The 123,947-nt window shown below is 51.8% G+C and overlaps 5 protein-coding genes across 6 annotated transcripts; 3 read left to right on the top strand and 2 right to left on the bottom strand.

The window, feature by feature from the left end:
* Positions 1-2,770: 2,770 nt before the first annotated feature.
* On the top strand, positions 2,771-8,136 carry LOC142061312 (cationic amino acid transporter 2-like). The gene is made up of 11 exons (XM_075102172.1): positions 2,771-3,188; positions 3,302-3,457; positions 3,715-3,883; positions 4,150-4,286; positions 4,640-4,862; positions 5,360-5,496; positions 5,886-5,988; positions 6,119-6,261; positions 6,656-6,822; positions 7,472-7,580; positions 7,839-8,136. Exons 1-11 carry the CDS (start codon positions 2,771-2,773, stop codon positions 7,991-7,993), a joined length of 1,917 nt encoding a protein of 638 aa, XP_074958273.1. The 3' UTR covers positions 7,994-8,136.
* Positions 8,137-9,275: 1,139 nt separating this feature from the next.
* CCDC69 (coiled-coil domain containing 69) lies at positions 9,276-18,637 on the bottom strand. The gene is made up of 9 exons (XM_075102668.1): positions 18,350-18,637; positions 13,203-13,272; positions 12,621-12,778; positions 12,283-12,358; positions 12,096-12,169; positions 11,761-11,862; positions 11,258-11,377; positions 10,914-11,011; positions 9,276-10,703 (listed from the first exon to the last, which is right to left on the bottom strand). The coding sequence occupies exons 1-9, from the start codon at positions 18,395-18,397 to the stop codon at positions 10,535-10,537; spliced, it is 915 nt and encodes a 304-aa protein (XP_074958769.1). The 5' UTR covers positions 18,398-18,637; the 3' UTR covers positions 9,276-10,534.
* A 4,781-nt stretch (positions 18,638-23,418) lies between these two features.
* On the top strand, positions 23,419-29,336 carry GM2A (ganglioside GM2 activator). Its single transcript, XM_075102667.1, has 4 exons — positions 23,419-23,723; positions 26,399-26,551; positions 27,424-27,606; positions 27,731-29,336. The coding sequence occupies exons 1-4, from the start codon at positions 23,607-23,609 to the stop codon at positions 27,884-27,886; spliced, it is 609 nt and encodes a 202-aa protein (XP_074958768.1). The 5' UTR covers positions 23,419-23,606; the 3' UTR covers positions 27,887-29,336.
* Positions 29,337-30,592: 1,256 nt separating this feature from the next.
* Positions 30,593-54,664, top strand: LOC142061512 (proton-coupled amino acid transporter 1-like). Of its 2 annotated transcripts, XM_075102666.1 has the most exons (11): positions 30,593-30,679; positions 35,202-35,349; positions 36,023-36,113; positions 37,245-37,333; positions 37,567-37,662; positions 38,373-38,457; positions 40,314-40,532; positions 40,774-40,872; positions 42,323-42,489; positions 48,454-48,623; positions 51,774-54,664. In XM_075102666.1, exons 2-11 carry the CDS (start codon positions 35,207-35,209, stop codon positions 52,040-52,042), a joined length of 1,428 nt encoding a protein of 475 aa, XP_074958767.1. In that variant the 5' UTR covers positions 30,593-30,679; positions 35,202-35,206; the 3' UTR covers positions 52,043-54,664. The 2 variants fall into 2 exon arrangements, with proteins under 2 accessions (XP_074958767.1, XP_074958766.1); XM_075102665.1 differs by lacking the exon at positions 30,593-30,679 and having other exon boundaries at positions 35,186-35,349.
* Positions 54,665-61,294: 6,630 nt separating this feature from the next.
* Positions 61,295-109,975, bottom strand: FAT2 (FAT atypical cadherin 2). Its single transcript, XM_075102664.1, has 23 exons — positions 106,597-109,975; positions 105,829-106,143; positions 98,288-98,349; positions 97,156-97,467; positions 96,312-96,522; positions 93,696-93,835; positions 91,691-91,966; positions 91,025-91,235; positions 85,970-90,022; positions 83,546-83,742; positions 82,764-82,917; positions 81,735-81,968; positions 80,550-80,939; positions 79,004-79,218; positions 78,240-78,377; positions 77,437-77,580; positions 76,531-76,728; positions 74,627-75,434; positions 73,712-73,857; positions 69,957-70,398; positions 67,295-67,448; positions 64,772-65,364; positions 61,295-63,944 (listed from the first exon to the last, which is right to left on the bottom strand). Exons 1-23 carry the CDS (start codon positions 109,859-109,861, stop codon positions 63,412-63,414), a joined length of 13,191 nt encoding a protein of 4,396 aa, XP_074958765.1. The 5' UTR covers positions 109,862-109,975; the 3' UTR covers positions 61,295-63,411.
* Between the last annotated feature and the right edge of the window lie 13,972 nt (positions 109,976-123,947).

Here is a 123,947-nt window from a genome sequence, read left to right as displayed (position 1 = left end):
GAGATTCAACAAGAGCGAGTGTAGGGTCCTGCACCTGGGGAGGAACAACCCCATGCACTGGTACAGGCTGGGGGCTGAACTACTGGAAAGCGGCTGTGCTGAGAAGAGCCTTGGAGTTCTGGTGGATAGCAAGGTGACCATGAGCCAGCAACATGGCCAAGAAGGCCAAGGGTATCCTGGGCTTCATTAAAAGGACTGTGGCCAGCAGGTCAAGAAAGATTATCCTCCCCCTCTGCTCTGTCCAGTGAGACCACATTTGGAGTACTGTGTCCAGTTTTGGGACCCCAGTTTAAGACGGACAGGGAACTGCTCAAGCAAGTCCAGTGGAAAGCTATCAAGATGATCAGGGGACTGGAGCATCTCCCTTGTGAGGAAAGGCTGAGACACCTGGGTTTGTTCAGCCTGGAGAAGAGAAGACTGAGGTGGGATCTCATCAATACCTATAAAGATCTAAAGGGTGTCAGGATGATAGACGAGACTTTTTTCAATAGTGCCCAATGACAGGACAAGAGGCAATGTGCACAAATTGGAGCACAGGAAGTTCCACCTAAACATGAGAAAAAAACTCCTTTCCTGTGAGGGTGCCAGAGCAGTGGAACAGGCTGCCCAGAGAGGCTGTGGAGTCCCTTCCCTGGTGATACTCAAAACCTGCCTGGACGTGTTCCTGTGCCCCCTCCTCTAGGTCTACCTGCTCAAGCGGGGGGGTTGGACAAGATGGTCTCCAGAGGTCCCTTCCAACCCCTGCCATTCTGTGATTCTGGTTCCCATTTCATTTCTCATGGAGGAGCACTCAGATCTTGTTGCACTTTTGCCCCCCAACCCCAGCCAGGACAGGGACTGGGGGGCTGGGATGAGGCAGGTGTTTCTTGGCCTGAAAGCTGCAGCCCCAGCCCTGCTCTCAGAGCAAAGCTGGATGGGTCAGTGATGCTGCCTGCTCCACGGCAAGTTGCACTTGGGCTGATTGAGTATTTCTTCACCTAAGTCTCTGTGCAATGGGGCTCTGACAAGGTGTGGGCAGCAATTGGGGTCTTGATGTCCAAGTATTGGGGAAGTGCAGGCAGCCTCAGGACTTTGCTACTGGGAGCTACAGCTGGATGTGCTGCTGCAAACACCCCATGGAGCTGTGTCTGTGCTCCTCTGCCTTACTGCTGCAGGCAGTTTTTGACCCTGCTCACCTACCTCTGTGTTCCCCAGGGACAGCTGTAGGTGCATGCACCCCTGCATCCTGACCATGTTTCTGCTCATCTCTGCCTGGATTTCCTCCAAAACCTGCTCCACAGCTTGAGATGAGGGTCCTGGTGTGAGGGAGTGGGGACAGAGGGAAGGGGTTCAACTTGTCACCTGCACTGGCAACTTTGACATGTTAATTAAACTCCCTCAGTAATGCCTCTGAGCCTATTAGCATTGCAGGCTTGTGTGTATGATTTGGAAGGTGCTGTGGGAAAAATATTTCTGCATAGATTTCCCATTGTGCAGCCTGGAGCTGTGGTCAGCAGTGGGAGGGCCAGGGCACTCCTGAAAAGGATTTAAGGGGAGAGTGTAACTGGGGCTGCCTGGTGGTCACCCTCCCCATCAGCTCACAGCTGGAGCAGTTTGCCCGAAGGATGGCTGGAGTAAGTAGTTTGTTTGCAGAAGGAGGGAAAAACCATCAGGTGAGATGCCCTGGGTGGGACTGGTGGTGTGCAGAGGGTGGGTGCTGCTGGGGGAAGACACCTACCTTGTGCAGTGGCTCTCCAGCCCCCCAGGAAACACAGCAGTTGTCCTGGAGGTTGGAGGTCCCTGTGCCACAAGGGCTTACAGCACCTTGTACTGTGGGTCAGGGTGCTGGGCACTGCCCCAGGGCGGTCCCTGTCCCCTCTGGGCTCCGTGCTGCAGCAGGGACTGTGTGGCCTGGTGAATCTTGGTGCTGCTGGCACCTGCTGGTGAGCAGGATTTCCAGACAGGTCCCTGGCCCTGTAAGCAGCTGATTATGGGTTTTGAAGTGTGAAGCATGGACTTTGCTTTGCTGTGGGATAACCTGGAGGTCCTGGCAGCATGATGTGAGTCATGCAGTTCCCCTTTCTCCACTCCTGGTAGCTCGTGGGGAAGGACAGGCAGGATGAGGGAAGGCACACAAATCCCAGGCGTGCCATACCAAGCACCTCACTTGCCCCTAGCGCAAATATCACACAGTTCAGGGTTTCTGCTGGGCTGACATACCCATTGGTGACCCAAGCAAGCCACAGCATTAATATGCAGTCCCAGGGGACCCAGTCCCCCTCTGAGCTGTGCCATTGACCCATGGTTATGGGTGCTGTGGGAGCATCTTTAGCTGGGCACATGGGTCCTTCCTGGTGCACTTCAAGACCAATGGCTACTCCAGGAGCAGAGCATCTCCTGTCTCTCCTTCTTTGGCCCAGTTTCTGCATTTCAGATAATGTCAGTCTTGAGGCTGGGGCAATTCTGGCTGTGCATCCCCATGGGGGATGCTGCTGGAGCAATAGGACTTTCTGAGCTAACAGGAGGACAAGCAGGTGTCCTTGTCCTCTCTCACTGTAGCATGAATTGGATAGGGCCCAGCAAACCCCAATCATGCGTCGCTCTACTTCTCACCAGGGATGAGAGAGCACTGCAGCCACTTCAGCCCCATCTTGCTCCAAAATGGACTGATTTTCTGTCAGAGACAGAAAACAGGCAGCACCCAGGAAGTCTGGAAAGTACTGTGTGCATGGCGGGAGCTACAAGGAAAATGTTAAGGCAGGGTTTGGGTCACATCCCCAGGGTGGTGCCCATGGGGCAGCAGCATCCTCATGCCTGCTGCTTTCCTCTGCTGCAGGTGCCATGCTGGGGCTGCCTGCTGCCTATTTCGAAGATGCTTTCCCGCAGAAAGCGAGTCCAGGCTGGCTCGGAGGACTCCAGCCTTCGCCGCTGCCTCTCCGCTGTGGACCTCATCGCCTTGGGAGTGGGCAGCACGCTCGGGGCTGGTGTCTACATCCTGGCAGGGGAAGTGGCTAAGATGAGTGCTGGCCCAAGCATCATCCTTTCTTTCCTGATCGCAGCTGTGGTGTCTGCTCTGGCAGGGCTGTGCTTTGCTGAATTTGGGGCCCGTGTGCCCCTGGCTGGGTCTGCCTATCTCTACAGCTATGTGACAGTGGGTGAGCTGTGGGCGTTCATCGCTGGGTGGAATCTGCTGCTGTCCTATGTCATCGGTATAAGGCCCTTTTGATCCCTCCACTTTTGCTTTGCATTGGTGGCTTTTCTGGGTGTCATTCCCAGACCCCACGGGGCCTCCATCGCTGCCCCAGCTGCCACCTCTCCCCAGGTACGGCCAGTGTTGCCCGGGCCTGGAGTGCTACATTTGACCAGCTTCTCGGCAAGAAGATGGGGAGGTTTTTGTGTGTTCATGCGGCCATGAGCTCTCTGGGGCTGGCAGAGCACCCAGATGCCTTTGCGGCTGGCCTGGTGGTCCTGCTGGCAGGTAGGATGTCCCCCCCCCGTGCCACCCTCCATCATGAAGGGTGAGCTCCTCACCCCACCATAGGCTCTTCAGGATGCTGCTGTGACCTCTCTGAGGCTTTGCAATTCCCCTGAACAAAGAATGGGGAATACAAGAGGAATCTGGGGAAATCTGCAGATCCTCTTGACTCTACTGTTTTTCCACCCTCCCCAGTAATGTCTGCCTTGGGCCTGATGTTGTCGAGGGGGCTTGGCCAGTTTTGCTCTTTTCGTCCCAAGGGCTTCTTTCCTTTGGAGTGAAGGAGTCCACCACAGTCAACAAAGCCTTCACAACTCTCAACATGCTTGTCCTGCTCTTCGTCACAGTGAGTGGCTTCATCAAAGGCAACCTGAACAACTGGAAGCTCAGGGAGGATGACCTGCCACGGGCAGCTGCCCATGAGGCTGGGTATGAGGGGTGCCGCGCTGCCTGCGCTGCCTTCAGAGTGCAATGGGAGTGGCTGGGTCATCCCCCAATGCTTTATCCCAGGAAATCCTGCTTTCTCCCATTTCTCCCTCTCCTGTTCGCAATGCATCAAAGAGCCAAAGTCCTAAGCCCTGCTGGGTTGATGCTGGAGGGGTGAGCAGGTTGGATGGGCTGTTCAGCCTGGCCCCATCCTGGGATCCCATTGCACTGACTCCTCTGCACTACCTGACTCTTCCTCCTCCTCCCAGGAACCAGTCCATCGCTGACAACATGACCAGTGCCTTTGGGGTGGGAGGCTTCATGCCCTATGGTTTCACCGGGACCTTGGCTGGAGCCTCTACCTGTTTCTATGCCTTTGTTGGGTTTGACTGCATTGCTGCCACAGGTAAGTGAGGTGGGAGAGATGCTGGCGGGACCCTCTCCTGCAGGCTGGGGGGCCATGGCAGTGATTCTGCCCACAGCCTCAGGAGCTGGTGTAGGGCTGGGCTGGGAATGGGCACATTGCCTGCTCTGTGCGGCTGCCACTCTCTCCTACCCTCCATGCTCAGATGAGGAACTATAAGAATCCATGTGGCATGACTGGGCTAATTCTGAACCAGAGGCGGTCCCCGTCCCCATAACCCTGGATCCCAGGAGGTCTAGTGGTGCTTGCAAGAAGGCCTCTGTGTCCCCTCTCAATGAGGGGATATGGGATATTGAATGAACATCTGTTTTTACAGCTGAGCTTGTCCTCCCCAGGGGAAGAAGTGAGGGACCCACAGAGATCCGTCCCCACAGGCATCGTTCTCTCCCTCCTCATCTGCTTCCTCGCATACTTTGGGGTGTCTGCTGCCCTCACCCTGATGATGCCCTACTACCTCCTGGACTCCATGAACCCGCTCCCAGCAGCTTTTGAATACGTTGGCTGGAGCAGTGCAAAGCACGCTGTGACTGTGGGGTCCCTGTGCGCCCTGACGACCAGGTGAGGGGCAGCCCCTGGACAGCAGCTTTGTGGCTCAGAGCAAAGTCATATTGGAGCTACAACACATGCAGGAGCTATCTCCAAGCCCTTCCTTCTGACTGCCCTGCTCAGCCAAAATCCCTCAGCCCTTCCTCACAAACCCTGGTGCTCCCAGCCTGGCCCCTCCTGGTCAAGGAGAGCAGCCAAACCCCTTGGTGTACCACTTATAACCCAAAGCTGGAGGAAGTGATCAGGTGTTTGGTGGCACTGTGACCGCAGGAGCAGGCTGGGGTGTCTCGGTGTGCACAGGGCTCCCAGTGACCTGTGGACATAATTTCCTTGATATAGTCCCTCATCTGATGGTGAGGGAGGTGATGGTCTTGCCAGCGTGGTCTTGAGAAGGTCCTGGACTGTACAGATGAATGGGAGCTCACTTGGCACCCAAGGAGCAGCAAAAGGCAGGATGGCACCACCTGGATTCCTGCCCTCTTCTCCCGCATCTCCTCCCCTCTCTGCAGCCTCCTGGGCTCCATGTTCCCTATGCCACGGATCCTGTATGCAATGGCTCGAGATGGGCTCCTTTTCAAACCTCTGGCCAAAGTTAGTCGCCGTCAGTGCCCGGTGGTGGCAACGCTGGTGTCTGGAGGAGTGGCAGGTGGGTGAGTGATTGGGTTACCCCTTAACCTTGAGCAGGGCTTGGTGGATGTCCTCTTTCAGCAGGACAACACAGACCCCCTAGCTTGCCAGCAGCTGTTTGAGCAGTATCTCTCCACCCAGAGAGAGGTCTCCTCGCTGTGGCTGAGGACCATTTGGCCTCCATGCTGTGCTGGACACCAGTTCAGCTTCTCTGAGCTGCAAGGCAGGAGGTGGCAGGATGCTTTGCACTAGTGACTGAAGCATCACCAGCTCATCAAGGTGCTTGAGTCCTGTTGTGGCGGGTGTTGGGGAACCCGGGTGGGGCAGAGGGAGAGCATGGCTGAGATGGGCACAGCAGCAGTGCTGCCAGCTCTGCTGGGGGCCTGAAAGGGCTTTTCATCTCCACAGCTCTCCTGGCCCTCCTTTTTGACCTGAAAGCCCTGGTTGACATGATGTCCATCGGCATGCTGCTGGCCTACTCGCTGGTGGCTGGCTGTGTGCTGCTGCTCAGGTGAGGCTCCTGCGACAGGGGTCGGGGCTTAACCAGCTCCTGGTGTTGGCCATGCCTGAGGCAAGGTACTGGCCTCAGTGCACTGCAGGTGCATGCTCATGTGCCTTGATGTCCAATACCTGCTCCTCAGGTATCAGCCTGAACCCAGCCCTCAGGACACTCCTGCGGGGAAGGTCTTGGCTGTGCAGCTCCGGTGGGAGGATCTCATCCATCCGCCCCCAAGTCCCACCCTGTCTTCTTTCTCTGTGGTGGCCTGGGCTCTGACAGCCATAGGTATGCCCAGGAGCAATGGATGGGCTTTATGGGGAGCTGGCGTGGGGGGACCCATGGGGGACGTCGCTGCTGTAGGACAGGCTGGCAGGTTCCTGTTTGCTGAAAACCACCCGGCAGCAGGATGCAGGCAGGGCCTGCCTGGCTCCCTCCTGCCCTCTCCCGACTGCTGCACAGCTGGCTGACCCAGCAGGGCCTCGGGAAACATCCCGCTCCCTCCGCTTCCCAGACTGGCTGGAGAGAAAAGCTAAACCCACCATGACAAGCCACCCAGCCCTGTCCCCTGGTTGTCCTTTGTGCCTCGCACCATGGCAGCCTTGGGTGCCGCACCCTGGGAGAGGGACAGGCTCAGACCAGGGAAGCGCTGCCCTGACATGCTGCCGTGGTCCCTCCGCAGCCGCCCTGGTCTGTGCCGTGAGCTGGGTGAGCACTGCTGGGCTGCCCTGCCTCCGGGCCGGGGGTGCCTGGTGCATCGCTGCCCTGACTTTGCCTCTTCTGGGGATCCTGGTGGGAGCTCTGCTCATCTGGAGGCAGCCTCAGAGCCAGGAGAGGGCATCCTTCATGGTGAGGACAAGGCCTGGCTCTTGGGGACCATCCCCAGGGAGGAGGACCTGGGGAACAGAGCGGAGGCAAGCATGGCAGCCCCATGGGGAAGGGGTTGCATTGCACTGGGGCCCAGGGGGTTGTTCCCTTTGCTTCATCAGGCAGACCTTTGCTGCATCCATGTTGAACAAAGCACTATTGGAGCCACTGGGCAGCTCACAGCGTTTCCTGTAGGGACTGTGAGGGCTGCCTGATTCTTGTCACTGTGTCTCACAGGCCAAAGGGGTACCTCCTGCAGTCCGAATGAGCCCAGTGCCTGCTGCATGAATCAGAGCTGCTCTTCAGTAAAAAGAAACCTGGTCCCGACAACCTGGATTCATTTTGCTAGTGGTTTACTGCCACCCCCTTAAATCCTGCAGCACCTCCTGCCCCAGTGCAGGACCTGTCAGCCAAACCACCCTCCACGAGCACCCCTCTCCAGCACAGGCTGCAGTCCCAGCTCAGGTCTCCAAGCATTACAGCTTGATGGCTAGGCTGGGCTTCCCCTCACCTGTCAGCAACTAGCCAAAGCAGCAAAGATCCCAAGTGGGCTGTGAAACCCCTGCCTGTGGGCTGGCCAGTGCCTCTGGGCAAAGGCATGACCCTGTTGCCCTGTGCTTGGTCTCTGTAGGTTCCGTGCCTGCCTTTCTTGCCACTCCTCAGCTTTACCATCAACAGCATCCTGATGGTCCAGCTCAGCGCGGCTGCCTGGCTGCGGTACCTGCTCTGGCTGGCTATTGGTAAGTCCAGCCACTTTCGAGGTCCTGGAGCTAGTGGCAACCTCTTTGGGTGAAGCAGAGGGTTCTCTGGGGTTTGAGGGCCCATGCCATTAATGCTGGCCGCAGAGTGGTGGTGGGCGGATGGAGAAGATGCTGAACTTTAATGTCAAAGGGTGGCTGGAGCACCCCACCGACTGATGTGTGGCCCAAAGGAGTGGGAACTTTGTGACTGGGAAGGAAGAGGACACCCCCCATACACCCTATTCTGCCCGTTCCCAGGTTTCCTCATTTACTTTGGCTACGGGATCTGGCACAGCACCGAGAGCCGGCTACCTGAAGGGGCAGCTCCCTTGGAGCCGCCAGGAAGCACAGCCAGGGAGGCGGCCCCAGAGCCCCATGGGACTTTATGCTGCCCTTCTGCTCCAAGGCAATAAAAGGAAACAGGCTGGTCCCTGAGCACCTGGCTCCTTCCACCCTGCGCCTGAGGGTCAAAGAGGCCCCTTGGGCTGAAGGTCCCATCCCATAGAGGGGCACAGCCCTGACACAAGCTGCAGGAGCAGTTTTCTCCTGAGTCTGGTGAATCTCCCTGAGCAACCTGAATCCTCATGGCAAGTCCCCGCCAAAGGAGTTTTGTTTGGATAGAATAAAGCAGACAAGTATTTTTGTTGCTGTTATTGGGTTGTGGGGTTGGTTTTTTTTTCCCCTTTGAAACCTTTCCCTGCAGCCCCCCAACCTCCCCCTGTCCCCTTTGCCCACCCTGTCCCCTCAGCTGCTTGTGGCAGAGCAGAGTGGAGGCTTCTTGTGTTGTTCTGATCCTCCATGCTGTCTTGGCACCCTAAGGCAGGCAGGGCTGACCTGCCTGTCCCCACGTGACTGCCAAGGCATGACCTGGGATGGGCTTTTTCCTCCTTGCCATGGGCAAGTCCTTTTCTGGACTAATTTATTCTCCCTTCTTAGATACCAGCCCTTCCCTTTCCCAGAGGCACATTCCTTGAGGTCCCACACAGGATCTGCCTTTGGGGCAGTGGGACATGGTACCAGATGCCCAGAGCAGGATGCCAGACCCCACCAGCCTCCTCCCCCTTTGCCCAGATCCTGCCCCCTTCAACCACAACTAGGCAGGATTTGCTGGGGCAGCCACCTGCTCCATTTCCCCTGCTTTGGTGCTGCACCACCTGGCATGTCCTCCCACATCGCTGAGGTGGTTGTGCAGAGCTGGAGCCTGCCCTACCACCTGTCCCCAGGGCCATGGGGATGCATGGAGTGGTGGGTTCCCTGGGGGGGGGACACTGCTCTGACAAAACAGGCACCCCCATTTCCCACTCTGGGTACCTCATGGAGGTGCTTGGGTAAGAGCCGGACCCCCCCACATCCATGTTGCCTTCCTGTCTGCCTTGTTCAGCCAATATTTTCCCCGATAAGGATCAGCACAAAGGACGGAAGCGGCTGCTGCTGTGGCCCTGCTGTCTTGGCAGGGCCGGGAGTGTTGGGGTCTGCCCTGTGCTGGGAGCCCACTGAAATGAATGAAGTGAGGGAAGGAGCAGGAACAGGGGGACCAGCAGCAGGGGCTTCCTCTGGGGCTCACTTTTTGTGGCTTTGTGGCGCCTGCTCCCACCCCTCCCTGTTCTCCCCCTGCCCTAGGTATGGAGCACATGGCCCTGCTGTGAGATGCACCCATGCTGGTCCCCAAAACCACTGACATGGGATTCTTGAGGCTGCTGCTTCTTACAGACTTTTAATTATTACAGCCAGTAGCACGTTGTCCTGGTGCGCACACACACACAGAGGCACATGCACCCCTCAGCTAAACAGCCCTGGGGAGGGGACAGGCCAGTGACAGCCCCCGGAGCAGTGACCGTCCCACCACACTTGTGCGCCCAGAGGAAAGTGCTTGTGTGCATCCAGCCTTGAGCCACGGCCCCACAGCCACACTGGCAGTGTCTTCCTAGATGGGGATGCGCTGGCTGGGAGCAGGGAGGGGTATGACCTGCTGGCAGCCACTGCTGAAGCCTTCTCCCCCTTAGGAGGGTGCTCTGCTCCCCAAATGTGCAACTCTGGGCACGCAGCCTCTGCCCAGCTTCAGGGGAGAACACGGGGCTGGTGGTGCTGCTGATGGGCAGCGGGGACAAAAAGGACTTGGCCTCTGCATGGTGGTCACTGGGGGCACACCTGGGTGGTGGGAGCCATTCACCAAAGATGGAGGCGGTGATGGGGAGAGGAGGGCATGGGTGGGACCCCTGCTTGGACCCCCTCCCTCCAGGGAGTGAGGCAGGTCCTGGGCAGGGGAAGCCCTGCTTTCACTGGGGAAGGCAGGAGTGGGTGGCATCAGCTCGGAGCAGCCTGAGCAGGAGGCCGAGCCCCAGAGCAAGACAGGTTGACACGGTCTATGTCAAGGGCAGTGCTGGGGGTGGTAGATAGACCTGGCTGCACCCATCCCTCCTGCCCGTTGCTGCTGCCCCATGAAAGCCTCTGTGGCTCATCCACTTCTCAGGGAGTGAGGTACCTTAACACCACTATGTCTCCAGCACCCTCTTCATCCTCCTGGTGCTCATCCCCATGACATTCCAGTGCCCACCTCATCTTCCTTGTTTCTGTGCCCCAAGGCAACACTGAGCTGGTTATGTTCAGAGCCAAGTGCTGGGTCAGATCCAGCCCAATGCACATCTGTGTCTCCTGGTTGACCCCTTTTACCTTCAGAAAGCCCACCCCCAGCCTTCCACCAGAGAAAGGGGTGCAGCTAAGGCATGGGGGAGTGGCTGGGGTTCCCTGGCAGCCCTGCATGGGCTGGGCAAAGGCAGGCACAAGTGTCCTGTGAAATGCTCCATTGTCCAGTCAGACGGGCAGCCCTGAGGTCTCAGCTGGCCCAGGGCTCTGCCCCTGCAGTGGGGCACTTGTGAGAGCAGCCCTGGGCTCATGCACCCGGAGGAAAGCGCAGTGGTCCCCTCCAGCAGCGCGTGGTGCTGGTTGGCGGTGTGCTACGTGGTGATGAGGGGCACCTCGCCAGCAGCGATGGGGAAGGGGGACCCATCCCCGCCGTTGAGCACGCGGTACAGCAGCTCCTCCTTCTCATGGTGAGCCTGCTCCCGCAGCTGTGTCTCCTTCTCCAGCGCCCCGCGGGTGGCCAGGAGCTCCTCTGACAGCTGCCTGCAGGCAAACGGCACCTGCTGTTGGAGCCACCCAGGCAAGGTACCTGCGAACCCCTCCACTCCCCACAAAGCACCCAGTGGCACTGTAGGCTGCAATGTATTCCCCCCGGGCTGACATCTTTCCCCCCACTGGAGATGCCACTTGCGACTGCTGTCACCCTGCCACCGTGCACCAAGGAGCTGGTGGATGCATGGGACCAGCACTTACCTTGCCATGACCAAGTGATTCTGAGTGCGAACCTGCAGGTCCTCGTTCTCCTGCTGAAGGGTCTTCACCTTCTCCTCCAGCAGAAGGTTTCTCTCCGCCTGGAAGTGGGGCATGAGGGTGAGGACGGAACTGGAAAGTTCCTCTGACCTCCCTGCTATCCCATCTGGGGCGAAAGCTGGCTCTGTGGGAACATGGTGGCATTGCACCCACATCCCCTCCCCACTCTGAGGGAGGAACCAGACTCTGTCCAGCTCCACTTCAGCTGCAATTTCTGGATGAGATTCAGGTAGGGAGAAGAGGTGGAAAGAGGAAAGCCCACCTGCAACCCCCCCCTTTGAACCCACCACAGTCTCCAGGTTCAGCAGCTTCTTGTCTAGGCCGTGAATGTGCTCGTTCTTCATCTCGATGACAAAGTGCAGGCTCTCCAGCTCCTGCTCCCAGAAGGGGCTGGGGCTCCCGTGCTCCTGTGGGGCACAGGGGTTGTGGTGGCCACAGCGGAGTGGGCACTTTGGGCATCTGCCACAGTTTAGCCCCCATGCACAACACCAGCAGGCCACTGCTGTCAGCTGGGGCCCTGCATGGACCAGGATGGTTTTGTATCCACAAGTCACCATGTTTCACCCATCGCTTCTGTTCAAGGGACCCTAACAGCCCATGCACCTCCCAAGCACAGGGCTTTGCTCCCCACTTCAGATGTCTTGAAGTGCCCCCCCTCAACCCCCCCAGCTTCAGCCTCCTGCTCTCAGGGTCTGTCAGAGAAGCACCCTGGCTTTGGGTCAGCACCCCAGAGCAGGTCACCTCCTGCACACCCATCTGCAGAGGCTACCAGTCCTGCATCTCCCTGTACCTGGATGTGCTTCTTGTAGTCTGTGCTCAAGAGCGACTCCTCCACCCGCTTCATCCTCTCCTGGAAGGATTTCAGCTGGGAATTTAGTGCCTGGATGGTCTCCTAGGGCAGCCGGGAAGAAGCAGGATAGGAAGTGTCTAGGATTTATTCCTGAGTAGGGGCACTGCTGGGCTACAGCACCCTGATAACCACAGGGCTGGAGATGCCTGCATGGTCCCTGGGCACACTAGGGACCAAGGTAGCTGCTGAGGAGCTCAGGGCACCACGGCAGAGCCAGCAGATGGTCCTCAAGCCCTTCACAAGCACCCGCTCCCCAGATATTTCTCCACAGGTACCTGTAAGGCCGCCTGGGACCTGTGGTGGGACTCTGCCAGCAGCAGCTTCTCCTGCTCATGCGCTCTCTGGAGCTCTGCGGGAGGAGCGTGAACTGAGCATCACTGGCGTGGGGACACTGGGGCAGCGAGCCCTACCTGAGCCCCACAATGCTGTGGAGCAGGGGGGCAGCGCTGTCGTGGAACTCACCTTGCAGGGTCTCTGTGTGCTCCTTCTTCAGGGCATTGAACTGCTCCTCCAGCTCCAGGTTTTTTCCCTTTCCCACCTGGGAAGCAGGGAGATGATAAACCCTACACGTCTGACATGGCATAAGGCATGCTCTGGGCCTTCCCACACCCTGTGTCTCATTGCCGGACCTACACTGCTCCGGGCTTCCTAATCCCTTCCCTACACCTTCCTTCTCACAAAAATGGGATAGCCCAGTCTGGTGTGTGACAGGTCTGTGATCAACTGTGTGGGAAGCTGTGGCTGGCCACATGCTCCCTACCCAGCTGCTGCCCCCAGCAGCACCTGCCTTTTCAACCAACCTGGAGGTTAATGTCTGGGGCCATTCTTTCAGTGCCTGTCCAGCTGGCATCCTGCAACTGCTCCTCCTCCCGACCTTGGAGGAGTCTCGTGCTCTCTGTCCGCTCCTCTCGCAGTGCTGCCTTCTCCTTCCCATCCTCAGGCAACAGGGTGGCATTGGCTGCAACGCAAACATGGCTGAAACGGTGCTGGTTGCATCCTGCTAACCGGGCTGCTTGGATGTCCTGGGCAGCCAACCTGCCAGCATGGTGGCCTGGGCTCAGCTCCTGCCCTTTTCCCACCGGACAAATACCTCCCCCACATCTCACTGGTGCAAATTAGCATTAATTTTGATAACACTGGCAGGCTAAGAGAGGACAGGGCTCTTTAAGCCTGCTGCCCTGGGGACGACCTGTCTGCCTGGGAGGATGGGATGCCATCACCTCTGGGATGCCATCATGTCTGCCTGCCTGCACCAGCATCATGCACATCCACATCCTACCCAGCTCTCGTGTGGGTTGGCCGCCCTGGGTCTGTCCTACTGCTTTCTTAATATCACATTGAGAAACCACAGTGTGGAGGGGAGGCATAGGTTTTCTTCTCACCGTTCTCTGTCTTCAAGGCTGTGAGCTCCTGGGAAGCCGGTCCGCTCTGCTGCTGGGCTTTTAGCTGTCTCTGGCAGAGAGAGAGGGGGCTGGAGCGGGGGGGGGATAGAAAGGGGAGCAGGTGGCTGCAGGCAAAGAACACCCTGCAGCCAGGCACCCTGCACTGAGCATGCTTCAGCCCTGCTAAAACACAGGTGCTCGAGCAGCAGTGGTCCCTCCCTGACACCCTACCTTCCGACAGCCCTGAACACCCATGGGTGCGCACGTGCTGCCTGGCAGGCAGCCCCAAGCTCATGCCATTTCCGTGCACCCTGGATGCTTTGCCATGTATCATTGCCAGCCACCAGCTGGAAAACCTGGGGGATGCTCACAGTCCCCCTGACATGGTGCTGGTGCAAAATACGCTCCAGCAGCAAAACACTTGGTGGGGGAGAGCAGGCAGCACTTTGCAAGGCTCTGGCTACGGTGCTTCCTTGCCACCCTCCTTCTGCCCTGTCCCTGCTGCCCTGGGATGCTCAGAGTCAGCCTGGTCCCTGGCACCTTGGAGCACACCCCAAACACACCCCTCTGCCGGTGCTTTACACAGCTGGGCTTTGACACAGCACGTGCTGGAGCAGAAGCGAGAAGTGAATAATAACCATAAATCAGAGGCGATGCTGACCCCGTGCAGGGCTGGCAGCAGCCAAGGGCTGGCGGCAGCACAAGCAATGACCTCAGGAGTGCAGGAATGTGCTGCTCAGCCCCACGCACTCCTGCATGTTCCCACTGCTGCTGCGGGGCTGATATAACCCAGAGCCGGGAGCTGCCTTCAGCAGGATGCCTTCCAGCCCTGCATGGGTTTAATTTAGTCACTTGGAGGGGAGGAGGAGAAAAAAAAGAGGTGGATATATTTTTATCTGTTGCTGAAAGATAGAAGCAAAGCTTGCCTGCTCTTGCAGATCAGCCTCCCCAGCACGGGGCAAATCTGGCCCCTGATGCCCATCACCAGGTCGTGCTTCTGGGCACAGGTGCGGATGCACAGTGGGCGAGGGAATCCACCTGCAGACACGTTGCTGCTCTCCAGCCCCCAGCAAAGCCACTTCTAAAAATACAGGTCCCTAACGAAACCAGCCCTGCAGCCCATGGGGTGCTGGGGACCCTTCTGTGCTGGTGGCACCCCGGCTTGGCCCTGCTGCCACAGTGGTGTGGCTGAATACAGACCAGATCAGGGAGCCTGGCTAGGGAAAAAAGTGAGGCAAAGCAAACAGGCGTCCCTGCCTCCGCCTCCCCTGCAGCCCCCTTTCTGAAGCTGTAGGGAAGCGCAGTTGCCAGAGAGAGCAGGAAAACTCTGAGCCTCTCAGAACCCCCGGCTTTATCTTCCCTTCTATGGCGTGAGCAGCCGCAGCGTTGAACGTGACACAGGCAGCAGGGTGAGGAGGCACCAGACGGTCAGGATTCGCAGGGTTTGTTCTCATTGCTGACACCTCTCGCCCTGCAAATACGGGGTGCCCTGGGATGCTGATGAGCCCTGGCACCCCTGCCTGTAAAGGGTCCCCGGCCTGCTCCCTGCCCCCATCTCATGCTGATGTGCATCCCCCCCGCTATCTAATGTACCCTGTGTCCTGTGCTGGGTTTTGGAGTCTGGTGAGGAGGGGGTGGATGAGACAGTCAGGGCTCTGCAAGCCCAGGGGCATCACAGGAACCTCAGAAGCCCCCCCCAGGTTCTACTGCAACAAAGCAAAGGCTGTGTGGGGCGACCATCCTGGCACGGTGGGGTCACAGAGTATCCACAGGTTTTGGATGATCTGAGCCTTGCTGGGAGCGAGATGCCGGTACCTCCTTGAGGAGCGACCCCAAACCTCCCCTGCCCAAACCAAACCGCCCCCGCTGCATGTGTTCTGCTCGCTGGCAAAGGCGATGCCCAAGGACGTAGAACCCACAGCTGGTAACCCTTGATCACACCCACAGCATAGGCAACATACCCAGCGTGGATCTAGGGCACTTTCACCTCTTTTCGACGCCCCAAACCTAGCAGGATGGTGCCTCAGAGCCCCTCAGCCACTCAGGGGGGATAATTTGAGGCAACAGCACCAAACTCAAAAATGGCTAAAGGGAGCAAGAGGTAGGCCAGCATCAGCAGAGAAATCTAAATACCTGCCTCGAGGCTACGAGCGAGACACACTTCCTATCTCTAGGAGCAATTAAAATAGTGTCTGGAGCTAATTTTACTCCTAAGCACTCAATTGTCATTCAGGATGAGAGCTCCACTGCCAAAGCCAGGGTGAAAATCAAAATGTGGCTGAAAACTAACCGAAATATAACGGCACCTTCTGCTGCCACTTCCAGAGCAGCGTGTGGCAACCATGTCTCTGGTATCGGCTGGTGCATTTTGGAGAGCTGGAAGATAGTCCTGGTGTCTGCTGTGTGTGAAAGGAGCAGGTTGGGAGTTGCTCCAGCTGGAATGGCTTTGGCCCAGGGAAGAAGCAGCCCAGAATGTCCCACAGGTGCAGGCTGTCAGCGGCGCTGCTTATCTTGTAAGGTCTCAGCATGGAAACCTCTAGCTTTGGCTTTGAGGAGGTTCATGCTAAAAAATACCTTCTAGCTATAAAAAAAAAAGTACCCACATTCTTAGAACTAAATATTTCTAATGGTCTGGAGCAAAACTTTTTATGGATGGATTAACTGGATTTCCAGCAGAACCTGAGGCATCCCGAAAGGTGCCAGTGGTGGGGAACACCTGCGCAAACTCAGCCGGCATGGTGTGGGCAGCTGGATCAGCTGCAGCCTCTGCTTCAGCTTTTAGCATGAGGTGGGGTTTTTTTACTGTATTTTTCTTCCTCTTTTCCTGTTTTACAAGTATGTTAAGCAATTAAACCATGCAACGTTACCATCAGCGAATGAAATCACAAAGAGGCAGGAAACGAGTATTTAAATCCCGACACTGCTCCAGGGGATAAGGTTTTGCTTTGTGGCTGTGGGGAAGGGGGCCAGGATTTGGCCCACGACCCTAAAACCTTCCCAGGACCTGCATCAGATGCTCAGTGCTGCCAGAGCGATGCTGGCTCAGGTCCATGGGACCTGTCTTCGACTCTGCTGCTGTTTTTCCTCCAGTGACGGTTGTGTTACAAGATGGCTATCACCTCTCGTACAATAAGATCTATGCCACAGACTGTACTCAAACCCTTTACGCTGTTGACAGCCCAAGTTTTGCATCCTGACCTTTCCCTGGCTCCTGCTGCCACATATAGTTCCTATATCTCCAAAATAAATTCACCCCAGCCCTGGAAGGCAGCCAAGCCTCAGCCCTGATCTTTCGGGAAGGCGTCTTGGCCTCTCTCATGATGGGAACACAGCAAAAGGGCAAGCGGTGACCACAAGCGGCTAAGCGTGGGTGGATGAAGCTGGAGGGGAAGGGACCCCCGGGGACAGTGCCTGCAGCTCGGGGCTGGGCTTTGGCTGTGGCACCTGCACCCGTGCCTCCTTATCGCCCGGTAGACCAGTGACGGGAAGGACAAGGCTGCCAAGCCGCCTCCCCTGGGGCATGCCTGGTATGCTGTCCACGCACTGGACCCAGCCCAGCACAGGCTCCCCAAGGTCACCTCCAACCTGGGACTGGCCCCAAAAGCCTCTGCAGCCCCATGACAGCCCCCAGCCCCACAACGAACACCAAGGGTCTGCCCAGGCTCATCCCTGGGGTTTGAGGGCTCCCCCATCCCCAGGCAACCCCAAAGGACCAGCTCTGCAAGTCCACCCATCAGCAGCAGGAGGGTGAAGGTTTCCCACCCCGCCTTTTGGTACCCTGGACACAAGAACATGGGCAGGAGTGGCTCGATGCCCGCGCTTACCCCTTTGTGCCGTAAAGGGGATTTTTGGTGCTGCTTTCAGGATTAACTTGCAACGCAGTCACAGCAGCAGGGCTGCTTCACGGGGCGCAAATGGCGTTGAGCAGAGCCACAAGGCTGAGCAGAAGAGCTCGAGAGCAGGCAAGTGCAGGAAGGGAGGTGTCTGCGGGCAAATGACTCTGACTTAAATTTCCGTATTTCAGTAAATATGTGCCTTTCAACACCTGGGGCCTTGGGGCTGCTGTTTCTCTCTGTCCCATGTCAATTCTTGTGAGCTCTCAGAGTCACAAACTAGCCCAGAAGTGTCTGATCTTATGACATAGAGAAGAGCGGGCTTTTTTTTTTCCATGATACTGAGAAGAAGCCAAGTCTGCAAGTGCTGTAAATAAAGGCACTTGCTGGCTCTGGGGCTGTGCAAGCTCCGTGCCTGCTCCCCCCACACATCCCAGCAGTGGGTTGTGCTTTGGCCGCGTGGCCCGAGCTCTCACAGCTGCCTCTGCAAAGGGCCGCCCGTGCAGGGGGGCACGCCGGCACCACGGGGCCTTTCTGACTTTCCTTCTGTCCCTGCCTCCCTCCAGCAACTGCAACCCGCCGACACCAGTACCCATAGCACATCCAACTTCAGAAACACCTCGGGAGGCCAATGGTGGGGTGCTAAGGCAGCATGAGCATGTTGAAAAATAATAATAATTAGCAGCAGATAATTTCTAGACCTTAACTCACAGAAAAGCTCTTCAGCACAGAGCAACATGCCAAGATCTGCTGGGGACTTGGAGCGTTCCCCTGCAGAAGTGTCGCCTTCAGCACGAGGGAGAACCCGGCACAAGGAGGGACACAACTTTTGGGACAAAGGAAGATGCTCTAGGAGGATGGCAGGGGTCTAGCTGGGGGGACCCATCCCTGTCCTGTATGGGACCAGCAATTCCAACAGACATTGTCACCCCAGATGCTGCACCCCCTTTAGTACGGGCTTCCCCATGATGTGGGGGGAGAGCCTGGAGGGGTGCAGGAGGGTGCAGCAGGGCAGGTGGCTGCCAGCTCTTGCTGTGCCCAGTGTTGGCTCCCCTCCACACCACCAGTGGGGTCACACGCAGCTGGGGACAGCTGCACTGCCCAGCCCTGCCACTCCCCGGGGGGAGGGGGCACTCACACCGGGTGCCCCCCAACACACTCCCTCCCTAGCAGCGTAAGCAGAGGTCCACACAAACCCCAGCCTCACGTGAACCCCAACTCCATGCAAACCCCAACAGCATATACCCTCGGTCCCATGCAAAGCCCCGACTCCACGCAAAGCCCCGACCCCACGCGAGTCCCCGCAGCCGCTACCTTGCCTCCGGCGGGGCAGCAGCGCAGAGCGCTGCCGGTGCAGCCCATGGAGCCCCGGCCGGGAGCCCGCTCAGCCGCGGGGCGTGGGGCGCTGCATCCCCCGGCGAGAGCCTTCCGCTGCCCGGCGGGCCCGGGCGGGACGCGACGGGACGGGACGAACCGCCCCAGCTGGGGGAGGCAGGCAGAAAAAAAATTAAAATTAAAAAAAAAAAAAAAAGTCCCGCAGCTGCTCGCAGGCAGCGCCGGGAGAGGGTGCTCTGCACCCCCGAGCCGCGGGCAGGGCCCCCCGGCCGCAGCCTGCCCGCCCCCGGGGCTGGCCCTGGGCGCCCGGCGGGGGTGCTCCGGCCCTGGGGCCCCTCCACCCCGGGGTATCCCCGCCTTGGGCTCGGGATGCTTCGTCCCAAGCAGGAGAGTGAGACGGGAATGACCCGTCTCTGGAGTCTCATGCACTGGGGATGCTCCTGGGTGGGGGGAAAGGGGAGCAGGACCCCTGCACAGCAGGACGCCCCAGATTGGGTGGGTGGAGGCAGGACTCCTTGCACCAGGAGATGCTCCAGACTGGGTGGGTAGCAGGCCCCCTTGCACTGGGGCTGGGGTCCAGGCAGAGCATGGCTGGCTTGGGGGGCTTGCCCTGGTTGAACCCACCCCAGCCCCCCTAGGAGAAAGGATGTGAGGGGCAAAGGCACGACCTGTCCTGGCTGTTGCCTTCAGCCCATGAAGTTTCAGCTTTCCTGGGGTACTTTTGTAAAGGTGGTGGTTTGGGGTGGGATTTGTGGTTTTGTTTTTTTTTTTTTTTTCCTGGCAGGAGCCCTGCTCTGGGGGTAGCTGTCCTGGCTGGGGAGGACTTTTGGTGTGGTCCACACTGCCTGGATTACTGCATCCTGACAACCCAGTCTTGAGCATCCCAGACACCCCAAAAGCTGGGCCTGGAGCCAGGGTGTCATTTTCCAGCACTTTGGAAACAGGTCCTGAAGAGGTAGGGAAACACATGGCTTTGAAAGTGTCCTGTCTAAAAATTAATGTGAGGAAAGACAGGTTCCTCCAAATGTTTTGTTTTTGATGATTTTTTTAAAATGTTGTGAAATAATAGATATTTCTAACTGAACACACATTCTGACCTGAAAAACCAACTGTTGCCACCCAGCACTGCTGAAATGGGAGTGTTTCAACCTGGTCACGAGGCCATGCCTGTATGGAAACACTGCCAGTTTTTGTCAACAAGTTTCTATTCTGACATTTTCCAAATATCCCCTGGGAGAAATCCAAGCAGCCTGCGGTTCAGCAGCTGCCAGCACGCTGGCGTTTCGCTGCCGCTCTGGCATCACCAGCCAGCGAGGGAGCGGAGTTGCGTGATCACCCCATCATGCGGGACTTGGAGGTGTTTTTTCTGCCCTGGTAACCCTGGGACCAGGGAAATTGTGAAACACTGCTTGGATGGTAAGGAGGGGAAGGTGAGAGGCAGGCCCACAGCTGCCCCAATCTCCTGGGGACTGGTGGGACCAGTTGCCTGCGTCCTCTTGGGTAGATGCTGCTTAACATGGGTGAAGTTTCATGAGTCACAGCAGCTTCCTGGTATCAGCTCCCACAGCTCAGAAACCACTGAAAGCGTCTCTGTTCTTATCTCCCACAGCACTTCATGCACAGAGCAAGTCTCCTTCCCCACCTGAGAGCACTTATCTGGGCAGTACTTATTTGGGCTGAGTAGATCATTTGCAGGATAAAAAAGCTGCCAGTGAAAGGTGCTGGTCTCCACCTCTCCAGGGTTAAATAAAAATCCTGGCCCAGACTTCCGAGACTGAAGGCATACAGGGGCAGGCACAAAAGCACACGCGCATCGCTGAGGCTGGGAACAGAAGCAGCTGTGTGGGCAGCTGACGAGGAGCCTGCCCAGCTGCCATCACGTCTTGCTGGTGCATGAAGCTCCAGCACTTAGCACATATTATGATAATTTCTGGTCTTACTGGGGGTGCACTGGGATGTCCCTGTGCCACAAAGTGGTGCTCTGGGTAGGGTTTCTTTTGCTAATGGTGGAGAAAAAACAGAGGATTTGGTCATATCAGGCTAAGGCATCAAGCCAGCAAGGCAGAGCTGGGAGTTGGGATGGGGATGTGCAGTGAGGCCGGCTCCAGCGCCCCGCTCCCCAACCCTGCACCCCATGCTGCTGCCGCAGGCTCTGGCACGCGTGCCATGCTCACCATGGCAGCTACAACCCCGTGCTTCTGTAAGCCACCCACTTCTGGAGAAGGGGCCACGCCAGATCACGTTACATCCTTCCTTCAGCTCACAGGCGCATCTGCTAGGCTGCCTGCTGGAGGCCCTGCCTGTTCTGCCCCAAAGGTCTCTTATTTAACTAGGTTTTAGCAATTTCTCGATTTCTCCAATCTTTCCTATGTGGGCTGCATGGGATGTGTCCCTGCTGGAGAGATCTCCCATCTCAGCCCTGCTTCATCTTCCTCTGCCCCAATACGCTGATAATTTGCTCCCTTTCCAGGGCAGCACTTAAACAGAAACTTTTCTGTCCAGCCACTTTTGAGCAAAACAGGGGCTTTCCATGGTGTTGTATGGGTGGGATTCATGGCTGTAACAATTCTCCCTAAGCAGGGGAGGCTGGGGACCTGGGGAGCACATGGGGCTGGGGCTGCCAGAGTCTGCTTGCAGAGGGCTGGAGACAATGGGGACTACATCGGCAAGGGGATTTTTGCCTGTACAAAGACAGGAAAGCAGACCCACCTAGGGAAAACTTCAGCTTGTTTTGAAGTTTGCCCCAATGTCTTTTTCAGTGTTATCGTGATCTCTCCCCAGGACCGACAGCAGCCAGAGGAGTCTCAAGGGCTTTGCCTGGAAAAGCGAGCCTAGGAGGGTTTATCTCATGCTTAGCTGAATTGCCGTAAATGGGATAACAGCTGGCTGAATGTTGAGTTAATTTGTACCAATGGCCATTTAAAGTGTTTGCCAAAGCTTATGGATAAGAGAAATATTTATGCAAGCTGTTAAAGTGTCTCGGCTCTCTCTCCAGTTTTAGTTGGTAAGGATGTGGCAGGACGGGGTGGGTACAAGGTGGTATCGGTGCCAGCATGTGGGATTTCCATCTGGGACCCTGGCCCTGCATGATCTGTGTGCAGGATGGTCCCGTGAACGCAGATGGTATCATTATTTTTCTTTGTTCCTTTTGTTGTTTTTGTTGTTTTTTTTTCCTCAGAAATCCAGTCTGGGAAAAAAAAAAAAGAGATATTTTGCTGGAAGGTTTTTGGGCAATGAGCTGGCCCATGGTGATACCCAGTGGGTCTTGGCAGAGCTGGTGGCATGGGTGGTAGAGAGAGGGGAGACAGTGGTCATACCCTTTGGCCCCACATATAATTTTTTTTACAATCTGTTTGCTTTTGTAAATGAGACCTAATGAAGTCATTAACATTGTCACCCATCTGTGCTGGCTGCTCTTTAATGCAAATCAAAGATGTTTAGCCAGACCTGCTGACACCTTGTGACTTAAGCTTTGCATGGGTGAGAGAGCTCAGAAAACTGTTTGAACTGCAGAGGATCTTGCATTTGTTGGAGCCCAAAAAAAGGTCACAAACTCCTTTGATGGGTATCTAGGTCATGCATGCTTCTGTCTTGAGGTAGGGCAGCAATTTCAAGTCATTTCTGCCCATGCCTGTGTTTTTCCAAGCAAAATGATGTGGGTTAACTTGTCCTTACAGTCCTTTATTCTCTTTCTATTTTTCCACAGCAAAATGGAGGGGGGAAGGATGGGAAAGGGGGAGGGAAACCTTCACCCATGCTGGTTGTGAAAAGCAGGAAAGCACATGGCCCCGGGTGCTTGAGGCAATGGGCTGTGCTCCCCTCCAGGCCCCAAACACAATGCTCCCGCCATGCCCACGCCTCTCCTTGCTTATTCCTGTCTCCATCCCTGTCCCCCGGCTGCTCCAGGACCTCAAAGTGAAAACTAATCCTGGGGAATAACTTTCTGCCCCACTCCCGAGTGGAACAGGGCTATTTATTCCTCACACTTAAGCCTCTGCAGCGGATCAGCGATGCAGTTGTCGCTGCCAGCGCAGGGTGGGCAGCAGCATCAGTCACGGACCCTGCCCACTCCCGCACCCTGCCTGCACGCTCCCGGCCAGCCTTGCTGCTAAATAAGGATGAAAGGCTAAAAATAGAGCTGAGGCAGGGGTTTGGACAAGCTGGGCAACACTTCCCAGGGCCCAGAGGGATACATGGAGGCTGGCCAGCATCAGCGTGTAAGGGAGAGCTGAGCTGGCTGTGGGGAAGGGTCCCATGTGAGGGTCCTAACCGTGCTGCAGTGGGGGTGGGGGTCTAAGACCTGCCACACTTGTGTCCTGTCTGCTCAGACCCCTCCAGCTTTCCACAGGGAAAAACATCTGTTCACCAAAATATATGGGAAAACCTGTGATGGTGGGGTACTGTGGGGCCATTCCAGCATGACGAGGGGGCTCGGGCAGCTCTGGCTGGAAAATGGGTGCCCAAAGGGGGAAGGGTGGAAGGGATATGTGTGTTAAGCCTGAAATGGTGGAAAGGTGGGTGGTGGGTAGTGGGGTGCTGTGGCAAACAGCCCAGATGGGGACTGCCTGACACAGGGGTGGCCCCCCCCAGCACACACGGCATCGAATCAGGGTCTCAGATTATCTCTGCTCTCCAGCTGCTGCCTGCCCTGTGCTGGGCGTGGGGGTCCCGGGTGCCTGCCTGGTGTGGGCACCCACCCTTTGCACACCCACAGATGCCTCGGCCAGCCTGAGCGGGGTGTGAGAAGAGATGCAGCCCTGGGTGGGGGGGTGGGGAGATGGCCTGGTTTCATCCACCCAAGCTGGGGGCACGGGTGCCTGGTGTGATGGGTGCACCTCGGCATCCTGCTCCGGTGCCCTCCCCGGGCCGGCAGAGGGGAGGCCCTGGATGCTTGGGAAAGCGCAACTTCCCATCCCAGCATCCCTGCGACTCCAGTCCTGCGCTTGACAACAAAACCAGGGATAAGGGAAAAAAAAAAAAAAAAGAGGACGGGAAAATCTCCAAGCGTCTACACGGGGAGGGAGGGGAATCGGGAGATGGGCCGGGGAGGAGCTAGCAGGGGGCAGCCCCACTGCGCGGGGCGTCCCAGTCTCGCCAGCCCCACGGGCGCCGTGGGAAGCTTCACTCGAGAAGACAGCGGTTGCTTCGCTGCCTCGCCTTTTGCTTTTCTCTCCCTGCTTTTCTTCCCACCGGTCGCCCCGGCTTTCTGCACGGCTCCTGCTCGGCTGCCGGAGGGATGCTGGGAGCGGGGCTGGCGCTGGCGCTCTGCGCCCTGCAGCTCTGCCCGGCCGCGCTCGGCGGCTCCAACCCGCAGCTGCTGGTGGAGCGGAGCGGCTCCCGGAGGCTGAGCAAGGTGAGAGGCTCCAAACCCTTCTCTTCACCCCTCTCCTCTTCGGACCGGGAAGGGGCCGAGAGGGCTGCCTGGGGCGGGGGGGCCGGTGCTGGGGGCTCGGCAGAGGGAGCAGGTCCTGGCGGGTAGGAATGCTTTACCCATCCTGCTGGGTTTTGCAAGAGATTGAAAGCGTTTTCTGTCCCAGGAGGACGAGTGCAAGGTGTGATTCTGGGTGCGTGTCCGCGGCGGGGAGTGGGATCCCACAGACCTGACCGCGCTGGGGGAGCACGGCTCGGGTTCAGCCTCCGAGCAGGAAGGGATTTCAGTTTTGACAAACCGCTCTGGACCGAAAAGCCTCAGCGGCCTCCCTTCCTTCGGCCCAGCTTTGCCTGCAGCCTCCCAGCACCTCGCCTTTCGTTCCTCCCGTTCCCTGGCGTTTTCCAGCGCACCAGCTCAGGCTGCCGCCTCCTCGTTCCCACACAGCCCCGGGCCGGGCCCATCAGCACAAACTGACTAAGATACAGCTGATTAAGATGCACAACTCTCACGCGGTGCTGAGGAGGATACCTCTATTTTCTTTCCAGGAAAGCTGATGTTGCCCCAGGGAAGGGAGGGAGCTGGTTAGGAAGGCTGGAGGGGGCTCTGCGGGGCAACAGAGGGTCTGTGGTGCAGCAATACGCAGCCACGCACTGATGTTTAGCTCCCACAGAGCCTCTCCACCTGTGGGCCCGGAGGCAAGGGGCTCCCAGCTCTTGCTAAATGTCGGAGCGCAGCCTGCCCCTTGCCCTGGCTTGCCCTGAGCCCTGCGTCCTGCCCTGCACCCCGGGCTGCTCCCTCCTGGGGAGCGGGACGGTGGGACGGGCTGCTCGCCTGCGTGGGCCGCGCTGCCCGCTGGGGCTGACGGCTGGCACCAGGTAATACAGCCTTCACCGGTTCTGCGGCTGCTGAGCAGGCAGGGAGAGCCCAGCACCCGTGGCACAGGGACACGGGCTGTCCCAGCCAAACCTGCTTAGGGTGTGCAGCCCAGGCATCCTCCTGCCTCCCCGCTGGGAAAAGACCTGCAATTAGGCTGGAGCCTACTCAGGAAAGGAGCTGGGGCTGGGCTTCCGCCACTGGCTTGTGACAGGCTCAGGGGTGGCTGTTGCAGGCGAGTGCTGCCATCCTCCCACCTTCGAACCTGGGTTGTGGGAGCAAAGGGCTCCGGGGCTGTTGCCAGCCCATGGCTTTGCTGGCAGTAGCCAGGGGGGCTGGTGGGACTCGGAGGAAATGGGAGATCTCCCAGCACAGCTCTCCACATAGCTGGGACACAGGAGTGATGTCCCCTAGTCCATGTGACATCCCTGGTGTGTGGATTTTCACTGTCACATGAGACAGCGCTGCTTCCCTGACTCATTTGGACTGAACCAGCTCAGTGTCAGGCTCCTGGGGTGTACCAGCAGGGAATGAACCTGGCTCATCTGCCCCCTGAGCATGAATGGAGGTGGAAATGTTAAGCCACGTTTAAAATGAAACAAGCCGTCATGTTTTAACCTCAGCCGGCAACTCAGCACCACATAGCCACTTGCTCACTCCCCCGCAGTGGGGTGGGGGAGAGAATCAGAAGGGTGGAAGTGAGAAAACTCCTGGGTTGAGATAAAGACAGTTTAATAGGTCAAGCAAAAGCTGTGCACACAAGCAAAACAAAACAAGGAATTAATTCACTCCTTCCCATAGGAGGCAGGTGTTCGGCCATCTCTAGGAAAGCAGGGCTCCATCGTGCATAACAGTGACTTCGGAAGACAAACGCCATCACTCCGAATGTCCCCCCTTCCTCCTTCTTCCCCCAGCTCTATACACTAAGCATGATGTCATATGGTGTGGGACATCCCTTGGGTCAGCTGGGGTCAGCTGTCCAAGCCGTTTCCCCTCCCAACCCCTTGTGCACTCCCAGCCCACTTGGTGGTGGTGTGGGGTGAGAGGCAGAAAAGGCTGTGACTCTATGTAGGCCCTGCTCAGCAGGAACGAAAACACCTCTGCATTTTCAGCACTGTTTCTAGCACAGATCCAAAACACAGCTCCATACTAGCTACTGTGAAGAAAATTAACTCTGCCCCAGCCAAAACCAGCACGCATGCAAATGCGATTCTGGCTCCTCCGTGGGACCAGGTGGCCAGAGCTGGTGGCTGAGGGCTTGCAACAGCCGGGCTGCTCCTGGCCGAGCTAGGAAGCTGTGCCAGCCCCACAGCCCTCCCAGAACACAGCATCCCCCTGGCCAGCACAGCCATCACCGCCCTGCCCTGGTCCCCTCTTGCTCTTCTGCCTTCGCTCTCAAACACCTTGCTTGGTGCTGTTGGTGCTGGCTTGAAGGATGCTTCTTGTCCATTTGCATGCAAAGCGTTTGGAGGCTGAGTTGAGGCTGGTTTGGAAATCACAGCCTGGGAACCCTATTTGGGTGAGAAGTACATGAAAGGGGTTGTGGTAATTCCTGTTGGAGGGAGAATTTCTGCAATGCCCTCAGGCTCATAGAGCAGGGAGAGCAAGAAATGCAGAGGGGAATATTTATTTGGCATTTGAGAGGGGGCTGAAAGTAATTTTCTGGCTGTGTTTGCGAGCAGACATTTGCGTGAGGGGGCTTGGGGGTCCAGTGCTGGGGAAACCTGCAAACCCAGGGCAAGGCTTGCCCTGGCTCTAACTCCTCCTGTCCCTCGGTGCCACAGGTTGGTGGCTTTTCCTGGGAGAACTGTGGTGACAGGAGGGACCCTGTGCTGCTGCAGAGCCTCTCCGTGGCGCCCGACCCCATCAGCATCCCGGGGAGCCTGCGTGTCAGCGCGGCCGTCAGCAGCAGCAAGGCCATGGCCTCCCCTCTGAAGGTACGTGCTGGAGATGCCTCCACAGGACGAGGGAGGGCAGAGCTTCCTGAAACCACCAGCAGCTGGGAAATGCCCAGCAGTGGGTACGGGAATGAGCAGCCCTTGGGGGAACAAGGCACGGAGCGGTGCAGGGCTGAGGGCACCGCGGTCTGTAAGCCAGAACAGGGTGATGGGCACAGGGAGACCCGTGGTGGGAGCAGACAGCCCAGTGGGAAACTCCCAGCCTTTTCCCAGTGGGAGAAACCACCTGAGCTGTGTCGTGTTCTGGGGATGTAATGACTCAGGGAGGCAAATGAAATCCAAGTGCCCTGGGTATTCCCAGCAGTTGCTGCAGCACATTTTTCAGCAGCCAGACCTGGCTGCTCCCTCCAGGGACATGACATGGCACTGCTGTGAGAGCCCTGGGCTGGCCTGGCTGCCCTGCACCACTTTTTGGGGACTTTTTGGGATGAGACTGAACATGTCTCTCTGCCCAAAGTGCACGGACTGTCTTGAGCAATGCCACGGTGCCTGTTTGGGGCTGGGGCTGCAGGGAGCATGCCAGGGGAGTGTGGAGGCAGAGCTGTGGGATGGGAGCTGCTGGACGATTTTGGGACAGGCCACCGAGGAGAGGGAAAGGGGCGGGTGTGAGGGGTGCTGGGAGGCGTTTGCTCAAGAGGTCAAACTGAGGTTGGAGGAGGAGAAACCTGCATGCAGAGAGGAACTGAAAGCAGGATGGTGAAGCGGGGGTGTGTGCGGTGGCCCCATGGGTACCCCAAAGAATTGCACGAGCAGGAGCCGAGGGAGGTGGCTGGGAGAGGGGGGGTGGGACAGGCTGGAGGAGCTGTGGGTGCCTATGCCAGCTGTACTGGTGCTGAACACCTTCCCTCCAGGCGGTGCTGGTGGTGGAGAAGGCTCTGGGTGACCTCTGGATCCAGCTGCCCTGCATTGATCAGCTGGGTAGCTGCACCTACAATGATGTCTGCACCATCCTTGACAACCTCATCCCACCCGGCACGACCTGCCCGGAGCCCCTGCTCACCTATGGCATCCCCTGCCACTGCCCCTTCAAAGCGGTATGCCTGAAACCCCCCCCCGGCTGTTTGATGCCGGCAGTGCCATTGGGTACTGCTGCGCCCTTTGGCGCAGGGCTGGGAGGGTTCAGCTGGCATCTTACCTACATGTCTCCTCTCTCCGCAGGGCTCCTACTCCCTTCCAGCCAGCGACTTCGTCCTGCCTGATGTAGAACTGCCTGCCTGGATGACCAACGGCAACTACCGTGTCCGGGCGGCTGTCAGCAATGGCGGGGAGGAGCTTGCCTGCATCAAGCTGGCCTTCTCCCTGCAGTCCCAGTGAGGAGTGGGGGGGAACCTGTCCCTCCTCTCCCCACCACCTTCGTCCCCTGCCCCATCCCATCAAGTTGCACCCTGTCCCGTCCCAACCCGTCCCTGCAAGCTGCATCCCTCCTGCTGCCAGGAGGAGGCAGCCCCTGTGCCCCTGCTCAGTGCCCCTGTCCCCTGCTTCACAGAGAAAGATCCCTCCAGCTGTCCCCAACCTCATCAGTGTCCCCTGCCCCGGACAGGGTGGCCGTGGAGCTAACCCCTGCCTTTCAGTGAGTCCTGGGGGTAGCTATTTTTTACCTACTTTCTCTTTTTTTTTTCTTAATCCCATCCAGGGAATTTTAGACAAAAACATTCCAGGGAAAAGCAATATTTCTTGAAGCAGTCTGTGGGGTGAGGAAGCATTTGGGAGTGCTGGGGCAGGCTGGAGGGATGTGGGATTAGCTGCAGAGGGTGTCTCCACTTGCCCCCACCACCTCCAGCTGGAGCACAGGGCTATTTTGCAGAAGTGTCCCCAAAGTGGCTGCAGAAGACCTGTCCCCCCATGGCAGCTCTGGGTCTGCCTTTGGTGCAACCCTGTCCTGCACGTGGAACCAGGTGGGTGACATGAGGTTCCGGTGAGGGCATCTCCCTGTGTCCCTGCTGTGACAAACATCACAAGCACAACAGGACTGAAAGTGCCCAAACCCCTGCCTAATGTTCCCACTAGTGAAGTACCAAGTGGCTGGTGCTGCTCGCAGCAGCAGGAGAGGTAGCTGGGCACGGGCTGCAGGGAGGGACACGGTTGTGACAGGCAGCCGGGGCACAGCCTGGCCGAGGTCAAGTCCCACTCATCTCATTTTGCCACTGGGACTGAGCTGAGGCAGGATGCTGCACTGGGACCATCCTTCCTGAGCACCAGCAGAGGCAGCCCCACCATGTGGAGCAGCATCCCGGACATGGGATGGACTGGGAGATGACCATGACGACCAGCAGCCTGGGTTCTATTTGGGGGCCCCGCAGTCCCTCTCCTGGTCGTGGCTGGGGGCTGAGGCATGGGCCAGCAGCACCCTTCCTGCCTGCTGCTCCAAGCAGGGCATGTCTGACAGCACCCACTTATGCCAGCTCCCTGCAGGGTACAGGTGACCCACCAGCACCCTGCATCCCTCACTTCCTCACGTCCCTGCCTGCTCACATTATTTAGCCCCTCCTTAGGGCTGGTCTTCTTTCAAGCACTTTATACGCCTTAAGTAGTGCCAGGCTGCCCTGGTGGGAGGTCCTCTGCCACGCAGAAGTGCTCCCACCTCCCTTCTGTGCCCTTGGCTCACTCTGTTTCATCCTGCTGTTGGGTCTGACCGGGTTTGTTTTGCCTGGAGAAGCGCTAACGCTCTCGCCCCCTTCCCCACCACCGCGCAGCGCCTGTGCCAGGGTGGCAGCCTCCTTTCGGGCAGGTACTGCAGGTTCTTAATAAATCTTTTTACCAGGAAGTGGAGCTGGTGCCTCTTGATACTGAGGGTGACCTGGGGGTGGCCTTCGCTTTCCCTGAAATAGTGGGGATGTAGTTTTGAGCTGGGGGAAGAAAAAGTGGTGTTGGGGCTGGGGTGGGAGCAGTGGTGGAGGATGCTGGGGCCAGAAGAGATGAGTGTGAGCAGCCCCAAGGCCGGATCCTGTGCAAGGGCCACAATGGGGATCTTCAGGTGCTGCTTTCGGGCACGGGAACAGTGTCCCCCCTGGCCCTGGAGGGACACAGCCCACACAGGGGGTCTCTGGGGGTGTTGCTCATCCCAGTGACCATTTACATCCCTGACACCTGCCAGCCTGCCTTGCTCCGCAGGCCTTGCCCAAGGAATAGCCCCACTGGGGGGGGGATGCTCCTTGTTGTCCACGCGTGGAGGGACTCAGGGCTCAGCTGTGCTGCACATCCGGCTGAACGTGAGCCAGCAGTGCCCAGGTGGCCAAGGGGGCCGACAGCATCCTGGCCTGTATCAGGCATAGCATGGCCAGCAGGAGCAGGGCAGGGATGGTGCCCCTGTGCTCGGCACTGGTGAGGCTGCACCTCGAATCCTGCATTCAGTTTTGGGCCCCTCACTACGAGAAGGACATCGAGGTGCTGGAGCGTGTCTAGAGAAGGCCAATGAAGCTGGTGAAGGGTCTGCAGAGCAGGTCTTATGAGGAGCGGCTGAGGGAGTTGGCAGGGTTTAGCCTGGAGAAGAGGAGGCTGAGGGGAGACCTTATCGATCTCTGCAACTACCTGAAAGGGGGCTGTAGTGAGGTGGGGGTTGGTCTCTGCTCCCAAGTAACAAGCGATAGGATGAGAGAAAATGGCCTCAAGCTGCATCAGGGGAGGTTTAGATTGGATATGAGGGAAAATGTAATGTCTTTACTGGAAGAGTGGTCAGTCATTGGAACAGGCTGCCCAGAGAGGTGGGGGAGTCACCGTCCCTGGGGGTGTTCAAAAAACGTGTAGACGTGGCACTTCAGGGCATGGTTAGGAGGCCTGGGGGTGTTGGGTTGGACTTGATGATCCTAGAGGTCTTTTCCAACCTTAATGAGTCTATGATTCCACCTAACCCACTCGTGGCAGCGAGACCCCCCCCACTTCCCGCTCCCCAAGCCGCAGCCCGCCCGCGAGCACCGCCACGCCCGCCAGGCGGCGCCGCAGTGCTACACCGTGCCTCGGCCCGCCCCGCCTGGCCCCGCCCCTCTGCCTGCCCCGCCCCGCCCCGCGCCTTCACCCGTCTCCGTGCGCAGGCGCGGGCGTCGCGGTCAGCTGAGCCGGCCGTCACGTGACGGCGCGGCCGAGGGAGCGGGCGCGGCGGGGGCCGCCGAGGTGCGGGGCCGGGGGCGGGATGCCGGCTCAAGAGCGTGCGGGAGGGGGCTGGCAGCATGCGGGGGTGCTCAGGGACGCGCGGGGGTGCCCGGGGACGCGGCGGGGGCCGGCAGCCCGTGTGGGTGCGCGGGGTCCCGGCGGTGCTGGTAGCCCGCGGCGGTGCTCAGGGGTGCAGGAGTGAGCTGGGAGCCCGCCGCGGTGCTCAGGGGAGCTTGGGCGCGCTGACAGGTCTCAGGGGTCCGGGGTGTCGCTGGCAGCCTCTACAGGGCGCCGGGTGTGCAGGGGGATGCTCAGCGCCTGGGGTTGCTGGCAGATTGCATGCGTGCCCGGGTGTCCCTGGGGGTGCTGGCATCGAGCAGCGGTGCTCAGGGGTGCAGGAGCATGCTGGCAGCCTGCAAGGGTGCTCGGGGCGCTTGGGGGTGCTGGTAACCCATATATGTGGCCGTGTGTATGCTCAGAGGCTGAGTGGGTGCAGAGGAGTGCTGGCATCTCTCGGGGGTGCCTAGAGGTCCTTGGGGTTCCTGGCGGCCTGTAGCGGTGTCTCGGGGTGCCCGGAGCCCGCAGGAGTGTATGGGTCTACCTAGACCCTGCGTGGGCACCCGCGGTGTGTGCTGGTCGTGCGCTGTGGGGGTGCTGGCAGCCCATGGGGCTCCCCTCAGAGTGTCCGGGGGTACCGTGCAGTGGCGGGGGGCACAGCTCCGCGCAGTGTGCACCAGGGTGTGAGGTGTGGTAAGGGTGCGGGGCGCTGTGTGGCACCGCAGGGAGGGCGAGCGGGAGGGTACAGGGAACCCTGTGCTCTGTGGGGTGCAGCTGTGCTGCTTTGTGGGGTGGCACAGCGTGGCTGGGGTTGGAGCTGTGGGGGCTTGGGGGGGTCTGTGCTGAGCAGCCTCCCTGTGGGGAGAAGCTACACTGGGGGGACCAAGCTATGCTACAAAGTGCTGGGATGGTAAGTCTGGGGGTGACTCTGGGGCTGCAGGAGGTCTAGGTCACACGGGGATGAGAGAACCGATGCTGTGGGGACGTGGCTGGTGCAGCCGTTGTGTCTGGGAGGTGGTGTGCCAGTGTGAGCATGGTGGCCTGGGGAAGGGGCTCAGCCACAGCCTCCCTGCAGGCAGGGCAGTGGGGCAGGGCAGGAGGGGCATCTGGCAGCGACAGCTCTCCATTGTGTCATGCTGAGATGGGCTACAAGCAGCGCTTTGGAAATAAAGGAATCAACACACAGTGAGTTTTGCCAGGCAGCTCAGTTTCCCAGAAGGTTTCGTGTTGCCCATTCTGCACGCAGCCCCTGCTCAGCTGGGGAGAGCTGTTGGGGTCAGTAGCAAGTTGCATCTTGCTTTTGACTTCTGGCGTGGGGTTGTCACTCTAAGGGACAAATTGCTGTCACACCCCCCCCCGCCCTGTCTCCAGCTTTCCTAGGTGCTTTGCTCACCACGATGAAATTGCTCATGTGCAAAAAAAATGCCCATTGAAAGCAGTCGAGGAGTTGGGTTTAAAGTGGAAACTGAATGCGGCTGTTCCTGTCCATGCTTTTTGTAATGATGAGGAAATGATGTAGTGGAGTTTTGCTTCAGTTTGAAATATTAACTGTGTGGATGAGACAAGTTTTACAGCTTTTTCTTGTTGATTGCAGGGGGGGAGCCAAGTGCTTACTCCCAGCTGCTATGCAACCTTTAATCCAGAAACAAAGAAGGCAAGATGAATGCATTTCCCTGGCTCTTCAAAGCAAAAAGCAGCCTGGCCTGCTTGGAAAAAAAAAACAAACCCCAAAACAAAACACAGGGAGTGATCAGACAGACTGATGTAATTGGGTTGTGTTTTATCTAGCTGTTGGGTACTTAAGATAACATGCAGGCCATCCCTGGGGAGGGGTATCTATGCCTGGCTCAACCCTGGCACACCCTCTGTCTTCTGTCTTGCCCACTACCAGTCCTTAGTGCTTGGCAGAGCCTCCCAAGTCTCTCCTGCCCCTCAGGCCCGTCACGGATGACATATAGCTTCTAATGCTTTCCTTGTGTAAACTAATGCTGCCACTCTTCCTGGTCCCTGCCTTGCCAAATTGCCCTGCCCATGGAGGAGCCAGTTCAGGGCATGATTACATGGCTGCGAGGGAGGAGGCTGAGCAGGAGTGATGCATGCGCTGCCTTCAGCTCTGGGGTGACTGCATCCTGGCTTGCCTGGGCTGGCCTCACCGTTGCTCTGGAGGCTGGTATTGCGTGAGATGGATCTGCCCTGCTTCCTGCTGCCCGTGTTGCCTGGTGCTGCAGGAAATAAAGCGGTGTTGTTGCAGCCCGAGTAACTGCTCCTGAGCAGCTAGGATCTGGAGCAAGCATCAAGAGTTGAGCAAAGTCCCTTGCTCCCTGCTTCCCCTCTGGTCACAAGGCGGGACCCTCCCAGTGTTTGCAGTGCTCTGGCTTGATTTTGCACATAGCAGGGAGCGGTGCTGGCAGGGTGGAATGCCTGGGGGCTCTGGGGATGAAGCAGGACTCAAGCTGCCTGGGCTGATCTTTCCCTGCACAGCCAAATGTTAAAGACTGTGCTGGAGCTGCATCCTGTGGGCACTCGCGTGACCTGGCGGGTGTCTGAGGAGCTCTCTGGCAGGAAACGAGCTCATTTGCGGTAGCGATATTTCTCTGCTGCTTCTGCTCTGCCCGGCTCCTCACCAGTGCCGTGGGACAGGATGTGCACGGCTGGGACTGCTGGGGTGGGGGGTGATGCCTAGGACATCTCAGAGGACCCTTGGAGCAGGGACTGAGTTACCAGGCTGTGTGGCAGGAGCCTGGTAGATGATTTCCCTGCCTCTGGTGCTCCTTCCTGTTGGGCACTTGGGGGGCTGGAGGAAGCAAAGGCTTTTTTTGGGAGGAGGATGGCAGCCTGTGCAGAAGCAGCAGGAGCTCTTCAGGCCATGTGTGGGAATTAAACCAGCTGACTGCTTTCTGGCCAAAGGCAGGAGGCTTGTGTTCTTGTGTCGTGATTTAACCTGTCAGGCAGCTAAACAGCACACGGCCATGCTTTCCCTCTGCCTGTGGGACGGGGGAGAGAATTTGCGGGGGGAGGGGGGAAGTAAAATCGGTGGGTTGAGATAAAGACAGTTTAATAGGACAGAGAAGGAAGGAAAAATAATAAAAGAATATACGAAATAAGTGATGCACAATGCAATTGCTCACCACCTGCTGACCAATGTGCGGCCAGTCCCCGAGCAGCGATTGCCAGCCCCCAGCCAACTCCCCCCAGTTTATATGCTGAGTGTGATGCCATATGGTGTGGAATATGCCTTTGGCCAGTTTGAGTCAGCTGTCCCAGCTGTGCCCCCTCCCAGCACCTCACTGGCAGGGCATGAGAAGCTGAAAAGTCCTTCACTAGTGTAAGCACTGCTCAGCAACTAAAACATCAGTGTGTTATCAACATTACTCTCACACTAAATCCAAAACAGCACTGTACTAGCTACTAGGAGGAAAATTAACTATCCCAGCCAAAACCAGGACACCTTGTTGAGGGCTTGTGCCTGTGCTCCTGGCTTGCAGGACCCTGCTGGGGTTTTTGCTGGAGCAAGAGCTCTGGCTTGTGCAGGTGCCTCATCCTGGGAAGCTCCTTAGTCCTGTAGGCACGTCCACAGCTGTGAAACCTTTGGCGGGGGGGCAGTTTGCTGTGTCAGCATGTGGACTGTGCTCTTGCCTGATGGAGTGTAATTGATTTTTTTTATTATTCTTTCTAATAAAAAATCTTCAATTAAATAGGAGAAAAAGACAAGTTAGGAAACTTCCCCTTCCCTAACAAGAGCAAGCTGTTCCTGTGCAGGAACTCATTTTTGTGGTGACCAACGACGGGACGAGGGGCAATGGGCACAAACTGGAGCACAGGAAGTTCCACCTGAACATGAGAGAAAAATTTTTTCCTGTGCAGGTGCCAGAGCAGGGGCACAGGCTGCCCAGAGAGGCTGTGGAGTCTCTTTCCCTGGAAATATTCAAACCCTGCCTGGACGCAGTCCTGTGCCCCCAGCTCTGGGTGTGCCTGCTCAAGCAGGGGGGTTGGACAAGATGATCTCCAGAGGTCCCTTCCAACCCTCACCATTCTGTGAAACTGCATGTGGGTTAAAAGCGGTTGCTCTTTTGGGGCTGTCCTTCTGACAGCCCCTGTCCTGAGCACCAGGGCTGGGCACACTGCCAGCGCGTGGCTGTCGTGCCATGCTCACCACCCCTGAGCAGGGGTGCGTGGGTCCCTTGCCCAGCATGAAGCGGGTCATATCCAGGCTCTGCCTTCAGGATCCCGAGCCTGTCCTGCCTGGGTGTGCCCGAAACCGGGGCTTGAGCCTGCAGGAAGAGCCAGTGGGAATGTGCCCTGCACCTTTGACCTTAGGACATGCCAGCTATGTAATTGCTTGGGCGGGAGTGGGTGGCTGTATAAAAGCCCTGGAGGAGACCTTGGTCTGGCAGTATAATCTGATCTCTCTGCACAATGGCTGACCCCAAGGAGCCTGAGAAGGGGGGTGTCGAGCTGGGCACCCCTAATGCTGCTCCCTCCACAGGGACCATGTCCACCCGGCGCCTCCGCAGCGAGGACTACAATGACTACAGCTCCACGGATGTCACGCCAGAGGGGAGCCCACCTGGTGGGATGAACGGCTTTGCCCACCCTGAGTCCTACCAGCGCTTTGGGGAGACCAACGGGACAACGTGAGTGATGATTCCCTTCCTCCTGGGCTGGCCCAGCACCTGGGGAAGGTGGAGGAGGTAGCGGTGGCTCCCTGCTGGGTTTGCTGCAGGATGGTGCAGCCATGGTTTTATGGGGAATCTCTCCTGGGGTGGCAAAGGCAGAGCTGTGGTTCTGCCTCCGTGGGGTGCTGGCTCCAAGTGAACAGCTGCCCCAGCATCGCTCTACTCTCTGGTGAAGCTGGGCTTGCTGATAGTGGGCAGTGCTTTTCCCGATATTAGCCCATTCCAGCTACATTTGATGGGGAGCTGCGGCGAGCAAACATCATGTCCAGCTTCAGAGGATACATAGGCATGTTGCAGTCATGCCCTGGGGGCTTCCTCATGCCTTATTCACTGATCCCTTCAACTTGGAGACTTTCTTGTACAGCCCCTTCATGCCGAGCTGTGCTCACGCTGGGTTTTGCCTTGATGCCGGTTCTGCAAATGCTCACCCAAAATCTGTTCATTGAGTCTTTGCCTCCAGTCCTTCCTTGGCCCCACTGGGCTGAGCTGGATTCAGGGGACAGGATCTAGACCTCCGTGTGCATTTGCCACTGCAGCTCAGAGAGGTGCCTGGAACCAGAGCAGGATGAGCCGAGGGCTGAGACTGTGCGTGCGTCTGCCAATGTTCACTTCTGCATCTTTTCTCCTGCAGGTGGTACCAGACCCTGATCCACCTCCTGAAAGGGAATATTGGCACGGGACTGCTGGGGCTGCCTCTGGCTGTGAAGAATGCCGGTGTCCTGGTAAGGTGGCTTTCACCCCACTGCTGTCCATGGGGCAGAGCAGTGTCTTGTCTGCCTGCCAAGATGCTTCTTGGCGGCTTGTGAGCTTTTGCACCTTGGGCTCTGTTGCTCGCTCTGTTTGCTGCTGAGACTGTCCTTACTGCTCCTGCACTGTGCTAGCTGGCCCTGAGGAGTTCAGTGTGCGAGTCAGGGCTGTGGTTTCCTCTGCTGGGGTCATACAGGGCACCAGTTCCCTGCTTCGTCACCCAGCTGGGTGTTACCTCCCTGGCCTGTGCGGCATCACCCCCTTTCTCCGAAAATGATCTGCTTGGGTGATGTCTCCTTGCCCTGGTCCTGTCCGTGGTTCAGCATGACCTTCACCTTCATTCGTCCCAGCTGGTCCGTGCTGAGCATGCTTTGTGCCTTCTGAGGGTCCTATGAGCACAGCACACATGTAATGAGCACCGTCGGTCAGCAGTTAGGGCTGGTGATGGGAGATGGCGGTGTGCTTCCCTCTGTGGGGTTTCACCTCGGCTGGTCCAGCCTCACAGCTCTGGCTGTGTCGAGATCAGTGGATGTGATGCAGCTTTCCTGCCTGAGGGCTGAGGTTGTGCTTGGAAGTGAAACAGTAGCCCCTGGCCACTGTCACATCTTCCCCTTGCTTCTGTCCTGATGCTCAGCTCCTCTGTCTGTATCATGCCCCAGCGACCACTGTCTGTGTGAGAGGTGGGGGCACTTTGCTGCTCTGCTCTGGATTTCCTTGCCCAGCAATGCAGAATTCCCATTGCTCAGATTGAAAAATAAAAAGAATTAAAAAAGAAAACTTCCTTCCTTTGTCCGGACCATGACCTCTTTGTCACCTCTATAATAGTGATGTGCAAGATAGTTTGAAAAACAATCCTGGTATTGCTTTGCTATGCCCAAACTGTCCCAGCTTGCTTCTTTTGCATCATTTCTGCCAAGCTTGTGGCTCTCTGTGGGGTTACTTGGCCCTGGGGGGCTGTTTCCCAGGAGCAGCACCCGAACTCAGGTTCAGCCTCCAGTGGTGTTTTGGCTCACTGAGCCCGTGGGGTTTTGTCTGGAAGTAAAACCCGTCGTGCAGCTCTGCCTTTGGCCATCAGAGTGCAGCCTTCCCCCTCTCTTCCCCTGCAGCTGGGTCCTCTGAGCCTACTGGTGATGGGAATAGTGGCTGTGCACTGCATGGGGATCCTGGTGAAATGTGCCCATCACTTCTGCCACAGGTAAGGAGCAACTCCCCTTCTCAACACTGCTGGTCCAACGGCAATTCCTTCCTTCCCAACAAGCCCTGTTGTTTTTCTGAAGCCTCCCAGCAGCAAGTTGCCTGTGTCAAAGCCTCAGTCAGGAACTGCTTCTGGGCTTTTTCACAGGAACTGTTTCCCTATTAATATAATAGTTTGCCCTGGGAACCAGCAGATGGGGCTGATGTGAGGTCACTTCTCTCTTCTCTGAACAGGTTCCAGAAGCAGTTTGTGGACTACGGCGGTGCTGTGATGTACGGGCTGGAGTCAACTCCCAGCGCATGGCTGCGGACCCATGCCATCTGGGGCAGGTACCTGTTCCCCTGCTCCAGGCAGGGGATTTGTCTTTAAGCCCAGCATATGCTGCAGCTAGGACAGAAGAGCAGACTGGTCTCTAAGCTGTGTTGGCAGATGAGCACAAGTGAGATAAAATGTTATTTGGCTCACCTGCCCTGAGTGCTTGATGTCCCCTGGTGGGTAATGTTGAGGTCTTTGACCTAGTCCTGGCCCCAACCAGATGTGGTTTGTACTAAAGGGATGGGAGAAGTAAGTCCTACAGCATAACAAAGAGGCGCGTAACAAGTACTGCAGTGCTGGTCCATCTTGTTAGACACTGAGCATGTCTAATGGCTGCTCCCAGGGATGTCCCACATCACATCATATAGATGTGCGGTGTGATTTGTATGCAACATCAGATGGTGGGAACATCCCCCTGTTCCTGTGTCCAGCAAGCATTGTCTCCGGCTGTGACAATTCAGCAGCAAACTGGATATGCTAAACCCAACTGGGTGACTTTCCTCCTCAGGCTGGTCCTGTCCTTATTGAGGGGATGGGAAGGGGAGATTGGAGAGCCTGAGGTTTCTGAGGTTAGATGGAGAAGTGACCTGGGCGTGCTCTGACCTGCAGACCTCAACCCCGGGCAGAGCAGCCTTGCTGCAGTGTTCAAGTGCAGCCCAAGCAACCCAAGTGGGTTCATATTTCTGTATGGCCTGGCTAACAAATGGTCTTTTTTGTTTTCTAGGCGTGTAGTGGGACTTTTCCTGATCATCACTCAGTTGGGTTTCTGCTGCGTGTACTTTGTCTTTCTAGCTGACAATCTGAAACAGGTTAGACTTACTCCCTCCTTTGTGAGCAAGGGAAAGGCGAGAGGGGGTGTGTTCTTAGCTCCTGGGTCACAGCCCTGATCTCCACCAAAGGTCCGCTTTCTGTAGCTGGTGCTGCTCAGGAAGGAACTGCTCCCTGCCCAGGTATTATGGAGGATCGGTTTTCCCATTCAAACAGGGCAGGTTTGTCTGAGAGTCCCTGTGAGTTCATTCCACGTGCAGAGGTGCTGGCGCCATCCGTGTGGCCCAGGGGAAGTGGGGGGCTGTTCCTAGTGAGGGAAGGCAGGAGAGTGGTGACAGCAGAGGCACTGTGCCTTTGATGTCCTCAGTTAACTGGTTTGTTGATACTCTCTGTATATGGTAACATATGGGTAGCAGGACCTGCTGTGAACCTCTCTTCTCCTTTTTCTTGGACCTGTCTGCATTCCAGTTTCTTGTCTCATCCCATGGCTCTGGAGCTTAATTACATCTTTGGGGAGTTTCCTTCTGCCAGACATTGGGAGAAAATAAACAGAAACCCTGACTGTAAGAAACTGGGAGTGCCAGTGGGTGGCAGAGGATGGTTGGGCTCTCCTCCCTTCGTGCTGCCCCGTGGGATGGCCGGGAGGAGTAAATGGGTGAATGCCAGGGATCTGACACCAACAGCCCTGAGAGCAGGAGCGAGCAGGGCGCATGCACAGGGCCATGCTGCTGCTGCCCCTCTGCTCCCCACAAATGGCCCCTTGCTGCAGTTTCAAGGCAGGCTTCTTTCTGCTCGGCCCCTTGCAGCAGAGACTGAAGGATGGCTCAAGCCAGAAGGGAAATTTGTAAAAACCTGCAAATCCAACCCATTTTAGGCCACAGCTGGGAAACCCCTTGGCTTCGGTGTTAGAATTTTTTGGGTGGGGAGAGACGAGTGTTGTTTTTTTTCTTTTTGTGGTGGGGAGTAGAGTGTTAGATGGGGAGTGATGGTGCAGCTGGTACCTCAGGCAAGGTGCTGCTGAGCTGGGCAGAGCTTCGGTTTGGAAAATGGCTTTGGAGCAAGCTGTGGAGAGGCAGGGCAGGCCAGGGCTTGGAGGAGCACTACCCTGCGTGTGTGTGTCTCTGTACATCCTGTGGATTTGCACAGAAGCTCTTTAGCCTCTCCTCTGGGGCAGGACTTGCTCCGGAGCAGGTTAAATTAGTTTGCAGGCAGCCCTTTGCTGCAGTGGCCAGCCGGTGTCTGGTACCCAAACCAGCTTGATCTTGGTTGTGTCAGTGATCCACAGTGTGCCCATGCTCTTGGGAGGGCTGGCTCAGCCACACGGTTCCTGGGGCAGAACTGTCTCTAGAGATGAGCACATGGCCTGGAGTGCCTTTGCGATGAAAGACCCCAAGGAAAGGATGATTTCTCATGAAGAAAGCGAAGCTGGAGGCCAGCAGTAGCTTCCGGATGTCCTTGCTTGGGAATGGGGTGCTGAGCAGCTGAAGGGATGCATAACATTGAGTGCAACATGGTGCAGCAAGAGGAAAAGGACCTTTGAGTAAATAGCACTTAATGCTTCTTTCCTCTTTTCTCAACTGACCACGTGGGCAGCGCAAACCAACCTCTGCCCTTGGTGCACTTGGCTGCCAGGTTCACGTGCTCGGTGAGCCTGGGCTCGGGCAGGTTTTGCTGTCTCAGCTCAGGTGCTGTAGCTAGTACCACTCTGCTCCTAGCAAAGAGATGGGTTTGCTTTGAAACTACCTGAAACACTGCGTTGCTTTGATTTTAATCAACTAGCTGTGTATGAAAGTGAGCTGATGGGGTAGTAGCCTGACCCACCTGGGTTGGGCTGCTGAGGTTCATGACCGTCAGACCCGTATGATAGGGGTCATCAGGCCTTCCTGTGCTTCCCCAGGTCATATCTGCAGCAAACGGGACCACCAATGACTGCACCTCGAACAGGACAGTGGCCATGACCCCCACCATGGACTCCCGGCTATACATGCTTTCCCTCCTGCCTTTCGTGGTGCTGCTCACATTCATCCAGAATCTCAAGGTCCTGTCTGTCTTCTCCATGCTGGCCAACGTAGCCATGCTTGTCAGCCTCATTGTGATCTACCAGTACATCGTCAGGGTACGTGCGTGCCGCTCCCCTCTTGTAATTTCTGTCGTGTCCTGTGTTTTGGCTGGTGGAGGGAGCTCAGCAGTGGGGTGTTTGCATGCGGTGGGGTGCTGCTTGCTCCCAGGGGCCCCATGGTTACCCTCTGCTCTGCAGGGCTTTCCCTGCAGCGTGGGGCTGTGACAGGGAGCGGTGGGAGTGGGCCAGGTCCTCCCCATTCTCCCCATGTCTGAACTCTGCATGGGCTTTCTTCCAGGGCATTCCTGATCCCAGTGACCTACCTCTAGCAGCAGCCTGGAAGACCTACCCTCTGTTTTTTGGCACTGCGATCTTTGCTTTCGAAGGCATCGGGGTGGTAAGTCTTGGCGTGTGGCAGTGGGGCTACCTGCATGGGAGGCTCTGCCTGTGCTTGGACTTGCTGCAGCACCTGCTCTGCATTGCAGCTGTATTTGCAGATGAACTTCTCTGACAGTAGGCCAAATTCTGGATGATGCTGTTAGCTTTAGCCTCCAGGCTATCTCCTGGGTCAAACCCTCTTGCTTCCAGCTGAGGCTGGAGGAGAACATGCTCCAAACCTCAGGAGGTTGGTTCCTGCTTTGAAGGTGGCTGTATCTGGCAGTACATTGGTCTCTACTGGGAATTGCAGCCTCTGCCTTTGGCTCTGCTGGCTGACCTCTGGATGAGGAATCATCCTGACTCTTATTACCAGGCTGGATCCTGAAGCTGCCTAAGCGGGAGGCCAAAAAACATGACACAAAAAAATCTGATCTTTTTGGCAGCCACGTGGCTGCAGCCTGCTGTGGGGCTAGATTTGCATGTGCCTCTCACACAGGATGCTGTAAATAGACCGTCTGTGTGTGTGAAAAAAGCTGGCTGGGTGGGTGGAGAGCTTAATGGCTCCCTAAGGTGTTGTGGGTTGTTTCTGGGAGCTCCCTTCAAAGGAGGAAAAAATGTTTTCATCTCTTAATATAAGCTGGCTCTGTAAACACAGGGCTGGAGAGGGCCAAATCCATTGCAGGAGGAGTGTTTATCGGATGCTCTGCCCAGGGCAGAAGGCTCTTGCCGGCAGTGAGGCACAAATACTCTCTTCCTTGCATGACTTGGAGGTGGGAAGCAAATAAAAGCTTTTCTGGTCCTGCCTCCTCAACAGCCCTGCCGCTGTGTCACTTCTTGAAATCCGCACCACACAAGGACAGCTATAAAAATGTTTGCTGAATTCCTGTATTTGAAAGCAAGTGTTAGTAGTATAGAGGTGAGGGACTTGGCTCTGTCCTTCCTTTTTTTTTTTTTTTTTTTATTGTCCTGCCTGGTTGAAATCTGTCCAGACAACCTTGACAGGAGAAGAGAAAGTGTCTTTGTCTTTCCAGGATCTGCTGGGGATGATAAGACAATGTATCATGATGGGCCTGTCCCAGCAGGCATGGCTATGCTGTTTTGGGGTGCAGAGTGTAATGCAACCAAGGTGTGGGACAGATGGTATCGCCCCAAGACACCAGGCACCAATGGGCACAGCTCCTGCCAAGGGGAGGGAGCAGGTCCCTTTGCTAAGGCAAGGGCATGAGTGACCCTGCTGGGGACTTGCCATGCCAAGTGTGAAGGTCTCCAGCGGGAGCACAAAAATCAGATCTCCAGCACAGTGGCTTTTTCAGCTGAGTTCTCTGCAGTGCGTGTGTGACCATCCTGTCCCCTGGGATGGGGGGCTGTCCTTGGCCATGGGGCTGCCCCTCCTGCTTTCCAGGACTGAGGGGTATAGAGGAATGGGAGCAACCTGCTGCTCTGTCATCGTCCTCCTCCTCCTCTCCCAGGTGCTGCCCCTGGAAAACAAGATGAAGAACCCCCGGCAGTTCCCAGTCATCCTCTATGTGGGAATGACCATCGTCACCATCTTGTACATCAGCCTGAGTGTCCTGGGGTACCTGCGCTTCGGGGCGAACATTCAGGCCAGCATAACGCTCAACCTGCCCAACTGCTGGTGAGTCCCTGTGGGGAGCAGAGGGGCTGGAGGGGTGAGGGAAGAGGGTCCTGGTGAGGGAGGCAGGAGAGGGGGCAGTGGGGGATGTTGCTGCTTAGGAGAACTAATCTAGATGAGCTTGGGGAAGGATCAACAGTGACGTAGCCAAACTGTCCAAAGAAGGTTGTCAAGGGTTGTCTGATATATGGGGTGGTGAGGCTCATTGCTGCAGTGTCTGAGCTCGGTCTTGGCTCTGCAGCTCAGGCTGCTTTGTCGGCATCCTTGGTAGTTCCTGCCTGGGTAGGTGCATCTCCTGCCTTTTTCTTGGAGCCTTGTGGTGTCTTTTTGGGGGCTAAGCAGCACTCTGGCTGGCAGATGTTGAGCACAGCCCCTGTACAGCCATATCAGAAGGTCATCGAACAGTGGAAAAACCGCTTCTCTTCCCTAAATGAAGCACATGGAAAACTAACCTCAAAGCTGGGAGCTCCCAGAAGGGGTGAGATGTGACGTTTCTGCATGTGGGCTGCCTTCCTTGTTTGCAGCCCTGGAGCTCAAACCCCCACTCCTGGGCTCCGTGTTGTGCCTGGATGTGGCTCATCTCGAGCCGGTGCTTTGCCTGCAAGTGCTGGTGCCATGAGGATACCCCTTCCTTCCCATGGGGGCTGAGCTCTGCAGCTCCCCAAACCTGTCTGTCCTCCTCTGACACCTGGTGAGGTCTCTTGGGAGGCTCTGGTCGCTGTCTGGAGCCCTGCAAAAATACGTGTGGCCTGACCTTGTACCTGCTTGTCCAGGGGATTTTTTTCTCCTCTTGCTGGGGTTGGTGGCTGTTGCAGCATGTGGCCGGGCTGCGTGCAGGTCTGTCCCTGAGCGTGAGTGGTTGCTCAGTGTCACTGCTCCGTATTTATCCCGGAGGAGAAATGCAAGCAGTTTTTCTTGCCTTTGGGACAAGTGTGGACATGCAAATACTGAGAGCAAATGCATTTTCCAGTTTGCTCTGCTTGGAATTATTTGAGAAAGTCCTGAAAAAAAACCCCATCTCTCTTGCTTCTTGTGATACGCTGCTTTGGGATGTCTGTGTAGCAGGACATGGTGCTGACAGGCGAGCTGGAGAGAAGCTCTACTCTACGTGTCGCAGAGGTACCGATTGCATGGCAGCATCTCCTGTGCCTTGGTGTGGAGCTGGGGCTGAGGGCTGGCTTTGATGCCGTGAGGCTTCTTGGAAAGCTGTCCTGCGGCAACACCATTTCCCTGGGTTTGCCTGGGAGCACTCTGAAGTTCAGCAGTTTCTCTTTGATGTCTGTGCTGGCTTGAAATCCTGCAAGGGGCTGGAGTGAGAATTAGAGCTGGCGGCACCTGACCCCCTCCGCAGCCCATCATCTGTGCTCTTAGCAGCTGCCTGACACTGTGCAGTATGACTTGCTGCCTCTTCCCACTGATGAAATAGATTTGGGCAGGACTCAAATTTTGAGTCACTGATGGGTTTCCACATGCTGACGTTCTAGTGCTGCGCAGCTGGGGCTCTGGAGAAAGCAAGGATTTTAAAAAAAACCCCAAACACAGAGCCTGGTTTTGCTTTAATTATTGCTGCGTGGGTTTCTTTCAATTTGAGTGCATGGACTTTCATTCACGCTGGATCTGTGTAGTAACTGAACTGCTGGATGTTGATGTCGGTGTGGCAGAAGTTCCTGCTCCTGCTGAGAGCCTTGCCTTGTTCCTGGCAGGGGCTGGGAGCCCTGCCAGGACTCTGCTCTCAGTGAGGAGGGATACGACGAGTGGAAAAACATGCTTGCGTTGTAGGGAGATCTGAATCCCACCGTGCCAAGCACAGTAGGCATGAGTCCTGTAAAGGTAAAGTGAGGTGTGGAGGGGAAGAAATGCTCCTGCTGCTCCTGAAGGTGGAAAGCAGGTCAGATCCATGTCTTGGGCTCTGCAGGGCACCAGGTCACGCCACAGCCTGTAACACCCGCTGACCTGTAATGCTGCCCGGGGGCTTCTGCGGGAAGTCTCTGCTTTGTTTGCTCTAAAGAATGATGTTCCATTAAAAGAAGGTAATGGGATTTCTGTGACTCGATGGGCTACAAAATATCCTATTCCAAATGCATGTTTCTAAGAGTACCCACACTTTCTGTCAAAGTACTTTTCTGAAAAAAACTGTAGGGTTCTTCAGGCAGGGAGAAGAGAATAGCCCTTTGGAAGCAGCACAGGAAGCCTGGGTGTGCAGCAGGGCTCCCGTGGGCTGCCTCTGGGGAAGGTGTGCTGCGGTCATTGTGACTCAGCATGCAAACCACTTTGGTGTTTGTGCATATTGATTCCTGGCACAACCAATTTGACAGAAGCTGTAAATACTGGACTTGGAAATGAGTTATCTAAAGTAAGGGTTGGGATACCTGGGCTAAAGCCTTGACTGCTGTATTCCCATGCATTATACTGTATGTGATGGGTGAACACTTGCTCTTGAAATTAGTGTTTTTCCCACCTTGCTTTGCTGCAGGTTTTCTCACCAGCAGTAAAAGATGTTGGGCTGCAGAAGCTGGTCATAACAGATGTGGGTGCAGAGTCACGGGGTTTGCCTGCAGTGTGGGAAACAAGGTGAGGATTGTGGCAGGAATGCTGCATCCTTCCTTGGCTGTAGCCATTGCCCAGAGGTCTCTAGAACAGATTCAATGAATGTGTCAGGAATCGTTTTGTTACATGATGACTAAGGACTTCTCCAGCCTCATTTCTCTATAACCACAGCTTCCTCAAATGAGGAGTGTGTCGGTTCCCAGTGCCCAGGTCTAACCACGGCCTCTGAAATACTGCACTGCTATGCAGAAATCCCTCCTTGCATCCTCAGAAGGGTTGCTTCACCCCACCATCTGAAGAGTGAAGAAATGCTGTAGTGAGGGGAAAGATGTTTGGTTGCACATGGCCAGTTGGAGGTAGGTAATGACAGAGCTTACGGTCAAAGGAGGGTATGCCATTTCTTGCAGCTTGTTGGGGTAGCCTGGCATGTCTCTCGGAGTTATGCAAGTGGTTGGTGTGGTTGGCAGAGCAGTGCCTCTCCAGGGCCCTGCATGGACCCGTGTTTTCTGTGGGTCAAGGCCAGCACTTGAGCTCTTCCTATTTTTGATATTTAAAATGCCCTTTCAGCTTCTTGTCCTGATTCCTGACCTGGGCAGGATTGGTACCCTACCTTCTTCTGTATCTTTTAAAATAACATTTATCAATCATGGATTGCCCTTAAGTGCTTTATGACTTTACAGCATCACTCAACAAAAAATAAAACGATAAGATATGCAAGTTCTGGGGTAGGTGGCTCAAGGGTACTGTGCACTCAAGTCACGTGTGGCTGAGTGGGTGCACTCTGGACTCTGTGATGGCTTTGTCATTAGTTCACGTTTGGAATCACAGGATAATTTGGTTGGAGAGGGCATCAAGAGATCATTGGGTCTACCTACCTGCTCAAAGCCAGACCAACTTAGATTTTGAATATCAGTACGGAGGAAGGTTCCACACCTCTCCAGGCCCTTGTTCTGCTCTTAACTACTGTTGTGGGATGCAGCTCTGTCCCGTTGGCCTTGGTTATTTGCTGTGCAACTCTGGGAAGAGCCTGTCTCTGTCTTTTCTGTGCCCTCCTATTAGGTAGCTAAGACAGTAACAACATCCCTCTAACCGTCTCTTCATGCTGAATGAGCCCAGGTCTCACAGCCTCTCCTTTTATGTCACATGCTCCAGCCCCAGCTATCCTAGTAGACTCCACTCAACTTGCTGTGGTAGGTCAGTGTCTGTCCTGGGTATCCCAGGACAATACTCAAGATGCAGCTTCACAAGCCCCAAACGGGAAAAATCCCTACCCTTAACCTGCTGACTATGCTTTTGGTAACACAGCCCACTATATGATTGACCTTAATCACTGCAAGGCCCCGCTGCTGGCTCATGTTCAGTTTGCTGCCCACCAAGACCTCCAGGTCCTGTTCTGTTGCCCAGATGGGAGGCTGGGCCCCAGCCCTTCCCATATGTGGGATTTTGTGATTACATTTGAACTTGGCCTGTGCCACCACATTGTTTAGGTCCTGCTTCAAGGTGTGTCAGCCATTCCCTCCAGTTTGGTTCTGTTGGGAACTTGCTGAGGACAGGCTCTGTGTCGCTGAGAGCTCATCCAGGTCACTAATGAAGATATTTCCATGATTGCCCCATGGCAAATTCCCAGCGGCTGTTCACCCTGTCCAATGTGTGCCTGGAAATGGATGCCAGGAGGACTTAGCCCATACTTTACTGGGAATCAAGGTGAGGCTGATTAGCCTGTAGCTTTCTGCGTGCTTCTTGAAGGTGGATATACTTCTTCCCAGGCAGTGGGACCTCTCTCTGATCATGCTGCTCTTTTAAAGATGATAAAAGTGGCTTCAGGCTGATGTTGGCCACAACCTCAAATACATCTGATCTTGTCCCATGGACTTGCATAACATCCCATTTGCTTAGGTGATCCCTAACTCCATGCTCTGCTATTGTGGGAAGTGTTTGACTCCACCAGACTCTGCCACTAGTGTGCAAAGTGGTCTTGCATGTGAATACATGAAATTCTCTGGTTTGAGGCTGTTGTAGCAGCTGGATCCTGAGAGCCAATGTACAGACGGACGTCAGCTTGGGCCCAAAGAAGGTAAAGGGGTATAACAAGGCAGGAGGAGCCAGATACCTTCTTCCGTTTGGATCCTCTTCAGGACCCATGCTTCATATTTGGTCAGCGTGTCTTGAGTTGGGGAATGGGTAAAACCATATGCGATGTAACTAGATGTCACTTCTCTTTTGGAGAGGCTTGTTCTGCTGTCAGGGAGCTCTGGACAGAGATGGGGCTGGAAGGTGACTTTTTGGACACCTGCAACAGGCTCTCCTGCAGCCACGCTTGCACCATTGCTGCATCGCTGTAGGGTCTGGGATGTGGTGAGATCTGATTCGGTGAGCCTCAAACATGCACTATGCCCCACAAAAAGAACTGTTCTTTTTTGTTTTAAGGAGGAGGTAGAGTTGCAGGTGGTAGTGGTGATGTTTGCATTGCATTTGCTTTGTAATCCAAGACTTACCTGTGAAATATTCATGGCTGCAGCTCATAAGCCTCTTTAAAGGTATTCTTCCTCTCCTGTTTTAACATGGATAATAAAATCCAGCTGGTTACAAATAGGAGGAAAGGAGCTTTTCTTTCTTCCTTCAGCTCAGAGGCTGGATTTTGTTAGTGAAGGTCAAGGTGAGGAACCTCTGGGATGAGTGATGGATACAACTTTGTTCTGGATCACCGCCCAGAAGTCAGGATTGCAGCCTCCTGGCAGCACTAATGCTGTTGGATATTTGGGTGTTGTCTGAGTGGAGTGATCATGAAGAAGGCCACCCTGTGTCACTGCAGCCTGGTCAAGTGGAGGGGGTAGTACAGAGCCTGTATCCCTCTGTAGGGAGTGAGGTACCTGGAGGACTCATTACTTTGTGCAGCCAAAGGCAGTGCTGCACATGTAAGCATTTAGTTGAGGAACAAGTTAGGCTGCTGGTCCCTTGGCCAAGCACACATCAGCTTTCCCTGTGCCTTTGAATGAGTTGGGAGCAGGACAGTGGTGTCTTGGTTTGTTTTTTTTGTTTGTTTTTTTTTTTTTTTTTTAAATTTCAAATAGCTCTCTATATCTGTGCCCATGACTTTTCCCAAGGGGAAGCAGCACTTGAGAGGCTGCTGGCCCGACTCCTAGCCTGGTGATTACTTATACAAAGCCAGGACTAAGGCCTCTGGTTAGGTGTGGAGGCATATGTTGCCATGGCTTGGAGGTTGTGCTTTCTCCATGCTATCTCTTGCCCAAGAAAGGTCTCTGTGGATTGAATGCATCACCCCTAATTTTCCAGAAGAGTGTTCAGGAGGGGAGACCACTGGGACACCGAAGTCCTCCTTGGCAGGGTGTGCTTTCTGCCATTGATGCTGTGGGGGCTGGAGCAAAAGCGTGCCTTACTGGGTCTTCTCCTTGTTTGCAGGCTGTACCAAGCTGTCAAGCTGCTCTTCTCCTTCGGGATTTTCTTCACGTACGCTGTACAGTTCTACGTGCCCGCTGAGATCGTCATCCCTCCCCTCGTCGCCCGGGTGTCAGAGCGCTGGGGCTGGCTGGTCAACCTCCTCCTCAGGGTGGCCCTGGTTGGCGTGACCTGTGAGTAGAAAGCAGCCTGTCTGAGTTCCCCTACAAGGATGCGGCACCTCCTTCCTGCCATGGGCTGGTGGTTCTGAGAGCCTCTTTGCCCCTCACCTTGCTGCCTCTGGCCCTGCTGCTAAAGCCCTTGCAGCAGTAAGTCTCCTGGACCTTGCTGATGCAAGCCAGTGGGCCAGGGCGGCCTCCAGGGAGCAGCAGCAGTGGTCCTCTGCCCCCTCTGTATGGGACTACTCTTCTCTGCGGAGGAGTAGTAAACTTCCCACATCATTTGGATGTGGCAGACCCCCATGGAGCCTTGGGCCTGGGATCCCCCTGATGGCATTTTTGAGGGCCATCGAGTCCCATCAAGCTTTGTATGAAACACTTCCAGCACCTGGTCCGGTGCCAGGGCAGCCCAGACTGGAGGCTGTTTTCCACAGGCAATATGCTGCCAGGCTTCTTGTGCCTGTGTGATGGGGGCACAGCTGCAAAAGGGTCGCTGACCACGAGGGAAGGGGTGTTGCTGTACACTCACACATTTATTCCAGAAGACAAGTGAAAATAGCACACAACCTAGAACCAAAGCTCCAATGTACCTGTGGCCACAGGGCAGGTCTGACTGGATCAGCCCCAAACGGTCCCTTTCCCTTGACAGTGTTTGGCGTCTGCAGTGGGGCTCTGGTGGAACAGGCTGCTAGGCTCAAGCCTGGTGGATCTTTGGGAAAGGTGTGGAGCAAATCAGGTGCAGGAGTGTCTGATTTTGGCTGGCTTTGATTCCTGAAGGCTAAATCCTTGCTGTTGTCAGCACAGCTGAGACGCTTGACTGAACTCCCAGGCGTCATCTGCTGAAAAAGAGCTTTTATCCGTGGCTTGATGCTGCTGATGCACCAGAATTGAGCATCCAGGGACCTGGCCCCATGTCCCAGCTGGCTTTGGTTTGGGTTTGAGAGGAGCATGGTGCTAACTTGAGGGTGGTGGACCTGGCTGAGAGCAGGGTGCTGCCGGTTTCTGGGCTCTTGCTAATGATGGGCCAGAAGAGCTAATTAACAGAGGTTGGCAAAGCCCCATCTCCTCTGTGCTGTGTTCCTGAAGCGCACTCTGCCTCGACGCCTGCAGCTGGAGGGATGGTACAGGGATGAAATCCTGCCATGCTGGACCATGTGCTCCAGCCACCCTGGTGCTGTGGTCGGGCTCAGAGCCTGCCTGCGGGATGGGAGCCTCTCCCGGTGGGCGCTGGGGTGTGCTTGGCCAGGGGAACGAAGGCTTGGAGTGATGGGATGGCTTTAGGCACCAACAGTGGCTGTACCCTCCCATTTGGGGGTAGGGAGGCAGCAGAGGTGTTGGTGGAAGGATGCTGGTTCCTTTGTACCTCCTCCCCTTACCTTTCCATGTGAGAGATTGCTGTGGCTGTTGGCGAGGATAAAAGCAATTAGGGGGGTTGCATGAATATTCATCGGATGATTGCTCGGCCACAGAACAAGCCTGCATCATGGCTTTGGCTTCCAAAGAGGGGATGCAATTTGGTGTATGGGTGTCTTTTAAACTTAGACTTCAAAACCGGTACACTTAAAAACCCTTTGAATTAATACCTGTGGAAAGCATGACCGTTGCCCCTGGAGGCTGAGGACTGCAGCTGGTGCTTCAGTTCTGCTTGTTCTAGAGGCGGGTTAATAATTTTGTTTTACTTTGAGTCCAAAGAGTGGTGGGGGTGGGCTGAGGATGCTGTTAGAGGTCAGAAGCTCTGCTCTCCCCATGGGCTGCTGGACAATGGAGGCTGCTTGTAGCAGAGCACATCTTTGGGTCTGTGCAGGGCTGAGCACCAGCTGACCCCCAGGTCAGCTGAGCGGGGACCTTTGCTGCTGTGCCCCATGGCAGGGGAACAGTTTGTCTATAGGCTTATCTAGCTGACAGTGGGGCTGGAGTAGTGGCAATGTGCAGGAGCATCTCCTGTTTCTGTCTCTGCCTGCTATCCATCTCCTGAGCCTTCCATCTCCTGCGGTGCCGTGGGCTATCTTTGTCTCAGGGAGGCTCCAACAGCCTCTCTCACCTGCAGCTGATTGCCAGGGACTGAATGAATCCCTCTGGTAAGGAGTCCTGAGATGCCCCTTCTTCACCAAGGCTGTAGCTGCCATGGTTCTAGGCGTCTCCTGTTTCTAAGCAGAACTTTCAAAGCAATAAACCAATTTATTTCTGTTGGTCACTTTGATTAAGTGCTGAAGTCTGCTTTGCTTGCAGAGAATGCTCTTCTGCTGTGCAAAGCTCTGGTTGCCCTTTCCTCAGACTTTTTTGACCATAAAGCAGCAGTGATGCTCTCGAGTGCCGAGGCTGCTGTGGATGGGGAGCTCCCTCAGCATGTGAGTGTGCTGAAGGACGCCTCCCCCAGCTGCAAAACAGGACCTTGCTGATCCTTTATTTAAGTCTGCTCCCCAAATGTCAACACTGTCGTGCCCTGAGAGGAGCCCAGAGGTGGTGGTGGCTGTGGGCTGGTTGGAAGGAGAAGGCATCATCCCTCCATCCTCCCCTGGCCCTGAGCAGGAGATGGGGGAGCAGGAATATGCTGGAATTTGCACCGCTAAGTGCGAGCTGTCAGAAGTCTCCCAAGGGGATTTTCCTTGGCTGCAGTTTTTACCTAACGAATGTTTTCCCCTGGGCTGTGCTGTGGGCGCTCTGATGCTGGAGCAGCTCTAAACGTGTGCAAACCGCATGGGTTTATTCAGGTTGCGGGGAGATGGCTTTTTCCTCCTGCCTCCTGCTTTTATGGGGTTTCTGAGGCTTTATGGCTCCCCAGGTGTGCAGAGCAGGAGTGCTGGCTCTCAGGAGAGGGCTGGGGATGCTGACAGCCGCTCTTCTGCCAGCGGCATCTGTTTGCTGGGGCACGGGTCTTGCTCAGCCCTGGAGCTCACTGCAGCAGCACCCAGGGCAACAAAAAGGGTTTGGTCTGTGTGCTGTGCTTTGTTAACTTAATGCAATGGCTTAACTGCTTGTTGAGGAGGAGTTGCTGGAAAACATGCAGCCACATCTTCAAAGCTCTTGTGTCAGGGAAAAGGGCAGAGGTAAGAGTCAAGCAGATGCCATCCCTGTGGTGGGTTTTTGCTTGCTTTGATGCAGGGGAGGAAGGTCTCTGCTGGCTGGGAGCCAGCAGCACTGACGTCGTGTTTGCTCCTTCTCCAGGCGTGCTGGCCATCCTCATCCCGCGCCTGGACATCGTCATCTCGCTGGTGGGCTCCGTCAGCAGCAGCGCCCTTGCTCTCATCTTCCCCCCACTGCTGGAGATCGCCACCTACTATGCAGAAGGCATGCACCCTCTCGTCATTGCCAAGGACGTTGCCATCAGCCTCTTTGGCTTCGTGGGCTTTGTTGTGGGGACGTACGAGGCGCTGGTGGAGCTGGCAGCGCCCGCCGCTGCTGTTGTGAACACCACCAGTGTCATGGTGCAGTGACGGTCCCCCTGGCTCACCAGCCTCTCCGGATGCCATGCTGGGGACACATGGGCACCGGGCACTGTTGGTCCGCTGGGTTCTCTCTCCTCTTGGGAAATGTGGTGTGTTTGGTCTGCGAGAGGATGGGGCTGCCCACCACCGCAGCTGCCTGTGTCTGGCTGCAGCAGGGTCCTGTGCTGGGCTCCAGCTGGGGATCCGGCCTGGGGCTGGGGCAGTGCCTTCCTCAGGGGCCTTTTGGGCAGGTGATACAGCAAAACAGCCCCCTCAGCACCTGTGTAAATAGTCACTCCGAGAGGTGAGGAATCCTGGGGACGTAGACTTTGATTTTATTTTATTTTTGTAAATCTCAACCTTTCTGTATTTCCCCCGTCCCTTCGGTCAGGGCGGGGAACAGGGACTGCTCTTTTATGTGCCAGTATTTTTTTTTTTTTCCCCTCAGCACTTTATTTTTACAGCAACAAAGAAACCTCAGCTCAGGTTGGAGAGCGTGGAGCTGCCTTCTCACCCTGGCCTTGTGGGGAGGGCAGGCGGAGCCCAAGGTGCGGAGCATCCTGGGACGCCCCAGCTCTCCCACGATGGGATCCCCAGACATGGGCATTGGCTCCTGCCGTGCTCCAGTTCTGTTTCCAGCCACCTCAGGGGCTGAGCAGGGCCTGGAGCTGGGCACCAGGCATGGCACCTCCCTGGCCTGGGAGGGTTGGCTGAACCCTGGCCCACGCTTTCAGCAGTGACACTTCTTTTTCCCCATCGAGCGCACATACCTAATGCGTGTTTTTCAGAAGCATTAGAAAACCAAGGCGTGCGGAGAGCAAATGGTCTCTGCCATAATGAGGGTCTGAGCTGGTTGCTTTTGGCTGCGAGTCCTGTCCCTGTGTTGGGACAGGGTGTCCCTGGGGGTCACCGCGTGCCACCCGCACACCGCAAAAACACATCGCCTTGTTTACAGTGCCTGAGCTGGCCCCGGCACTCTCCAGCTGCATCTGCAGGCTGATACTGAATGTCAAATCACACACAAAAGCACCATAATATTTTTTTCTTTTACCCTTTCTCTCCTGGTCCCACTCTCTCTGCATCCTCTGCCTCTATCCCAGCTCCTGTCCTCTGGTACGATGCAGCTCTCTGATGCTTCTCCCTGTGCTCCTGTTGCTTCTTGCGTTGTGGCTGGTGCATGCCTGGGGGGGATGGCCCCCGCCATGCTGCTGCTTTCCTTCCTCTCAGTGAGCCCAGCTTTCTCCCTAGTTCCCTTATCTTTCTGCTTGATTTCTTTTTTTTTTAAAGATGAGAGCAAATGCATCCTCCATGGGATGTCTTCTCCTAACGGTGTGAAAAGGTTCTGGCTGAGCCACCCCTCTGCAACACCATGTCTGGGCCGCACTCCTCCCTGCTAACGCAGCATCTCCCAAACAATAGCAGTGTAGTGGCTTCCTTCGGAGAGCCTTTGTCCCTGCATCCCGCTGCAGCCGTGTCTCCCTGGAGGTGGGCAAAGGCTGCAGACGGTGGTGGGAAAGGAGTATGAAATAGCACTTGTGGGCTGTGTTACTGTCTTTGGTGGAGGATGAGTGAGGCTTGGAGTTATTTTTGGTGTTTGACCTGCTTCTGGGAGGAGAAGGCTGTGCAGAGCGGTGCCCCTGCAAGCCTGCCTCCTCGATGTGTGGTGTTTCAGTGTCTTGCGCTGTGTCCCCTTTGCTGGTTCTGCTTTGGGTGCCCCATGCCGGTACACGGACCCATGGCCAGGCATGGGGTGGGTCTGTGCCGTATTGCTCCTTTCCAGCCCCTTGCCCACTCACTGCATCTCTTGGGGCTCACCTTGTCTCCTCCAAGTCTGTGCTGGTGAAGGTTTTGGCATGCTCTGGCATCACTTGGTTGTGGGCAGAGCGAAGCTTTAACTCAAATCCTCCATCTGGAGGACACTGCGGGGGTAGAGAGCAAACACCCAGGTCTGGGTGGGTGCTCCAGGGCACGCCGCGGACGGGAAAAGTGCAATATTCACGTCCATCGCTGTGTACTGACCCCGGTATGGCCCTTGGGGGTTGGGTTTGGGTGCAGAAATGTCACCCTTGGCAGAGGAGGGCTTGCTGTGAGGAGCAGGAGACATCTGATGCTTGCCCCCAGCTCTGTTGGTACCCCCACAAGAAGGCTGGCCACGTTTCGGGGGACAGCTGTGTGACAGGGCCTGTCCCTGGCCTGGCGCTGGGCATCAGTGGGTTTGCTGCCATGGCACGTAGCATTCAATTCACTTTGCAATCAGCAGTGAAGACCTCATTTCCCAGGAGACTGGGATATCACAGCAGCATTAAATGTTTTTTTGCGGTTCTTCACTTTTATCGGGGTGAGCAGGGGTGGTTTGGAGATGGGGCCAGATGTGAGGGGCTCTGCCGAGCCAGGAGGACCTGACGCAGAACCCGATGGACACGAAAACATGACACTTGTGTATCGTAGGCTGCTCTGTAACCAAGGAAATTGTCTGTGTAAATGTAGAAATGATTAATGTACCTGTCTTGTGCCTATGAATTTTGTCAGCGTACAGCGTGTGTAGCTGGCCAGTGGAAGAGCTGGTGCTACACCTGAATCATGTATCGTACTTTAATCAATAAATATGATTTATTTTTTATGTGAAAAGGCTCTGGGGTGTGAGATGGGAATTTCTCTTCCACGAGGCAACTGTAGAACTACCTGGTAGGGCCCAGGCCAGCCATGGAGCAGGGGGAACCTTGCTGTGCTGGGCTGGATGGGGCAGCAGTGTGGCATTAACGCCAGTGGGCTTGCTACAACTTTTGGGACTTGTCTCTTTGCGTTTTTTTTCTTCTTTTTGCAAATACAAGTACAAGGGCTTGTGGAGAAGGGGGCATCTGTGGGAGACCTGGAGCCCAGCAGGCAGTGGGTGTCAGACCCTGTGCTTTTCCCATCCCCGCAGCAGCATACAAGACTCCCCCTTATGCTGAGGGTTTCAAATAAAACTGCTTCAGCTTTGCTGCTCTGAAAATTAGAATTTTTCTTCTGAACACATTTGCATAGGTAGGTTGTAGCCAGAGCCTTTATCAGCTTGCTGGGCTTGGCTCATCTTTCTGCCCCACCAAAGCTGTGCCTTGGCTTCTTCACTGTGTCCTGGGACCCAGCAGCCTGGTTTATGCCAAAAGCAGGGCTGCAGCTGAAAAAAGAGCCTGGCACGCGCTGATGACGGCAGCGTGGTGGATGCTGAGCTGCTGCTGATCCACCCGAGAGATCAAAGGAGAAAAAGCCAGCCCACGCTTGGAGATGGCCGGGTGCCCGCGCCAGCATCGCTGCAGCTCAGCTTATCCTCACGCTGCTGAATAATTCATACCGTTGTGGTGCGTCAGTAGAGGGGCTGTTTAGGAAATCAGTGCAAAAAGCCAGTTACTCCCTTGAAGCTGTGACAGAAAAGTTTCCTTAAAGTATAGAGACTGATGGGGAGTGTGGTCCCGAGGGGGGGATCTGAGGCCACCTGAGCCCCAAGGTGAGAGGAGCAGCTGAGCACAGACAGTTCCTGGTGGTTGGGCTATTTCTGACTGCAGAGAGTCACCACAGCTGGATCCACTGCCATCCTTTCTCCCAGGGGCTGAGCACTGCAGGGTTGCACCCATTCCATGAAATGGCTTTGCTGAGGCTGCCCCTTCCCAGGTGTCACTTAGCAAAGCATTGTCTGTATTGCCCTTGCCTTCACCTGCGCTGCGGCTGCCAGCCAAGGCATGCCTGGGGAGTTAAAAGTCAGAAAGTCTAAAGGAAAATATTATCACTGGTTTTTGTGCTGCTTCTGACACTGGGAAAAATAATCTGGGTTTGCCTTATGGGAGAAAGCGGTGCATGTTGCTGAGAAACTGTGGCCCTCTTGGGAGCAAGTGTGGGAAGCCAGCAGGGTGAGAGCCTGCCCAGACCCTTAGCCAGCAGCAGTGGTGGGTCCCTGCTGCAGCACTGCTCATGCCAGGGCTCATGTCAGCCTGCTCTGCTGAAAATGCCAGAGAGCAAAGGCAGAAAGGGGTTTATGAGCAGGGAACGGGCAGAGCAAGTGAACTCCATCTTCTCCTTTGGCCATAAGAAAATGCTGCTCCCCCAGCAAGCCTGGGGATGGTACAACATCCCATCAGCACACAGGGGAATGAGCCTGCTGTGGGGACCTGGCTGCATTTAGAGTTTTATTAAAAATAGTCACAGGGAACTGTAAAGCTTGCAAGTCCATCCCACTAGAGGAAAGCTGGGCTGGGGACTTGCACAAGTGCAGTGAAGTGCTCCCTCCCCTGGCTTTGATTTGGGATTAATCCCAGCTGTGGTGGGGTAACAGAGCTGGGTGGGAGGTCTGGCCATGCCAGGCGATGCTCGTTCTGCAGCCAGTAGTTCAGGCAGGAGGGAGGCCAACCTGCTATTGCCTTCTCAGCCTCTCTGTGATGAGCCCAATGCGAGCCAGCTGGTGGGATGCTGTGGTATCCCTGGGGTGCTCTGGGGAGTGGGGTGAGTCTCTGGCTTGGGGCACTGAGCTGGTGGTAGGTTTTGCAGCCTGAGGTGCTCTGGGGCAGCATAAATGTTGTGTGGTCAGACTGGGGGTTTGGAGCAGCATACTGTGTGTTGTACTGGCAGGTTTCCCTTCTGTTGCTTGTGCTGCCCCTGTGCAGAGGCAGCCCCATCCCTGGGCCTGGCAGAGAAGATGTTGTGCTCTGTCTGCAAAGTGCTTCAGGGTTTAGGGTATTTGAGGCCAGTAGGGACCCTGGGAGGTCTCTCCTCCAGCCTGAAGCAACTCTTAGAATTACAAAAAAAAAAAAAAGAGCTCTTTTTACTTTCCTATCTCCCTCAGGATCTCTCCTGTGTTTCCCCACACAATCCACTGATGTCTGATCTTAGAAACACTGTGCCAAAATTAATGTGCAGTGATTGTGCTCTTATAGGATGAAGGTGTTGAGAGGGATTTATGAAGTAAAACCAAACAGCTAAAATATCAGTCCTAATCCAGTCAGGGACTGATTTCTGTTAAGCAGAGCTGGCTCCCAAAGAAGGAGGCTGTATTCCCTTGCAAACCTCAGGGTAACGGGACCAGGGCCAGCCAGCCATGGGTCTGGTTCCAGATCCTGTCTGGGCTGTCCTGTGAGAACTTCCCTGTGCGTCTCAAAGGCAACCCCCCCTTCCCTGATTTTGGTCCCAAAAGGGGATGTAGATAGCAGGCTTTTTTCACACCTGCTGGTTGTCTGAGCCAAGTGTCTCTATTTGGGCATCCCAAGCCTCCTTGTGTTTGTGTCCTTTCTTTTGTGCCCTCATCCAGGAGTTGAGAGAAAGCCAAAAAGTTGAGGCTTGAGTCAGTAAGTGCCGTGGGAGTGGTTTATCACATGGAGTTTGTGGGAAGATGTTGGGGACTGTGGTGGGTACTTAAGACCCAGTGATACTCTGTCACTGGTGCCTGGGAGTGCTGCTGTATGGAAGGGCCTGCTGAACCTCCCAGGCACAACCCTGGGAGGCACAACTGGTGTGTTCCTAGTGCTGCTGCAGCAAAAATGCAATGAGAGCATTTCAAGAAGTGACTTTTGTTTTATTCCAGTTTGGGGAGAATGAGCAAACAGGAGATTTCACATCTTTGCTTTTGGGAGCAGCACATGAGGAACAGGTAAACTGGGGCTGCATGAATTTACCGTGAAGGCTGTCCCACCCCGTCGGCTGGAGGTGCTTGGCAGCCATGGTGGGAGAACTTGGATGGGAAGAAGTCTGGGGAGACTGAAGCAAACTGTGCACCCACCTACTGCGCTCAAACAGTGGTTCAGGGCTCCCAGGTGAAGCTGTGGTCCTTGTGAGCAAGGAATTGCATGATCTTTCCGCCTACCTCTGTGCGTTAGTGCTCTGAGGTGTTCCCACTTGTACTGCCAGTATTTCCTTTCAACTGCTGTATAATATACTTAGAGACACATAGGATGGGCTGATACCCACCAATATGCTACTCCCTTGCTCTAATGCAACATGCTGGCGTCTTCGCAACAGCGCTGTTGAATAACCGAGTGTTTTGCTGTTATTTCTTCATTGCCATCTGGGCAATGGTGTAACTGCTGGATGCTCATCTGTAGCTAATTATATGCATCTCTGGGGAAAGTGTGATAAGGGACAGGTAAGAAGGTGCTCTGTCCTATGTGATTCTCTGAGGTCCTTGGAAGAGGTGTCTTGCCCTCCTAGCTGCTGCCACCAGCTAAGCATGAAGCCTTGCGTTGTGCTGCAGGGTGAGCAGGCTGTAATAGCACCAGGAAAGGATGCAAAGAGGGTTGGGGCAGGTTATCCAAGGTCAAAATACCTTGTTCCATTTCTGCAAACAGGATTTTGTGCTTATAACCTCCCTTTTCCTTGTGGTTGTGCTTCTGCTGCAGAAGAACAAATAGTACAGGATTAGAAGGGAGCTTTTCTGAAACGACATGTGGATCTCTTTGTAGGCCAGCTGTGGCTTAGGCTCACTTGTGATTCTTGGCCATAAAATACATTCAAAAAGTGGTGTAAAACTTACTTTCCTTTGTGGTCACAGGTGCATGCACAACTCAGATGGACGGAGATGGAGGTGGGAATAAGCAGTCTGGAGCATATGTGGGCTAAGAGGAGAGCAGCCTCATACATTTGTCTCATGAACTTGTTGCAAATACAAGTGGAGGGGTTCCTGTTGCTGGACAGACCCCTGCTGTCAGGAGGACAGAGCCACAGGTTGTTCCATACCACCCCTCTCTGCTGTCCAGGAATCCATTGTACCAACCATGGCCCTCCATCACCAAATAACCAAGGGGCTGAGTGGGACTTGGACATTTCTTCTTTCTCAGGCATTGGCAGATGTAAGGGTAAAGTAAAGGACAAGGCAGCTCTGTGATCTCTTCAGGAGTGCATGCTTCCAATGCTTCACCCAAGGTTCGTAGGGTCTAGTCTCCTCTGAGGTGTGTAAGTGTCCATAAATGCTCTTAAGGTCTTAAAGACTTGATGAATAACAGAGAAATGAAAGTGACAAGAAAATCCTAAAAGGTTCAGGTCATTTGCTGAACCCGTATCTGTTCATGGCAGGTTGCTTTGCCGTGCTCAACATCCCCCTCCAACAGAGCACTGTGAAGCATGGTGGCCTGAGCTGTTGCTGGTGTGAACAATATTTTCGTGGAGATGCATTGTTCACCCTCCTCCCTTAGCTTTGGCTATGCTCTGTTTGTACATCACTGATAAGGGGGCAAAGGATTGGGAAAGGAAAGGCAGGCAATGCTTTTGGCTGCTCCCCCTGCCCCAGCTCCCAGTCTGATAATTTCCTGGGAGCCACAGGTGAGTGAAATGCAGGGTCTGTGCTTTGTCTGGTGCTAGGAAAGGACCAAGCATGATGGTGAGGAGGTGGTAGTGGGAGTCCAAAGATTATGGCTCATTTCACATGTGCTCAGTTGGATGCAGCCAGCAGCACACTGCGCATCCCTGCCCTGCTGCGGCATCCATGAGGCTGGAGTTGGGGGTACCCGGTCCTGGGGCATCCCTCCCTGGTGGGGTGGGGAACCGGACTGCTTGCCTCTCTTCCGCAGCTTCTTGTTCTTGAGGATGGAGGCTATGAACAAGCTGGTGCCCAGGATGTCACTTGTGATGGTAATGATGAGCATGAGGGTGAGTGCCCAGACAAGGTAGGGTGGCGTGCTCCCCCACCCCGTGCTCCCCTCCATGCCAGGGCCATGCAGGGTTCCAGTTGTTCCAGACTGTCTCTGCCAAAGGAGGAAGAGGAGCAGGGAGGAAACATCCCTTCAAGCCCGCCCCAAGTTTGCAGCTCTTAGGGCTTGGCTGCTTCCTTCTCTCCCCTCCGAAAACTCTCCTTTACCCCAGGGCACACTGTGGAGCCCCTGGGAGTGTTTTTGGGGCACTGCAGGATGCAGGCAAGGAGAGTCCCTGCCTGCATCCCAGCTGCTGGGGTCCCATGGAAATCCTTGGCTAGCTAAGCTCTGCCGCAGCCAGCAGGAGCTCAGTGTTTGCCCACTTCTGCGCTGGGGTGGTTAATTTGCTCTGGGAGCATCTTCTAAACCAGTGCCCATCACCTGTGGAGTCAGGTCTTGCAGACTGACCTTCTGCCTCGGTGTGGGGCTGGCCCTGAGGGATCCCCTTTGGGCGTGCAGAGCCAGAGGCTGCTGGAGCAGCAGCCTGCGGCTGGGGTCCTGCCTTTCCCCCAGGCAGGCTGATCTATGGGCAGGGGACACTGAGGCACTGCCCTGGGCTGGCAGGGTCCCCCGTCATCGGTCACTCTTGGGGTCACTTGGCCCACACGGCACTTGCCCCCTGCAGGTGTTGGCCCTTGGAGTTGCTGCTCCCCCAGTCATCCCTTTGCCACCTCCATGGTGGTATCTAATGACACCACTGATGCTTAAAGCACTGCTGAGCTTTAGTGATGTCATCAGCTGTTGCTGGGGTAACTCTGAGTTGACAGTGAGCCCTTCCACAGGAGGCTGCCCGAAGTGTGTGGGGGAAGTGACAGCAGTAATGAGCCTGGGATTCTTGGTTAAAAAAAAGAAAATTTTCAACGTGCATGAGAGCTTGAGAGGTACAACAGGCAGCACTTCGGGGGGCTGCGGGGTGGCTGATGGGTCCTGGAGGAGTGGCAAGCGGTCCTGATGCATGGGGATGCTTGGGCAAGGGAGTGGGGCTGTGGGCAGGGTCTACAGGTGCTGGGGCTGCCTGCTGTGTCCCACAGTCTGTGCTGGGCATTTTGGGGACCTCTCTGCAGATACGCTGGAGTCAGGTGTGTTTTCCAGGTTAACCAGATGATAGTCATCTCCATAAAGGCTGTGCCTTTACTTTCAGAAATGAGATGAATTTCTGTTTTCCCAAGTGTGTTTGGCTGTGGATGGGAATCAAGGCAGAGGTTGTATTTGGGTCCTTTCAACCCCTTTGCTCTTGAGCTAACAGATATAGGAGGCTTGTGCCTTCGTGAAGCAAGGAAGGCTACCGTGGGTCTGTCTCCTTCTTCTGGCCCTTATGGGATTCTCAAGGATGCATTGAACTTGCTGTCTTGGTACTTCTCTGAAGGTTCAAGAGGCTGGCGGTGCTGGTGTCCAAAATGCGCTGTTTTCACCTGGGCCGCCCTTGGCTGGAGCTAGGCAGGGATGTCCTATTTACAAGGTGTAGTGGGTTGACCCTGGCTGGATGCCAGGTGCCCACCAAATTCACTCTATTGCTCCTCTCCTCAGCTGGATAGGGGAGAGAAAATATAATGAAAGGCTCGTGGGCTGAGATAAGGAGAGGGAGAGATCACTCACCAATTACAGTCACAGACTTGACTTGGAAAAAAAATTAATTTATTACCAATGAGAGTCAGATAATGAGAAATAAAACCAAATCTGAAAACACCTTCCCCCCACCCCTCCCTTCTTCTCAGGCTCAACTTCACTCCTGATTTCTTCACTTCCCGGCCAGCAGCACTGGGGGATGGAGAATGGGGCCTGTGGTCAGTTCATCACATGTTGTCTCTGCTGCTCCTTCCTCCTCGGGGAGGGGACTCCTCACACTTTTCCCCTGCTCCAGTGTGGGCTCCCTCCCACAGGAGACAGGCCTCCATGAAGTTCTCCAATGTGGGTCATTCCCACGGGCTACCGTTTTTCACATGCTGTTCCAGCATGGGTCCCTTCCCTGGGGTGCTGTAGTCCTTCAGGAACAGATTGCTCCAGCATGGGTACCCCCGTGGGGTCACAAGTCCTGCCAGCAAACCTGCTCCAGTGTGGGCTCCTCTCTCCATGGTTCCACAGGTCCTGCCAGGACCCTGCTCCAGCACGGGCTTCCCACGGGGTCACAGCCTCCTTTGAGGTGCATCCACCTGCTCTGGCATGGGGTTCTCCATGGGCTGCCGGTGGATATCTGCTCCACCGTTTAACCTCCACAGGCTGCAGGGGCACAGCCTGCCTCACCATAGTCTTCACCACAGGGGAATCTCTGCTCCGGCACCTGGAGCACCTCCTCCCCCTCCTTCTTCACTGGCCTTGGTGTCTGCAGGGTTGTTCCTCTCACATATTTTCACTTCTCTCTCTGTCTACAATTACTGTTGTGCAGGCTTGTTCCCACACCCCACCCCACCCTGCCCTCCTTAAATAAGTTATCCCAGAGGCACTACCACTGTTGCTGATGGGCTCGGCCTTGGCCAGTGGCAGGTCCATCTTGATGCTGGCTGGCATTGGCCCTATGGGACGTACGGAAGCTTCTGGCAGCTTCTCACAGAAGCCACTTCTGTAGCCTCCTGCTACCAAAACCTTGCCATACAAAACCAATACACAAGGGAATCCCTGAGTTATCAAATAAAATCATAAGAGTTAAAAAAAAATCCAAACACTTTTAATACTTTCCAAAAGTCAACAACAAAAAAGTTACATCAACCAACCAACCAAAGAAAACCTCTCATGAAGAAATGATACATTCCCAAGCACAAGGACATACAGGCAAACCCAAGCTCAATAGCCTCAGTGTCCCATATAGGGCAGGAGATGCCACGCAGTGCTTGACAGTCTTTCCGGGATGCACTGGGGAGCCCCAGCTGGGTGGCAGGACCATGTACTGCTGTGTCAGCATGGGACCATGACAGCCATGGGGACACGTCTGTCCTCCCATCCTCAGGGGAAGATCTCCTTTACTCCTGCGAGTGCAGCCCAACTGGGCAGAGGTCTTGCTTTGCTGCTAGCTGCTCTGGTTCGAGTCTGTGGGTGGTTCCTGGTGTGATGAAGCTTGTTGCTTGGTTTTTCTATAGGAATGAACTCTTTTTTTTTTTTTTTTTTTTTTTCCCTCCTTGGATTCCTGTTGGCCAAGTGAGGGACATGGTGATGGGACCAGCTGCATTCCCTCATCTCTCTCCCTGTGTCAGGGAGCAGACATGGAAGAGAGGGTTTGCACCAGGTGATCCATTCCACTGGTCAAACTGTTGGAGCTCCAAGCTCCCCCTCGGAGCCAGAGCTGGGGGCAGGTCTGCTATCCCACCTGGAGCACTCCCAGGCTGTGCATTGCTAGTTCTTTCGCACCTTCACCACAATTGCTGCCATGCCTGCAGTGCTTGCCCTCCTCCTCCTTCTCTTCCCTGTGGCCAGGGAGCCAAGGGTGGGAGGAGGTAGCATGCTGTGGTCCTGCACGGCGTCAGAGGAAGTCCCCTTGGCAAGGAGGCAGGTTAGTCATTGGCATCCCAGGAGCATCCTCTGTGTCTCAGCAGTGGATGGAGCATTTCCCCTCTGTCTGCAGCAGGAGCACCATGGAGGGCACCATGGGGAAAGATCCAGCCAAATTACAACCCAGCTGTGCAGGGGGAGATGCCACAAGCTGTCGGGGGACATGTAAACCTCCTTTCAGTGGCATATGCCAGCCCCCTGCACGCTGTTCTGCATGGAGATGCACTTCTCATCTTAAGAATGAGCCCCCTGTTAAAACATCACCTCCTCGCAGCTCCCATAGTCACTCTCCACCATGTCAGAGCCCTCGTAGTTGGGGGGTGGAAGGGGCTGGGCTCGGATGCTGGGCTGGTGGCCCACCTCGCAGTCCGCGTAGGAGGGCTGGGCCACGCTCAGGCGCATGCTTACCCGCTTGTAGCCGGGGTCGGGCTGGTATGGGATGCCCTCACCCTGCACCAGCTGGGCTGGGTAGTAGCTGATGGCCGTATATTCATTTTGGCACTGGGAGGCTCCTGTGTCCACGGGGTTGAGTGGCAAGAAGTCTTCCAGGTTCTGGTTGCTGTAGCGGGGTGGGATGGGGGCCCGCTTGTTGCTCTGGTCCAGCGGGAAGGGAAAGCCCCCGTAAAGAGCGACTGGCTCAGCATCTGCTGGCGGAGGAGGTGGTGGAGGGAGAGGAGGGTGGGAGGAGGATGCAGGGGGGCCTTGAATGATCTCGTAGTGGGAATATTCCTGGACATCTGATGACAGGTACCGGGGGGGCCAGTAGGTTGTTTCTGCTGGGTAGACTGAAATAAAACAGATTTGTGTTAGCCGCAGTTCAAGCTGCTGTTTTCCCTCTCTTGCCCTCCCACTAATTCCTTCCATAGACTCTGAGCCTGCAGGAGATGTGGCAGACCAGGGAAGAGAGGAGACATGAAGACAGGGGAGTTGTAGTTGCTGCTTTGGGACCTGAGGGGGCCTGAGGGCACCCCTGGCTGTTCTGGGGCAGTGTTCCCACTGTCACATCCCCTACCCTAGCACCCAAAAGACACACTTCATCACGCCATCCAGATGCAAGAAGCTTGCATAATGAAGGGATGGGGGCAGAGCAAGTGATCCACTGGATCTCTCCCTTTTCCTCAAGTTACTCTGGTGAACTCTCTTCTAACAGCATCCTTTGGTGATGGACTCCTGCGCAGGGAGAAAGCAATAACCTTGCTGTCCAGAGCCATGCAAAGTGTTTCCATGAGGATGTGATATCTTTGCCTAGGAGCATTGATGTAAATGCCTCCACTAGAACTCACACTGACTTTTATTTTGTTAATTTTTTTCCCCTTAGCTTCACTTCACACAATTCTTTTGACCCAGAATGTGTGGGAATCCAGGCTATGCATTAATGGTTTCCCTGCTGATTGTGTACAAGACTGAGCAGGTTAAAGCTGAAAACTGGGATGTACTGGTGAGCAGGGAGGGATGAGCCAATAAAGGACCTGTAGCAGGGCTTGGACAGCATTTGCCTCTGCTTTGCTTGGCTTTAACTAAGGCTGTTGGTCCCTCAAGTTTGCAAACCTTTGATTCACTTCACAGAGGGAAGAGGGATGCGTAAGAGCAAGAAAAAGCTGTGGCTACTGACCCATCTCCTCCCTGGCCCAGGTGCACTTGATGAAGGACTCGTTGTCAGAGTTGGAGGGGGGTGCAGCGGGGGGCAGGTTGGGTGCCACACTGCACACAATGGTGCCCCGGTGCTTTGGGGTGTTGGCTGAGTTGAAAGTGATGAACTCAGGGGTGCTGGTAGTTTTGCGCTGCTCTGGCGTGGCCCGGTCCAGGTTGTTGTGTGCTGCATCGCTGAGGATGTTGAGCTCAATGGGAGGCACGGGTTGGGTGCCCACCCCCACGCTCTTGGAGAACTCACTCTTGGAGAGCAGGTCGGGGTCCTCCCGGGCCACAGGCTTGTGTGCCTTGGCCCGGTGGCAGTAGCGCTTGCGGATGAACACGAAGGCCACTGCCAGGATGGCCACCCCCAGGATGCCAGCTATGATCTCCACAATCTCTTCAGGGCCCACTGCCCACTGTGTGGGCACAATGGCAGGGGTGATGATGGGCTGTGTGCAGTAGTCCCCCTGGTAATCTGACGGGCAGATGCAATGGACGGAGCCCTGGTTGCTCACACAGCGCCCTGCGTTTCGGCATGGGTTGTCTTGGCACTCCTCGGCCAGCTTCTCGCACCTGTGGTGGGGAGAGGATGGGGCAACCACCATTAGCCTGGGGATGCACCTAAAACTGCACAATCCTAATCAGGGCTCTGACTTATGCCAGCCAAGGATGTTCCATCCTGCTGTGCTGCCCCTCTCTTGCTAGACTCATGCTATCTGGCTCTCCTGGCAGAGGACCATGATCCTTGAGAATAAAATGACACTTTTCAGGAGACCATGTTTTACAGGATGGCCCTATTTTTCAGTCATATGCAACAAATTAAAATGGGGGCTTCCCACCTCAGAGGAGTATTTGGAGTTTCTAGGGCTAACACATCATACAGAGGTGCTCCCATCCTGTTAAATTAGGGAGCCCAGGGTCACTCTAAGATGTGTTAACCTCTTATGAAGTCTCATATGTCCTCCAGGCTCTTTGGGGTCTCAGGGTGATTGGTGGATGTCTGCAGGTTGCAGCAAACATTTGGGGAACATCTAGCCGAGAAGTGGTGAATGGGCATCCTTGTTGGAGAGGCTTTTTTGGCATTTTATGGAGCATCTGCAGAACTGAGACTGAATTTCTGATTCCCTGTCCTGCCCCAGCCCACACAACCTAAACGTTCCCCAACAGTATAGGGGACCTCTCCTAACAGTAATGATCTCCCTGTGCTAGGGGGAACATGCAATGTTTTGTTGGCTTTCCTTCCTTTTTTTTTCTTGTTACTGAACAAACTCTGTGAGGTTTGGGGTCCTCTTGTTTCTTAGTGTTTCAGGATGTGTGAGCTGGTGTGTGCTGCATGCACCCACAGGCTTCAGCTGGACAGCTGGTGATTTCAGATATTACACTGCCACCTAATGCTCAGCTACATACTTCTTTCCAAGAATTGCACGAATAATTTCTGCCTTTGCATTGATTCAAAGGACCAGTGTTCATCCTGGCTAAATGACTAAGGCAGAAAGATGAACTGGGCATGATGCTGTTTGAGCCTGTGCTGAGCATCTCTCATCAGTTTGGGGTGGAGGCAGAGCAGAGGGCTTGCAGGGGCGGGGTGTGCATGGCTGTGGTGGGGAACACTGAGCAGCAGAGCAGCCTCTGGGCCTGGGTTAACACTCTAGCTCCAGATATTTGGCAAGTGTGCACTGACATTTCGTATATGGGAAATGTATCCAAGCTGTAACACTGGTGGTGAGAACTTCAAAGTTATACAAACTGTATGGTTCAGGGCCAAAGCCAAACACTCCAACACCTTGTGATAACGGGGTTCCATAAGCTGTCTGATGGGAGAAGGGGAATGGCATCCTGCACCTGCTTGTCAGCATACCCCGCTATCCTGAGCTGATCTTTGAATTGGATGAATTGTGGCTATGACCTGGCACAGAAATTCCCCTTGGATGAGCCCTGCAGAGCTGGTCCTGGGCAGAGACAGCCCCTGTAGCACCCAGGATAGGTGTCCCAGCTACTGAGGGAGGAGGCAGCTTGCAACTGTAGTAGCCATCCTCTCCCCAGCCCCAGGGTGTCCTCCTGCCACCCAGTGCAGTGCCTGCCCACATCTTGCTCCCAGGCAGCCCATCGTAGCCAAGCTCTGCACACACTGTGGGGAGGAGCAGCGTGTGGGGAGAGACTTTCCCCTTGCAAGGAGAGGTTTTGAACCTGCACCAAGCAATACTTCTGCAGGCATTCAAAGCATCTGTGAAGAAAGGAGATTTTATTTCTATTTTTCCTCCTGCTCAGAGAAGATGGGCACAGAGGGGCAATAGCCACATGATGGCAGAGCTATTTATGCCCTGGTCTGCTCAGCTCTGCCTTCAGACACTTCTCTGCTGCAGTGCTCAGGTATATGCAATTTACACTTAAACCCGAAGTGTCTGGTGAGCTCCAGAAATGTGCAATGCTCATTGGCAGAAATAATGTTTTCAGCCCACCATGGGAGATCGCCTGCCCCGAAGCTTGCCCAGACCTTCCTTACCTTTCGCCCAGGTACCAGTCAGGGCAGTGGCAGGAGTAGCCAGTGGCGGAGAGGGTGCAGGTTCCCCCGTGCAGGCAGGGCTTGGACTCGCAGGGACTGTCCCCTAGCTCACAGCGCTCACCAGAAAACAGCCCGGGGCAGATGCAGGTGTAACCTGGAGAGGATTAGACAGTGCCATGAAGAGACTGTATCCACATGGAAAAACTAGCAAGAACAAGGAGGAGCAGTGCTCGGTGCTGATGGCACTCCACAGTGTGCTCAACCCAGCTACCTAAGCATAGGTACTTGCTGCTGTTGGGCACCTGAGCCACCCGTGGAGGGCTGGTGGGTACATTACAGGACCTGGACCAGTTGCTGGAGGCTGGCTGGCTGCTCTGGGGCAATGCAATGGCACTAGAGAGCTATTTAAGCAACAAGTCAAGCCTGTCCTTTCCTGACAGAGAACCTCTTCTGCCAGCGATGTATTCAGGGCACTCCATTGCATGGAGAAGCTGGGGGACAAATTCAGGTTAAAGGAAGGGGAGCCCAGCTGGCTGATTCACAGTTTCTGACTCTGCTAAATGCAATCATCTGTAAATTATTGTTCTCTGAAGTCTTTGGTCCTGCAAGTTCTTGTGGTATGAAGTACCTGTCTCAACACGTTGGGTTTCTCTTGCTTAGAGGAGGTGTCTGGTTGCAGCCAGAGAGAAACCTGAGGACTAGGAGGGGGCTGCTACTGTTTGTGTTTTTTGGCTGCTGTTTAGTGTAGCCCTAAGCATGGGAATGTCCCTGGCTGTGCTGAGCTCCTGCTAGTCACTCGGCTGGTGGTGCCGTGTGGGCAGTTCAGAGTTTCCATCTTGCAGCACGCTTGAAAAGTCTTTGCTACTCATCCACAAGCTAAACATCCCTGCTTTAGAGCACAGACTGAACAAATGCAGACCTGTTTCCACATGCGTGGTAGAGTTGTACAACAAGGACATGCTGACACTTGTGCAGCAGGTGCTGGACATTGCCTGTAGGGCTACATGTGCCCAAACACACATGTTCCTGATGCGGGGGTTCACATGCGTTTGCACTTGTGGTCCTGAGTGCTGTGTTTGATGCGGTGACTGGTCTGGCTTTGACCCTTTCTGCACAGATGCGTTCTCACGCGGCCACGTGGCTTACGCGGGCTCGCTTGCACAGACATGTCTTTGCCGGTGCATGTGATCCCATGCCTGAGATCCCCAGGCAGAGTTTTGCATAAACTTGCACTTCATGCTCGTGGTCTCCAGGACAAAGCCCACAATGCTGAAGGAAGCCAAGCACCCAGGTTAACCTCACAAACTAAACGTCCCTTGAGCAACCCCTTCCGTGCAGTCATGTCCTGCATGTTTCTGCCTGGGACCGTGACCCACAGGCTCTTTCCTGGGCAGCTGCGCCATTTGCAGGATAGGTTGATCACCTTGGAAGGAAACTATGGGAAGGGCACTGGATGACTATTAGATTATTAGTGAGGGAGTGATTTTCCTCCTTCCTCCTCCCATTGTATGCTGTCTGCAAAGCAAGCAGGTGATGCCTTGACTTAGAGCAGAAATGAGTTTTCACCTCATGAGCTTTGAGCCCCTTCCAGCCCAGCCAGAGGGGATTTTCTGTGTGGAGGGTCTCAAGAGTAAGGCTGAGGCGTGAGTGCCAGCCAGGCTGTTTGGTTTAGCTGCATCTCGTGTCAAACAAGTTCACCTGAGCCAGGCAGTTGCTGAGCTGACAAGGCTGGGAATCTTGTTCCCAGAGGCTGCAGGCAGGGCAGGAGGAGGTGCGCTCCCTCCTCCATCCTCTCTTGATTGCTGGGCAGGGTGGGGGCTTTAGCAGTGGCTCCAGAGAGCACAGAGCTATGGGAGGAGCTCCTGCCCCACACAGCAGCCTAGAAAGCAGCCCTCTGCCCCAAGGAAGGGCCAAAGTGCAGATGGTATCTGTCTCAATAGACAAGGCATTATGGGGCGCAACCCCACTGTGCTGGAGGCTGGGACATGGGTGTAGGGCAGTGACACAAGAGTGGACATTGATGGGAATGGTTCCTCCCTCTGAGGCCACTGCAAACTAGCCCTGTCCCTGTGATACAGCTCACTGCGGAGAGACCCTCTGATGGAAGGAACAGGGCAGTGGTGAGACTGGCTTGGGAAAAGCCTGATACCAAACCTCTGCTGAGCATGTGCACCCCATGTTAGCCTGACACTCTTGGATTTGAGCTTACGGTTTTCCCATATCCCTTCCCATGGCCCCGGGGAGTCACTGACTGCAGTGGGAATAGACCAAGATCTTGGCTTGTTTCTGCCCAGATACCATCGCTACATGATCCCATCTTGCCTGATTCCAGCCTTGCTAATGGATCCTTAAGCAAAGAGGATGAGAGGGGTGGGTGGAATTTCTATTTGCGTTTGAGTTTTTGGCAATGCTGTGCTCTCCTAGGTCATGCACACTCCTTAGAAACGCCCTCCTGCCCTCTGGCCATGGTCTGCTGATGAGAGTCTGGATGATGATCTCATACCCCCAGCTGCTGCTGCACTAAGTCAGCTATCACTTGGGGTCTCCAGAACAGGGGACCTCTGATTCTCCTCTGGAGTAGCCCCTTGCATAGGGATGAATGGAGATGTTGTATCTTTCTCTCCCTTCACTCCTTATTGCTCTGCGTAGGATATTCACATACCTCCTCCATGAGTTTCAGAGCACATCCCGTTGTTGAGGCATGGGTTGCTGCTGCAGGCACCGGTGGGGGAGCAACACTGCTTTATTCCCACCTCCTCCATGACTTCCTTTGATTGCCCTTTCCCGGGCAGGAGAACCACTTCTCTGCCGTTGATTGCAACCACGTCCAGGCAGCCCCTGAACCCCCGTGTGACTCTCTGGGACTGGAGCGGTTGCCGGAGGCCCCCAAAAAGCAAGTCTCGTCTGCCCGTGGAGATGCTACAGGTCGCTGGCAGCTGGAGAGAGGCGTTTCCCAGTCCATCAATGAGCAGGCGGACAGACGTGTTCTTCACCTCCAGGAAGACTGAGTGCCACTCACCATCACTCACAAAACGTGCGGAGGAGAGGTTCCCGGTGTAGTTCCCACGGCAGCTGTATCCAAGTTGAGGCACTCCATTAACCATCTGTAAAACATGTCCCAAAAGTCATGGTTAGCTGTGATACAGGTGGCTGCTGTTCATGGTGGCTTTCAACACTTCTGCTGCTTGTTTGCCTCTCTTCCTGCCTAAGCACTGAGGGTGAAGATGAATCCCACCTTTCAGATTCCAGGAATTTCCAATGAGGCAAATGCAGCCCCTTTCACTCATATTAAGCTTTGCATGAATCAATGAAAACCTGTTTAAGTGACTGCAACCTCCTTTATTTTGCAAAACACCATCATCTCTTGCACCACCTCCCTGCAACCTTTGACCAGTGTGCAAGGAGGAACGCTCATCTTTCTGCATAACAGGGTGCAGAGCCATGTGTTTATCTACTGCAGCTGCTCACCCTTTCTCCCCGCCTCCTGAGCCTAATCAGAGCCCTGGTATGTAGACTATCTATAACTCCATCACCAGTCACAGGAGGACTCTTGCTCTGGACCACATGGCCTTTATTCTGTTCTCACTGTCTGGTTAGTGGTGGGGAAGGTGCTGGAGCAGTTCCCCCCTTGGCATGGGTGAGGGTTCTGAAAGGACCTTGGCAAGGAGAAGCCCTGGCAGCTTTCTCTGGAGGAGGCAAGGAGGAGTTGGGAGACAGAGAAAAGGATTACTATTGTACCCGGCTCCTAACCAGCAAGCTGGAAAGCCAGGCCAAAGCTGCTGATAGGTGTTGCAATCCAAACCTTGATCTCCAGCAGATGGGAGGGAGACAAGATACTGAGGTTCTAGAAGTGAGCCACACTAGTGTCTTCTGGGACATCAGAAATTCATATCTGTGGCCCAAGATTCATCTTTAAAACTCATATGGAGGAAGGAGAAAGGAAAGGTTAGCTGTGTTGTTTCAGGCTGAAGTCAGGAGTGAACCTCTTTCACGCTTTTCTCCCAAGTGCTTTATTGATAAAACCTCCCTCTCATAGAAGCCAAGAGCCTATGGAGAAGGAGAAAAGAGGTGGAATGAAACATTCATGGAAAACCTGCAAAGCTTGCTATGTAACATCAAGCAATTCATCCCAGGCAAAAGAGATCTCCATGGGGAGCATTAGAGACAGGGAGGCACGGTGATGCTTGGAAGAAGCTAGAAGAGGAAGAGTGATTATGGGCTACACTGAACTCTGGAGGAACCTACGTACAATATGATGAGGCTGCTCTGGAGGGATCAAAAGCAGAGCAGGACAACAGTTAACTCTTAGAGAAGTCCACAGTATAATTAAATCCTTGTGGGAGGAGAGAGCAACCGCTGAAGGAAGGAAGAACTAGATGCAACTGGCACATACCATGGAAGGGCCTCAGGGCAACGTGTGTAAATCTCTTTGCACAATTGGCAAGCGCACAAGAGAACTTTGTCACTTCCCCTTATCTTGAGAAACATTATTTCGCTTCAGATGGGTCTGTAGATTGGGCTTATCAATTTCTGGGGCTGGGAGACAGCTGAAAACTCAATTCCCTGGAGCAAGAACTAACAGATTGCCAAGTCTTTCACAGCTTGCCTGGTTTGCCATCTTGCTGCACCCTATTTCTGAACATCAGGAAAGCTTAGTGATTGGAAGGGCGATGATATGCATGCCCTTGGGAGAACTCATCCTCTTCACCCAATCTACAAACCATCAGTTATGGTTCTTTTAAAGCTTCAGCTCACACCTAGAGTACTGCAGTCCACAAAGCTTAAAATCTTGAGGGATTCCTTCAGTTTTTTCACACCAGATGGTCTAAAACTATTTGATCCCTGAGATATTGTTAATAAAGTGAGTCAGTGAAGAAATGATTCACAGGCAACTTTATGGTGGAGGCTTTATGAATGTTTCCTATTGAAAAGCTTGTGGAGACATCTGCATACAGGAGATCATGGGCATACTGAACTCCATCAGTAATGAGTCTTTTCTCCCTTGACTCTATGTGTTAGGCCTGGCTCAATAGAGCTTCCTGCCATCTCATTCTTTCTGAGCACCATCCTGAGTGCTGGGCTGCTTCTGAACTACTTAGTGACTCTTCTTCCAAGAGACAGGGCAGAAAGCTGGAGAACCTTCTTGAGAAGTTTTCCTTGTCAGCCCGTTACAATGCAGCTTAAAGTCACTATCAGGGATGGGTACAGGGTGTAGGAATGATGTTTCTCTGCTCTTGCTCTTAAGCAGCGATGGCTGTGGCAGCAGGAGCTTGCAATATGTACTTCGAGCAGGTCTCTGGGCATTGGCTGCTGTGCAGCTCCCTGTCTGCCTGGGTCCTTTATAACAGTGGAAAGAAAATGATTCCAAAATAGGAAGCTGGGGTGGTGAAACCACGAGATGGGGTGAGGGAATTCAGGGACAGGGTGAACACTTCTAGGTGGGTTACAGTGTGTAGATCTAAACGTGATTAGTCTCAGGGACAAATCTGTGTAAGCTGGTAAGTATGTTCTGTGATCTTGGTCTCCAATTAGTCCAAATTTAATTGATGAGAAATATACAAAAATCCTATTATTTAGTCATCTGCTGCTTTCCTTCTGTTGCCAAAGTGGAAGCGGGAGATAGTCTTTGAATGCTGGGTTGATTGTGCAACCAGAGGGAGGAGAGCAATCAGACTGAAATGTTCCTGGCTCTGTGGCTGTCTTAAACATTGAAACTCCCTGAAGAAAGTGGTTGGAAAGAGTGGGGGGTTGAGATAAGACTCCAGTTTTGTCTGTTCTGTCCCTTACTGTAAAGGACCTTTAATGTGTGGTCCATTTGATTAGATGCATGTGCTTTGGTGTGGGTAAAGGCTGGTGATATCATTCCCATTCTCAGAGCTCCCCTATGCCCTCCTCATCTCTAGTCTGTTACCCCAATCCTCTAGCCCAAAGTGGCTGCCTCCTCTGTGTCAGACTGAGCCGTAACATGGTCTGGCAAATGGTTTGTGTGCTCAGTGAGAGTCTGACCCAACTCCTAAGGTCTGGGGGGGCACATGCCTTTTACTACAGTGGAAGCAGACCGGTCTGGGGAAAATCCCACCTGGTAAATTCTTTGCCCTGAGACGTGTGTTGTAAGAGAGGGATGGAAAACCAAGCAGTAAGGAAACAAGGTGATGTAGATCTATGATATGGGTATATGCTGCCTTTGCACCAGAGACCAGCACGTGCATTCACAGGTGTAAAAACCAATTCACTAGTGGTGTGTGCAGTAATTGCCAAACAGTGCTTGGCTCTCACTGGGTCTTCCCAAGTCTTATATTTTAGCTAGTTAATTACTAAGGGTACATATTATTGCATCCTCCTTCTGTGATTCTCTTCCCTGAAACAGTAAGTGTTTTTTTACACTTGAAAGAAATCCTTGTGCATGGCAATATGTACCTCTAAAGTGGCGTGGTCAGTCCCGTTAGCGTAGAAGACGACAGCATGCAGCTGGTGGGTCTTCAGGCGAAAGTGCATGTGCCAGGAGCCGATCTGTGAGTGCTGGTACCAAATGTAGCTGTGGCCCCCAAACCTCACAGCCGTTCCTGGAAGGAGAATGAGTGAAAGGTCTTATCTTTGTCACACTTTGAGACTTTGGACTGTAGCTAGCCTGGCGTCTTTTCCCAGCCTGACACCATAACTGTCCAGGACCAGTCCTGTCCACAGCAACCCATGTACAGCTGCCTCAATCTCCCACAGCTCCCATTTGGAGCTCCCTGTTTTGCTTCTATGTACTCAGCTGTAAAACAATCCTGCAGTAGCAGCCCCATTATTTCTGTCCTATAGCACCTTCAAAGTGCCGTCAGCATGGTCTACACCACCCTTGAAATCCCTCATCCTTAATAAGCCTTTATGTTATTCTATGGTATCCCCCTACCATTCCTGCCCAAGTGATGCCAACCTCTATCCTTGCTCCCTCCATTTATTTCTTGAAGTATTCTAGAGAGAGTATAACAAATATGCTTTATTTGACTTTCCTCATTTTTTTCAGTTAGTCTAGGTTTTGCTGACTATGTTTTGCTGATCACTGAGCTTTGTTACCTGCTAGGTATGAGTGACTTTATCCAATGAGATGGATAGATGTTGCTGTTATTTAATGAAATATTACAGGAGATTAATTTAAAAGAAGGAAAAACAGACTAAGGGAAACTTTCAAGCTCTACGAGTTCAGATTTGGCTTTGAAATTGCAGGCAGAATTGTTGGTCATTGGGACAACCGAATTCCATGGAAAGTCCCGGTGCTTTACAGTGTACTGAAGGAAAACACAATATGCCCGGGTTTATAGTGGGACACTACCAGGAAGGGTTGCTCACCATTGCAAGAACAGATTTGCTCCAAGCTGTGCCGCGGAGTGAGGACGCTGAGTCGGGCAGTGCTGTAAGTAGACATCATGCCTGGATCCAGCTGAATGGTTTCCTTGCAGACACGGTGGGCACAGTCTGACCCATGACATGGAACATGAATTGCCTTCTTCATCCGGAGACCAACAAGTTGGTCCATTTCCCCAGCTGACACAGTGATCTTATTTGCAAGGACCCGAGGCTCATACAAGGAGCCATGTGGCTCTCCGACAGCCAAGAGCAGGTCCACTCCATCAGAGGTAGCTGCAGGCTGTAAGCTGGCCATGTGGATGTTTTGGCGCCGGGTGACAAGGATGTTTCCCAGAAATCTCTGTAAGTTGCGCCAATGGTCCCCCACAAACTCCTCAGGGGAGAGGTGGCGGAAATGTAACACCACTGCCTTGTCCAAGGCCTCCTGCGTGAAGCACCACACATGGACGTTGACGCTGGTGGTGGCTATGAACGTACCATCACTGACTGTCACATTCAGAAGATAGTGGCCATGGGGAAGCTTGTCCCCAGCAATGATCTTCCCATCTGCAGCTCCAACAGAGAAAAGCCCCTCCTGGGGCACTTCTGCCACCAACGTGTACACCAGCGTGTCATGGGGGTCTCGGTCCGTGGCATGGATCTTGCCCAGAACGCCACCTCGGAAGGCTTCCTCATTGGTGGTGATGAATATTTCCAGGGGAAGGGCTGAGGGGGCATATTGGCTTTGCTCAGTCACTTGGATATTTATAAAGGCAGATGAGGACAAGGGAGGGATACCACTGTCGGAGACCTGTCAAGGAGAACAGAAAGATCCATTATAGCCACGTTACTGTCACGTCACCTGACTGGGTGGTACGATAAGGTCTTGCAAAGGAGGGTGCCTTGCAGGTAGCAATGGGTGGAAGTTGTCAGGGAGTGGGTTGGGAATGAAGGAAGAACAGGAAAAATCGGCAGCAGTTTTGGACCTCTGCCTGGAGCTGGCCCCAGGGAAATGGTAGCATGCCTTCCAGCATGGAGACTGATTGAGACCGTCTGTTAGTGGTGGGGTCACGCTCATTTCTTTGTGCACTCATCAGCGGCTGAGGCACACCTGAGTGACTCTGATTTCCTGAGGGTTAATCATCTTTAGCGATGCTGCCAATCTTTGGGGTTCCATGCGTAACTGAGTGTACAAAGATATAAAGCGGTTACGCACATCAACACATTTGCTCACCTTCTGGACTATTTAAGCCTGTGTCCCACCTTTGACAATGTCTGTCTAGCATGAGTCAAGGAACCTCAAACTAGAAAAATGCGACTAATCAGATTATAGGATAAGTTTCTCCCTAATCTTAGGCAGTTAGTGGCTGAGGTTTATAATATAATAGTACCTAGCTTTTAGAACAACTACCGTTACTGAAGAAATATGTACTTTACATGTTATTATCGTTTTGTTTGTAATGGACTATCCTCACTGATAACATTGAAAAATAATTAATTCACTCTGCAACAATAGAAATCCTTTTTGAAGAGGAACTTAAACCACTTCTTAAATGATAAGGATAATTGGAGAAAGTTTGTAGGACCAGATCCAGGTCTCACTTTAAACTGGAAGTCACTAGAATGATGCTGGGAAAAGCATCTGCCTAAGGAAACTGCTGACAGAGTATTTCTCATGATCATATTATCTGATTTTATCAAAGCAGAAGCTGTCCCCTAGCTTCTTGTGGGCAGACTGTGTGGAGAAATGAGCTCTGGAGCTGGATCCAAGCTGCACTATTCGTGCCTGGATTGGATTTCTCCAAAGCCAGAGATGTTTCCGTACAGCTGTGCCATCCTAACCTCATTTTGTTACTACTAAATCTGGCTGGGGAATTCAGGTACCAGGACAGTAAGGCAGGCTCTACCTGGACTTGTAATAGGTACTGCTCTTTCATTCTTCTGTTCAGGATGGATGATGTCACCAGCAGACCATTTTGGGTGACATCAAAAGCCTTCCCATCGTTGCCCTGGGTGATCTGGAATAAATACGGTGGTCCATTTTCTGGGGAGTCTCTGTCACTCATGATCAGCTCCAGGACGCTTGTACCCACGGGAACATTCTCCTGAAACAGGGAAAGATGCTAATGGAGAAAGGCAAGCAAAGAAAAAAGGCCCAGGGGAACCCACAGTGCCCTTACAGCTGCTGGATCAGGAACAGGGAAACAAATCCCACACCCCATGTGTACCTCTCTGGTACACACAGACTGAGACTCTTGCCAGCAATGGCAGAGACCCAGTAGTGGCAAGGGACTCCCTTTCATGATATTACATATGTGGTAGCTAAGCACAGACAGTTAAGCTGATGCCATTGCTTTCTCCTCGAGCGCGTCAGCACAAGAGCAGATGAAGGTATGTTTTGTTTATGTTTCTTCCGGAGTACCTGTAGGTGTTAATGAGTCCAAATGACAACTGGGCTGCATCCAGCAGATATGACGATGCTTGACCATGTGCTTCAGTCGGCTCTTTATGTTGTCGTGTAGACATGGACAATTACAAGGGAGAAAGGGGCTGCAAGTCAGGTTTGGAAAGTGTGAAAAGCTCTGCACTCTCTGCACTGAAAGGACAGGAGGTGCCTGAAGCAATTGGAAGGAGAAAATGGCATCTGTTGGCAGAATATCTGCCCCTGCAGATGCTACCAGTTCTTTGTGGCAATGAGCACAAAGCAGCAGCATCCCTCATCGCTGTCTCACGCCTCTGCTCCAACAGCAGCCCATGCATGAGTACCTTAGTACCCTTAGACTGACTGGGAGAACAGCCACCTCCTGGCTTACCTGCACCACCACGCTGTAGTTGAGCTGGAAGAACCGAGGAGGATTGTCATTGACATCAGACACACGGACATGCACAGCAACATCACTGAACTGAGCAGGGTGACCATTGTCTGTGGCTCGAACCGTCAGGGAATAGCTGGGGATCTGGAGGATTTATAGTGCATGTTTACTTGGAGAAATAAAGGAATGGTGGCTTTTTCACACTGATGTTTTACTCTGCTGCAGCTTGTTAAAATGCTTGAGGCCATGCATTGCACCATAACAATAGCTTTGCTCTTGGCTAAGGCTCTCCATCCATAAATTTCAAAGCACATTGCTAAAGAAAATTAGCCTCACAACAGTTGAAAAGAAGGGAAACAACTTGCCAAAGATGAGTGAGACCAAGCTGGGCAAACATCTGTCGATAGTGCTTTGAGCTGCCTACTTCTTTATGAATGAGAGAGAGTCCAGATGAACTTTCCATCTCCTCCCCATAGCTGTTTTCTATAATGCTCTGACGCAGAGAAGCAGAAACCAACCATTTCTGTTTCCAGTTTGGGGCTGACTCTCACCCAGCCAGCTTGAAGCACCAGTGGAGCAGACCACAGCCCAGAGTTGTGACCACCGAAGGCTCCTCCCTAAAGCCCACCCTCTTACAGCTGTATCTGTGAGTCTAGAAAATGAATGAATGAAAGACTTGCCTTCTGCTTACAGTATTATGAGCAGATCATTCAGAAAACAGGAGGTAGCTGAATATACTGTGCTCCTCAGTCTTTTGGGGCACAACTGTTTCAGACTTCTTGTTCCCATTTTCTTGAACTCACCTCCTCCCTGTCCAGGTGCTTGGCAATGCTGATCTGCCCACTTTTGGGCTGAATGGTGAAGTGGCCCAGTGGGTTCCCTCCCACAATTGAATATGTGATCTGATTGTTCATTGCTCCATCCAAGTCATCAGCTGACACCTGTTAGGAGAAAAAAAGGCTAGGACCCCTGGCCCGAAAAGGCCTTGCCATGGAGGAAATGGGGGCAGGACCTCCTTGTCATTTAAGGATAGTGGTTTGAGCTTGCCTCAAATGAGGAAGAAGAAGGTGGTTTACATAAGTGTTATTCATTAGTTTTTTTCAAGACAAAACTCAACAAAGCTACAACAATGGCTTTCTCTTTCTCTCTTTCCTGACTTTACCACCCCTGTGATGGTAACAGGGCAGAGAACTCCACATGGGTATAGCTTGGGCTCCACTGTTTTGCCCAGGAAAGCCTCTGCCTTCCCCAGCTCACAAGGGTATTAGCCCTCTGCAGGTGTTTTAACTCTCTTAGGAGGTCCTCAAAGCTCCTGAGCCCCTCTTCGGTATCTCAAGTTTTCACTTAAAGATGTCTTCTAAGGCAAAATGTTCTCCCTCTCTATGGAGTGTTAGAAATCCTGGCAATCATCCTTCTTTAAAGTCATGCTTAAATCTTAGATGTTGAATGTCACAAACACACTGAGTTGGCTGTGTCCAAGGAAAAGCCAAGTGCAAAGAAAGAGTAAATAATGTGTAGCACAAGTAAAAGAATAGGTAAAGACCTCTGCCCTGGTTCATAATCATACCATGAGGATGATTTCTCCAACTGCAGCATCCTCCCGGATATCAGCAAAGTAAGGGTCTTGGATGAACTCTGGTGCATGGTCATTTATGTCGGTTATGTTGATCACCACCATGGTCACATCGCTGAGAGAAGCCGAGCCCCTCCTTGTGCCCTCAATGGATAAGTAATACTCGTGACTTGCTTCGAAGTCCAAGCTCCCATTTATGTACAAGGCACCTGCATTGGCAGATGGATAGAAAAGGACAGAAGATACTTTGAATGAATGGTACATGAGGTTTCTTGGAATACTGGAGATGTACCAAGATGACTGCCAAATTACCAGCTGAAAAGGTGATGTTGACCTAGCTTTGACTAGTTAAATCAGGTTATTGGAAGTCATGGCATCACATAAAACAAAATATAATTGAACTGATTCTGCTATAACCTGCCTTATTCTGGTAGAAAGTGTTTGAAGAGATGAAATAAACTCTGGAAGGTCTCCAGGAGTCTTGATTGGAGGAGATCTGGGACAAAATAGGATCAGAGCCCAACAGTGCTATTGAAAGCTGTGACCAAGGCAGTAGTAGAGCATCAATGAACTGCGTCACAGGCAGGATGAAAAAGTGTAAGATGTAGATGCAGAGTTGTACAAGAGAAAGAGGTGGGCAGCAAGATGCTGTGATTTGTAGGTGGGGCTTGGGATGTGACACTGAAAGAAGGAGGAGACTGTTAATCTCAAAAAACAAAGTGAGGAACAGGGACTAAAGACATAAAGTGAAAGCAAAAAAAAAAAAAAGGACAGAATGTGCCTGTCTACTTCAATGCTTTCCTGGGTTCAATACCGAAAATATCACAAAATTTTTCACTGGAAATCGCACCGTTCTGTGTCTTTTAAGACGTACAAACTCATGAGAATATTGGTGCAGAAAAATTAGCAAAAGCCTTGGTGACATAGAAGCTGAGGAAAGAACTGTGGGTGAGGATGTTACAGCCAAGGGCAGGCAGCCATTGATGATGCAGCCAAGGGCTTGTTTCAGGGAATTAACACTGGCCTTCTGATAACAGCTCTTATCAGATCGCTGTGCAAACAGAGCAGTGCTTTATTTGGCTGGTGAACCTGGCTCGACACCTGCTCATGGTTAATAGAGTGGTATTATCCACATTCATTGAGTGCTACCTAATAAAGCTGCCTGCTACCCTGGGCTAAATGTTCCTTGTGAGATTAGGATGGGGAGACTTTTTTTAAATGAGACCAACTTCTGCATTTTGAAGTGGAAAAATTCCCCATCCTGTTCTTCGTGTATTCCTTGTTCCCATGAACACTTCTCAAGTCCCAGACATATAACAGAAATCTTTCCATTAATTTCAATAAGATTTGGATCACTCTTTAAGTGACTTGGCTGGCAAAATTTAGTGCAGAAGAGAAGACTGTATTCCCTACCCTTGTGCTGGCTAAAGACAGAGGAAAGCAGAAGTGCAAGCCAAATGGAGAACTAGAGAAGACTCATGCAAGAACAGCCTTTGATGTTGGGTCCACCTGGACCTGCTTGGGCACGAGACCATCTTACCTGTGTTTGAGTTGAGCTGAAATTTCCCATGGTCGTTGCCATTCACTATTTCATACTTGATCTCTGTGTTTTCCGCATTGTCCCTTGTCAATGCTGACAAATTGAGGACCTCTGTACCCACAGCCACATCTTCTTTTACCACGGCCACGTATTCAGGGGCCAGGAAAACAGGCAGATATTCATTTAGATCCACAACGGAGACAGTGACAGTGCCAAGAGCAGAAAGGGGCTCCGGGGTGCCCCGGTCAGTAGCCCAGACTGTCAGCTCAAACGCCGAGTGCTGCGAATCCTTCAGAGGCTTTTCCAGACGGATCACCCCTGTGGTTTCCTCAATTGAAAAGTGTCCATTGGCAGAGTCAGAGAGAGAATAGACCACCTCAGCATTGAGACCTGGAAGGATATGGGACAGGCTGCGTTTAATTCACGGGTAGGAATGCTGCAGTTTTAATAATAATTTTTTTTAATCCATTAGGACTATACGTACCTAAATGACCTTAAATTTCTAGGTAAAATGGAGGCTGTCTGAATATGAAGTGTGCCCCTGTCCATCTGCAGGTTCAGACATCTAGTCATCCTCACCATCGTTCATCAGCATTACCTGTCTGTATTTACTAGTACTTCCCATTTTTATTTCCCTTGGTTTTAAACTTTGTTTCCTTTCATATCTGTTTCTGAAGCAGATAAATATGGTCTTGCTTATCTGTCATTATAAATTCAGTCTTTGCTGGAGAGGTTTATTAAAAACTCCTTTCTTAGGAGCCTTACCTATGTTTCTGAGAATCTTTGCATCTTCGGAAGGACCTCTCCATCCATATCATCTACCCCACCCAGATCTAAAGCTCCTTTTTTCTTTATTACGCTCATTCTTGATCTCCATCTTTGGTAAAATTTCTGTCCAGTTTGGATCCCAGACAAATTGTGTGTCAGCTTGCGCTGTGCATCATGGTTACAGTTACTGAGAAGTCTGTCTTTGCATGTTTCTGCAGATATTGTACTTCCTACAGGGTAACAAAAATGCTGATGCCAGCCTACTAGTCAAGAACATGTCAGCAATGAGATCCAGGCACATCTTCACCAAGATTCAATCATCTATACCCATTGATGCAGCCCTTCTCTAGGTTTCAAAGGTTTCTATTCAGGATGAAAGATGAACTCTACTAAAAAGTAAATCCCATTCTGACTCACCTTCATCAAGGTCCCTGGCAGCAACCACAGCAATTGGTGTCTTTGTTGTGGTGTTGTCAAAAACAGCCACGGCGCAGTGACTGGGGAAGAATCTCGGTGCATTGTCGTTTGTGTCCTCTACGATCAGCGTTACATCTGCCTGGCAGGAGCGGCCTCCGCCATCAGTTGCTTTGGCAACAAGATGGTATGTAGGTTTCTGTTCACGGTCGAGAGGTGCAGATGTGGTCAGTTCCCCTGTTGGGAAGAACAGGAGATGTCTTTTGCATTTTGTCTTTTGCAGCTGCAGCCTAAGAGAGCTCAGAGAAGTTCAAGCACTCTGCCTTCCTGGATGAACCGTGGGAGACAACAGACTGGGTTTGAACACCGTTTGTAATCCAGCTAATAGTGGTGATGTGTCCACACCACATCGCTCGGGGCTATTCTTGGATCACTGCCAGCCAGTGCCCTGGCAGGGCTTGGCATGGGAAGTCCTGCAAGTCAGGCTGAACTTCATGTGAGGGATGCCGTCATGGGATAAGAGTGCTCGTAAACAAATTGTACTTCTAAACACCTTTATAAACCCAGCTGCATTAAGCTTTCTGCAATGTAATGAACCCCAAGCAATCTCTAGAATGATCATCACGTGTTTCTGGAAAAGAGGAAACCTTTGGGCAAATATACTGCCCAAGACCCAGTAAGATGTTTTTTAGAGTTTAGAACTTGTGTGTTTGACTCAAGCCAGCACTGTAATACTTGGTAATCTCTCCTCATTGAGACCCAGCTGTTAGCAATAGTGTCTACCCTTGATTTTAACAACGCTAATGCCAGCTTTTGTAAAGAAAGCTAGCAGGAAGACACAGAGCTCACTCTCCTCTATACTGTATTGCAATAAACCAGCCTGTTTGCCATCCCCTCCAACCTTGGGGGAGCTGGAATGAACAGTCCTTTTGTTTGCTCAAGAGGAGATAAGTGCTGAGCCATGCTGGAAGCTGGCATTTCTCAGGAGCGGGTGAGGAAGAGGATAAAAGCATCCCATTGCCCAGCTCTCACCTGTATGTGGGCCCAGACGGAACTCCTCTGCACCAGGGCCGTGGAGGCTGTATGTTATCTGGGCATTGCTGCCAACGTCAGGGTCTGTTGCTGATATTTTCAAAATGAAAAGACCTGGCAGAGCATCTTCAGAGACCCTCCCAGTGTAGAATATCTGGCAAGGACAGAAGGTGTCATTGTCATCTGAGCCACCTCCAAAAATACACTCACCTCATATGGGAAGGGATGGACTAGCAGAAGCTTTGTAGAGAAGGATAAACCATGTGGTTTATAGGGGAACACAATGTGCCTCACATTGCCAGCTGCCATGGTGTGGACTGGGACCAGTGAACTCATTTCACACAAGCCTTTGAATCTCCTTTGGGCAGCAACCACTTCTGTTCTTTCTCACCATGGGTAACATCCATACCAGCGATCAGCTCTCTACAATAACAAACCTCCTGATGGGAATCTCTCAGCTTAGCAGGATATAAAACTTGGTAATTTACATGGCCCTACCCAGGAGGCTTCCTGGCATTGTTTATCTCCAGAAATTATCCTTCATAATGCTTAGGCACTCACTGCTGGCAAACATGCTTGGAGGCTAGATTTAATGTTCTTGCTTGACATGCAGCTTAATTAAAATTGCTAAGCATAATCAAAGCAACAGGATCGTGTGAGAAGAATTATGACAAGCCAAACCCTCTTAATGTGCTCTTTCTGTTCTTTCTTCCTTGCTATTGTGTTTTCTCCTTCCCAGCTGCTCCCCTTGTGCCCTCAGTGTCCCAGAACAGATGTCTTACCTGGCCGCACTCGGGGCTGTTGTCGTTGATATCCAGAACAAAAATTTCCACTTCAGTGGTAGCCTGAAATTTCCCATCGGAGGCCATAACCTTGAGGAGATATTTCTCTGTATCTTCTCTGTCCAGCGGTTTCTTGGAAGAAATAGTCCATTCTCCCTCGATTTGGTTAACTGTGAACTGTCCTAGTAGGTCTCCTTCTAGAATTGGGGAGGAGGCAAGGAAAAAAGGCATTTACCGAGTGCTGAAAATCAAAGTGATAAGGGAAAGGGATATAGATATGTTCACTGTCAGTCCCTTAGGAGAGCCGAAGGACTTGCAGTGGTGATCCAGAGAGGACATTGGTGGTGTGTCAGCCAGGTGGGGAGCATTTGGTCTACACCACTGCACAGCTGAGAAATACCCTGCCTGTTTCTGTTATTCGCTGTCTGAATATTACACTGGAGAGATGAATGGGCTGGAAGGAGGAAACAACTCCTTGTTGCAAAAATGTCTCAGTAAGGTTCTTCAGATGTGCATATTCATTGCCTGAAAACCACATTGTCTCACCTTCCTAAAGCGTGTCAGTCTTTCTTGGTGCATGTTCCTAAAGGGATCTGAGAGTTGCAAATACCCCGCAGACATTAGTTGTATCTTATAGTTACAGTACCATGTGTAATTTTATTTTCTTTTAACCTTTGTGTTAAAAGATGTGTTTAATATATAGCTGCACTTTCTGGGGCTACTTTCCAATTCTGTAAGAATGAAATAATGAGAGACAGGTAAATCCAGGCTAGGCAGGCTCTCCGGTCCACCAGATTCATGCCGCTCATGCGGTGGATGCTGCCCCTGGAGAATCCCTCTCTTCTGGCAAGGAGCTGGTGTCCTCTGCTGAACCCATGCCGTTGGGCAGAAGGAGGGAGTGCATTAGGTAATGGGAGGCAATGAAGAGAGCTGGCTGCAGGGCTTGTTCGTGTTAGACTCTGAAGGGCCTTGCATGGCTGGGTAAATTAAATTCATTCTCTTTCTGCTTTCATTTGTGCTGCAGTGATGAGGTTGTGAATAAGGAAGCATGATGGGACCTCTTCTAGCCTTCTTCTGATGCTAGGAGATTCCAGCCCATGCTTGGATTTAGTTTCTGTGCGTTTGAAATCAGTGTGCATGTGACCAAAGGGAAGCTAGGTTCTGTGTTCACCTCCTCCTTTCTTTTGCTGCAGTGCTATACCGCAGTTGTATTCATATGCTTATGGGTAGAGTTTGACCTGTACTTCTAAGTACAAAAGCAGAGAGAACATATGGTATTCACCACTAACATAAGTGTGCATTTTCTCAAGTTTAACGTAGTTGGAAGTTACTACTACCTTTAAGATGGCAGAAATGTGAATACATAAATGGATTTAATCTTTCCTCCCAAAGGCTTGCAAATACCTAGGCATGCCATAAACCAATTGAAAGTACCAGCATTCCTCCCCTGTTTTGGATGGTTACAATAATAGATAACAGGCTGCAGCATGATCTGGCTAAATGTTTTGACCCTGAAGGGTCTTCATTTGAGTTTGAACAAACATTTTAATTTGAAGTATCTGTTCCAGGTCTGAGAAAGACCCTTTGGGGTCAAAAAGTATAGTAAAATCAAGCTTCTACTTGTGCAAATGCACAATAAACATTCCAGTATAACTTTTTTTGTTGTTTTACAGCAGCAGTTTGTTTTACTTGGCACAACTGATGTTTCACGGATGCAAGAGTCATCTTTAGTATTTCTTGTTGGCCAAAATCCTCACTAAGATTGACACGACAGTCTCAAATATCCACCAGTCTCAAATATCCACCAGGGGGTTAACTGCAGCTTTGTGAGGTCTGATTATTTGTTAAGTCAACATAGCTTCATAGGAAACACAGTTAATACCAGAAAGTTATATGCATCCTGTGTGCATATATATAGTTATTAAAAAATACAGGCAAGCTGCAGGTATGTGTGATGAGTAAACTGACTGCACTGTTTGCAGGAAAAAAAGTTGGGTCAAAGATCTTAAATACAGATCACAGTATCTATGTGAGAAAAACTTTCCTTCCTGCTGTACCTCTGCTTCTGTCCTTCCAACAGATATTGCAATTACACTGTCTTAATTATTGCTCTATTAAGAAAGTGTAAATAAATATATCTACAGTACTGTGTAATTACTGTGGACGAATCAGTGGTGGGATAGTTATTATAATGATAATTCCACCCACTGCAGTTAGTTACTAAAGAGTTTTAGATACCCCAGACCTATTTAACTGAAAAGTTCAGCTCATAACAGAGCTCGGACTTTATCTCCTGCTTCTGAAAGGACTGTCAGTATAATGTTATTTCTGTATTAATATGCTATAAGACAAGGTATCAAATCCTCACTTTGAGATGCTACTCTATTCTTGCCCACTGAAGATTTAAAGTCAGGGAAAACTCACCAGTTATGTAGCATGTGACCCGCCGGTTCTGCTCAGAGATGTCTGCATCGATAGTACTCAGCGTGACAACAACCTGCCCTGGCTCCGCGTTCTCAATTACCGATCCTTTATAGAAATCTGAGGTGAACTGTGGGGCATTATCATTTTCATCAGAGATGGTGACCTCCACCAGGGTTTGGGAAGAGAGCTGGACTTTCCTGCCATGGTCAGTGGCCACCACATAAAACCGATAGACCTCCTGAGCTTCACAGTCCAGCTCTTTTAGTGTGGTGATCCACCCACTCTCACCATCAATGGTGAAGAGTCCTCGGAGGTTGCCAGATTCTGCTTCCAGACTGTAGGTCACCTGTCCATCACTTCCTGTGTCCTGGTCGTTAGCTGTCACTTGAATGACTGTGGTTCCTGATGGCATGTTTTCCATGACAAAAGCTTTGTAGGGATCTGCCTCAAAAACAGGTCTGTTGTCATTGACGTCCTGCACTTGGATGTTCACAGAGACCAGGGAGACCAGCTCAGTCTCCTGATGTGAGCAGTGAGCCATAACGTCAACCTGGTACCATTTGGTGGTCTCATGATCCATGGCCTTTTTGATTTTCAAAGCCCCCGTTTGTTCATCCAGTGTGAACACCTCATCCTTGTTACTTTCTGTAGTAGTTCCTTTCACCAGGCTGTATATGATGGGATCCTCTGCAAAAGCTTTGACTGACCCTATTTCTGATCCTTCTGGAAGATCCTCAGATGCAGAGAATGTATAAAGGGGCTCAGAAAACCTTGGCAAGGTCACTTCCCTGGGGACAATCTGAAGATTCACTGGGACAAGGGAGGTCCAGTGAGGGGGTCTGCCATCTTCAGCTTTCACCTTGAAGTTAAAGGCTCTGTTTTCTAAACCAACAAGGCTCTCCTTGACCTTAACAACCCCAGTGGCAGCATTGATCTCAACAAGGTCTTCTGCCATGTCTTCCACAGAGTCAACGGAGTAAATGACATCTGCATTTGCACCTTCATCAGCATCGTAAGCCAGTACCTGGATGACGGGGGAACCTTTACTTACATTGGACTGGATGGACAGTGTGTATTCAGAGGCTTTGAACTGAGGTGGGTTGTCATTCTCATCTGTAAGGATTATTTTGACGGTGCAGAATGCCACCTTCCCACCCCCATCCTTGGCCATGACTTTAATGGCAATGACTCTCTCTGTAGAATTTTCCCTGTCCAGTTTCTGCAGTGTGGCAATACGGCCTTTATTGTCTATGGAGAACTTCTCATGGGCAAGCTTATTTATGATGGTATAGTCTATGGTACCATATGGGCCACCATCTGGGTCAATAGCTAGCAGCTCAATCACTTTGGTACCTATCTCAGCATTTTCTGCCAGCTCTGCCTCGTACACGTTCTGTCGAAAAGAGGGGCTGTATTTGTTGGCATTTGTGGTGTTGATATACACAGGCACAGTGCTCTTGAAAACTCCATCTGAAGCAGAAACTCTGAGGTTGTAAGATGACTCCAAGTCCTTTTTGCAGCGGTTGAACATGGATATTATTCCAGAAGTGCTGTTGATAGTGAAATGTCTGTTGTCATTGCCTGAGAGTATCAGGTATTCCAGTCGGGTGGTGTCTCCGCTATCGGGATCTAGGGCCTGGACTTTTATCACGATGTGCCCGCATGTAGCCATTTCGCTTACCTTGGCTTCATACTGAAGCTGGCTGAACTCAGGGGGATTGTCATTGATGTCTGTCACATCCACAATTACCAGGGCATCGCTGCTAAGTGGAGGTATCCCATGATCTGCAGCTCTTACTTTCAGGCGAAACTGCTGATTTTGTTCATAATCAAGTGCTTGAGACGTTGTTATTTGCCCTGTGCTGGCATCAATATTAAAGAACTTGGTAGCAGCTGAACCATCATCCAAGATCTGATAGGAGACCACTTTGTTTCTGCCTGAATCCTTATCAGAAGCAAAGAGCTGGATGACAGGGGTCTGTGCTGGCAAACTCTCTGAGACAGATGCTGTGTAGATCATCTGAGAAAATACAGGGGGGTTGTCATTGATGTCCTCTACCTCCACCTCTACTCTAGCTTCTGAAAAGGATCCTAGCGCTGTGTCTGTGGCTCTAACAGTGAATGTGTGTTTTGTCTCTAGCTCGTAGTCCAGCTGACCTGTGACAGTAAGGACACCAGTTTTGAAGTCAGTGCTAAACAGTTTCAGGGAGTCTTCTTCCACAATGTTGTAGATGAGGCGCAAGCCTTCAGGGCTGCGAGCCTGTATGTGGAGGATAGATGTGTACAGGGGGATGTTTTCTGGTACCTTCACTCTGTAGTACAAACTTTGGAACAGAGGGTTGGATTTGTTTCTCACACTGATCACAACCTCCTCTTCAGCACCGAGGGGAGGCTCACCTTTGTCCTTAGCAATGACTCGGAGGTTGTATTTATTTAAAGCTTGATAATCAAGCGGTTTCTTAAGTGAGATGTCTCCTAGGTAGGGGTCAATCCAAAAATATTTGTAGTCCTCTGCAAATGAGTAGGTAATAGCTCCATTATCCCCTGTGTCTTTGTCTGTTGCTGACACCTGAAAAATTACATCACCTGGCTCTGTGCCGTCTTGCACTGAGGTGTAATACGGCACGTTCTCAAACTGCGGTGGATTATCATTGACATCCTCGACATAAACCTTGACTGTGGCTTGGGACACCCTTGGTGGTTTCCTGTTGTCCTTCACTTCCACAGCTATCTCATGCATGTCTTGTGCTTCACGGTCAAATTTCACGCCCTTGGTCTGGAGTACTCCAGATGCCTGCATAATTTTGAATCTTTCCTTTCCATTCAAAAGCGAATAGAAAAGTGGTTCATTTAGCTGATATCCCTTGACCCCAAGAATTGTGAGAGTCTTCTCATCTGTAGAATTCTCCATCACAGTCGTAGTATATACATCTTGATCAAATTTTAAGCCGCTACCGTGGCCTTGAGTTAAATTTAGCTTAACCAGAGCAGTACTCTTATATAAGCCATCACCGGCTCTGACTGTGAGCTCGCGGTAGCTTCCCAGGCCAGTAGCATTAAGAATGGAGATGAGACCTGTGAGTGGATGAATATAGAAAGCATTATCAAAGTTCCCTTCCACGATGCTGTAGGTCACCTCTGAATCTGCATCTTTTGCCTGCACTGACAAAAGCTCCATCCCTGGGTGGGCAGGTAACAAGACAGAAAGCTCATAAATGTCTTTGAAAAAGACTGGGGGTGAATCATTCACATCTTTAACATGGATTGTGACCTTAGCTGGCTTGGATGCAAATAAGCTGGGAATTCCACTGTCATGCACATGTACACTGAAGTGGAAGACTGAGGTGAGCTCATAATCTATATCAGCACGACTGGTCAGAGTCCCTGTGCTGGGATCTACTGAAAAATATTTCAGTGCCTCCGGTTCCAAAATCTCATAGACCAGAAGAGCACTGGAGTCTTGATCAGCATCTGTTGCATGGGTCACGAGGGGAGCATTGCTTTCATCCAGAACCATGCTTTGTGATGGAGCATTCTCCATGATCCAGCCAACGAAGGAAGGCTTAATGAAGATGGGCATGTTGTCATTCTCATCTATGACATAGATAAGTACCATTGTGTCCATAAATGCTCCAGCCATGTTGGTGCCACGGACTTTCAACTGATAAAAAGACACTTGCTCAAAATCTAAGCTCTTCTGAGTGGAAATAAGGCCTGACTGATAGTTCATAGAGAACACTCCATCTCCATTTCCATCTTTTATTTCATAGCTGACTGGTGACAAGCTTGTGGCTGAAACCTGGATCAGAGGAGAGCCAACAGCAGTGGATTCACTGATCTCTGTGATGTATTCTGCCTCTGGAAATTTTGGAGGAGTTCGATCAGAAGGTCTAATGCGGATGTGCACTGTAGCAGAATCTTTAAGCTGGGGGAACCCCTGATCTTCTGCCTTTACAATAAGAGTAAACCGCTCCTGCCTGGATGGGTTCAGTTTCTGGGCAACGGTAATAATTCCAGAATATGGGTCGATGCTGAAGAAACCTTCCCCATTACCTGCAAAAAGAGAAATTACAAAGTGAAGAATGCAGACACTCTATTGGTTTTGGTTTTCTGAGCCTCTTTTCAATAGATGCTCCTGATTTCAGACCTATTTAACATCTGTTTTTTTCACTGGGAGACAACAATCTTCATTAATTTCTAAATAATTTTCATTCTAAGCACAATGAATCCATTGAGATCGATGAGCTAACTTTTAAATCAATCAAAATGTAAATTAGAGATAAATACCCTTCTAATCTGAGCATGTTTAGTGGTGGTAGAGCATGTGCTCAAAGCATTTGCCTCATGTGCAGAACATGGTAGCACAGACTGTACTAGTTTGTTCAAGCCCTGTCACGCTTATAATTACCAATACTTCAGGTGCAATTATTTTCCTCAGTCCTTGATCTACATTGCAATGAGAAAGATGGAGCAAGGGATGACTTGTCTCCTGCAAAGAGTTTACCTGCTAAACAGGCAGTGTGGCACAGCCATAAATATTTAAGTTTTAACCTCTAGTGTGAATAATAAAATACTTGCCCACTGAGCTTGTATGACCCAAAAGACCATCAGCTAATGCTGAGAAGGTGCTCACCTTTCCTTAAGGATGTGTTTCTTGGTGGATCTGGTGGAAGTGATGATAACTGCTGTGGGAATGGGGGTACTTTTGCCTCACAACTGGACAAGGATATCTCCCTCGGTTCCCATGGATGGGAAGAGAAGATTATAAGCTGTTCTAACTCATCCAGTCACATTTTTTCTTAGACCAGTTACTTAACATTGAGCCCTCTTCCTAAGGAAGGATGCTTTTTCCATAATATGGAAATTTCTGTAATATGGAAATTACCTGCTTGCTCTAGATTTTCCCTGGATAGGAGAAAAATGTTTTAGGAATATGCAGCTATTTGCTGCTTTTTGCAACATCTAGAGAAAGCTGATCAACTCTCTGGCCACTAGCTAGAGCATGAAAATGCAGTCATGTTCATAGCCTAAACTCTCTTGTTGCATGACTCTCACCTGCCTGAAGGGAGTAGTGGATTTCAGCATTGGCTCCTTGGTCCTCATCAAGGGCTCTGACTTGTATAATCTCTGTGCCCACCACTGCGGAGTCCAGCACTTCAGCTTCATAATGGATGCTGCTGAACTGTGGAGGGTGAAGGTTGCAGCTCTCCACATGGATCATGACCCGAACAAAGTTCCTCTTGATGGGGACCTCCTGGTCTCGTACCTGAATGACAGAGAAAGAGCAGGCATGGCCACATCAGGGAGTAGGCAGCCTTTACTGCACCAGGCTTCCAAGTAGCTCATCAGGACTCTTAGAGAGGATGGTGTTATTCAGTGGTACCAACCACTTGGGTGAGAATGAACCTGTAAGTTTCAGCACCAAAACTCAGCCTTGGACTTGAAACCAAACATCTACAATTATCCACTGTACTTTCTTGTACAAGAATACAATGGCCCTCCAATGAAATTAGCAGATGATGGGCTCAGCACACAGTTAAAGGAAAGCAGAGTGTTAGATTTATCCAGGATGGTTATATAGTAAAGATTAACACCCTGCTTTCCTCTTCCCTGTTGTTCTACACAAATCCTCCCTCAAAGACTAGAACAGTCTGAATTTTGCCAGAAACCCATATATTCTGAAGAAGCTGATGGACTCAGCAGGGTTTGGCTGGGACTCACCATCACTGTTAGGGTGTGTTGTGGCATGGGCTGGGAACTGAAGCCTTCTGCTGTTGTGAGGACCCCACTGCTTGGATCCAGCTGGAAAAGTCTTGTGCTTTTGGGATCCACGCTGCCATGGATGGTGTAGATGAGCCCCTTGCCTTTGTCCTTGTCTGTTGCACTGACTTGAAGGATTTCCCTCCCTGAGGGGGTATCTTCAGGAATCCTCACCTCGTAATGGCTCTCCAGGAATTGGGGACGGTGCTGGTTGATGTCAATCACGTGGATAAATGCCTGTAGGGGAGACAGCACAGTGAGGGCAGCAGAGACGTGAGGCAACCTGACTTATGCAGCCATGTAAAATCTCAGCTACCAACCCTTCTTGGGTGTAGCAATGCTCTGAGCCTTGTAACCATCACAGCTCTCCAACTCTTGGGGATTTGCCATCCAGGCGGGGAGCCCTTTTGTCCTTCTCCCCAAGGAACTCCTGCTGTACCTTCCCTTAGTGATTTTCAGTTTGCTTCCTTTCATTTTTTTTAATCTCTCTGATCTGGCAAGCCATTCAGACTGAATGAGCCTGCAACTTGGCACACGGGGAAACTGTCACAACCTGCTGTGAAAAGCAGCAGTTGCTCAGCTGTGGTGCCAGCTGTGCTGGCTGGTGCCTCCACACCAGCACTCATTAACTACATGCCAGAATGCTGACAGAGAGGGGAGGTTTGGTAAAGGAACAGAGGGGCTGGGCTATCTCAAGGGTAGCACATGTGGAGAATGTATGCAGAAGCAAAGTTTGCGGTCCAAATTTTTTAGCCCAATCTTTCCCTCTGCATTTAACAGCAAACTCCTGTCAATGGCCTGCCTGAATCCTGCCTTCAAAATCACCTAGTTTGGTCTTCTACAATGACTTCCCTGACCCCCCCTGCTGAAGTGTTGACTGCATCTTAGGAAGTCCCAACCAAGTGTAATAATTTGCTTCCTTTAGCAAACCTGAACATGCCATGCGTGTTTTGCACAAGCAGGTTTTTTGACATCTGCTAGCGGCCTTGAGTGCCAAAATAAACATAGGGATGAGATGCAAGGTGGCAGGGAAGGTGGAGCTTTGTTTGCTTATTTGGAACAATACTTGAAGAGAGTTGAGATAGATAGCTGTCCATGTTCCTCACTCATCATCCCCACAAACCTCCGCAGTAAATTTCCCATGATTAGCATCACTGATGGGTGACTCACGTTCTAGGTCTTCCTGTGCAGTGAGGGTTGGATTTTTGGATAATTCTTATGTGTGGAGAAAAACGTTGGTGAAAAATCAAGCCTTGAATACCCCTCCTGAGGGTAGGTAAAGCTGGGCAAATCTCAGCAACCATTTTAACTGGGGCTCAGAGACCTGCCTGAGAGCAGCGTGCCTGCTTTCACCAGTGCCTTGCTTTTCATGTGGCAGCTCAGAGGACAGAGCATTTCTGCAGTTGCCCCACTCAGCCCCATGGACCTCAATGCTGATATGTTATCAATGTTCCATGCACTTGGAGCAGCACAGGGCAGGGCCTCACTTCACCTCTTGCAGATGTGTCTGTGCTGGCTTTACATAGGCTAGCAAGTCCCAGGAATACGCCTTGACATGGTACCATGGACCCAAGCCTGATCTAACTGCGTATGTATTTCCCTTATGTCTTAGCATGTTGTCCCAGCCATGTTGTAGTTCAGCCTGAGCAGCTGAGAGCAATTTGGGGTCTGAGAGTGTGAAATGCCACCCCACCTTGGCTGGAGGTGTAGATGTGTCCTTGTGTGCTGGCTGCGATCAACAGGAAATGCCTGGGCTTTCCTAGATCATTTGTGTTTCCAACAACATAAAAAAAAAATCTTAGCTTGGTACTTAGGAAAGACCTGGGCCACTGTGTGATGTAAGATCACAGTGTAAGGAGATTCTTGTGCCTAGCACCTGATCCAGAGCTCAGTGGAGTCAGAAGAAAGATTCCCTTTGGCATATACTCACGCTAGGTGGGGTCTCTACTAAAGAAAAAAACATTACCTGGGTTTTGATGGTAGTGGATCCATCAGTGACTTCTATTGTCAGGTTATAACTTGACTTCTTCCTTGCATCGAGGGGTCTTGCAATGACCATGCTGCCTGTGCTCTTTTCAATGTCAAAATCCATCTCATCATCACCACCTGGGATAAGGGAGAGATGAGAAAAGGAAATGGTGTAGCAGTTACAGATAGATTTCTGTCTGGAGCAAACTGCAGGTGCCAGCAGCCTCGGCAGGGGAAGGGACTCCAGGAGCTGCCTCGGGATGAGGATTTCCCCTTCAGACACCATACACAAACCACACAAGGAGCTCATGCCCAGACATAGATATGAGGCATGCCAGGAAATATACCTTGAATGGGGATGTGTAGGCATTCACTCTAACTGTACCTTTTTGGCCACAGCTAGATGGGGGATGGTGCCATAGGTGAGGTTTCCCTAAATCTGGAAACTCAATACAAAATGTGCTAGGTGGACACAGGGGACAGGGAGGACATGGAGCAGCTGGACAAAGAGGTAGTCACAGATGGTGACAAATGAGTATGAAAGGGACCATGAGGGGAATTAGAGAAAAGGAAGAGGAGGAGGGGAGAAGGGGAATGGGTGCACGAATGCATATGATGTTCTGGCTAAATTTGCAACAGGCACATTTGAGCACTGATTTATTTGCACAAGGTCTCCAGCTGTGCAGCATCATGGGCTTAGCATGGATCAGGGACCTGCAGAGCTAAACAATGCTCTTGCTGGCTTCCAATTCAAGGTCACACTGTGGGCATATCAATGGTGGTCTTCATTGCCACAGTTGAGAGCCTGTGTGGTACCTGAAGATGCCCAATACTTGAGCAGTTGGGGAGGCAGACGGTACTTCCAGGGTGAGCAGAGCCTGTTGCCTCCAACCCAGATGGCTGCTTAGTGCAGGGAACTGCAGGACTGAGCATCTCAGCAGCAGAAGGCTGTCTCTCAAGCTATTGTTGTTCAGCCCTGGCATGGCAGCTCCTTTCTCATGCCTCGCTTGCTGGTGGCCTATTCTCTATTGCATGTGAAACACCACTATGCTGTTCTGAGATAAGGAGAGGTAGAAGCAGTTTTCTTCAATTTATCCCAGGTCTCAACTTCTCCCTTCCTGGCTACTGGATGCTCTGGATTCTGCTTTATTCTCTTACCAGCTGGGAAAATCTTGGCTGGTTGTTAAATTACACATCTTCCCTTGCGGAAGAAAGGCAGTGGTGCCAGCCATCTGGACCACCATTTCCCTGCTGGGAAGGAGACAGAAGGAAGCAGAGAGAGAAAAAGAGAGAGCCATGGATGCCTTTCCCTGAAAGAAGAGAGAAGGGCTCCCTTTGCACAGTGCCGAAGGGAAAGAGGAAGCCCTGGAAAGGAAAGAGATGAAGAAAGATGCTGCTTTGTCAGAGTTTTTGCAGACACCATCAACCCTAGTGACAGAGCCTCCTCTGCGGACCGGGAAAGGCAAGTTTTTGAATGAGGATCTGAAGGCTCCTGGACCTCTGCATCACCTGCTTGGTCGCTAGCTACCATGATGCCTTGCTTTCCTAGCTGGGAAAATGAAATCCTGTCCTCTTCAACAGTATAGAAACCAGGAGAGCCCTGAGTAGCACTTGGTGCACTAGGAGCTGACAAAGATGAGGTTGAGCATACAGGTAAGCACTCAGCAGGGAAATGATGGGATAACATTCAGAGGACTATACTGTTAATTCTGCAAACCCAAGCAGACACTATTAATGCCAGTTAAGCCTTGCAGTGATATTGTCTACTCTTTGTAGTGTTGTATCTCTTGTTGCTTAATTGTATTTATACACTATTATCCCTGCCCTAACATAGTAACGGGAAAAACTATTCACTCACCCAATTATGGCTTTGTCTGACGATGGCAAGCCCTGCAGGTAGTGTCAGGGAAAGGCTGTGCAAGACAGATTGAGGCACCACTTCAGAACACCAAATTACATGAGCACAATTGGCCTTCGTTCATAGGACCAGTTCTGCACATGTGCTGCCTGACGAGTCCCCTGGGGTGGCAGCCCATGTCCCCTGTGCCCTAGCATCGTGTGTCTTAGAGGAAGCCCTAGAGCTTCTTCATGTTTCATGTGTAAGTCATACCTGGGATACTGTGAGGTGGAAAGGAGAGCCCCACGAGCTAGGTCAGAACAGCGCTTTGAGGCATCCTTCCCTCTTGTCTCACTGTTGAGACTATGGGCTCACTAGGGAGGGAGAGGTGGGGGGTGTCTGCAAGCCCAGCCAGACACCTGGATCCTCACAGGCTGTTTTACCACAACCAACAGTGTCACTCTATTCCCAGGAGGAGCTGGGACCGGCATGCCCTGCCTTTCAAGCGACATCGGAGAACACCTCAAACACTGACAAGTCCCAGAATGTCATTAAAAAATTGTGTTAGATAATTGCACTTGGCACCGGAGTCCTTGGACGGGCAGCTTTGTCTATGGCTGTTTATGCCTTTGGTGTCTGTGAGAAAGCTTTCCCTGTAGCTCACCTACAACTAAAGCAAACAACTTCATTAGCTCAGGCATGCGAGTGCTGAAAGCCAAGGGAGCTGGGGCAAATGCTCCCAGACACCACTGCCTGGGTTTAATTTCTGTGTCTCACCTGTGATATTAAACCACACTTGGCTGGGGCCCATTTCAGTGCTGATCACTCCCACCATATGGTTTACAGGATCTGTTTCCATCACAGCAAAGTTAAAATGTGGTTCATCGAAAGCTAGTGGCTCTGAGGAAGGGCTGGGCCGGGTGACCCAGCTGATGTGAAGCCGCACGTGGGAGGAAAGTGGTGGGCTGCCGCCGTCTGTTGCCTTGACCTGCCGGGAAATGCACATGCAGTCAGGGAGATGGCTGGTTTAGCCCTTGGAAGCCCGTGGGAAGCTGCTTCTCCCACCCACCAGGAGTTTCAAGTCCCAGTGTACCCAAAATCCCTCAAAAAAATCTTGACCCAGTGGCCTGTGCTCTGGCTGCTTCCAACATAAAGCCATGCAACCCAAATTCCTCTTGGCCATCAAGCAAATCTGCCAAGCTCAATCCACATCTGAGACCTGGATCACAAGCCTCATTGCAAGGACCCACAGAGTGTGGGAGAGCTTTAAACCTATATCTGAGCCCCATGGCCTGATTAGACTGCCAAATGGACACACCGCTGAAACCCAAAGACTGCTCAGGTTTGGATCCACATCCATATGGGATTCATCTCTGCGAATGGGTTGGACAGTTAACTTTAAATTTATCCTCCATTTTTAATAGGTTACGTTCCGCATTTCCAATCATTTCCTCCCAGATTCTCTCCTGATAACCCAAGTATGTCTCATTCAAGCTCTCCTCCCGCTGATGCATTTTTTCCATCTCTTTCCGTGTATATTTTCTGTTTCTGCAGCCTTTCTTCTCTTTCCCTCTCCACCCATCTCTTCCCCTTGCCGCTCTCTGTTTCCCTCTCCTCTCACCGTAAGTATGTTGTATTCAGAGGCAGGAAAAGCTTTCCGGGAGAACACCATGCCGGTTGTGGGGTTGATGGTGAATATCCCTTCCTCCTCCTCCTCAATGGTGTAGGTGATCTGGCTGTTCTGGCCCTGGTCACGGTCTGAAGCGATCAGCCTGTAGACTGGCAGCAGCGTCTCTGAGGCATCTCTCTCGGGGAGCTGCACCATGAAGAGCTTGTGGGGGAAACTGGGAGGACTGTCGTTGGCATCCAGGACTTGTATCACGACTCTGCTGGTGGACTTCAGGGCTGGCTCTCCGTTGTCATTAACAGCCACCTGCCAGCAAGCAAAGGAAGTAGGTGACAGAGCTCTTTGCTGGGACAAAGGACTTGAGACGCCAGCCTTCGTCCTGATAGGCAGTGACTAAACTAGGTTTTTTGTGTGGATCTGCATTTGTATCTCAGCATTCTCAGAGGCTTCGCTCCTCTCTGCAGGGTAAAATCTGGTGGCTGTAGCTGGCACAGTGCACAGGAAGAGGCATCTGCAGGGCTCCTGCTTGCAGTTACTCCGGCCAGTGGGTCAGATTAGTCATCAGGGGTCTCACAACTGAAAATGTATGTATTGCAATGGTGTGGCAAGTTATCACTCAACCTCACTGCACTGTGCCTGTGCACGCTCCCAGCATGTTGCATTGCAGAGAGAAACGTATTCTCCTCAAGCACCCTGATAGACTGAAACACCTCAAGATCTTTCTAATGTGAATAGGCATAGCTCGGAGCAGCTAAGGACGGGGCCGGTAACACAAAGCTACACAACAATGTCTGATGCAATGAGCTAAATGCGAGTGGATTTTGCTGGCTTGCTCCTTCCCCCATAATTTATTATCCATCCTGCTAGAGGACAATTCCAGTCCTCTTCCTGCATTCCCACAGCTTCCAGAATGGGTCTTTTGCTCCAGTCTTCAGTAAGGAAATAGACCCCGCAGTACTGTTGCAGCTGTCTGTTAGGGCAACACACACCATTTAATTAAGATTCCCAGCAGTTGGGAGCTGATGGGATGAGATTCTTTCTCTGTGCTCCAACTTGCAAGGAAAGCTCTTTGAGGACTTAATACACTTGTAGGTAAATAAAGCTAATTACAATCATCATTACCCACCTCTAGGATATGTTCAGCCTTGTATTCTCGATCCAGCTGCCGTGAAGTTGTAGAAATCAGACCTGCCAAGAAAGAAACTCTTTGAGCTCCAAGACAGCGTCCGAGGAAAGCCAGGGCTGATCAAATCCCTGCATGCCCCACATCAGCCTGCCAGCCCGTCCTGTTTCAGGTTCCCTTTGTGATCAGAGGAGGAAGACAGATATGCCCAGAGGGCAAGTTGTCCACTTCCAGTGTGAATCCCTGTGTGGAGGTGCTGCTCTCACTCCTCTGATTACAGAGACCGTGGAGGAGAGGGGACCCCTGCCAGATGCCTACATCCATTGGGGGTTGTCAAGGCATTTGATGAGAAAGGCTGCAGGACCGTGAAAACAAAACTTTTCTTTGCCTCTAAGTAAAAACATTCTGCATGTGCTGGCACAAGTTTGGCCTCTTAAGAAGTCTTGACTCCTATTTTCCCTGTGTTGAAGCTTGCTTTTTGTAATTTACAGTGTTTTGACAAAAGTTTATCTTCTGTCTTGGGAAATACCCTCTATTCTACTGCTAGAACAAATGCATTCAGGCTGAAAATAAGGTACACAGTAGATAATAACATTGGTATATTTTTTAAGCCTTGCTGAGAGACAGGATGAATCCTCTAACAATTACAAGATTTGAGGGGTTTCTAAAAAGTACGCAGTAATTTAACTGGAGGGAATAGGTTGGATGCAAGAGGGAGGAATTGTGGCTATAATAAATGGGAGTTTAAACAAAGTCATCATAATTGCCTCTTTTCAGCCTGGTAATGACTAAGCCGAGTAGATGCAAGTGCGGAAAGGATGGAGTTGGGGCCTGGATTTCCATGTCTGGTTTGATAATAGTTCTTATCAAGTGCCTTGACCTTTGGGGGAAAGAAGCTCTAGACCATTTTCACAGCTGCTTCACAGATGATGGAAATTGTATATATAATGCATGATTTCCTGACAGTCATCAAGTCTGACACCTGTGAGTGGTTTTGCCCATTCCCCCCATCTCCTGCTCCCAGCAGTGTCTGTTATCATGGTGCTTATTCCTCATGAAAAGAAGTCCTGTGTCCTCTCACAGACAAAAGGCAGGGTGAATTTTCCTGACCACCGCAAGCAGTGATACAGGCTCATGCTTCTCTGGGAAATGCTTTCCATGGGAAGCAGTGTGCTTCTGCGGTGGCGTGAGCTCGTGCACTTGTGCATCCTGAAAGACTTGTAAGTGAGAGTTGCTTGAACCCATCTCAACTCTCATTTTTGGTCCAAAGCCAAAAAGTTATCATTAATAGTATTGCTTTCGGTTGTAATACTTGGTGTATTGGTGTTCGAGCACGATAGGCAGGAGAAAATTTCAAATGGCTGCAGGAAACACGAGGCAGCTGAATGAGGGAGCAAGGAGCAGCTGCTTAGAACAAAACTATTGTTAGCTGTTTCCACTTGTTCTCTGGGATTATTCATATTTGGCACCAGCTGCTGCACTAAACATTTATTTGATGCCTTTACAATCATAAATCAACACTCCTTAATGTATTATGACAAGATGATTTGAAAGACTGTTTGCATGTATGTCATGGGGTTTTTTTTCTTCTCCCTAATCTTCATTTTGACATCTCAGCAGGTGAAGGGGACTCAGCAGTGGCCTGAGAGCACAGTGGCTGAGGAGCTTTTGAACCTCTCCCAGGCTCATGGGAGGCTGTAGGGCTCCAATAGCAGCAAAACTCTTGATATGCATGGAAATGCTGTCTTAATGGGGGCTTAAAGAAGGAATTGCATCAGCTGTTCACTGATGCTCCTGTCCACATTGCCAATAGGTTGGCTAGGACAGGGGAGCAAAGCCTAAAACTCCAGCTACCTCAGGGAACGGTTCCTAATTTTGGCATAATGAGCCCATAGGACACAGAGCTAGACATTGACAATACAGCCACCCAATACCTGTGTGCATACTGGGGGTATTTTTATTCTGTCAGATTGCAAAATTCAGTTGCAACATACCAATACCTTGTTTGCACTTGGTTACTGCATGCCAGCTGATGGAAGGTAACTTAAACACTTAATCTGAAGTGATTATTTGGATTTGCCTGGCCACACCCTGAAATTCTTTCATGACCTAACGATAAAAATGAAAGAAAACAGGAATGTAGCTGAGCTTTGTAGAGCTGGAGAAGAAGGACCGCAGTGAAAGCAAATCAACTGGACCTAAATGACTATCTTGAACATCTGTACCACTGAAGATGCTCAGATCACCTGGCTAGGAAGAGCTGACTCCACTCTCTTTCACAGACCTGTACCATATCCCAGCTGGCAGTCTTACCAGATGGCATTTTGGGGTTTAGCTTCATATCTGTTCAGCCACAAGTCAAAGGGTTGGCTTCTCCTAACCCCAGGCAAACTCCTGCTGTCCCTTACCCTGTGCCCAATCATGGCTCCCAGTTCCCCTCTCCATGCCTTGAGATCAGAAAGCCTTTGTGGTTAACGGTTAATCACTCTAATTCCCGTACGGAGCCACGGTGCTGTGCAGCTGCCAAGATGCACAAACTGCCAGCAGTGTTCACACGGCAGCTGAGCACCCAGAGACAGGGAGATGGGCTCAGGCGTGGGGCTTGAGAGAAGCCAGCTGGAATTAATGCATATTTTTATTTGTTGCTCCTTGGTTATACACCCTGTGAAGCCAGAGGGCTAAAATGGAAGTGAAAACTGTTATTAAAGGGAAACTGCCATCAGCTTTCATGGCCTAGGGAAACAGTTCCTAGGTTCTTTCTGCTGCCACCTACAAGGACCTGGGAAGTGAACGTTTAGTTTTTAATGAGAGTGTTTTGTGTGTGCATGTGCACATGTGCGAGTTATCAGTGCAGTCCCTGCACCTCTGGAAAAGACCAGCTAGCCCATCCCGTGGGACTTGTGATTGAGTGGGTGCCCTTTATTTGTGTTTTTGTATGTGGCCCTGAAGGTTTCTGATGAATCCTAGAGACTGAACAAAACTGTCAAAGGTCCTAATTGCACTTGGTCAATTAGCCAAGTTCTGTGTTCACCTGAAGGTCCAGAAATTATCCTTTCTCTTGCTCGCATACAGACAGGAACAAGCTCTGTTCTTGCAGCCTATCTACATGCAGCAATGGGAAAGGATTGTCTGTAACTCTCCTGCATGCTGCCTGGAAAGGGGAGAAAGGAAAGCTGGTCGTGTTGGAACAGGAGCAGCAGAATTAACAGTGTATTGTTGTCAGGGAACAAAAAATAATAATAACTTCTGCTGGCAAGAGCAGGGCTGGGGTGGAGGTTACTGGCCCCCTGCCCTCCCTGCAGGGAAGAAAATCTAAGATAGTTAAAATAGCCCGAATCAGGTTTGCAGGTATTGGAGCTTTGACAAGAGCCTGAGAAGGGAAGAGGTGGTTCTCCTGAAATCCTTTTTCTGTTGTCTCACTGTTGCTTCCATTTCACCTTCTCTTCTCTCCTCTTCCTACCACCTCTCCTCTTGTTCTGACCCTGCTTTGCGCTACTCCATGCTCAGCTGGAGCCTGTGCTATGTTGGCTCGGGGAGCAGCACTGCAACCATCCCTCAGGTTTAAAGAGCAGGCTGTGTCTGGATGTCCTTCCTTGCAGAGAGGATGCTGGGAACCACAGGCATCCTGGGGAAGCCTGTGGACACTGACACAGCAGGAGAAGGATCAGAAGAACAAGCACTAGATAACAGCTGGAGATTAATAGTCCAAAGTAAAAGGGTTCTCCAAACCGCCTTTCAGCAGGATGAATGGCTTTGTCCTGACTCTTCCTGCCAGACTCCCAATTCCTCCTGATCCTGTCTAGACTGGAGCCCCCATCACTCCAGGGACTGCAAACCCTGCACAAAGCAAGTTAAAAACCTTTCTAACAAAAGAATCCCCCAAACCCTACTATCTGCCCATGTATCTATCTATCTCTCTGTCTCCCACAAACACTGCTCTGCACCAGCTGCCAGGCTGGGCTGGAGAGATTCCATTGCCGATGGCAGAAAGCTTTCATCTCACTGAACAGTTTTATTCCCTCTTCTCATTAGCCTTGCATTTATTTTCCCTCTTTTTTTCTCCACCCTTTTTAGGGAACTGAGAGCTGGAAGAGCTTAGAGCCCTTCTTTGGTAGTTCAGGGACGCTGGAGGAACCAAACCCTGCCAAGGGACAGTTATCACGGCCATTCCTTTCTCCTCACAAGGCCTCAGGAGGAAAAGTCAAGGAGCCTTGCTGTGTACATCTCCACTGCCCAACCCACCCCTGTATTGAGATGCTGGATCAAACGCAGAACAAGCCAGCTCCAGGACCATAAATAGGTTACTTGCAATAGTGTGGCACTGTGTCCTGAATAATTATCTAGGGCTATTCTGCAGGGTTATTCTGGGTGTAGATGTGTCCATTTTAACAGTAAATCAGGACCTTAATTCCTATTAGTGCACAGGATGAGAACAAGCTTCCTCCTCTTCTCCTTCTGCCAAGGGGCACCTACCAGAAGAGCCCTGCCTAGGAGAGACCCAGACTGACCTCTGCCTCTCTCATGCTTTGGTTTATTTCAGTGCCAGTATGATATTGAGTTGCTGGAGCGTGTCCAAAGAAGGGCAACGAAGCTGATGAAGGGTCTGGAGAGCAGGTCTTATGAGGAGAGGTTGAGGGAGCTGGGGGTGTTTAGCCTGGAGAAGAGGAGGCTGAGGAGAGATCTTATCACTTTCTACAACTACCTAAAAGGGGGTTGTAGTGAGGCTGGTGTTGGTCTCTTCGCCCAAGTTACTCGTGATAGAACAAGAGGAAACAGCTTCAAGTTGCATCAGGGGAGGTTTAGGTTGGATATTAGGAAAAATTTCTTCACTGCAAGAGTGGTCAGGCATTGGAACAGGCTGCCCAGGGAGGTGGTGGAGTCACCACCCCTGGAGGTATTTAAAAGACGTGTAGATGTGGCACTTCAGGGCATGGTTTAGGAGACATGGTATTGGATTGAAGGCTGGACTTGATGGTCCTAGAGGTCTTTTCCAACCTTAATGATTCTATGATTCTATGACTTATTTGATCTTTGATGGCAGTGTGGGATAGATGGGAAGAGGTCTCAGTCACAGTCTTCTCTGCATGTAGAAGCCTCCCTTCTCATCTGAGTGCTGGAAGAACTCCTGACACATGCAGATTATCCTGTCCTTTGCTCAATTTGTGTGACTAAAAGCAGCAGCCTCTGTGGTTTCCTCTTGAAACTTCAATGTTTATCATTGAATAATGTGACAGAGGTTCAGCTTCAGCACAGATAAGCAGTTCTGCCTACTCAAACTCTTTTACTGTCATAGGATTTGGGATTGACCACAGAAGGAGTACTGGCAATCTGGATCATACAGATCTCTGGCATGTCAAGAACTGAAATATTTCTGTGTCTTTTTGTGATAATTTCCTTAGGTAGTGAAATAAAAGATGCATTTATTGAATTTGAAAAACAAAGAACGTGTCCTAACTAAAAATCCAGAAAAAGCCTTAGTGGTCTAGTAGCACTATATTACTCAGATGTTTGCAGTGCTTTCTCTTTTCTCTTATTCAAACATAAGTCATTTGTTTTGCACTGCCCTGGGACAACTCTTCTTTTAGTTATAACCCTGCGCTGATGTAAATGACCAGGAACTGAAACACCAGCAGTTTATCTTTCAATGCTGCATTACCAGGCTGAGACCAAAGATTATATTTTTGTTCTACTTAATGGAGCAACTATCATGCCCTCATCTGAGAATTAAAATATCACAGCGTTCCCAATAAGCTGCCTACAGCCCTGAAATTTAGACAAGCTGTGATAGTCTTTGGCAGCAGTAGCAGATGACTTCTCTTTAGATACTGTAAGCATGAGGATACAAACTGCTCAGTTTATGCCAATGTTTGCAGGTAATTCTTTGTTCTTTTGGGTGACATGCAAGTAAAACAACAGATAACTGAATCCTCATCAGGCTTGGAAGCAGGTCCTTAAACAACCTCCAAGCTCAGGGTTTAAAGAAGAGACCTCCAGCAGCTGTCCAAGAGATAAGATCAGATCATGAGTTTCTTACAGGACTGACAAACTTATCACTCTTCACATGCAGATTACCTGACTGTAAAGAGAGATGGGATAGGAGATGACTCATAGCCGAGAAAGCTTTTTTTGTCTAAGATGGGAATTAAAGGGTTGGTTTAGAGGTGAGGTGTTTCATTGGTGAATGTTCAGATTTTGCCAGTGTCACTTGATTTACCATAAAACACAGCAGCCTTGGAGCATGGCTTTGTAGGGCTGCACTCACACTGGGGTGAAAGTTTTGCATAGAGAAAGTTGAATTTCCTGCAGGGTGAATGGGTGCAAGCTGGAGCTCAGCAGGTGAGGGGAGCTAGCCTGGTGTCCTGAGATCTGTTTCTGGTCCACATCCCATCAAAAAGGCAGTGGTCTTCTAAAACAGTGCCTCTGAAGGCCACAGAGATCAGCATTTTTGCAAGCTGTCTATGGGGCTGAGTTGTGCATAGTCATCTGGGCTATGTGGGAAAGCTGATTGCAGAGCAGTGCCGTGACCTGGCTAAAAAGCTTCCAAGAGTGGAGGTAGCTACAACTCGGGGCAGCAGTGGTCAGAGTTAGCTGACATCTCCAGGTGTACTACATGGTGCCAAGTAGAGACACCCTATGAATCTCTTGCAACCAGAAGGATTTCAGTGTTTCAGCATAACCGTTTCTTTCTGAACACCTGTCTCCTAGCCAGCTGTAGAGGACTTCCAGATAGCAGTTACACCACAGGTAACACCTAACTGAGAGCTGCATGAGCCTTTTTCAATACGTTCAGCTCCTTTTTCATCAGAGAGCAGGCTTCTATCCCGCTGCAGTAGGTGAACTGCTTTTATCATCTGCAGGAGATCAAAGTCATGCAATTAATCCTCTCTCACACTCAGGATCTGTGCCCTCCCTTCCCTCTTCTCCCAGAAACTGATGGAGCGAAGGGCTCGGCACAGTTTTCCTTGCCAGACTGGCCCAATGTCAGCTCTGCTGGGATAGTTTGAGGAAGCTGTTTACACAAAACATCAGCGGGTTTTTGATGGCTCTGGAAGATCTAGTAATTAATGCTCAGATGAAAGATACTGTCTAGGAAGATGGCAGAAGAGGCTTACTACACTTACTACATTAATAGAGACAGAGAATGGGTGGAGCCTTTAAAAGTAGTGGGATTAATTTTTATTAATCCTGCTTTGGTCTGTCTCAGGAACAGATAGTCACTTCCAGAAAGGTGTTTCCTGGCTCAGGCTGTGCAATAGGGCAGTTGTTTGTAAGGGGGAAGATTAAAAGCAATGGCTTGGTTCTGTTTAAGGCTTTGAGAGTAGCACATTTGTGTCATGCTAAGAGCCATCTGGATGCAAATAGCAGCCCTTAGGTTGAGGGTTTCAATCCTTAGCCACCCCACACAGTGTATTTGGAGACTGGGACTTTTGCTGCAGAAGAAAGGTGTGACAAAGGCAGCTGTGTGGGCTGTTCACATTGAATATGCAACATCCTCTGGGCACTTGGAAGCCTCAAAAACAGATGCTGAATTGGGTCAGTCTTACCTGTAATGAGGTTAATGGCGAAGAGTCCTTGAGGATTTCCAGATAGGATGTGAAAAGTGAGTTTTCCCTCTGAGCTAGAGTCTGGATCTAAGGCATCAAGCTGAAGGACAGATGTGTTTGGTGGGGAATTCTCCATCACAGAGGCATAGAAGACAGGTCTGGACATCTGAGGTGGGTTGTCATTGGTATCAGTGACTTCAATATAAATTTCAGTCACAGAAGACAGAGGAATTGTTCCCAGGTCAAGAGCTAGCACTGTCAGCCAGTAGTGAGATGTTCCTTCTCGGTCAAGTGGTCCTATGGTCCGGATGGTGCCTAGAAGAATGACAGAAAGTGCTTGTGAGGGATTTGAGGAACTCAGACCACTTTGTCCTTAATGGCAGACCAGTCTGTGTCTCTAGTCTGCTTCCTGGTCTTCACTGAGGATATAAACTGTGGCACAAACCTTGTATGGTTGTGAGATTATGTGGAAGGATAGGGCTTGCTTGTGCTGAGGATAATTTGGTACACAAATGAAAGGGAAGACCTCGGTATTTTGGGGGAAGGCAGACATGATTTTCCATTATTTTAAGGAGAGAAACCCTGATTAATCCTCCCCACATACAGGGATGCATGTTGTACATCCCTGCACAAGCAAAAAATATTTGAATGCATGGAACTTTGTAAATAGAGAGAATATGGAAATGTCCCATTGGGTCAAAAAATCAGGCCAAACACAGCATGTAGTTTGAGCCTTTAAGGTACACCAGTACACTAAGTTGTCATTACCTGTGTCCTTTTCAATGTGGAAGACAGACAGTCCAGTGCCTTCTCGGAGGAAATATTGAACCTCTCCATCTTTCCCCTTATCGATATCTTTTGCTGTGACCATCATCACTGATGTGCCCTCAGGGCTGTTCTCCTGCACCCAGCCTTTGAAGACAAAGGAGGCAAAGCGTGGTGGGTGCAAGTTCTCGTTGACATCAAGGATGTTCACTTCCAGGTGGCAGAGGGAAGAGCGAGAGAAGGGCTTCCCACCGTCACTGACCTGCACGGTTAGATTGTAAGAGTCCTTCTTCTCATAGTCCAGCTCCTTCTCCAACCGGAGTGCCCCTGACAGCTTATCCACATGAAACATCATCTCCTCATCATTAATGAGGCTGTACCTCACCTCACCCCCAGAGCCAGTGTCCGGGTCAAAAGCCTCTAGAAACAGGAGAATGGTTCCTACGGGCAGGTCCTCTGGGACCTTCACACTGTTGAGGGCTGGGAGGCATTGAGGGGTGTTGTCATTTACGTCCTCCAGAGTCACAGTGAGATCTGTAACAGAGAACAGCTGGTAGCCTTTTTTGGGCTGGTCCCTAGCTTCGATTTTCAGCACATAGCAAGGCCACAATTCTCTATCCAGGGCACCTGTAACTGTTACTTCTCCAGTGACACTGTTAATGGCAAACTTATCAGTGGGGGTTAGGAGAGAATATTTTATTCTCCCATTGTCATCTGTGTCAGCATCTTCTGCTTTCAGCTGAGCTATTGTTGTCCCTGTTGCTACCTGTTCTGGTATCGTAACCCAGTAGGCACCTTGTGGGAATTTAGGAGTGTTATCATTGGTATCCAACACATTCACAGCCAAGAGTTTCCAAGATGATTTTTGTGGTGTGCCTAGGTCGTACACAGTAATGTTAAGAATGTAAAAGCTAGTTCGTTCATGATCTAGAGGAGAAAGAACTTGAAGGAGACCCAGTTCCAGGTCAATGGTAAAGCAACTGTCGTCATTTCCATCTGAGATCACGTAGACCAATTTCCCACTAAAACCAGTATCAGGATCAATAGCTGAAAGGTCAGCAATAGTTGAGTTAATGGGAACCGTCTCTATGATATCAATAGATCGTGGAAAGCTGTCATCAAACTTTGGAGCATTATGGTTTATAAGGTGCAAGTTCAGAGATGTTTCATCATCCTGCCCATGGCCTTGAGACTGAGACTCAATGGAGTGTATGATAGTTTCTGTCAATTGTTTCAGGACTCCTGTTTCCTCACACTGCATTTTGATGGGAAGACCTTGGCTGACCACAGTGATATTTACAGACGTCGGCAAAGCATAGTTCTCTCCATCTGTTGCAGTTATTTTCAAAGAGTAGAAAAGTGGCTGCTCAGAAGGAAGATCTCGCAGAGATATTCTAAGGGATATTACTCCAGAGATGGGATTCAGTTCAAAATGCCGTAACTCATTGCCAGACTTGATTTCGTATTTGATATGTTGCAGCTCATCACTGTCGATTGCAGAGACTGTGGCCACGGGATTCCCGACAGGAAAGTCCCGTGGGATGGTGCCACTGCAGCTTGCCTTCTCAAACACAGGAGCATTGTCATTGACATTGCTCAGCATGAGGGAGACGTACACCTCCGTTTCATGGCGGAAGGGTGAGCCCCAATCTGATGCCCACACTCGCAGATGATACCATCTCTTCATCAACTCATAGTCCATTGACTTGGAGGTGGAAATTATGCCAGAATAGGGGTCAATGACAAAGGGGACTGATTTCTGATTGGCTATGGTGTAGGTGACAAAGCCGTTGTCCCCTTCATCTTCATCTGTAGCCCTTACTGTTAAGACACTGGTACCAGGAGGAACATTTTCATCAAAGGCCCCGCGGTATGAAGACTGACTAAAACTTGGAGCATGATTGTTGCAGTCAGTGATGTCAATGACAACAGTTGTGGACGTGTGACTGTTAGTGGTTGTAACTTCAAGTTCAAAATGAGACTGCTCATGGAAGTCCATTGCTCTGACTGTAGTTATCAGTCCAGTATGAGGATTGATTTTAAAGCTTGTGCTGTCAGGAGTAGGTCTCAAAATATATTTAAGATTTGGGAAGACTGGTGTGATCTTCACCATAACAACTTGGCTTCCAGCCGGGGAAAATTCACTGAGCTGGACCCGGTACACTTCTTTCTCAAATCTGGCAGAGACGTACTTGGAGGGAGGTATATGGATAACTCTTATAGGAGAGAACAGTGGTGGCTTGCCCTTGTCCTTGGCTTGCAGACTGAGGTTGAAACCAAATGGGTACAGTAGCCAGTTGACCTCTTTGGTTGATACAATCATGAACTCAGTGCTCCCGAAGTAGGATTTGACAGCTTTGAAATGTCTTCCTGGATCTCCATCCACAAAGTCAATCGAATCTATCCCTGCTTCAGAGTCACCACTTTCTACAGACAGAGTTGCATAGATAAAGTCTTCAGCTGAGTCAGGTGGTGTCACCTTCACCGAGGAGATAGAGGGGGGTTTCCTGGCAGATGGCTCCACTTGGATCATGAGACTAGCCAGGTTCCCAAAGCCATTCCCCTCCGTGATCTTTCTCATTCTGTCCACAGCCAAAACTTGCAGATGGTGCCTGCCTCGATGGGTGCTGTTCAGCCTACCTGTGGTCATAACTGCTCCCGTGGTGGGGTGGACAGTGAATAGGTCGGACTTGGTGTTGAGGGCATAGTAAAACTCAGCATTCTGGCCAGTGTCAGCGTCTGTGGCACTAAGCGTGCTGACCACCGTTTTCAGAGGAGTGTCTTCTCTGATGGATACTTTGTAGGAGGGGGGTGAAAAGAGAGGTTTCAAGTCATTTCTGTCCAGAATGTGAATCAAGACTTTGGCCCAGGCTTCATAGGCAAAGGTGCTCTCTGTGGCCTTGATTATTAACATATAACTGTCTTTCACCTCCCGGTTTAAAAGTGCAGCATTGCTGCTCCTGGTTCTTATTCTCAGGAAGCAGAAATCCCCGATCACATGCTCCTCTGTTTTAAAGAGACCTGTGTTGTCTCCAGAGGCTATTCTGTATCTGATGTCCCACTCAGGGTCTGTCTTGTAAATACCCATTTTGACATAGCTCTCCACGTAGGTCTTGGGGGCTGAATTTTCATAGATGGTGGCATTGTAGAAGAAGTGGGTGAAGTGCAGAGGGGAAGTGTTGCCTTTCTCACAGCTCGCCTTGCGGACCACACAGTGCATCAGGAAAACAGCAAAACTCAGGAAGTGCCTCTTGATAGTGACTTCCATGTTGTGGTGCCTCCTAGGGTCCTGCAAGGATTAAAGGGAGAGCTTTGGTAATTTTTATTAAGGCCAGCATGTTAGGGGTCCCCACGAGCTCAGCCTCACCTCCCTACTGTCTGTACCCTGACCTTTGGTGGTGTGATTGTTATCTCAGCTCTTTTTCCCTTCTGTTCCTGCGAGGGGCCTGTCCTCCCACATGCCCATGCTGGCTCAGGCCCATTCACATTCTCTCCTTCAGTTTTTGCCCTTGTAGAAGGCAAAATGTGAAAAGCCATGCGAAATGCTGCGATCAGGCTGACTTCCTATTCTGCGAACAATCTCTCCCTCCCTTCATTCTGCCATCACCCTAGTCAAACAGCATATTTGAACTCCCTACCCGCAATCCAAACCTTACTTCTGTTTTGTTTCTCCATCTTCCCTTCTCCATCTCAACTCCTCTCTCCACACAAGTTCTTGCAAAATATTTTCAAGAGTCAATAACAAACTGTGACTTGATGTCTCTCCTCATGGCTTGTCTTCCCTTTCCTCTCCCTGTCCTACAGCAATCTGTTCTCCTTCCCTGGCAGAGATGCCCTGCTATGCTGTGCAAATTCCTTCTGAAGGGCCAGCTCTACAGCTTTTTGACAGCTTTAGCTCAGGTCCTAATCAAGTCGTATCTCAGTTATTGCAAAGTTCTTCTGTTTCGCAAGTCTGACCCTGGCTGCCTCCTCTGCGTTGCCTGAAAGAGCAGATTTCTAGCAAGACACTTTGACCATGTCACCTTCAGCCATTGAGTAATCTCTCCAGTTCCTCCCTTCTCATGGCAAAGCCCCAGGGTCAGGATTCCTGTGGAGGATCTGCCATCCATGACCACTTGCCATCAACTTCCTTCTCTAACGACGCCTGAACATCTATGGCTCCATGATTTATCTGTGTGAATGTGGTGTATCAAAGAAGGAACTGGGGAGCGCAGACATGATTAACAAGGATGTAACTATTAGCCAGCGTTGCAGAGCTTGTAAAAGGATCAAGGACTGTTCTTTTCAAAAGCTAAGTGTGTGCTGCTGTGTGTGCATTTAGGGGTTGAAACCAGGGATAAGCTAAATATAGGTGCATATATTTCCCCTAGATATCCCAGGAGATCTTTATCTAGGACTGTTTCTTCCTCTTTTAAATTTAAATTATATATCAAGTACCTGCCAGTCATTTGGCACATTCCTAATTTAAACAGGGAAGACTTGTTTTTCCAGACACTTTTTCAGGACTCATCTCTTTAAAAGCCAGAACTAGTTCAATTTATAAGTCAAGCCAAATGTTGAGAACAAATTATCGGAGCCTAACTAACAATGTGTGTTATATTCTCTCACTGAGATAGCTAATTACCAAGACATACAAACTTCCTTCAAATCCCTTTTTCCTTGGTAAACAGATGCCAATCATGCAGCAATTCCCCTGCTGTGGTCATTCCTTTTTGAAAGAAATAATCTGAAGCTGAATTGCAGCCTATCTCACTAGGAAGTGAAACTAGCAGAGGTTGCAGAGAAACCAACACAATTTGGATTTGCCATAACATTTAGACTCTTTTTTATTACATCATTTCACTTCTAGGAAATACGACATAGCTCCAAATGCACAGCAAATGAAAGAAAATCTTGGAGGACAGGGCTAGGTGATCCAGAAGGGCATGTGGTTCCTTCTGAGAAGGTGAAAACCATGTTCTTAAAAGCTCTGCTTGTTACTTAACAGTGCTTAAGAGTTTTGCAGCATGTAGGGACTTGCCTAGAGCTGCTCCCTTCCAACATTTTCAACTGCTGAACCTGGAAAGAAGGTGTATGCATGCTGTGTGCGCGTGTGTCTACTAGGACTGTGGAGCAGGAAAAGTCACATACAATTGAGAGTAGAATAAGACAGCAGAATAAAACAGCAACAAAAACAAGTGCTATTCCTTGAACAGCAGAATTAATGAAGCCAATCACTTTGTATCTGGGCTAATTGACTTTTTAATTGAATTGTACTGAAATGGCAATGTGAACTCATCTCTTATAAGACATCAGAGAACCCACAAGGCAGAGACGTTATGAACTCCACAACCACAAGAAAAGCTGGAGCTAGAGCACATGCCTTTTCAGGCACTAGCAATTCAATATAGGAGCATAACCTTGAGCAAGAAGTGGGTTTTCTGGCATTTAGCAAGACGCAAACTTTCTTCTGAATCTATCCTGGAATGTCCTTAACCTCACTCTTGTCTTTAGATTTCCTGATGTCTAAGAAGGGCTTCACTTAGGTCGGTGTTTTTTCCTCTGTGGGGGCATTTAGCAGGGTTTTACTCCTCTGTCTAGCTAATTATTTTGCAAAACCTGTCATGACCTCATATTTCTGAGAGCTTTGCTCTCAATTACAAGCTGGGCTAAAAGCAATCAATGGATTCAGCAGTTATTATGAGGAATGGAGAGTAACTACGCACATGGGGCATGAGGCAGAAGCCTCATTTCCACTGGAAATTATCTGAAACATTGAAAGGCACAGCCAAAACTTAGTGATAATTTTCTAGGAGGCATCACTATCAGCTTTTGAAGCCTAATAGCTTCTCTCTGTGGCAGAACCCATGCCCAAGGCCCCAACATTAGCACAGAGAGCCTGTTGTGTCCTCTGACAGCAACTGCCTGTGCTCTGAGACGTGCTGGTTCACCTTCTTTACGGCATGTGCATCTGCTTGGACAATTTCTATACCAATATGGCTGGGGTAATCCTACCATTGTTTGTGCAGTTCCACACAAGCCCATGTTTGCCCTCTCTTCATTTATCCTTTGGTAGAACAATGAGATGGAGAGGGTTGGTGACACTAGCGTCCTTCAGAAGTTGGCCTGTTCCAGTTGAGTGTCTTGGGCTTCTGGAAGAGCTCTCAACTTCCCACTCCGGGACTGGAAATCATCACCTACTCCTTGTTGCACAGGGAAACAATGGCACACTGGATGTTTCTGTTTCTCCAGCATAGTTTTAATGTAAGTTGAAGAGTAATAGGGGTCCCAGGAGATAACTGTTCAGTCCCTGCTCTGTCTGCTGTTTCTGGGATCATTTACACCACATTCACAATGTAAAACCATCCAGAAGTGGGACTGGAACATTTCCAAAGGCCGTGGTGGAGCTCAACAGAAAAACGGGGCACAGTGCTCTGAAGAAAAAGCAAACCTAGTTAAGTACGGCCTTGGTTCAGCTCCAGGGAAAGCCCCAGTGGAACCGCCCCTGGAAGGTTTCAGTAATGAACTAGCAGAAACGAGGTGGGTTTCTGTGACTCTTGTACTGTAGCTGGAAAAGCTATGCATAATGTGAAAACAGAATATAATCAATTTACTAGCACTTAAAATCCCAGAGGGAGGTGGGCTGCCAAGGAGGAGCAGCACTGCCAAGCTCAAGGGTCCTTGCAATGGAGTTCAAGGATCTCCACATTGAAACTGGGTGAAATCAACTGTGCTTGTGACAGATTTTCCATGTAGATTAGGAGAACTATTTTTCCTGTTTTTCTGAGCTGTGCCACCCCATGTTCTTGCACTGACAGTAATTAGTGCGTGATCCATGGAACCTGTGGCAAGGGCCATACTCCAGGGCTGTCATGTCAGCTGCAAGCATTAAACACTTAAACACCCTCACTTGCCTCTGGTCCCTCATCTCATGGGATCCATTATAGCTACTCCTGAAAGCTCTCTGCTTCTCACTTTCATGGTTCCCCTTGGCACAAATGCCCTCCTGGAGCTGGTTGCACGTGGGGAGGCAGATGCACTGGAGAAAGCCTGTTGGTGGGATGGAGCGAGGCAGGTAAGGCATGCTCCTAACTGAGGGAAATACCAGGGCATCATTATGTGGTGATTCAGCCTCCTCTCCTAATCAGAAGGCAAGGATCAGAGAGCCTCAAGGGGCTTCGCCCTCAGCCCTGTAGATGCAAACTCCTCGCAGAGCGAGTAAACACTCTGTGTATCTGTAATCACAGCCTAAGTGTGCATCTAAATTTAACATCCAAATTGTGAGCTGCTGTCAAAGACATGCCCAAATCTGTTGGTTTGAAATGAAGGAACAAACATAGCACTGAGGTTCAAAGCGTGTGTGTGTGGAGGCTGTGGGGATGGGCGATTCAGGGGGATCAGTGCAGGGCACAGCTATTCTGGCTGGCTGGGGCATGGCCTGGGGGGTCCTTGCGGGGGTCTCTTGTGATATGTGGCCATGTTACATTTGTCAGCCATATTACAGAAAAGTGCTGTAGCCTGCCAGGAAGCAGGTGTGTACCCAGTCCCACTTTTCAGTTCCCTTCAAGAGGAGAATTTAAAAGAAACAAAACCCCAAAACACAAAACATGTTGAGTGCTGAGTGTACCAAGAGCAGCATTCTCCTTGCTGGCTGTGGTGGGGGCTTGACCCAAAGTTTTGAGATCAGAAGGTTAGAGAAAAATAGTCATTTTGATGGGAATATAAGGACAACTCTTCCCGTATTGCTCTTTTGCCAACATATGTCCCAAATACTCTTTCTTCCTCTTTCTTTCTGTCTTGTTCTACCCCCTACCCTTTTCTGGCTCCTGTGTTTCTCTTCCCTACAAGAGGCAATCTCCCCCCTGGGATAGGTACCGATCAAAACCATCCCCAAGCACATCAAAGTCTTTGTTGGAGGCTACAAGCACTGGGATCATGGGGGTGGGGGTGGGGTGGGTGAGGGGGGGGAGAAGGGAGATATGCTTGGTTGTTCAAATAATCAATGATGGGGCAGTTTAATGGTAGGTCTGAATTTCATTGGTTATTGGGGAACAGAGACAGAGAGCAAAGGAAGCAAATCCTATAAGATGATGGGTACAAGGCTTAGGAAAAGTGAGTAGGAGTTGGGACTCTGCCTCCTCCTGGTTTAGGTGGTAGCTGAGCAGAAAGGGTTCAGCTACAGTTGGAGCAATGTCCTTACAGCCACCTGCCAAATAGGATTGGAAAGTTACAGATATAAAAAGTATGCTTCTTGTAGAGGTGTTGAGCCATGTCTGTGAGCTGTTTTGATTCCCAGCACTGAAATAACCCATGTACAACCTGTGTGGGGGCTGGGCTGCTTGGTTAATGTTTGCCCTCTCCTCTGCTGCAGTAATGCTGGTGGGATTTAGATCCTTTTCCACTTGGTGTTTCACTCAGTTTTGGCGAGTTCCCTGCCGGTTGCTCACAAAGCTGGACATGCAGGGTTTGAATTCCGTGGGGAGACAGGTATTTTTTGAATGGTTCTTTTGGACTTTGAAAAACAAACCAACCCATCCTTTCCCAAGCCATGGCACAGAGCTGTTCCCATGATCTTGGCAGTGTTTCTGAATCTGGGCTAGTGGCTGTCACTGTCCTTGGAGATCCTGCTCCTGCATTCAGTTGTGCAGAGTCTGCTAGGTTTTGTAGTGAAGCAGAAGAAATGCCTCCTGAAGGTATTACACAAAGCCAGAAAACTAATGAAAAGAGCCCCTCAAGTTAGGTATTTCCTTGCTCAGTGTATCTCGGGGTTTTCCAGTGCTTGTGGATGGTTTTCAAAGGGCTGATTTTCACAGAACTCTCTCCTGCACCAGTCTGCTCAGGTGCTGTGTTCATGTGGGTATGACTTTTTGCTGGATTTGCAGATTCTACCAGGGTGCAGCCAGTCTGTTCCTTCCCCATCTCATCTTTCCAATCTCCAAATGACTTGGATAGACCTTTGGAAATTTTTTTCCAGATTGCTAGACAGCCTGGAGCAAGTGGCTGATCATTTAAAACCTGGTGTGTGTGCCTTTTACAACGTCCTTGCTTGGAGTGACCTGTGAAATGCTGCTCCTGTTGTGCAGCAAGTGGCTCATGGGCAGTGCCAGACCCGGTGCTGTAGCCATTTCATGCTTCAGTTCTGTTCCTGGTGATAAAGTGGCTGTGTGCTGACAGGGTGGGCTGTACTGGGGGCTGCTGAGCTATAAAGCCATGGAATTAATGTGTCACACTGGTGTGTGGAGCAATGACTCTTGCTTGGACTGTGTGGCAGGGCAGGGGGTCACACACAAGTCCTTGATCAGAATGGATACAGTCCTGTAAGTACCACAGAGATGCTCATCCCATCATCTGCTAGCTGGGCCAGGCAGGTGCTTTATCCTGGGGAGCTTGGGTATCCTGGGGATCTTGGACCAGCAGCCTCTAAGCAGTGTTGGAGGAACAGACACTCTGGTGAAGGTGTTTGGGGGAGGCCTGTGAGTCATTGACTTGTGTGGGGCAAGCTGGGCCCCAGGTTGGTAGACCTGGCATGGTGCTGGGACATGCTTTTTCTCTGGTCAGGCTGTATTGCTGCAGGGGTTGGTAAAAATAATGTTTTGTTCTGAGACAGCGCTGCCTTTCCTGGATCTAGTCTGCTGCAGCCAGTGGACCTGCAAGGGGTCCTTCTAGGACCACCGTTCAGGGCTGGCAGCAAGAGCATGGTGGGACAGCTTCTCTGGAGCAGTGAAAGCAGATGCACAAGACATAGGTTAGTGCGCAGGAAAGGAGAGAGTGGGGTGGCCTTCCACATGGGAAGGGCGGCTGGGAAGTGTTTAGTTACTCTGACATCCAACTCCTCCTTCCCCCCATACAGCCGAATGTTTTTGCTACTGTTGTCACCATGTCAGTTGTTCACAAGTTGGATGCTCAGATCCAGACTGGCTCTAAAGGCACTTTCTTCCATGACACCTTACTGTGGCATCCCCTGGCCAGCCACTTGCCTCCAGTGCTCACTCCCTTTCTGCTCGGACACCTTGTCCATTGCCCCATGGCTTTGACTGTGCCCTGCCCCTCTACCTGCTGCCCTGGTTTGCTCCTCCACTGGAGCATGAAGGCGCTATGTGTCTGCCTCCAAGACATCCTCTGTCTGTGAGCAAGGCACTACCTTGTATGTGAAGCTGAAGGCTTTCTCTTGTCGCCTTTCCACCTGTGATGTATGTTTCTGTCCAATGCTCTGTGAAGAACCCAGGGAGAGCCCAATCCTGCACTGCTGCCAACACCTAAGCCTGCCTCAGATATGTCACATAGCTGAGGTTTCTCTGTCATTGTTGTAAGCCTCCAGGAGCTCATCTATTAGGCACAGGAGAACTTGAACAGGCTTGAACTCCCTGTAGAGTTATAAGGGTCAGTGATCTTTATCTGTCTTGGCATTGTAACATCATTCTAGAGCAAGAGTTAATCACACAGCTCCAGAGCTGTGGAGGCCTCGGTGGGGGTCTGAGGGAACTTTGCAGTGCCAACTGCCTTGCTGCTGCCTCCTGTCCCAGAGAAAGTGTGAGATCAACGAGGCTGAGTTGCTTGTGCCAAGGGCAGGGTGAAGTAGCCTTATGCATTATTCCTACTCCCCTTCCTCTGCTCTACCCTGAAAAGATCAGCTGCTTTTCCCTCCTCACTGACAGCTTTCTGCCCTCCCCAGTTATTGGCAACGGAGGAATAAATCCTGCCTGTTGTCCAGAAGCTGCAATTGCACAGGTGACAGGGAGGTGTTGAGGGGTGGTGGCTGTCTCCTTGGCCAAGGGCAGTGGCTAGGACAGCCAGGAGATGGGGAGGAAACAGCAGATCCCACTGGTAGCTCTGATGGGGACGGGGTACCTGTTGCCTGTTAAAAGAAACAGGCCTGGAGGCTAGAGATGGGCAGTGCCAGTGGGAAGGGGGCTCAGTGGGACCTGCTCACCTGTGTGCGAGGGGCCCAGAGGCTGAACGCTGGGATGCAGCCGCCCAAACATGTTGGCACAAAAGCCAGCTGCAGCATGCCAGGTACTCATGTGAATGTGCTTTGACCCTGCTGCTGCTGGGACCGTGCACCTCTCTGGGATTCAGCTCCCATGGAGGCTGTTAGTGCCAAGGGCTACATACCTCGGTCACTGCAAACTAGCTGGCCCAGCAGGCATGCCGTGGCCATCAGGACAAGCTGTGAGAACCCACAAGGGATCCTGGGCTCTTGATTGCTTACTTCTGCCAAAACTCATACTGGGTCTTTCACATTTTCCTCATGCTTGGGATGCAAATTATCTTGCAGTGATAATCACTCCCCTGTGTGCAGACTGCTGAGGGAAGTTGGTGTTTGGGACCACATTGTTGGTCATCCCTGTTACCCTTTGGAGCCACTGGCCAGTTTCAGCCAAATTTAACCAGATAGGTAAAGACTTGAAAGGAGTTGGGTTTGCACAAGCTTGTGAAAAGCAGAAGGAGAGAGGAGAGAAATCCAAATTAGGACTCCCAGCTGGAAGAAAAGGCTCTAATGTGAACCCAACCCGATTATTAGACATCAGAGAATCCACACAAGAGAGTGTGCCCCAGGCAACCAAGCTTCATGAATTCTGCTGCTCACAAAACAGCTGTTTATTTAGCTGCTGCAAAGCCCGTGAGATCCTTTCTGGGATCCCAGCACACAACTCCCATCTGACCCACCAGATGTGTGAATCCAGACCAGGCTCAGCTCCCACCCCAGCCCCGTGAGAGGAAAGGCTCTGCCTAGTGTTTGAAGGGGCTCTAATCCTGAGCTGGTTGACCCTGTGAGTCCTCATCTGTACCTTAACTCAACATGGATGTTTACAACAAGGACATGGGCTACATCACCTGAGTGCCGGCAGTCCTCTGATGCCCTTTTTTGTGATTCCCTGTGGGAAACATACATGTTATCCTATGATCAGTAGCATTTGTTGGGAAGGAGTCCAAGAGCATCTTGGCATGAAGAACTGTGTGAGGGACCACATGCCCCGCTGGATGCAAGCGAGGAGCCCCAGCGCTCAGCAGGATGTGGACCGCTCGACTTCTCTCTGCCCTGCAGCACAGCCCTGGCTGCCGTGCCTCCTCCTTCACCTTTTTCTCTCCTACCAAGCATTTCTCATTCACCCGCAGACCTGTCCCTGCGCTGACACGAAAAACTGTTCATTCCCCTGCCCAGCACCCTGCTGGTGTTTCCCTTCTGGTGCCTGAAGGTGAGCACGGAGAGCAGCTTTCCGCTCTGCCTGCAGCCTCTTTCACTCTGTTGCCATCTGTTTGCCTTGCGCTGCTCCTTCCCGTCCCTCTCCTGTGTTTTGGAGGCAGCATAAGGACACAGAGGACAGAGAATGAATGAGATGATCAGGGCATGATCCTCCCTTGTAAAGGGATGGCTGGCCAGGATGCCAGTAGCTGTGCCACAGAAATTCCCTGCAGCAGGCATTTACTGAATGCAAAGAGATACCTGCAAGCTGATAGAAAACCTTCAGCTCCCAGACCTGCCTGCCCTCAGGAAACCTGCCTAGAGCAGCCCACCCCCTCTGCTGTATCCACAGCGCCATACACGCTGTTGCAAAGCCATCCCCTGGCCTGGGGAGCTCTGGGTTTCACCAGAGAAAAGATCAACCCCGGAGACAGGCATATTTGCCCAGGCCGGTTCTCATTGACACAGCGTGTCCTTGTCAGCTGTTGTTACGCTCCCAGCACAAGGCGCTACCTCCCACTCCAGACTGTCTGCTGGAAGCACATTTCTGAAAGCTCTCACCGCTGCAGCACTTCTGCAGAGCAGGTAGCTGTGCGTGGATGCTGCTTGCAGCACCTGCAGCAACCAGATACCAGGCTGGGCACACGACGTCCCTGTCAACCTGAGCCATGTGGAGTACCTATTCATGGCATAATCACCCTATCCCAGGCTGCCTGAGTCACAGCACCCATCCAAGGCATGGTCTGGTCAGTCCAAAATAGTCCCACAACATAAGAACATCAAAATAGCCATGCTTGGCCATCTCACTATAATGTGTCTCCCAAAATGGCCACTTTTGCTTAGTGGAGGAGCACAAGAAACAAGGCACGTGTCATGTGCTCCTTCTCCCACTTCCCAGCATCAGTGCAAGTACATGGTTGTTCTTGGGCTGTTGTGTTTAATACTCCACTGGAGCTATCCATCCCAAATGGATCGAAACCTTGTTTGAAGCCGAGTACACTTTTCGCCTCTGCAATATCCTGTGGCAACGTGTTCCAGAATTTAATTATGCCTTCTGTGTGGAGAGAAAAAAAAAAAAAAAGGGAAAAAAACCCCAACTTCCTTTGGTTTGTTTCAAACCTGCTGCTTGTTCATTTCTAAGCTACAAACCTTCCTAACAGCCCTTTCAACCTGCCCCTCCCTGGAGCTTCTTCTTCCAAGAATTAGGAAAGAAAGTTTCTTTGCTAATAAACCAGAGTGTGCCCCATTCCCAAGGAAGAAGTGTGGTTGAGAGAAAAATTGCTTGCTCAGCAAACCAGCTTGCTAATAGACAATGGAGCATTGGTGTTGCCATCCCAGTTTAAAAAAAAAAAAGGCAAAAAAAGAAAAAGCTGAGGGTATTTAATCCTCTTATGCTCGTGCATGATACAGAAGAAAGCCCACTACTGCTTGAGGTGCAGCTGTACTTGCATACTCCACACGTGGCAAAAACCAAAGCAAGGCGCGCAGAGCAGGGAATGCCATTTCTGGAGCACGGCGGTAGCTGGAACGATCCTCTAGGACTTGCCTTGGAGCAGTTGGCAGGAGCGTAGGATGCAAAATGCATTAGTTTCTAACAGATGTTTGATTCCAGGTGTTACACCTCCTTTGAACTCTCCCTTCGTACATGAATGATGCTTGTTTGTTTGGAGGGCTGGGAGACACACTGGTTTCTGAGAGCACTGGGATTTGAAACACATTCATGAAGGAAGCTGCAGCTAAGGGAAAGGCTGAGGAGAGGAGCCGATCCTGGTGCACTGTCTCCTCTGCAGGCAGGGTGGTTGGGCTCACTTTTGCAACGTTAGGGAGTATGTTAGGGCACAACAAATGGACAGGGAGAAACAGAGAGACTGAAGCCCCTGTCTGGGTTAGAAACCTCTTGCCTGATCAGTCCCTCAGGAACCCCAACCACTTATCAGACAGGCGGATGTCCCTGAACTGTTTGCGATAAGATGAGGTGCGCTGCATATTAGGAAATGATAAGGGTGCACAATACCAAGCCCAGTGATTTTGCCTCCCTGCATACCGAGACAGCCCAGCCTTCCTCAGGAGCCCGATACAGACTATTTGCTTTCCGTCCTGAGGCTCCGATAACCTCCCAGGTCTCTCTAACTGACAGCCTGGAGAGCTGTGGCAGCTCCCTGTGTGTCCCGTGCCTGCTCTTTGCCCCGCCGAGTGCCAGGGCAGAGGATGCAGTGGGCTCCGCGCCCCCCTGCCTGGATCCAGGGCACCACGGGCGAAGCAGGAGCGTGTCGGCCACGGCCCTGTCTGCCCAGCAAAGCCTGCCCAGCTCCGGCCACCACACCGCCTGAGTTTCCACGCATCCTGGAAACTCTCAGCATTTTGCAGCAGCAAACCCAAGTGAGAGCCAGATTTTTCAAGAGTTTTGTCCAAAGCAACCCCTGTTGTGTTACAGCTGATCTTTGCCCCCCCTGGAGCGCTGCACTTCACTGAGTCTGTCTTTAATTCCCCTCGGAGGCTGATTAGCTGATAACTGCTGTTCGGAAGGGTCCCCTTTGCTCCAAATGCCCAGGCCTCCCTCCCTGTATTTTCCCAGGCCTCCCTCCCTGTATTTTCACTTCTTTTCTCAGCACTGCACATGTACATGGGAAATAATTCCTGCACACCCTGAACTGGGATTGGATTTGCTCTGAGATTTCATCTTAGCTTGCCATCAGATACCTCATAGGGAACCAAGTTGCATTGATGCAAATGCACACTTTGATATATGCGCTCCCGTGCAAAGCAGGGACCGTGGCTCTTGCTTCAGTTCCTCCTTGCTTCTGCTGCCTCTCACGGAGGGGGACCAGGGCAGGCAAGGAACTCTTGGCTGGCCGAACAGGGAGGCAGGACTGGGGAAATGCCAGCATTGCATCTACGTGCAGGGATCCCCAAGGCATAGCTGAGTTCGAGCTGACAGTGGAAGTGGCTTAATGGGGAACACGGAGACAGAGCTTGGAGGGGTACCACCTTGCCCTGGTTAGTGAAGTTGAATATGGCCAACACCTGAGCCTACAGCTGGACGCCATCACTGCTCCTGCAGCCGCACATCCATTTACTCCAGCACAAGCATGCTCCCTGCAGGAATCCTGCCCTATTCAGACACCTGGAGTACTCCTCTGTTCAGTCCCTTCTCGCTTGCCTTGCTCAGCAGCCTGGCTTTCGTGTTTGCTACCCAGAGCCCACCTGCTTGCACAGGCTGCAGCGTGCTAAAGTTTCCCAGCTAAGACCAGATGCAAACTCCGTGCAAACAGAGCTGAAGCTTCTCCTGTCTCCTTCCATAACCGTCCATACTAGGGCTGCCAGAAGGGAGGAAAAGATGAAAGGCTCTCCCTTTTCATCCCAAATCCATATCTTTAGGATAAGGCTATTTCCAGCAAAAGTTACTCACATATAAAAGCAGTTTCATGACTAAATCTCTGCATCGTCCATGCCTTCCTCCATCCATGCTGTACAGACTGACTGCTCCCTGAGTCATTTCGACTTCCCACACCAGCGAGAATCATGCCTTACCTGTTGCAACAGGAGAGAGATCTCTCCTGAAGTTTACTGCCTCTCTGCCACCACCGCTGAAAATCCTCTCCCGCAGCAGCACCTTGCTGGCTGCTGGGGGTCCATGGTGCTTGCAAATCAGAGGAGAGGGCTTGGAGAAATTCCTGCAGGAAGGGATTTTGCTCACTGAAACTCCGGCAGCACGGGTTGAGAGCAGCAAGGGAGAAAGTTGCAGGAGGTGGAACTCCCTTGCTGAAGAGCCAGCCCTTCCGTGACAGACTGGAGGAGGAGGAAGAGGAGAGGCATCGCCTGCTCCTGTGCTGGAGAGGTGCACTTGTGTGTGTGTATGTGTGTGCGTGTGCATGTCAGAGCTGGGCAAGCACCCAAGCCTTAGAGCCAAATAATTGCAGAGCTTTTTACTATTAGATTAACTGGTATTGTCATGAAATCCAGGACCTCAAACGGGGGGGCGGGGGGGCATGGAACATGTCAGGTAAATCCCTCCAACACACCTGAAAAACCCAAAGATTGTTTTTAACTAGCTGCCAGGTGGGTGTTGCAAGGAGGGATGGGGAGAAGGGGGTGGGGGAAACCTGAATCTGCCCTCAGAGCAGCTGCGTGTGGAGAGGCACTTTGAAGGTTGTTGTTGTTTGTGTTGGGGGAGCCCCCAGAAACCCCAGCTGCCGCCAATAAGCCCCAGGGTGCTCGGTGCTGTACAGGCAGAGGATGAAAAGGTGGTCTCTGTCCTGAAAAGGCAGGAGACAGAGAAAAGGGAAGGAGGCAGCAAGGAGAGACGGCAGTACAGGGAGAGCAAACATTGTACTGGAGCTTTGGGGGGTTTTCTTGGCAAAGAAAGAGCATCCTGACTCTGGGGTGTTGTTCAGGGCTGGACTGAGGGAAGGGACACAGACTCTTCTGTGGGTGTTCCTTGTCACATTGGCTAGGACAAGGGCAGTCTGTGGGTAGCTTCAGTCCTCTTTGTCCCCCTCCCCTCCTCCTTTTCCCTCCAACCCTCAGCAAATACTAATGTACCCATTTTTGATTGCAGTGGGGTTTGAACAGATACAGTGGTAGATCTCAACATGGGAAATCAATGTTCAGGTTTGGGTGAAGTTTTTCTTCTCTGTGGTGAGTTTTCACAGATGAAATGACTAGAAAGCTTTCTGTATATTTTTAGGAAACAAAAACAAGTGAAGAATATGAAAACTGGACAATTTTAATTTTAAACATTCTGAATAGGTGCCTAGCTGTTCCTATTGAGGATCTGTGCAGGGGACAATGACGGAAGTGCACACAGGAGTGGGTAAAGGACAGGGACAGACAGACCCCATTAACATCCCTTTTGTGGAGGAGTGGTTAGTGCAAACTTGCACCTTACTAGTCAACAGCAAATCCCCCAGTACAGCACGTTATGATTCCTCCAGCCACACATACAGCTTTGACCGGAACTTGTCTCAAACTAGACACTGTTGAATTAAATCAGGGGACATGAATCCATGGGAAAATCCATGTGATTTCATCATGCAAATAGCAAAAGATGTGAAGAGGTTGAGCAATCTGGTAAATTCACCAGAAAATGCATTTTTGATAGAAGCAAAATTATTCAGCATTTTAGATTAAATGTGATGAACAGTTTGTACCAAGAATGAGAAAGGAAATTTGCATGGCATGGTGGGACTGA

This window comes from Phalacrocorax aristotelis, chromosome 8, assembly GCF_949628215.1.
Source record: "Phalacrocorax aristotelis chromosome 8, bGulAri2.1, whole genome shotgun sequence".
NCBI classification, from domain to species: Eukaryota; Metazoa; Chordata; class Aves; order Suliformes; family Phalacrocoracidae; genus Phalacrocorax; species Phalacrocorax aristotelis.
This window is presented reverse-complemented; position numbering and strand designations above follow the sequence as displayed.

Coding starts and splice junctions, on each gene's coding strand:
- LOC142061312 (XM_075102172.1), top strand. CDS start 2,771: ATGGGGCAGCAGCATCCTCATGCCTGCTGCTTTCCTCTGCTGCAGGTG. Junction 5,989..6,118: donor GGCTGTGTGCTGCTGCTCAG/GTGAGGCTCCTG, acceptor CCTGCTCCTCAG/GTATCAGCCTGAACCCAGCC. Junction 6,823..7,471: donor AGGAGAGGGCATCCTTCATG/GTGAGGACAAGG, acceptor TGGTCTCTGTAG/GTTCCGTGCCTGCCTTTCTT.
- CCDC69 (XM_075102668.1), bottom strand. CDS start 18,397: ATGGGCTGCACCGGCAGCGCTCTGCGCTGCTGCCCCGCCGGAGGCAAG. Junction 13,273..18,349: donor GCTGCCCCGCCGGAGGCAAG/GTAGCGGCTGCG, acceptor TCTCTCTGCCAG/AGACAGCTAAAAGCCCAGCA. Junction 11,863..12,095: donor GGTCCCAGGCGGCCTTACAG/GTACCTGTGGAG, acceptor CGGCTGCCCTAG/GAGACCATCCAGGCACTAAA.
- GM2A (XM_075102667.1), top strand. CDS start 23,607: ATGCTGGGAGCGGGGCTGGCGCTGGCGCTCTGCGCCCTGCAGCTCTGC. Junction 26,552..27,423: donor CCATGGCCTCCCCTCTGAAG/GTACGTGCTGGA, acceptor CCTTCCCTCCAG/GCGGTGCTGGTGGTGGAGAA. Junction 27,607..27,730: donor GCCACTGCCCCTTCAAAGCG/GTATGCCTGAAA, acceptor CTCTCTCCGCAG/GGCTCCTACTCCCTTCCAGC.
- LOC142061512 (XM_075102666.1), top strand. CDS start 35,207: ATGTCCACCCGGCGCCTCCGCAGCGAGGACTACAATGACTACAGCTCC. Junction 37,663..38,372: donor ACCCATGCCATCTGGGGCAG/GTACCTGTTCCC, acceptor TTTGTTTTCTAG/GCGTGTAGTGGGACTTTTCC. Junction 42,490..48,453: donor CTCAACCTGCCCAACTGCTG/GTGAGTCCCTGT, acceptor CCTTGTTTGCAG/GCTGTACCAAGCTGTCAAGC.
- FAT2 (XM_075102664.1), bottom strand. CDS start 109,861: ATGGAAGTCACTATCAAGAGGCACTTCCTGAGTTTTGCTGTTTTCCTG. Junction 65,365..67,294: donor GACTGGTACCTGGGCGAAAG/GTAAGGAAGGTC, acceptor TCCCCACCACAG/GTGCGAGAAGCTGGCCGAGG. Junction 63,945..64,771: donor CTGGGCCAGGGAGGAGATGG/GTCAGTAGCCAC, acceptor GTTTTATTTCAG/TCTACCCAGCAGAAACAACC.